At 37.1% G+C, this 144179-nt stretch overlaps 1 protein-coding gene and 1 pseudogene across 1 annotated transcript; both read left to right on the forward strand.

Annotated features, from left to right (window-relative positions):
* The first annotated feature begins 4573 nt into the window (after positions 1 to 4573).
* LOC100728867 (olfactory receptor 4N2-like) lies at positions 4574 to 5479 on the forward strand (annotated as a pseudogene).
* Positions 5480 to 9278: 3799 nt separating this feature from the next.
* LOC100728591 (disintegrin and metalloproteinase domain-containing protein 18) lies at positions 9279 to 119120 on the forward strand. Its single transcript, XM_063239867.1, has 19 exons — positions 9279 to 9975; positions 10377 to 10453; positions 20814 to 20869; positions 23520 to 23598; positions 24409 to 24485; positions 25438 to 25615; positions 44121 to 44186; positions 49539 to 49610; positions 49798 to 49964; positions 50669 to 50750; positions 70447 to 70583; positions 72755 to 72938; positions 78218 to 78313; positions 81297 to 81495; positions 89247 to 89352; positions 90999 to 91188; positions 94167 to 94247; positions 108702 to 108816; positions 118586 to 119120. The coding sequence occupies exons 1-19, from the start codon at positions 9900 to 9902 to the stop codon at positions 118747 to 118749; spliced, it is 2202 nt and encodes a 733-aa protein (XP_063095937.1). The 5' UTR covers positions 9279 to 9899; the 3' UTR covers positions 118750 to 119120.
* The last annotated feature ends 25059 nt before the right edge of the window (positions 119121 to 144179 follow it).

Raw genomic sequence — 144179 nt, forward strand, 5'->3', positions numbered from 1 at the left:
AGCAACAAATTCTAAGACTGCTATGTGGTGTATTTTAAGAAAGCATTTCCCCTTGAGGAATTAGCTCTACAACAAACAGTTCTCTTCTTAAAGAAAAATTACATCTAGGATTCTTAGTAAACAGCATTTACATTTCTTTTTGCATATCCCTGTCAGTAGAAATATGTTGACCCTAAAATATTTACTTCATCCTTGACTACATAATTCTTTATCTTTTATATCAGGAATTTCTTATCAATTGTGCATTTTTTTCTTTTAAAATTTCAATGTAAGAAATAATCTACCATAGATTTTTTCCCACATAGTCTTAAAAATACATAGTCTGGAATCTCTCACAATGACAGAATCTTGATTTTAGAACTCAATGACAGACTGTCTTTTATTGATAACTCAGTATTTTGGGGTAGTAAATCTCTCATCGTATTCTTTGTGTCTTTTAATTCCCACTGAAAGTTTTCTGCACACATTTTAGACCACAAATTCCCCAGGAACTGTCTCTATGGCATCACAAATTAGTTGGTTGTACCACAGAGAAAGAGACCATTCTGTGAGAATTGATACTTAAGAAAAAAGATGCTAACAAAGATATTATCACACTTTCCATTAGAAAGAACTGATGTCTGACATGTGAGTAGCGTGGGATTGTTAACGATGCAAATGTTTTTATATAATGGATAAAAGAAAGGAAGGAATAGAAATAGAGTCCCTCAGATGGCATATCCAATGCCTTGAAATGCAGAGACATGTAATTATTTCAGAATAGACTAACATGAAGTCAGAAACTGGTAACAACAGCAATGTTTTTCATGTTCTCAATAATGTAGATACAGTTCCTCAGGAAATTTAAAATTACTTTACTGGGGATATATGGTGTTTGTTAAAATATTATTGGTTTGGAGAATATTAGCACTTAGTCCCTATACAGTGAAATGAGTGGGGAAAAGAATTATATCAGTGCAGAAATGTGATGCTGAGGGCTACAGAGAAAGTTTTCAACACTTCTGTGACTTTGTATAAGACTAGCTGGACCTGATTCCATGCCCAGATCTGGATTGAGCATGTTCTTTTACAGATAATGCCATTAGGCACTAATCTACCCTTTCACAGCAGATTATTTCACAATCTCTCAAATTTAAGGCATTTTTATTGCTCCAGAGATTCACTCCAAATGTAGGGACAGATAATCTGTACTGCACTTTTGTTTATTATGATCTAACATTTCTCAACAGCTATGTTATTCCTGGCTTATCTTTGATTTGAATTGGACTTGGACATACTACTTGTTAATGTCATTCTCATATTATTAAAATTTCAAATCAACACATCTCATTAGATGTGAAAAACTGAAGATAAGTAAGTTTGAGTAGTTGTAATTAAAGAATTGATGATCCAAGAATGTAAATCAACATAGATAAATGCCTAAAGTAGGATTTCTTCTATGTCATTCATTACTTTTCTAGAAACTGTGACACTGAAGAGCTTCAGGAGCTAATAATTCTGTGCACTCATAAAGTGCTCATTAGAGCCATCATCAGCATCGATATAAGGAGAATATTTGATAGATTTTAAATTAGATCAACATTTCTCAGTACGCTCTGAAACTGGAGAGTTTATCTGCCAATGAGTTACAAACTGCATAGTGCATCACAATCCTAGTTTGAAAAATTTGTAAAGCATATCTTTACTGCTAGAGAGAGTTAGTGAGAAATTTCATTCAAACATAAGGATAGCTAATTTTTATTAATATCAGCTTTGAATAGACAAAATATCCAAGGGAATAGGGTATAATTTAGGATAGTTTAGTACATTTGAAGAATATCATTTGGGAAAAACAATACTGGAGCAGAAATTGAATATTTAATTCTTCAAAGATTTGCAATGAAATAACTTCACTTACTATTTTCTATTCCACGTCAAAAAACAGTGAGTCTTCAAAGAATTCACAAGAAGATAAATATGGGGACTAATAAAAGAGAATAGGGTGAAAATATTGCAAACTAAAAATTTATGGAAAATAAAAAAGATAAGTAGAAAGGATACAAGAAAGACAGGAGAGAATTACAAGGGAAACAGACAGAGAACTACCATGAGAGACAAAAGGTAAAGGGTTGAGAAAAATGAACTCATATAAGAAGGTAACTTAAAAATACAGAAATTAAATACTTACAGAAAAGGGAATCAAAGACAATAAAAGAAATACTTGTATCTTTAAAGGAGGCATGAGAAAATACAAAGAAAAGTGGGGAAATAAGTGGTTGAGGATGGGAAATAGTACTTCAAATACCCACACCCAACCTCTAACGTGTAGAGTACACAGTGCCTCCTCTGTGGCCTGTGGATGGAAAGTGTGCCAGTGCCACCATTCATCACTCAGTGCTCCCTGCCCTGCTTCTCCACTAATGGCGTCAGATGTATTTTGTCAGCTAAATGAAAATAGGATGTGGAAGTAAAGGTAAGTATTCCAGCTTCTAAGTTTCTATTTCAACTTTCACTGACAACAGTACGTCTCTTAATCTAGTTAGAATATAAAACTTGTGTTTGCAGAAATTTATGTGCTTTTATTTTGCAGGTAGTCACTTCATCTTCCTTAAGAAATGTACATCCTATGAACACATATGTATGTATGTAATATGCAAATCCCTGGTGACACAAAGAAGTGTAGAGAGAGAAATACATAAAAGGAAGACAATGCATCAAAAACAGCAGGACGGAATGAGAGCCATATAATAAACAGGCGGGAGGAGAATAGAAGTGGATGAAAGGGCATGAGACAACAAAGGCGCAGTGGATGACCCTGCAACATTTATACCCTTAACCATTTATTGTATGACCAATAGGCATCTCCAATTTCTGCAAAAGGGAGACAAAACCAACTGCATAACATTGTGAAAGATCTATGCACCTTAAGAGTAAGTAGAGATTCTTAATCCACTTTTCTAATAGGCCATATGCACAAGAGTGATAAATATTAAGGTCTACAGATGGGTAAGTGCAAGAGAAAAAGAAAGAGAGATTGAGAGAGAGAGAGAGAGAGAGAGAGAGAGAGAGAGAGAGAGAGAGAGAGAAAGGAAAGAAAAAGAGAACAGAAGAGAAAAGGGAAGAAAGGAATAAATAAGCCCAATTTTGATGATGCAGTATGTAGATTTTTGTACTTATTTGTGTCCTCTTGTATGTTTATATGTGCACACGTGTTCAGATATGTTTAATACATGCATAATATCTATATATGTTATGCTATATGCTTTTTGTAATTCTAAAATTTAACTACACATGGAATTATATGGTAGTAATTAATCTACTAGGATTATATGTATAAAGGCAAACTTTTTATGTCTCAAGTGGAAATACTATTGTAAACACTTTTTTTCTTTTCTTACTATAGGACTTTGCTGATTTTTATTCTTTCTTTCATCCCCCTTCACTTTTTATCTACTTTTAGTCAAACTTAAAGAACCTCTTTTTCGAGTTCTTTTGTACTCCATATGCAACAACAATATTGTACCAGATTGCAGTATTTTTCTGTAACTCAAAAATCTTCAGCTTTTAAAATTTGCAGCTCAACCATAAATCCTGTGTGTGCGTGTGTGCGTGTGTGTGTGTGTGTGTGTGTGTGTGTGTGTGTGTGTTTTGTTTTTATCGGTACCAGGGATTGAACTCACGACCGCACAATTGTAAGGCAGGCTCCTGCCGCTGAGCTAACTCCTCAGCCCCATAAATACTTTTGAATATGTACCGAAAACATACATACTTTATTTGTGTGTTTCATATTCCACTTTACTGTGATTTTATTTAAACTTTAAAACTGAAAAATTGTGCTTCAAAGAAGAGAATACAATAATAAACAATACATGTGAAATTCTACTTTGCTGTTTTCATGTTGTTAAATTATCATGTTCATCCCCTGTGGTTGATACATTTCAAGTTTTTAAATCACTATAGAGATAAGCATAGAGAAAAGATAAGACTTTCTGTTTTTCAAAAAGACCAAAAATATTTTGGACCTGGTTGATGAGCCAGTTTTCTATAGAGAAAATAAATGCATTTCCAGAAAGCATAGTTTACTATTTGTAATTTATAGGTCAATATTCCTGTGGAATAATTTACATGTAACAAAAATGAATCAATTGACACACAGTTCATTAATTTTGGTAAATAAATAGGCATATTAAATCATGATAGGACATTGAACATTTTGTCACTTCTACAATTTGTTTTTGCTGTCAACCCTCAACTATCGGAGGAGTTCCATACATGATGAAAAGCTTTATCTCAACTAGAACATACTTGCATATACAGGCAAGTCAGGAATAAATCCAAGGCAATCACATTCCCACGTACGTGAGACAACAGCTGAAGAAAGTATACGATCTGGGTGGGAGACAGAATGTGGCTTTATAACTGTAGTTTCCTAGTTAAAAATATAGAAAGAACTATAACATAGAAGAGAGTCTCAAATTATGGAGAGAAATGGTGTAATAAAGATGTGGTACATTTGCCTTTACCCAAAGATGATTTGTTCTTGATGAAAGACATGGAAATACCGTCTGATGTCTGATATGACATAAAAATAGAGATGCAGATAGAAAAGGGCACAGTGATAATAAAATTCATCCTCCTTGCTCTCACTCAGTCTCGAGAGATTCAGCTACTGGTCTTTGTGTTGATCTCAGTTTTCTACTTCATCACCCTCCCTGGAAATTTCTTCATCATCCTCACCATCAGTCAGACCCTGGGATCTCAGCACCGCTTTATTTCTTTCTGGACAACTTGGCCTTCCTGGATGCATCCTACTCCTTTATTGTGTTGCTGGTGGACTTCCCGTCTGAGAAGAAGATCATCTCCTACAAAGGCTGCATCATCCAGTTGTATTCTTGCACTTCCTTGGAGGAGGGGAGGTCTTACTTCTTGTCATGATGGACTTTTACCGCTACTTGGCCATCTGTGGCCTTAACAGTATTCAAATATCATGAGCCCTGACGCCTGCTATGTAATGCTGCTGGCTCTGTAGTTTGGAGGCTTTGACCACTCCATTATTCAGGTGACCCTCATACTGCATTTGCCTTTCTGAGGTCCAACGCAGCTGGACAATTTCTTCTGTGATGTGCCACGTGTCATCAAACTGGCCTGCACAGACACCTTTGTGGTAGAGCTCCTGATGGTCTTCAGCAGTGGTCTAATGACCCTCCTGTGCTTCCTGGGGCTTCTGGCCTCCTATGCTGTCATTCTATGCCATGTTCGTGTGTCTTCTTCGGAGGGAATGAATAAGGTCTTGTCCACGTGCACCACTCATATCATAGTCATATTCCTCAAGTTTGGGCCTGGCAACTTCATCTCGCCCATTCAGGGCTTTCCCTGCTGACAAGGTGGTGTCTGTGTTCCATGAGTCAACTTTCCTTTGTTGAATCCTATAATTTATACACTTCACAACCAGCAAATAAAAGCTTCTATGAAGAAGTTGTTTAATCATCACATGGGTTGAGAAAAGGGGAACATGGAATAGGAAAATCAGGGCTCTGTATAGCATCTGAAATTAATTCATTCATTTGCAAAATATGGCATTTATTAAGCACCTCCCACCAGTGAGGAGTATTCCAGGAAATGCAGAAAGAATTAGCCATAAGACAGATAATGTTAGTGCTACTTAGGTCATCATCTAGTGGGAATAGACAGCTATTAAAATAGAAAATTAACAATGTGGTTTCTCCTAAAGAGACTAAAGGAAAAAAGTGAAGCAATAGATTGTGCTTCTCATTCTAAGTAATTAATTCACTTTTCATTTCCAAACAAAGCTTTCTTGGACCTGACTCTTCGGTTAATATAAATAAAGAAGCAGCCAGGCAAATCTCTGGGAGAGTAATCTAGGCAAACAGATAGATAGGGAGAAAATCTGAAGATAAGAATAAAGTTGGTATGTTTGAAGAACAGAGAAAAGTTGAAGTTTGCTGGCATATCACAACATATTACTATACATTGATATGAAAATGATAAAAATATGAAAATTAATAAAGTTAGATACTGTGAATGTACAAATAATATGTGGCCCACAAAATGAAAAGAAAGATTTAATTTTATTATAATTGCAGTAGGAAGAACATCTTCAGACTTTAAGCACCAGAATGAATTTTCCACTGTGTGTTACAAATGACTTAGAGGTGTACATTCAAGATTATGAACAGATATCATAAAGTTGAAAAATAAGAAAAATATTATATTTTTAAAGAAATTAAAATGCTGTATTTTGTTTCATGAGACAGAAGGAGGCAAAAATATTATTTTCATGAGAAGAGAATTATAAAAATATTTTCTATTTTATCTGGAACCATATGTTTGCTCCTGGAAACTTTTTTTAATGACTTATAGGTATTTGTTGATTCTATTCTCAGGTGATAGCACCTTGGTAGGATGATGGTAGTTCATTGCCAGACCAAGCAAAATTCTATGTGAGATAGTAGAAACCATGTAGCTATTTTAAATACAGTAGGACACTATAGATAATTCACTGGTCACCAAATTGTTGAAAAGTCTAGAAGAACAGACTATTAGCTGAGCATTGAGAGATGACCTTCTAAACAGTGAAAGAGACATTGGTTGTCAAAGGAGCAGTCTTTGCTACAATATTACTCATCTGCTATGTGAAAATACCATCACTTCAGCCTGGCATCAAGATGACCCAGAATCAACACACGATCTTTTCAGATCGCCCTAGTGAAACAGAAGCATCTGCTGGTAATACTTCTGTAGTTAACTTTCTCAAAATTCAAATGTTGCCTATGTATGTTGTAGAGGCAGCAATCAAAATATATCAGGAACCTCAAATGTAAGAGAAATGAGGATTGATTTTCTTGATTTAGGAAAATATTCATTATGTTAATCAGTGATTAAATACTTATGGATATAAATCAGGTACATGAAAAATATTCAAATTCTCAATCTTCAAGTAACCCTTGCCCATTTTTACTCCCAGCTTAACTTCTTGATTCCTATTTCACTGAGAAAAGAAGAAGAGAACTCTTCAAGGTTGTGCCACAACACCTCAGTGTATACCTGTGTCTGTGGCCAAGTTCTCTTGGTGTTTCCTGAAACCTGGTAACATGATCCGACAGGTAAAACAGTGGCCCGGTATCTGTGCAACATTTGATGCCGTGGAGGGGAAAGGGTAAGCTCAGGGCTGAGTGTGTGCTTGTGGACACCTGATGGAGATGCCTAGAGGGTTTTCATACTTTTTCATGTTCCCCTTTTTCTTTGCTTCCGTTTGCTAGTTAGTGATTTCTGCCCCTTAGTCATTTAATACTTATGGACAATGTATGTATACATACCAATTTGTAATATTTCTATTTTAATGTCGCTAACACAAATTATTCATAAAAATATTTAGGATCATAAATATTGGATAAGAGGTACAGATTTTTTGGTACTATAACCAATGTGTTACTATACTAGTTACTAGGTGTGTTGTTGAACTAGACAACTGTTATTAGAAATGAAAATTCAGAATTTCTTTATTTTACAACAGTATACATACAACAACAGAAAAAAAAAAAGCCATAACAAGAAGAAAGGATATTATCTAGAAACTCATCTTTGCCGGGCCTGATCCAACCACAACAACCACCCTGATTTTCTCTTTTTTTTTTTTTTTTTTTTTTTTTTTTTTATGGCATAAAGATTTCCATTTCATAAACCAAATAAATCTGATGAAAATTTGCATGCTCGTGTGCCTGGATTCTTCCACCCACCCACCGTCCTTCAGTAGAAATTAAAGTTTTGCTTTCATTTTACTTGCACGTTGTGACATCTCAAGGTAACAGCAGCCCCTTGTCGACTGCTGGGACCATGGAAGAAGGCCCTGGCAGCCTACAGCTCTCCAACAGGTGATGGCCCACTGTATGGATGCCCACACTGGTTTATCCCTTAGTCAGTGTCTGTTTTGTCTCCATGTGACTCTTCCTTAACCCCTGTTAATTGAGATCGCAGCTATTTTGTTGTGGGTTTTTTTTTTTTTTTTTTTTTTTTTTTTACGTTTTATTTCTTTTCTTCTTCTTCTTCTTCTTCTTCTTCTTTTTTTTTTTTTTTTTTTTTTTTTTTTTTTTTTTTTTTTTTTTTTGTGGTGCTGAAGATTTAACTCATGACCTTGCACTTGCCAGGCAAGCACTTACGCCACTGAGCTAAGTCCCTGAACCCAAACTTGTCCTCTAAAGCAAAGTACTTCTGGAGAAGATTTTCTTATCCTCATCTTGTGGAGATGGATACACCTTTGCAGAATACACAGCATAGCACATAGATTATGGAACCCTCAGCCAAACCTGGAGGCTATGACCGCAGTATCTCCATCAAAAAATCAATCAATCAATCAATAAATGTTCCTGGGACAGAGGAGAAAGAACCTCATTGCGGAGGTTTGGAGTTTCCTTTACCGATGTGTGTCAGCCGACGTTGCCAAATATGGGCTTCTATTCAGTGAAATATTATTCAGCCACAAAAAGAATGAAGTGCCTTAACTGGTGCCAGGAGTGAACTCTGAGGCCATTATGCCCAGTGAATAGGACAATCATGCAGCATTTTATTCATTTGTATGAAATGATCAGAGCAGGGACATCTCTAAAAATAAGAATTACTTTACTGGTTGTTTAGGCTTGAGAGTGATTGTTGGAGAAACGGGGGAGTGATAGATACAGCATATAGGGATACTTCTTGAGGGAATGAACTTGTCTGAAATTAACCGCACTGATGGTCGCACATATCTGCAAATATGCTGAAAACCATTCACCTGTGCACTCTAACTGTGCGAACTGCTTGTTGTGTGAATTATATCAAAATATAACTGTTTACAAAATACAAATTGAGTTGAAACTGCCAGTTTCCTCATTCTCCTTGTCAGTAATTTATCTTGGAGCATGGTGATCCGTATCCAATCTTACTTTCATAATTTTTAGTTACCAGCTGTCTAGGTGGAATGAACGAGGACCTTGCAGCTGCGTTTTAGTCCTGAACAGTGCTTCTTTTTGAAGCTGTTGATGAGGCACATCCTAGCCAGGCGGGGTCCCGGGATAAGAAGTGTGGGGAGCTGCAGAAGCTGGAGAGGGCTCACACCTGTTAGAACACGGAGCACCAGAGGCCACCATACAAAGCAATTGCTAAGCAGAGGCGTTTCAATGGGCTACTGTAACCTCGGCAGCTCTTTCTCTTCCACGGGGGTGGGGGTGGGGGTGGATGTGGGGGTGGGGGTGGGGGGCGGGGGTGAGGCCTCCCCGACTCAGATTTCAGCCTCCTGACTCCGGATCGTCTGCGTCCTCTGCGTCCGAGAGGTGGCGCAGGGAGCTCGCACGTGCGCAGGGGGCCGGTGCTCGGGACGCTGCCTGCGGGCGGCAGCTGTGTGCTGGGCTCCTTCCCGGGTTCTGCAGCTTCCCATTCCGACGCATCCGTTAGCTTAGCGAACATCGCTTAGGATGCACTTTAAACCTTCCCCTGGCCTCTCCTCTACCAATTTAATCTAGCGTTGTGAGAAATGTACCCAGTTCCCGAAAGTGCCCTGGGATCGATTACCTAGAGAGACAAGAGCGGTGTATTTATTCCTTCTTTACCAAGGTAAACTTGTAATAACGTCGGCAGCACCGTGTAGGAAGCTGTCAGGAAACAGCGGACGCTTCTGTTTCGCCCCTCGCCATCCACCACAATGCGGGGACCGCAGGGAAAACTGTGACGGGGAGACCGAAAGGCGCTAGAAAGGGGACCCGGGCTTCTTGCTCCTCACCCCTGCCGAAGGGTGCGAACAGGCACCCCGGCCCTGCACACCAGCCGGGCACAGCGGCCCGCGCTCCCCGGCTTTCCTCTGCCTGCCCTGCGCCCCGCGCCCCGCACCCGCCCGCGCGCCCCGCCAACCGTCTCCTCCGCCGGCCGGCATGCTGCTCCCGCTGCTGCTGCCGCTGCTGCTCCCGGCTCTGCGGGCGGAGCTCGCCGGGCCGCACGCCCTCCTCGGTGAGTGGGGGCAGCCGTCTGCACGGAGCAGGGCTGGGCTCCTCCAGGGCCTTCCGGGCTCTGCGCCCCGCCGCCCAGAGGTTGGTGGCCTGGGTCTGCGGATCCCCCCCGGCCTGGCCGGGTGGAGAGCGGGGAGCATGTTTGCTGCCCACAGTAGATTCCCCAGAGCCCTGAATTTGCAGCTCCCAAGTGATTATGAAGGGGGTTGGGGGATGCAACAGATGGCCATGTTTTTTTGTATCTGAGCTATTTTTCATTGAAAATCTGTTTAAAGTTTGCATCCTGGAGCGTGGGTTCATAAGTAAGTTCAGTAAAAGTGTTAACCCTACTGTAGTTGCATTAAGGACACTTACTAGGCTGAAGCAAAGAAACAAAACCCAGAACACGTGTTGTTACTGCAGATTTGAAAGGCGTTTTCCTGCATGTCACAGTGCCGCGGAAGATGAGGTCAAATGACAGTAAAGTCTCAGAGACAGAGGTATGTGATCAAGCGTAATTGCTTCATTCTTAAAATATGAAAGCTCTTTACCCTTGAATTAACCCTGATTTTACTAATCCTTAGCGATTTACAAAGCAGTGCTGTCTCTTCTACCCTTCTGGTCCCAAGACTTTGCCTTACCTCTCCCTTTTTTCTATCCATCTCTTCTTGAATATTTGCTTTATCATAATTGTGAAGAAATAATGAATGCTTGTCAGCAATCATCCTGGTGGGAGAATAGTCTTATGGAGTGTGCATGACGAGGATCTGGCATTCGAATCATAAACATCTGTTAACGAAATAAATGATTTAAAAAGTTGGTCTTTGGTGAAAATTAGAAATGCAAATTAGACCTAGAAGCAGAAATAATGGCTAGAGAAAGAAAAAGGAAAAAATCTCATATTTGCCTGGTTATAGTGATAAAAATTAAAGTACATAAATATTACATTTAAAAAGCAGTTGGGAAAATGCTTGCCTGGGTTACATCCCATAAGCAAGAAGCATACAATTATAGGGGACCTGAAAGGGCTTGCCAAGAAAGGTAAAGGATTTTGTGCTTTCTACATTTTTATGCGAAAGACTTGAAGCTATTTTTACTATTTAAATGTACTTTTTATATTTTTAAAGGTTTATTGAGCTATAGTTGGTATAAAGAAGTACACATAACAAATTATGGCATTGAAATTTTTTCCTTTGTTCATCTCTTTGATTAAATTTATTCTTAGGTATCTTAATTTTTAGTAGCTCTTGGAAGTGGGACTTTTGAATTCTATTTCACATAATTCACTACAAGTGTATAGCAGTGCTACTGATATTTGTATGTGGATTTTGTGTCCTATAGTTCTTTTAAATTCATGTATCCTAACTATTTTTGACAGAATAATTATTGTCTCTATATAAGGTCATAACATCTGCAGAGTGACAATTTTTCTCTTTTGGAATATGGATGACCTTTTCTTTCTTTCTTTTTTTTTTTTTTTTCTTATCTGATTGCTTTGGCAAGAATTTCTAATACAATGTTGAACAAACACAAAATCCCCAAAGTATCTTTCATCTTTCCAGATCTTACAGTTTCCAACTTTTTTTACATTTAGTATGTTAGCCATTGTTACATATGGTATGCAGTATTGGGAATTAAATTCAGAACCTTCCACTGAAAAGCATACCCCGTCTTTTTTTATTTTAAATTTTGAGACAGAATCTCATAAAATTGTTCAGTCATTTGGCCTCAAATTTGCAAGTCTTCTTTCTCAATTCCCAGAGCCCCAGACTTATAGGCATGGACCACCACATCTTTATTATGCTGTGGTATACTCCTTCCATGCCTAATGTAGTTTGTGTTTTTCTCATGAAGAGATGTTGAGTTTGCCAAATATCCTTTCTGCATCTGTTGAGGTGACACATTTTATAACCTTCATTCTTTTATCCATGTCGAAGTATCCTTACATCCCCAAGATGAATCCCATTTGATAACGTCAAATCATCTTTTTAATATGCTCTTGAGTGTGGTTTCCTGGTATTTTGGCTGATAATTTTAACGTTGATGTCCATTAGGCTTTGGCCTGTAGCTTTCTATGTTGTGTTCTTGTCTGGCTTGGATATTAGAATGATGCTGGCCTCTTGAATGTGTTTGGAACAACTCAGCTCTTTAGTGTTTTGGTACAATTTAAAGAGAACTGTGCTTATGCTAGTGAGGATGCAGCTGTGAAGGCGTCTGCTCCGGGCTTCCCTCTGACAGGAAGCATTTCACTTCTCATTCATTCTTGTTACTTGTTTACTTGTTTTGTTTCATTAGGTTCTTTCCTTCAAGATCCAACCTTGGTGAGATGTGCGTGTCTAGGAATTTATCATTTCTCCTAGGTTACCTGCGTTCTATTCAGAATAAAAGTTTTTCTTTCACTCATGATAATCTACAATGATCTTCTGTATTTCTGTGGAATCAGTTATGGTGCCTCTCATTCTCTCTCTGATTTTACGTGAAGGAGTTTTAAATTTCTCATTCATTCATTTATGAACACAGGCGTTGTGTGGTGCTGGGGACTGAACGCAGGCCTTGTCCATGCCAGGCAGGAGTTCCATCACTGTGCTGCACCTCTCACTGCAATTTCACTTACTGAGTTCCTTTGTCTTTCGTTTAAGGAGTCCAGCTAAGAGTTTCAGAAAGCAGTAGAGCACTGTGGTACTAAGGCTGGGAAGGGGATACCCCATAATGTTGATCCAGAACCCAAAAATGACAGAAGTCAAGAGAACCAGGCTCAGTGACAGCCAGCACTATGGAAAGTGGAACACAGCTGTAGTCTGTGGTGCTTTCCCAGGACTGTGGGTTGTCTCAGCCTCAGACACTGAAGAGCTCATCTGGACATAGACAGGGAAGGCCTTGGAGACAGTCAATACACAGCGGCGTTCTGCTGAGGCTCAGTTTCCTTGAGGGTGGATGCAAGGTCAACCTAAGCATCTTGAGAATTGTTTTGCTCTACTGAGCCAGTTGTTTTCCTCAGAGGAGGTGGCAGTGTGATCACTGGGCTCAGGTGTTGGGTCATGATGACTCTGCTTGGGGGAGGGTGTGGTATTGACGTGGCTCAGGTGCTGTGGGGTGCAGCTGACCTGCTGCTGGGGAGCTCTGTACCATGTCAGTGCCTTCCCTGGTGGGGCTTCTCTGCAGGCTTTCCCCTGCTGGCCTCCAGTAACAAGATACCATAGGGGCTTAATTGCCTGGCTTGTTTCCATCCCACCAGTTTGTCCCAGACATTATGGACATGGCCGTCTTCCTGGGTATAAACTCTGATTGAGCTGCAGGGAAATAGACAGAAAGAGACAGGTGGTGATAGAGGGTCTCCTCTGCAGGACATCCCTAGAAGGTAGCCAACTATAACACCACTAACCTGTGTGTGATTCACTGAGACTCAGTGATGACAGAGGGCAGTGACGGATGGATATGGGAGCACAGTGTGCCTCAGTAACAGCTGTATTTCCAAACAGCTCAGCATCTCTGAAAGAGTGAGGCTGGCTGTGTGCATTCTAGGTAGCTTTCGAGGCTGGGTGCCTGTGAGGGCCAGACAACTTTCTAGGAGCAAAGACAGCAGTGTTTGAGGTGGTAATGTGCACTGCTGGCACTGTCCTTAGTTTTTCTCATAGGAAGAAGGCCCTGCTGGTTCCACACTGTTCCCAGATGGGTGTAGGGTTGGGGAGACCAGAGTGAGGTGCTTACTGTTCTTCTCTGTAAACACCCTCATTTTGTGGTACTCAGGTTCCCCATCACTGCTGTATCCTGCTTTTCACCCTGCTCATAGTGGGTGTTTATTCGTTGTGTGGTCCCGTTTGGTGGGTGGGACGAGTGACCAGCAACACCAGTCGGTCGCTTTGGTCTGCATTTGCTTTTCGTTAGTTCACCTTGGATTGCTTTGTCAGGGTGGTGCAGTGTTCACGCGCAAGTCCTGTGTGTGTTTTATTGCATTCACACCGAGGCACTTTAATTGGAAAGCAGGTATTAACGGAATTATTTTAAATTTATTTCTGATTGTCAATATTCTGAAGAAATACACTTTACTTTTGTATCTGTATCCTGTACTTTTGTATTTACTTATCTATTATAGCAGTTATTTAGGTAATTTTTGTTGTTAAATGCCTTTTGTAAAAATGTATCTAGCCCGAATTCTTTGAATCTTACACCTAGACAATCATGCTATCAGCAGATAAGACTAGTTTTTATTTTTTATCTTCCAGTCTAAAGATCAGAAATAAATTGGGTTTCTATTTCTTTTTCTTGAATTATTGCACTGACTGGACAGTGGTGAGATTAGAAGTTCTTCCTTTATTCCCTGTACCATAGGGAAAGCACCCAGTCTTTCACTAAATATAATTCAGTATATGAACAATTATAGTTTTTTAAGTTGAGGAAGTTTTCATGTGTTCATATTATTCTGTGAATTATTACCATGAATGGTGTTTAATTTTGTTATGTTTTTTCTATACCAATAGATATGGTCATGTGATGTTTTTTATGTATCTATTAGTGTTATCTTGATGTATTGACTGATTTTCAAATATTGAACCAGTCATATATCCCAGAAATAAAATTCACATGGTCATGGTGCTATATTATTTGTATGGAATGTGAAATCAGTTTACTAACATTTTGTTTGTATATTCTTGAAGTCATTAGTCTGTAGTATTTTATTTTGTCACAGTCTTTGGTTTTGGTATTGGGTAATACTGTCTTCATATAAGCAATTGGAAAACGTATTCTTTTTTGTATAGCTTATGTTAATTCTTTAAATGTGTGGTACAATATCTTAGTAAAACTATTTGGCCTAAGAATCTTGGAATGTTTGTTTTTAATTATAAATTCAATTCCCATGATAGTTACAGACACTTATAATTATCTTCTGTATTGAGTGAGTTCTGGTAGCTTGGGTATTTTGAAGAATAGGTCCATTCTACTTACTTCATTTAACTGCTAGCTACTTGTGAAGAATTTTTACTGATATTGCTCATATTTCTTATCATGTCTATGGTACATAACTAGTATCATTTGTTTCATTTCTAATATTTGTAATTAGTGTGTTTTCTATTTTTAGTGTTTCATTTGATAAAGTTTGCCTTGTATTTATGTTGTCAATATTTTACTTTTTATTTATTCTTCTGTTTTGATTTTATTGATTGCACTTCTTTATTTTCTAATTGTTTTTCACTCCATGCTTATTGTACTCTGCTCTTTAACTTCTTGAAGAGGGAGCATAGCTATTGGTTGGATACCTTCGCTGTTTTCTAATGTACTCTTTTTTGATTTTTCTCTTGGAACTAGTTTTGTATTTGTTTTTATTCAGTTGAATGCATTTTTATATTTCCTTTAGTCTTCTTTAATGTGTGTATTATTTATGAAAGTGTTATTTATGCCAAATGAGCTGGTGTATGCCTATAATTGCAGTACTCTGAAACACTGCAAGTTTAATTACAGCCTGAACAATTTAGTAACAGTGAGACACATCTCAAAATAAAAAAACAGGCTTGGGATGTAGCTTAGAGAGAAGGCCTTAGGTTCAGTTTCCACTGAATGACAAAGTAAGATAAGGAGAAAGCAAAAGGGTGGGGGTAGGAAGGAAGGGAGGAGAGAAAGAAACAAAGAAGAAAATAAGAGAGGAGGAAAGTTGTCATTTAATTTTCACTGTTTTTAGAGATTTTCATGTTCTTTCCATTATTAACCTATACCAGGGGTGTCTTAGTAACTTATCTTGTCACTGAGACACAATACTCAACACTCACAAATTAAAGAAGGATAGGTTTATTGAAACTCATAGTTTGTAGAGGTTTCAGTCCATAGTTGGCTGACTCCAAGGCAGGTTGGCATGGCTGAGGGGCATTACAGAGGAGAAATAGTCCTTTGCTCTGGCAGAGCAGGTAGAACTTATCAAGCAGCAAACAGTGAACCTCCCTTTCCCATCTGGGCTACTAGCTTTTGTTGTGGTACCACCAACACCATGGTGGGGCTTTCCATTACCTGTACTCAGAACTATGGTAAACCATTTAGTGGACTAATCCATGAAGCTCTGAGTGAATATCTAGATACAGTCCACCCTAAACCCCAGAAGACTCATGCATATCTTTCCATAAAAACATTTAGTCCATCTCTAACAGTCGCCAAACTTTTAACAGTTTCAGCTTTACTTAGAAGTCCAAGCCCAAAGTCTCCTCTAAGATTCAAGGCAAATTTTTAGCTGTGAGCCCCTGCACAAATAAAAGACTTCAAAATACAGTGACATAACATAAACTTTCCCATTCCAAAAGGCATAAATAGGGGATAGAAAGGAATGTGACCAAAGCAAGTACAAAATCCAACAAGGCAAACATTAAGTTCCATAGCTCCACGTCAAGCATCCGGGTCAGTCTGTGGTAAGACGACTTGGATAGCTCTGTCCTTATGGCACTACCAATGGTTGTAGCTCCCATGGCTTTTCTTTTGAGCTGGCTCTGCTCACTCCTTGCCCCTTTCCTCAGATAATTGACATTCCTGGCCTCTCCAACCTGCTACTTTGACTTCACACTCACAGCTTCATACACTGCCTGGCTGCCCAGGTGCTCTTCTGAAGTCTGTGTAGAAGACATTCTGACTCCATACCTCTTGCATTCTATATGTGTCTAAAACCAGCTCCATGTAAATGACTCCAAAGTCTGCTGCCAGCTGGAGCAGTAACCTGGCTTTCTTCTCTCTTGGCTGTAGGAGTCAAGTGACTCGATTGCAGAACACTATGTGAACTCAATTTTGAGGTACAAAATCTTTAGACCACTGCTATTCTGGAACATAGTGCTCTGGGCACATGTTCTCAAAGCACAGACTTTCACTTTTTCAATTTTGAGGCTGCAAAGTGAGGAGTCCTGTGGTTTCATGTGTTATCTTCAGGCCATCTTTCCTGTTGTCCTGTTCCTTTTCAAGAACCAACTTCTCTTCTGATCCATCATTGCAGGTCATATATTTGTCAAAGCTTCTTTTCTGCTCAGATCTATCATCTTTTAAATCATTCTAATGGGCCATTCATTCTTGATTCTCAACATAGATCTGGTTCAAAGTCCCCAGCAGTAGCCATGGCAGCACATCAGTCTTACAGTTCCTTGAAATTTCTTCTGCAAGATTAGTTAATCCACTGTGCTTAATCTCAGTCTCCTGAAAAGTTTCTGAAAATGATCAATTGCAGACAAAATTTTCTGCTAAAGCAACACAATTGGTCTAGAGTCCAAAAGCCATTGTAATTCTTGTTCCTAATTGGACTCTGAGCTTGGTCTTTATGGGATGCATTTCTATCCACATTCTGGTCTTCTGAGCTTCATCACTTTGTGCACTGCAATCTTGTTACAATTATTAATTCCAGGAGGCTTCCTTAACTGATTTTTTTCAGATTTCCTATAATATTTCATATATGAAAAGTGACACTTAGGTTTCATTATTTCCAATATATGTACCTTTGATTTTCTTTTCTTATTGTATAGGTTGGAATTTGTAGTACACTATTGAAAAGGAGGATTAGAGAAAAGGTCTGTTTGTAATAAATTTCTTGAAAATTCTGCTTTTTGAGCATTATGACATTAGACTTGTTTTTAAAAAATATATCTTCTTTATCAAGTTAATAAGGTCTCCTTTATCATTATTTTGCTGGAAGTTTGCTACTATTACTATAAGTGTCAAATGCTTTTTCATGTCTGTTGTATGACCACATGATCTTTTTTTCTTAGCCTTAGAAGTAGTAAATTAACAGTGGGTTTTCAATCCTTGTACCACCTTTACATACTTTAGATAAATCCCACTTGATAGTGTTATATAATTAATTTTACAAATTGCTGAATATAATTTGTTACTATTTTGTTGAGAAATTTTTCATATGGTCTCACAGAACAAGTTAGGAAATATTCCTTTTGCTTGTATCTCCTAGAAGAGTTTAACAAGAATTGATAAAATTTTTTTCCTTAAATGGTAGTATTTGCCCATGAACCCATTTGGACTAAATCTGCTGGAAGATAAAATAAATAGAACTCTGAAAGACATAAGTATAGACAAAGATTTTATAAATGAAACTTCAGTGAGTAGCACAATGAATCAACAGCTGGGACTTCATCTTATTAAGGCAGAATATGATGCCTCGTTACCTTGTGAATGTAGGTATTGTAGTGCAGAAGGTATATGTGCAAAGCAGTCAAGTATAAATACAATTATTTTAATGATACCACACGCGAGATTCAACTGGAGTAGAAGTCTAGAATATGTAAGTGTTACAAGTCTGTTAAAAAACAAACGGGCAAACCTAAAAAGTACAGTGGTAAGTTATCTTTTTTTATTTTAAAAAAAACCCGATAATACAAACTTTCAAAACAGAATAATAGGAGATTTACACTGGTTAATATAATGCATATTGTTGTCTTAAAGTAGTTTGGATTACAAGATATAGGCATAAAAAATGATCAAACAATGAAAACATAAACTGTGCTTTTTGATGAACTAACACAGATTACTAGTATAGTTATCTATCAGATATATATCAGGTATATATCATATATAATATATACATAAATAGGTATATATCAGCTTTATATATGCATATAAAATCATATATATATGATCTTTTTCCTTCTTTAATTTCTCCTTCCCCCATCCCACTTGCTCTTTCCTTTTGAGCAGTTTTTCCCTTTTCCTTTCTCAATATCTATTGTACATTTTGGATCTTATTTACTCTTTATTTATTGGTACATATTTTCTGTACATGCATTTTGCAGTCATCTTGGGGTGTGCATACATGTACATAAAAGTTTCTTTTTTTTTGACCCCCTTACCTTCCCTCCTTCCTCCTTTAATTCCCCCATCCTGCTGTTCATTCTTGTTGATATCATTAATCTTAGCATGTATTCATGGCATACAATGTTTGGCTTCACTGTGGTTGTTAGTTTCCTGTACACATACATAGCTCATCTTTATTCTACTTACTTCCCTTTCCCTCCCCTTTAGCCTTCATCCTTTGTCTATAAACACAAGAAAGTTTATAAACATCTATAAACATTGCTGTAAGTGCAGCTTTCACTTTAGGCATGTTCATGTTCAGATCTGTTAGTTGTAAATCTATTTTAACTTCTCCATTAAGGCATTTATTACTTGTCTGTCATTAGTCTTGGAGTTTTAGTTCATCTTTCTTTTATAAGTTTATAATTTGATTCATTTTATTTGTTGCCTAAGAGCCTACATGACATGTTTTACATTATTTTAAATTTTTTTTCTGGTGTTTCATATTCCAAAATATATTCTATCTTGTTAAAGTTCAGTGGAACCTTGAGGAGTATCAGTTGGATGAAGTAGTGGATGGATGTCCATTATACCCAGATGATTGATGGGTGCTGTTGAGTTCAACTCCATCTGTACTGATATTGTACATTTTGAATCTGTGTAATTTTTGCAAATGGATATTAAACTCTAAATATTATAGTGGATCCAGGAATTTTCCTTTTACTTCTCTGTTTCTGTCTGTATTTTGATGCTATGATTTTGGGCACACATACATTAATGATTATTAGGTTTTTTTAGATGAATTGATTCATTTTTAATTACATAATGTCCATGTGTACAATTATTTTATTTTGCTAATGTAAAAGTATTCCATTTCCTTGATATAAAATGATTATAGCTATTTCTGTTTTTTTATTTGCTATAGCATATTTTTGAGGATAAAATTGTTTAAAAACCATATACTATAAAGTGTTTGGAATAGTGCCAGCCACATGTGAGCATTTGTGAGCATTACAAAACTTTAGTAATAATACTGTATTGTGTCTAAGTCCCACTTCCTGGGTGTAGTATTCAGTATGACTTCTCTAAGGATGTTTTACTTGCATAATTCATGGTATTTCAAGGAATAATTTCTTTCATTCATCGAACTTGCTATCTTTCCCTTTTTTGTATAGATATTCAGTAGTAACTTTTGCTTTTGCTTCTTGATGCATTTGCCATTGTACTTGAAACATTGTTAGGTCTTTTTCTTACCCTTGCTTTGTGTTCAGTCTGAAAAGTATGTTTGCTTGGCTGTCATAGCTTACATAACTTTAGAGAGGCAAGGAGAAGGATTGCTTCAGGTCTAGGTTGTTGGGACCTGCTTTTACTATCCTGTGTGTTCTGTGAACTTTCTGGGCATTTCCAGTCAAAAGTAGCAGTGCTTAGTTATGAGCTACCAAGTTTAGAGACTGTTCTCTGGCTCAAAATTTGTAAGATTTCATTTGAAATTGGCTTGGTTCACCAAAAATAGTGTGTAGTTAGTAGGATAGTGTCCAGTTACTCCCCTGTCAGACTGCACAGCTCCCTCCAGCTGCTGGACGCTGTTGTACAGGATGATACCATTGTTAGGATTATTAGAACTCTCATGTTTTAGCACTCTTCTCCCTGGAACTGTGGAAATCCTCTCTGCCTTCTTGTCTGAGCAGTCTTCCAAGTTATTTTCCCTTACAGATTTACACTTTGATAAATTTATCTAATAACACACATGTACTTACGTTCAAGTATTTGTAAGCTATGTATTGCTTCACTGTGCTGTGTGTGTTGCAGCTTACAGTCTTTTTCATTTGTCTTGACTAAAAAAGATAAATGCTTCTCTAGATAGAAGCAACCAATGTATTATGAATGTTAAAATTGTATTTTTTCAAAATAAATTTGCTTTTTAAACAAACTACTCTTGCACATTAAAGTAATCATCGTTCCAGAATTAATTAAGTCTGAATTCTTCTGGTTGTAACAAATTTCCGAGACTATAATCATTTTTTAATGATTCTATTTTGTTTGGTTGGGTGAAACATACTGTATTACTTTATTAAATCACCTTTATTCATTTCATTTCAGATGACTTATAGCATTACAATCGATGGAAAAATATGTACCCTGCATCTCAGAAAACAGTAAGATACGACTTTCTGTCTCACAAAAAGAGAGAAATGTATTGTAAAATGTTATTCTTTTAAAGATGTGTACAGAATTTAAATTCAGGAATGTAGTGTAATGTAGAGTTGCATTAGCAGTCCACTTTCTACTTTATGATTCATTAGATCTTGAACATTATATCTATAATGCTCTTGTGTTTTGATTAAGAAATAATGGACATAAACGTGGCATGGCGGTGCACCTGGTGGGCACTCAGGTGACTAAGGTGGGAGCATCGCTACAAGTTTGTGGCCAGCCTGGGCTACAGAGTGAGTTCAAGGCCAGCCTGAACTACCTAGCGAGACTTTGCCTCCTCCAAAAAGAAAGAGGCAACCTAATTGGAAGTATTCATCTAGGTATAAGTGATTGATCCAAGAACAATAAGTTATTTATTACATATATCTGATGTGAAAACATATGAAGTTACTCAAGTTGTTATTTGAAGTATTGGCATGTTTTTTCTGTGTTCATTAGACATGTGTTTATTTTTAAGAATCTTACTGAATATATTAATTCAGGGATTTCAATAACTTCATGCAGTGGCTGCATGCCAGTTTCAGGACATCTGAGAACGTACTCTTTCCCACAGAAGGGCCCCAAGTCATTTCAGCTCATATCTGTGTCCGCCCCCCACTCCAGGCAGAAATCAACTTGCTTTCTGTATCTTGGTCTGCCTTGTCTTAACAGTTACCATTTCAGAAGTCAAAAAGGATCTTCTGTGCCAGAAGCTTTTCAAACACATCTATAACACCTGTCCTTTGTCTGCCTACATCTATGTAGTCGGTCAAGGCTACGGAACATTATCCCCAATGTATGATAGCTCCTACTTAATTCAGGCCTACTGAGCTTATGTTGGCCTCTTTGGTTTCTAACTTCACTAAAAATATTTTGGGGCAAGATTGTCAATGTACTTCATTTTTTTATCGTCATGCTTGTTTTTCATTGTTTTATTTTTGTCCAATAATTTGCAGCGTTTGGCGGGACTGCTCAGTGCCTTTCCCCTAAAATAACTGGCTTCACTCAGCCTCCAGAGTGTCACAGATGCCATATCTTGGTTTCATTTCTACCATTATTATTACTGCTTGTGTTTGTGTGTCTGTCTCTCTGCTTTCCAGATTCCTCTTCATCTCTCTATTTGTAGAAAGCATCATGGAACTGTTGAGTTTTTAAAAACAAAAAACTTCAGTCGTTTGGTCTTGTGGCTTTAAATATCACCCCTGTGTGGGTTGCTCCTAAATTTATATTTCCATTTGACCCCCTCGAATGAATGCCATCTTTGTTTATTGTATTTATTTCATCACCAAATGTGTACTAGGACTCATATAGGTAAAATTTTGAAAAATAATTTCTGATCCTGTTCTCGTGTTTATATTTCCCATCATTATCTCAGTAAGTTCTATTCTTCCATTTTCTCTGTAGAAAAGAAAAAAATGGAGAATGGAAGAAATAAAAGACACCATGGAATCCTCCTTGACATCCTCTTCTTTTGTTGTCTCACAGGCCTGGTGTATTACGAATGCTCTGCATTAAAACATCTCTGAATCGGGCCTGGGCTGTGCTGATAGAGCCAGGCTAGCAGTCACAGTTTTCTAACACGGTTGCTTTTCCTGTGCATTTTCCTGTGGACTCTTCTCCGCGGCGTGGAGCCTGATCCTCTCACAGCACTGCTGTGCTGTGGTTCATTTGCCTCAGCTCCCGTGGGTGGGTGGTCTCCAGGAGGCCACTCTTCTCTCTCACCTTGCTTCTTCATCCAGTGGTCCCCACGTGTTGCCCAGCTCTTCTTTTTGTGTAGTTATGCCCCAAAATGACTGTCTAGAATAACCTTCCTGACTGAAAATCCACCTGGCTTCTTCATCACATCTTCCATCATCCATTCTGTGAGCTTTCCATGTCGTACGATACACATTTTCTTAACCATCCAGATAACAGTGTGTTAGCAGTGTGTATCTTTAATACTCCTGAAGCCAAAGATACCTTTTTAATTTTAAAAAGAGTAAAGACGAACAGTAAAATGAAGCAAAACAAAACAATAGGAGAGTAGGAAATCCACAGTTATCACTGTATTACCTATTGTTATCCTCTAAATAGCTACTCAGACCACTGGCCCGGTCCACAAAGTCAGTCAAACAACATACATGTCAGGTGACTACTCTGTTTTAGTCACTTCGGTTATTATCAGCTCAGCCTGGGTAACAGGCGGCTTCCTTGCTGCTTCTCCCCAGCCTAAGGGGTCTCTTCCAGCACACAGGAGGCTGCTAGCCTTCCTAGCTGCTTCTCCCTGGCCAGTAGGACCTCATCAGGCATACAGGAGGCTTGCTGACTGATGTATCCTACCATCTAGAAGAATGATTGTCATGCAGTAGATAAAATACTAAATATTTATCATCTGAAGACATAAGCAGGAAAAAAATACAAATATGTAACATACAGGAATCAGTCTAGTCTACTGCTAAGAAGGCTCCCTATCAAAATAGTTGTGTCAATTGCAACCACAATGCCACAGTAAAATTACCTAATTAAGTAATCTATTATATGAATCCTAGAGAGTCATCATTTACATATCTTATTTTAATGTTTATATTCATATTAAATTAATGACTTACCCTTTATTTGTTGATTTATTTCTAGATCATTCTTATCCTCCAGTTTTTTGGTTTCTACATACAACGAAACTGAATCTTTACATTCTGAGTCTTCATATTTTATGGTAAGAGATATCGTAAACATTTGTTATAACCTTTTACTATGTTTCTTTGTTAAAATGGAAACATCATAGCAATTAGATCATTTTTGTTTCAAGTTGACATTTTTATTAATTTTTATTTATAGATTTGGTGTGCACATTGTATTAATAAAATTCTCTTTCAGTGGAATATTGCCTTTGCTTTTAGAGTAGTTTTTTCACTTGTCTCATCTGAGATCTGAGTCTCCAGAATCTATGTGCACACTTTCTGTTTAAGTGTATGTCTACAGTATTGTGTACAGCATGATACTCAGTGCTTGTTGGATTGATTTTTATATATCATTTTCATTTTAAAAGCCTATAACCTACATTTTGGGAAGGAAAGGAAAAAAGCCATCTGTTATTCTATCACTCAAACTCAAACTCTGTTACAATTTTAGTGTATATCTTCTCAGTTTTTTGCTTTATTCAGTGTTGGGAATTAAACCTAGTATCATGAACTGTTAGACAAGCACTCTGTCACTGAGCCTACTTACCATCCTTGTGTTAAAAAGTGTCTTATTCTATATGACTCTGACTTCTTATATTGTTGATTATTGTATATAGAAATGTGATGGAGGTGGGCTCCAGGTGCAAAAGAATATTCATGAGTTTCCATGTAGTGAAGAGTTATTGAAAATATTTTTCCTAAAATTTTGCATTAATAATTCTGCACAATTCATAACATTATTATTGTCAAATATTTTGACCTCTTGAGTCCTCTGAAGTGTATAATGATGCTTTTTTATTCATAAAAAATTTGCATGTTTATACTGGTCCATCCTGTGATTTTAGATACATTGCCATTACCAAGGATATGCTGAAGAGTTTCCAAATTCTGTTGTGATACTCAGTGTCTGCTCTGGCCTCAGGTAATAACACCTCACAGGATAATCACACTGGAGAACGCAAAATACACTTAGTGGCTAGCAGGTATAAATCAGGAAAAATCCAGGTTTCTTTTCTGATGTCCATACTTTTATTTACGTAAATGTTAATACCTAGACCTAAATTCCCATTCAAATTAAATGAATCCTGGAAGTTTACAGTGGAGATCTTTCTAGTATGCTGGACAGGAAGGGACAGTTTCACAAAGGAGACTTTAGAACATCTCTCTAAATGTTATTGTTCGATTTTGTATCATATCTCAGTTATGGAAAATGATCTAATTAGTTATTTAAATAAAACAGGCTCATGCAGTATGATTTCAGTTTAATACGTACTAGACAAAAATAACTAAAACTCCTCACGGGTAAACAGATAAGTGATTTTCATCACTGATTATGAAACACTTATCATAATTCTATCAGAATTAGAGTGTGCTGGAGCAGAGAGAAAAAAGGTTTCATCCTATCTTCCTTTTCATTTTAGTGTCCAATTTCCAGAGATTTTCATCAATTAAAAAATTTACATTCTGCGAATATGATTTTCATACATATCAACGTCTGTAGACTTCCATTCTACATATCTGTTTTCTTTATTTTAACGTCTTTAAAGACAAGAACTTTATTTTTGGAATTCTCAATACATATATCAATTCTTTATGACCTTCTTTAATATATTTAATGTATCTTGAATAACTGCAATTACATAAATCGGTAGAAAACCCTTTTCAATACATTTAATTCTTTAACATGCAAGCAAAATTAAAGCAGATATGGTGGGTGTTGCTTGTGGTAGATTACAAAATGCCAGTAGGACAAGGCAGTGGATTGAAAAGATAAGCTTTACTATGGCTTCTTATTTCTCGTAGTACTAAAGATTATAATTACGGTCAAATTATTGCAGATTCTTTTATAATTATTTTTTTCTCTGAATGTTTAGGGGATTGTTACAGTTTGAAAATATCACCTATGGAATTGAACCACTGGAATCTTCATCAAGATTTGAGCATATAATTTATCAAGTGAAAAGTGACAATCAGGATATACCAATGTTAATAAAAAATTACAGCAATATTCGGCAGAAAGGCCAGTTCTCTAGAGATCATTTAAACCCAGAGGTAACTGTCATACTGATGTTATCACCCACCAGGAAACTACCCCTGTTTATTGTTTTTATCATGAAAGAAGTAAAATATAACCTTAATGTTTTCTTTCTATATTTTGAAATAGGACATCTAAATTTCATACAAAATACCCACAAAATTATGTAGATGTTATGTTTCAAGATTTTTAAGATGTGTTATACAATATTTATTTATTTTTTACTTTACTTTTTTTCTGGTACTGGGGATCAGACTCATGACCATATATGCTCGCAAGGCAGACGCTTATACCACTGAGCTAAATCCTTGGCCTGTTTTCTACATTTTTAAAACAAAATACTATGATTTAAACAACTAGCAATGCAGGAAATGCAGAGCCAGTAGCCTGGTAAAATTGTTTTTAACACACTGATATGTAGCTTTACATGTTACCTGAAAATATCTTTGTAAAATAGGCAATCATTTGAACATTACTTAACTATCTTCTTTTCCTTGTAGACTGGATACACATTTCTTGGTGACAGCATTTTCTTTTCATTGGAGTGTAGCTTGCCACTGTCTGATGTACAAGAGCTGTAATGAGAAATCAGCTGTTAGTCTGACCAAGAAACCCTTGTATATGATGTGTTTCTTCTCTATCACTGCTTTGAGAACTGTTTCTTTGTTTTTACATTATCCTGTGTCTATCTTGTGTTTATTTTACTTGGAATTTCTTTGTTTTTACATTATCCTGTGTCTATCTTGTGTTTATTTTACTTGGAATTTAAAGAACTTCTTGGGTTTGTAAATAAATGCTTTTAAGATCAATTTTTGGGAACTTGAGGCCATTGATGCTTCAGTTCTCTGCCCCGGTAACTTCCTCCTCTCCTACTGCTATTCTCATAAGGTAGATGCTAAAATGCTTGATTAGTATCCCACAGGGTTTCAGGCACTTTATTTCCCTTATTCATTCTTTCTTTTCCTCAGACTATATAATTGATTTATTATCAAGTTCCCGGGGTTTTTTCTTCCATGCTATTCAGGTCTGCCTTTGTGCCCCATTAATGAGAATTTAACTTTAGTTACTGTATTTTTCAGTTCCAGAATTTCTGTTTCATTCTTATCACTTGTATCCTTTTGTTTCTGGAGATACCATTTCAATGTTTTTCCATTGTTTATAAATTATTGCCTTTAGGTCTTTGTAACTATTTAAAATAGCTCATTTATTTTTCTATTGTATCTAGCATCTACTCTTCCTCATAGACATGATTTTTGTCCTTTTGGTTACGTACTGGTCATATTAGTTTGGTGCTTCATCTGTATCAAGATTTTTGAGGACTAAAACTGTGTTTTCCAAGTAATTCAACGTAGTAATTCTGTGCAGTAGTTTCTATCCCCATCCCCAAATTTAATTCTTATTATTGACTGCTTTTGTGGGTCATTGGTGAATTTTCTAAACTGGCTCCTTTAAGTTTTTGTTTTTTGTTGTCTTTAACTACTGAGTTAGAGATGGGGCTGCCTGTGGTCATAGTCACTTCCTGCTTGAATAGAACCTCAAGGCCAGGCAGAAGTGAGGGTCTGGGCCTAGGTTTAGGGGGGTCTTTACCCAGCAGACATTCAGCTTTAAGATTGTGCTTACTCGTGCCCTGGGGAGATCCCACAGATTCATAGAACTTTCAAGTTAGCTTTCCCTATCATGGTCTGTAGCTTTTCTTTTTAAAGCTTTGGTTAGCCTATTTTTTGCCCCATTTTTATTCATTGTGAATCAGTACATAAGAAGTTGGGCTGAAATTGTTTTTGAATAAATATCTTTGGGAAAAACAATTTTAGCTTTAGTAAGATCTGATTTTAATCAGTTTGAAGTGTGTCTCTCAGGAGCACATGCAATCAGACAGTTCTCTGGTAAGAGGTTTGAAAATGCTCCTCCCCACTCCAGCAGCCTGCCAGTGCTCCTGGCGAGTACAGGCTAAGGAGCGATTTTAACCTACAAATTAAAGCCCACCAAGGTAACTGTTGCTTAGTCATTGCTCAAAACAGAAACACTTTTCACTGTGTTGGAAGCCTTTGGTTAACTGCCGGGTCTCTGAAAAGTTAATTCTAACAATTTTCATCAGTTCTCTTTGGTTGCTTGTTGGAGAAAATGTTTGAGGTTCCTCACTCTGTTTCATGAATTTCATTCAACATGTTTTTATAACTATTAAATATAAATTTTTTCTAATTTTCCTTATTTCTTTATTGACCCATAGGACACTGAGAAGTGTGCATATTTTGGAATCTTATAGATTGACTTTGGTATTAATCTTTAATTATATTTCTCCATGTCTGATGATAGATTTTACTTAGTCTTGTGTTTTTTCTGTATTTATTATTTAGTTGTGTCATGTAGAATTTAAAGATGTCTGTTGGGTCCACTTGTGTGTGTTCTTCAAAAGTTTGATTTCCTACAAGGAATTTATAGTTTATTCCTGCTATCACAATACCTCATCTTATAATTTTAAAATTCTGTTCTGTTTCTGTATACACTGATTCATTTATTGAAGTTCTCACTATGTGGTTGGTCTCCAATTCGTGATCCTCTTTCCTCAATCTTCCAAGTGCTGGGATTACAGGAGTGCACCATCACACCTGTGTGTATTTTTACTTTTCAGTGGTATATTGTCATTAATTGTTATATTAAAGTAATCTGAAATTAGTTTGGTAGACTTCCTTTGTTTACTTTCACTATCATCTGTTTTGTCTAGAGGTTTATAAGAAAATTCTTATAACAAATATGTTTCACAAGCAAGTGCAGAGAACCATTTTGTATTTTGTACACTCTTCCCAACTTTGAGGTAACAAACATCTCTGTATAAGAATAAAGTGTAAAGGTATTCAGTGATACAGTACCACTTTTAGATAATAGTATTAGGGATAGCCAGCTCTTTCGTGTATTGTATGTCTGTGAGAGCCAAGCATTGCATTAATACATTTTAAGGAAAGACATTAGGCAAAGATTGAGGAGAGGATTTAAGACCACTCTGTTTATTAAAGGAACTTTCCGTCTTAATTACATAGTGAGAACAAGGCATTCTTTACTCATGAGGGCAAAGGTGTTCTGTGAGGAAGGAGCTACCTTACTTTTCTCTCATGTCTGAGACAAAATACTCAAAATGCCCAAATGAAAGAAAAAAAAGGCCTCTCTAACTTACAGTTTTTGGAGGTTTCAGTCCATAGTTAGCTGATTTCAAGGCACAGTGCATGGCTGAGGGGCATCCTCTCCTCAATCTTTGTCTAGTATAACAAATTCTAGGATTTTCAAGTTACATTTATGGAGAATCATAGGAAAAGTGTGTTTATTCTATCTTGGCCATATCCATAGCTCTTCAAAAAAATTCTGTATGTTTGATGACAAAACCATTATTGAAATGAATTTTGAATTTACAGTACTTGGTAAAGTAAATGTAAAATTTAGTAGTTAGTTAATTGTTCTTTATTCTTTAACTGTTAATTTCTATTCTAGATAATAGTTACAATGAATGAAGAGCTATGGCTTCAGTTCTTGTGGATGCCTGAATTTTTATGTATTCTAGATATAAATCCTTTGTGGAACAGCTGGATAAAATTTTTTCACATTCCATGGGTTTTATTTTCTCTTTGCTGATATTTTGTTTTGATGAGCAAAAACTTTTTAATAAGATGAGATCCTAGTTGATGATTCTTTGAAGTGCTTCCCTTGCAACTTGTGTTTTTTTCATGGACTTTCTGCCTACTCCTTGGTCTTCAAGATTTCTACTTACCTTATCTTCTAGTAGATTTAGTGTCTCTGTTTTAATATTTATATCTTTGATCCATTTTGACTTTAATTTAATGTGTGGTGATAAACGTAGGTCTAGTTTAGCATGTGGAAAGCCAAATTTTCCAGCAAGACTTATTAAAGGGGTTATCTTTCTTCCAGTGAATATACTTGGCCCCTTGTCAAAGATAAGCTGGATGATTGTCTTTGTTACTGTGTCTGCATCTTGCACTGATCCATTCCACTGATCCTTAGGTCTGTTTTTCTGTCAGAACCATGATGATTTTATCAAAGTAGTTTTGTAGCATAATTTCAAGTCAGTGATTATGATGCCTCCTGCCTTGCCTTTGTTTCCCAGGACTGCCTTTGCTATTCTAGGTCTCTTCTGTTTCTAAGTGAATTTTAGGAATGTTTTTTCCATATTTGTGAGGTATGCTAATGATATTTTGATCGGGAGTGCATTAAATCCGTGTAACAGTTTTGGGAGTATGGTCATTTACAGTGATGGAGGAGCAAGGGATAGCTTTCCACTTTCTGTTACCTTCTTCAATCTCTTTTTTCAGAGTACTATAGATACTATATAGATCTTTTACCTTCTTTGTTAGATTGATTCCTAAATAGTTCACTTTTTGGATGCTGTTGTGAAAGGTGTTATTTCCATGATTTCTCTCTCAGTGAGTTTGTTGTTTGTGTACAAGAATGCAATTGATTTTTGACTATTGACTTTGTATCTGGCTAGGTTGCTGAGTTTGCTTATCAAGTAGTGGTCTTTGGTGGAGTTCTTGGGGTCTTCAATGCAGAATATCACATCATCTGCAAATAATGATAATTTAACTTCTTCCTTTCTTATCTTTTTTTTTTTTACTTTTCTCTCTTGTCTAATTGTCCTGGTTAACATTTCCAGAACTATATTCAATAGGAGCGGTGACAGTGGGCATCCTTGTCTTGTTCCTGTTTTTAGAGCAAAAGCCTTCAATTTTTGTCCATTCAGTATGATATTAGCTGTTGGTTTGTTATAGATAGCTTTTGTCAAATGGAGAAAGAGACCACATATTCTGATTTTCTGTAAGGCTTTTATAAGTGTTGGACTTTATCAAAAGCTTTTCCTGCATCTATTGAAATGACCGTTTGATTTTTGTCTTTGGCTCTGTTGATGTGGTATATTATATTTATTGCTTTGTATATGTTGAACCGTCCCTACATTTGGGATGAATCTCACTTGGTCATAGTGTATAATCCTCCTGCTTATCTGCTGTATTGCTTGCTAGTATTTATTGAGAATTATTGCACTTACGCTTACTAGAGAGATTCGCAGTAGATAGGTAGTTCTCCATTTTGGTTGAGTTTTTCTTTGGTTTAGGTGTCAGAAGGATACCTCCAAATGTGAATTCAGAAGAATTGCTTCACTTTCAATTAGTATTTGATGACTATTGACATTAACTTTTCTCTGAATTGCTTGTAGAATTCAGCTGTGAATTCATCAGGACCTGGGCTTTTCTTTGTTGGTAAGTTTTTAATTATATTTTCAAATTCAGTAACTGCTTTAGGATTATTTTAAATTTTTATATCTTCTTGATTCAGCTTTGGTAATTCATATGTCTGTCCATTTCTTCTGTTTTCTGGCCTGAGTAAATACTTTTGAAGTAGGTATTGATGATCTTCTAAATTTCCATGGGCTATGTAGTAATTTCACTCTTTTCATCCCTCAGTGTATGACCTTGTGATTTTTCTTTCCTTTTCTTGATAAGGTTGGCCAGGGGTTTACCATTTTTGTTTATTCTTTCAAAGAAACTACTCAATTCATTGATTATTTGTATAATTTTCTTAGTGTAAATTACATTAATTTCTGCTCTGATCTTTATAATTTCTTCCTTTCTATGAGTTTTGGTCTTGATTTGCTCTTCTTTTTCCAAAAGCTTGAGATGTACATTAGGTTATTTAGTTGTGCTCTTTCTGTTTTCTTGATGTGAGAATTTGTTGCTATAGTTTTCCTCTTATGACTGCTTTCATTGCATCCCACAGATTCCTGTATGTGGTATCTGCATTTTCATTCAATTGTAGATAACTGTTGAATTTCTTCTTTAGTTTCCTCTATGACTTATTAGTTGTTCATTTAATTTCCATGTGTTTATGTGGTTTTTGCAGTTTCTTTTTCTATTTCCAATTTCATTACACTATGGTCAGATAATATGCATGGGATGATTTTAATGCGTTTGTATTTAAACATATTCATGGGCTAATATCTGACCTACTTTAGAGAACATGTCATGTGCAGTTGAAAAGAATGTATATTCTGATGTCATTGGGTGGAGCACTGTAAATGTTTAGTAAGTCCGTTTGTTTGCAGATTTCATTCAGTTCTATTATTTCAATTCTGTTACTTTTTACCCAGTTGACTCTCTCTTTGTGGCAATGGAGTATTAAGGTCCCCCATTACAATTGTGTTGTTACATATTTGATTTTTCATGTCTATTAGTCTTTGTCTTATATAGTTGGTTGCTCCCATATTTGGTTCGTATACATTTATGATTGCTATCTCTTCCTCTTGAGTTTTCCTCTAATGAGTAGGTAGTGATTTTCTTTATCTGTTTTGATCATTTTTGGTTTGGAGTTCACATTGTCTGCAAACACAATAGCTACCTCTGATTTTTTCTAGGTTCCCGTCACATAGACTTTCAGTCTATGAGTTTCTTTCTGAGCTAGATATGTTTCTTGTGTACAGCATACTGTTGGATCTTGTGTCTTGATCTATTCTGCCAATCTATTTCCTTAAATCAGTGAATTGAAGTCAGTTACACTGATGGTTACTTCTGACGTGTATGGCAATGTCTTTGTCATATAGTTTTCCTGTTGCTGGTTTCCTGCTTTTACCCTTTATTTCATTACTTGTTAGTTTCTTTCTGTTGTTCCTGGAATTGTGCTCATTTTATCTCTGTTTAGAATACCCTTCAGTACTTTTTCTAGGATTCCATTGATGGACATGAATTTCTTCTTTGTTCTTTGTCATGGAAGTATATTTCTCCATTAATTTTGAGAGATAGTTTTACAGGGAAAATAGCTGTTTTTAAAATACCAAAAGTATGCCTGAAGATGGAGATACAGATAAGAAAATAAACCACCAACAATTACTCTTATTTATTTCATTTTAAATGTAATCTATAAAATTTTGACTGTATGTACTCAGGTGTATTTGGTTCAGGAACTATATGTAGTTTTAGAAATGCCTTTTGAGTGTAATTGTTTTTAGGTCTATCAAAATAATAAAGCCTAACTTTTAAGTCATTTAATATCAAAATCAGTAATTATATAATTTTAATTTTTTAAATGTCCCATCTTCTCAGGCCACCTTATTCATTGTTACAAGACTCTACACACTGGTTAAAAATACTGAAAAATTGCATTAAAAAACAAAAGAGAACTTATTCCAAAATTTGACAGAAAATGATTTAAGAATATTTTCTTTCATATGAAATTATCTGTGTTACTATATATACACACAAAGATGGTATAGATAATTTGGATTGCTGGATGGGCAGATAAATGGGTGGATGGGTGACTGGAAAATTAGATTATGGGTTGAAGAAAAGGGAAGAAAGGAAAGATACAGGGAAGGTGAAAGTTAAATAGAAAAGAAAACAGAATGAAGGAAGAGAAAGGAAAGATGAAGGGAAGGAAAGAGAATGGCAGCCGTAATCAACGTATATATAGGAAGCACGCGTACATTGTACTATTTCTCCATGGAAATACGAACAAACATATTTAAAACCAAGCTTATACTTTGTTAAGTCCAATGTGTTGGTTTTCTTGCTAACGTATTTAACTCAGGAAGAATATTTATAACATAACCAGTATCATCACCATCCTTATACTTCTAATAAACTTGCTCAGGGAAGTTTTAGTTTCTCTGAACTGTTTAGGTGTAAAGTGACATCACATGTTAGAATTACAGCTTGTACAAAAGCTGCTAATGAAATCTTGAACAATGATGCAGTAAATTGTCTTGGCACAATCAATGATATTTCATGATTCCAAAAGGCATACATGACCAGTGTTCTAGAAATATTGAATAATTCTTGATTATTAGTATTCTTTTTTTCTGCATACTCTATGGTTAATAGGCAAATCACACTACTTGAATTTCTGTGTAGACTATAATTTCTCAATTGATGAGTAATTGTAGAAAAAAATATTCACCATATTTTTCTGCAGAGTAAATGGAAGACTCCAAATGAGTGATAGCAAATATTAACATATTCTCTAGGACAGCTGGTAAGGGATTCTCAAGAATAACCAGGTGGTATACATACTGTCAGATGAAGACAACAAATCTATATCTTTTTATTCAATTTCTTTTATACAGTATTAATAGAGTATTTAGAAGCATATATTATTGTAGTAGAATTATTAGGAATTTTTAAAGTCTGGGATGATTTATTAACAATGTTTATGCTTTATAGATAATTTTTGTTTTTCCTTTTTTACCGTATTCTTTTTAGTTTTTAAAAGAGAAAAAAATTTAAAAACAAGATAATTAGAGGGTAACAATGGTTAATAAATTGTGTATTGTTATCTTTCAATTAGTCTGCATTTAATTGTCCAGACCATATTAGTATAAAACCTTCTTTTCAATGAACTAAGAGAAATTGGTTGTATAACCATCGTGTGTGTGTATGTGTGTGTGTGTGTGTGTGTGTGTGTGTGTGTGTGTATATCATTTCTTTCACTTTCTCACACGGGAGGCAATATAATTTTTACACATGCAAGTCTGATTCATTTAATGTATGAATATGGTCTCTAGTTGCATTCATTTACCCATAAAAGTCTCTAATTTTTCCTTCTTTATGGCTGGATAGTACTTCATTATATTAAAAAAATGACTTCCATTTTATCCAATCCTCTGTTGATGTACACTTGGGTTGTTTCCAAGATCTAGCTATTACAAATTGTGCTGTTATAAACATGGTTGCACATATATCATTGTGGTGTGACGTTGTAAATTGTTCTGGGAGAATACTCAGAAGAGGAATAGCTGGGTCAAATGGGACCAGTAATCTTAGTTTTTCTGAGGAATCTCCACATTGATTGTACCTGTCTACACTTCCACAAAGAATGGAGAAGGGTACCTTTTCCCCATAGCCCTTCCAGCATTTGTTATTGGTTGGATTTTTGATAATAGTTATTCTTCCTAGGGTGAGATGAAATATCATTGTTCTTTTAATTTGCATCACTTGACTGACTAATGATGTTCAACATTTTTCATCTGTTTATATGCTGCATTTGTATTTCTTCATCTGAGAAATACATATTCATCCCAGAAGCCCATTTTTGCATTGGTTCTTTAAGTTTGGGAGATCTGATTTGTTTTTTTTTTTTTTTTTTTTTTTTTTAGTTTTTTATATGTTCTCATTAGTAAGCCTTTGTCTGAAGAACAGCTGGCACGTATTTTTTTCCACATTGTGGGTTGTCTCTTCATTCTGTTGGTGATTTCACTTGCTGTGTAAAAGCATTTTAATAAGATGAGATTACAGTTTTTGATTCTTTGTGATAATTCCTGTGCAATTTGGGTTTTATTCATAAATTTTTTGCCTTCACCAACTTCAAAAGTTTTATCTATTCTATCTTCCTGTAGGTTTCATGTTTCTGTTTTAATATTCATATCTTTGATCCATTCCAAATTTAGTTTAGAGCATGGTGTAATAAATGGGTCCATTTTTAATCTTCAGCCTGTCCAGGTACACTTTTTCAAGTGCCATTTATTAAAGAGGCTATCTTTCTTCCAGTGAATGTGTTTGGCACCTTTTTCAAAGATAAGCTGACTTAATGTGTATGGAGTTGTTTCTGCATCTTCTAATTTGTTTCATTGATCTTTGGGTCTGTTTTTATTTTATTTTTCACCACTCCCACATTGATTTTATCACAGTAGCTGTATAGTAGAATTTCAAGTCAGAGATTTTGATGTCCACTGTTGTGGTTTATGTCAGATGGCTCCCCCAAGTCTCATACAATCATGGACATGGCCAAATTTAGCATTTGTGATCAGTTCATTGTCTAACACTTGGATTGATGGTATGAGTGCCACATTTACCCAGGGGTGGAGCCAGCATACAGTATATGGTTCAAAGAAGGTGCGTCCTTCTCTCTTTTGCTGGGCATGCTTGCTGTTTGTGGCACTCATGAATAGCGGTTCCACCATGCCACCCTTCCTTTTGCAGCCAACTGAATATGGACTGAAACATCTAAAATTGTAGGAAATAAAGCTTGCCTTACCTAATTTTGGGTGTTAGGTATTTTGTCTCAACAAGAAGAGAGAAAAGTAACCAAGACACCCCCTATCTTACCTTTGTGGCCCAGGAGATTGCCTTTGCTATTTTAGGATTTTTTTTTTAATTCTGTAAGTCATGCTGTAAGAATTTTGACCAAACTTAATGCAAGGATGGTTCAATATACGCAAATCAATAAATGTAATTCACCATATCAATAAAGCCAAAAATAAGAATCACATGATCATTTCTATAGATGCAGAAAAAGCCTTCGATAAGGTCCAACATTTATTCATGATAAAAACTCTACAGAAAATTGGAATAGATGGTCTTTACCTCAATATAATAAAGGCCATTTATGACAAACCAACAGCCAGCATCATACTAAATGGCCAAAAATTGAAAGCCTTTACTTTAAAATCAGGCACAAGACAAGGATGTCCTTTATCACCACTCCTATTTAATATAGTACTGGAAGTACTAGCCAGAGCAATTAGGCAAGAAAGAGAAATAAAAGGGGTAAAGATAGGAAAAGAAGAAGTTAAGTTGTCATTGTTTGCAGATGACATGATACTCTACATAGAAGACCCCCTAAGCTCCATTGAAAGACTCTTAGATACAATAAATAAATTCAGGAATGTGGCTGGATACAAAATCAATACTCAGAAATCAATAGCATTCCTATACACAAACAACAAAACCACAGAGAGGGAAATAAGGGAAACTGGACTATTCACATTAGCAAGCAAAAAAATGAAATATTTAGGAATTACTCTTACGAAAGAAGTGAAAGACTTATACAGTGAAAACTATATTACACTGAAAAAGGAAATTGAAGATGATCTCAGAAAATGGAAAGACATCCCTTGCTCATGGATAGGAAGAACAAACATTGTGAAGATGGCCATTCTCCCAAAACTCTTATACAGATTCAATGCAATCCCAATAGAAATACCATCAACATACCTTATAGATCTAGAGAAATCACTCCTAAATTTCATCTGGAACCAGAAGAGACCTAGAATCGCAAAAGCAATTCTAAGCAGCAAAGACAAAGCAGGAGGCATCACAATCCCTGACTTGAAATTATACTACAAAGCAACAGTAGTAAAATCAACATGGTATTGGAATCAAAACAGAGCTGAAGATCAATGGAATAGATTAGAAGATACAACCACAACTACAAACACACTCAACCACCTTATCTTCGATAAAGGAGCCAAGCAGGTTCACTGGAAGAACGACAGTCTCTTTAATAAATGGTGCTGGAAAAACTGGCTCTCCATTTGCCAAAAACTAAAGCTAGACCCATGTCTATCACCATGTACTAAATTAAAATCTAAATGGGTCAAAGATCTGAATATTAAAACAGAAACGCTAAATCTATTGGAAGACAAATTGGGTAGAAACCTTGGAGACATAGGAGTAGGTAGAGAATTCATGAATAGGACTCAAACTGCACGGGAAATACTTCCCAGAATCAATAACTGGGACCACTTCTTATTAAAAAGTTTTTGCATGTCAAAAGAAATCTCCAGCATAGTGAAAAGAAAACCCACAAACTGGGAAAAGATTTTAGTGAACTCTCTCTCAGACAAGGGACTCTTGTCTAAAACATATAAAGAATTAAAAAAACTCAGACCTTCAAAATTCAAAGATCCAATCCAAAAATGGGCATCTGAGATGAATACGCAATTCTCAGATGAAGAAATGCAAATGGCAAATAAATACATGAAAAAATGCTCATCATCATTGGTCATTAGAGAAATGCAAATTAAAACCACACTGAGATACCATCTCACTCCTGAAAGAATGGCCAGGATCAAGAAAACCAACAACAACAAATGCTGGAGAGGCTGTGGGGAAAAAGGAACTCTCCTGCACTGTTGGTGGGAGTGTAGACTGGTACAGCCTTTGTGGAGATCTGTCTGGAGGTTTCTCAAAAAGTTGGGATTGGAAATCCCATTTATTCCAGCTATTCCACTTCTAGGCATATTCCCAGAAGAACTGAAAGCATCATACCACAGGGATATATGTGCACCTATGTTTATAGCAGCACAATTTGTAATCGCCAGATCTTGGAAACAACCCAAGTGCCCATCAACTGAGGAATGGATAAAAAAGTTGTGGTATTTCTATACAATGGAGTATTATTCAGCTATAAAGAAGGATCGCATTGAGATATTTATCAATAAATGGGCGCAGCTTGAGACCATACTCATAAGTGAAATAAATCAATCTCGCATGTATGAATACCGAATAGTTTCCCTAATGTAAGTAATGATTCAAATATATAAAAATATGTGATAATCATGATTCCCCATTATGTGGCCTTGAAGCCTTATAAAATTTTCACTTATTAATTAGAAAGGCTTTACTCTGGGCTTTTTGATATGGAAATATTTGAAGCTATAGTATATGAAGTTTTATCCAAATATTTTAAGGAAAAAGACAGACACTATGGTAACTACTATTCTTTAAAAAAAATTATTTAGCTATTTCTTATGTTTATTTTAATTAAGGGAAAAACTTAAAAAATTAGGATATATAGTAGTAACTCTTTTTGATCTCCTATTAACTTGTTTTGAAGTCCTGTAATACTCCCAAGATCTTGTTTTGACTGATTAGACTCTGTTCCATTCTGTGCGATAGTAGCAAGTTTGAAGGTATAGGCAACTAATTTGAAGGCAATAAGATTCACAAAGATGCCCATTCTGGTTTGACTATCGTCTCCTTTGGAAGTCCTGTAATGTTCACAATGCCTAAGTTTTATTGGTCTTGTTCTCCACTGTTTTGTCCGGCTTTATAATATCTAATGAGATGGACAATTCCTTTTAAGGAAACAAGAGACAATGTTGATAACCATTGTTGATGACCTTGTACTCTGTTCTACATCATGTGCTATGTCTATCCTTGGTTTGGACTTACAGCTTTGTTTTGCCATATTTGACTTTATTCTCTCCCCCCCAAGAGAGTAATGAGAACTGAGGAGTAATAAAATCCAAAATGTATAAATTTTGTTATAAAAAAGAGAGGGAGGGGAAAAAAAAAGAGCTCTAACGGATATAACAACAAGTGTGTTTAGGGATGTTAAATAGCTGACTATATTAATGTTTTTGGATCATTGAACACAGCTGTTTGCAGTCTCTCCGTTTGAATGTCTACTTTGTATTCTTTGATACTGTGATTTGAGCAACTATTTCCAAGATGATATTATGTAATCTATTAACAGGTGATTTCTTACTGTTATGTTTTTTTTTTTTGTAGTTATGTATTATGTGTAACCTTACACTGCTTTGTTTTGTTTTGTGTTTTTCTCTTTTTCCTCTTAAATAAAAAAAATAAAAAAAAAAAAAAAAAAAAAAAGAATTTTGACCAAACTTGCATTAAATCTGTGTTACACTTTTGGAAGTATCATTTTCACTACCCAAGAGCAAGGGATATCTTTTGATTTTCTAATGTCCTCTTCAATCTCCTTGTTTTAAGAGTACTATTGTTTTCAATGTAGAATTCTTTTACCCTCCCTTACATGGATTCCTAGGTATTTCATTCCCCCCCCTTTGGATGCTATTGTGAAAGGTGTGTTTTCCCCGATGTTTTTCTCAGTGAGTTTGTTATTTGTGTAAAGAAAGGCTATTGAATTTGGTGGTTTTCTATCCAGATACTACTGAATTTGCTTATTAAACGTTATCAGTATTTTAGAGCAGTTTTGGAGTCTTTTATTCAGAGTATCATGTCATCTACAAATAATGATAATTTAACTTCATCTCATCTTTATTCAATTATTTCTTTCTATTTTCTAATTGTTGTGGCTAAAGCTTCAGACTGTGTTGAATAAGAGTGCTGACAGTGGACAACCTTGTCTTATTCTTTATTTTAGAGAGATGACTTTCAATTTTTGTCCATTTTGTATGAAGTTGGCTGTGGGTATGTCATAGATGACTTTCATCAGATTGAGATAAAAGATCATCTATTCAATTTTCTGTAGGCTTTCTATCATGAATAGGTAGAGGAGTTTATCAAAACTTTTTCTGCACCTTTTGAAATGAGTATGTAATTTTTGTGATTGGCTCTGTTAATATAGTGTATTACATTTATTGATTTACATATGTTTAACCATTCCTGGTTATATCCCACTTGGTCATGGTGTATAATCTTTTTGATGATTTGCAGCATTTTGTTTGCCAGTATCTTATTGAGATTTTGCATCTATGTTCATTAGGGAAATTGACCTGTAATTCTCTTTCTTATTTGGTTCCTTCTCCGCTTTAGTCCAGGAATAAATTTGGGATTATTGCTTCACTTTTAATTTCATTAAAGAGTTTGAGAAGTGCTGGTGTTATATTTTCTCTAAATTTCTTATACAGTTCAGCAGTAAATCTGTCAGGGCCTGGGCTTTTCTTTGTTGGTAGGTTTTAATTACATCTTTGATTCCATTGATTGACATTGGTTTATTTAGGATTTTTTCCTGATTCAGCTTTAGTAATTCATCTATACCTAGGAATGTGTCAGTTTCTTCTGCATTTCTATCTTATTACAGTAGAAATTTTCAAAGTTGGTATAGATGAACTCCTGGATTTCTGCATGGTCCATTGTGATTTCAGCCTTTTCATTCCTAATTGTATGGATTTGAGTCTTTTCTTTCTCTTTGGATAAGATTGGATAAGGGTTTGCCAATTTTATTTAATCTTTCAAAGAAACAAAGTCTTATTTTTCATTGATGGTGTTTATTTTTAGTCTCCAATATGTTAATTTTTGCTATGATCTTTAAAATTTCCTCCCTCATATGAGCTTTTGGCTTAGCTTGCTCATCTTTTTCTAGAAGTTTGAGGTTTCCTATTAAGTTGTTTATATGCTCTTTCTCTGTTTTCCTAGTATGGGTCTTTAGTGGTATAAATTTTCCTCTTAGGCCTACCTTCATTGTGTCTCATAAGTTCTGCTATGTTGTATTGTCATCATTCAACTGTAAAAACTGTTTAATTTCTTCCTTAATGTCATTTATGACTCACTGGTTGTTTAGAAGAATGTTATTTAATTTCCATGTGTTTATGAACTTTTTATGGTTTCCGTTGCCATAGATTTCCAATTTCATTGCATTTTTGTATGATAATATGCATAGGGTAATTTAATTCCTTTGCATTTACTTAAACATGTTTTTTGAGCTAGTATATGGTCTACTTTGGAGAAGACCCTATTTGCATCTGAGAAGAATGTGTATTCTGATGTGGGGTAGAACACTGTGGACATCTACTAAATCCAGTTTTTCATAAGTTTGATTTAGTTCTAATATTTCATTGTTGATATTTTGTCTAGTTGATCTGTCTTTTTGTGACAGTGGGATATTGATTTTCCCAAGACATTTGTAATAATGCTTATTTGATTTTACATGCCCATTAGTATTTTTATATAGTTGGGCGCACTGGTATTTCTTGCATAGATAGTTGTGATTGTTATCTCCTCCTCTTGAGTTGTTCCTGTTACAAGGCCGTAGTGATCATCTTTAGCTGTTATTGAGTCTTGGCTTGAAACTCACTTTGTCTGTGAGTAGAATAACTCTCCCTGACTTTTTTCTGGGTTTCTGTTGCATGGAGTATTTTCCATCCTTTGCCTTTCAGTATATGAATTTCTTTTTGAGTTAAATGTTTTTCTTGTAAGCAGCATATTTGGATCTTACTTTATACATAATTCCAGTGTCTTTTGATTGGTGAATTGAGACCATTAACACTGATGGTTATAACTATTATATATTAACTTATCCTTGTCATGTTAGTTTCCTTTTGTTGGCTCCTTTTTTTTTCTCTCCCTGTGTTTAATTGTTCGTCTTGCCTTTTGGATTTTTCTGTTGGGGTTCATTGAATGGAAGTCTTTATCTCTTTCTAGAATGTCTTTGAAAACTTTTGGAGTGCTGGTTTGGTGGTAATTTCCTCGTTTGTTCTTTGTCATGAAAGTATCTTATTTCTCCTTGGTTTTGAAAGATAGTTTTGTATGTACATCAGTGTGGCTTGAAGATTATTTTACTTTAAAACTTGAAATATTTCATAGCAAGATCTCCTTGACTTGAAAGTTTGTGCTGAGATGTAGGCTGTGATTCTGATGGATTTTTCTTTACAGGTCATTTGTTTCTTTTCAATAACAACTTTTAAGAGTATATTCTTGTGTTGATTTTCTGGAATCTTGACTGTGATATGCTTGAGTGTAGACTTTTTTATTGTAGCTAATTGAGTTTCTATATACTTCACTTATATATATGTCAAATTCTTTTTTTCTACCAGGAAAGCTTTCTGCCATGACATCTGTGAACTTTTTTTTTCACTTGTATCTTCTGGTTTTTCATTTCCAATAACTTTTAAGTTATTCTTTGTCTCATCTAGAAGCTGCTGGATTGATTTTTCCTGGTCCATTGCTATTTTTGAGGAATCTGTTTTCATTATCACTAACTGAAAACCTGTCTTCTATGTCTGAGATGCTGTCCTCACATTGCCTTAATCTGTTTTGAATATTTTCCATGGAATTTTTACTTTCCTGAATATATGCTTGAACTTTCTTTATGGATTCTATTTATTCCTATGCTGAGCATTCATGGCTTCCATAATTGTCTAACGGCCGTCTGCTTTTTTGTCTGTATTTATTCTGGCATCACTAATCATTTGCCTTTATTTTGGACAGCATCTCTTCAGATATCAGAGAGGTTATTTGTGATTTGATTTTTTCCCCAGAACCTCATTCAATTGCTTTGTTATTAATACTTCAGCAGGGCCAAGTGGGAGGCTTTCAGACTGTCCTAGGTCTGCCTCTGGTGTACTGGATGTCTGGGGTTGCATCTTGGTTACATGTCTTCTCATTTTATTTGTTTAGTTTAATTACTGGAATGATGCTTATAAATTGTGTGTTCTGTATTGCTTTGTTGATAGTGTTTAGGACCCTTAGACAATGACTACTTTTCTGAGGTGTCTTCCAGGTGTAGCTGGTTTTTGAGTTTTAAATCTGTTGGAAGATCCTACATCTTTAATTTTTGTAGATGACAAGTTGTTTCTGGTTTGCCCCATTCCTGGTTGTTCGGCACTGTGCCACAATGTTTCCTGAGACCCTTAGGCACTCTCAGTCATTGACTGCTAGGAAGAACAGCTTTTTAGTAGAGTTATGTCATTTTTGGCTATAGTGCCACCAATAGCATCAAACAACCTAAAAAATGACAAACTGAGCTAACCATTAATTTTCCAACTTTAACTGCATGAGCTAGATTAGTGGTTATATAGCAAAACCTAAAGCAAAACAAAATTATGTGCAGTGTACAAGTCCTTAAAATGTCAATTTTGGCCTCAGGTTAAAATTTATAATGGGTTAATGTGAAAATAGAAGTGGTAGAGGAGGAAGAGATTAGAAGTAAGGTTGGAGGACAGAGTGGGATCACGCTAACTGAGAAACTGGTGCGGAAGATGAGAATGAGAGAAAGAAGGGATAAAACAAGACAGAACCACAGTCACAAAGAGGCTAAAAACCACAATCACACTCATATAAAAGCAGGGTCAAACAATGAAGGAGAAAAAAATGAAAGCAAAAAGTAAAAAAGCAAAAGCAAGTCATTACACCATAACAATAAAAAACAAATGATACCGAGGATACACAACCTCTCCTACCAGATTTTCTCTGCTGTCACTGGTAAACAGTGTGTGGAGAGAGCCCTGGTCCGTGCTGATCCATCCCAGCAAGTCTGCAGTAGTTTTTTGGTGGGATAGTGGGTAACCTCAATGAGCCTGAACCTTCTGGCTGAGATCAGTTTCATTTAGCTCACAGCCATCCAAGCACCGTCCGTAGGTCCTAGCCCAGCTGGGAGCCAGTAAATGGAGCCTGCAGCCGCTTTGGGTTCTGATGTCAGCCATCCCATCTCCAAGATGCTCCTTGTCACCTGCTTTTTCCCTTTGCACTCACTGCCAGCCAGTGCGATCCTTGACCTCTCCTGCTCCCCTGCACTGCCTCGTCTCTCTGCAAAGGCCTCCAGGGTTGCCAGCCACCACTGCATGTCCACCGGCTTGAACTGCTCCTCTTTTACACTGAGTCTTATCTCAAGGAGAAGGAGCTGCCAGTTACCCCCTTCTCTCTCTCTCTCTGCTTCAATTCACATTTCAGCTTCTTCCTGGGTCTCAGGACCCACTTTCTTCCTTTTTCCCTTCTCCATGTTGCTATAACCACTCCTCCATCTTGGTCTTCCATATTTTTGCTGTCAATGGTTTTACATGCATCTTTTTACTTTCTTTACATTTCCCCTTTTGCTGGGGAAAAAATACATGTGTACATAAGATAATATAATTACACAACTAATTTCTTTTAGTTCATTTCAAAGACAGTTTTGTACTAATATTGTTTGAACAAGATACTATGTTTATATCTTTTACTTTGAATAGCTACTATGAAGACAACAATACATACTGTATCAAGTATTGTAACCTTCCCACTAACCCATTTTGAAACTTAGTTTCATTGTTCTGTTTTATCTTTTTGCTCTTTAAAGGGAACATCTCATTTACAACTATTACCTCAGTATCTGCAAATGCACATTATAGTGGAAAAAGCTTTGGTAAGTCAAATTTTGTCTCTTGCCTTCTTGCCCTCCTCCTGCTCCCCTTCCTTCTCCTTGCTTTCTGCCCTTCCCTTTTATTTTCCTCTTACTGAAAATTTAATTTTCATACAAAGCTATAATGGATTGTTTTTAGTATTTCTAAATGAAGATATTCTATGGGTGTTAGTTAAATCACTGTGTGACCTTTCCCCACTGTTATGAGTAAAGCCCAAACTGTGCGAGATCATCCAGTGGACCTGCTACCCCACCTCAGCTCTGCAGTGTTTCTCTTTTCCTTACCCACCAGCAGGTTTGCCCTCCACTTTACCTTTTTCTGTCTTTCTGGTCACATTGTTTATGTTGTTTATTAACAGTTCATATCATCTTCCATAAAGCATATTTATTTGATGTTTTCTATTTTCCAAAAAGCTTTAAAATTAGTATTTTGTTTAAATGCATCTAACATGTCGCTCCAGAAGTAGTTTGATGAGTTTTAAAATAATATCTTAAAACATTTTAATACAGTCTTCTTGTCTTCATTATCCATTTTCCTTTAGATTATTACCAAGAAATGTGCAGTGAGTGGGATTCGTATTTTAATGGAAGAGATAAATACTTAACAAGAAAATTCCAACTTATGCATGATGTCCTTTAAGGGAAATATATTCAAAATGGTAGAAGATAGAAAGATATAGGAATTATAAAAATCAGAGAAAAGGGTTTCTCAATAAATAGCTAGTATTATCAGATAAACACAAGTGTGGCAATCAGATGCAGAAGACTGAAAGGAACGTATGTTTTTTTCCAAAATGACGAGCGGTGTAGTATTGCTGCTCATTTAAAGCAGGATGTGCAGGGTACGACTTGGCATCAAGTAAGGCAACTGCTTCTCAGCCTCAGGAAAGAGCTTGTGTTTTCCTCATCTGTAACTGGAATATGTTGAAGAATTTACTTCCTATGTGGAGTAAGAAGTGGAGGAAGTTGGACTGTAGATTCAGAGAGTAGTTAGAGTCATGTATGGGAACTCATGACATTGGAAGAAAGGAAGTGGAGCGGGATTTGGGGGATGTTGGCAAGCAAAGAAATCAGCTAGTGTCCCGCATATAAGGCATAAAACTGAAAACCTAATGTCTGTTAATTGAAAGTTGTTTGAGAATTTACATAAAGACATTAATAGAGAAATCAATGACAGATGCATGAAATCAGACCTTATAGAGAGTCCTGAGAACAGAATCACAGAAACAATGGGATGGATATTGTTGTCGTTGTCTGGAGCTGTGATGATGGCATTGGCATGTTAGGTAAAAACAGACTTTCAGCAGTCATGAGGAGGAGTATCCTCGTAACATTTTATAGAGATACAGATCACATAAAACCAAAGGCACAGCATTTTGCCTTTTATGTATGCATATCCCGAGATGTCACATATGTATCCACTTTAAACATTCTCAGCTTCTTGCCCTTTTTCCCTGAACATGTCCTCTACTTTTGTCTCCATCGATTAAAGTTGCTAGTTTACAGATGTCTTGGAAGTGGAATCACAGGTTATCTATAGTATTAAAATTCTTTTCCTCGATACAGTGCCTCTATGATTAATTCATATTATTATCTATAATACTTGTTTACTCCTTAATGTGAATAACAACTTACAGTTATTATGAATAAAATTGTAACTAACATTCTTATATATGACTTTTGGCAGACAATTTCTTTCAGATATCTCTGTAGAAGTAGAATTATTACATTGTAGGGTACGTGTTAACTTAAGATGCTATTAATAAGTAGTTTCAAAAGTGATTATGGCAATTTTTTCTGCCATCCAAAATAAACAGAAGCTGAGTAGTTCCATACTGTCGCAAATAATTAGTGCTAATGGTCTATTATTCTTAGTCACATGACACGTGTAATTATAATATGTTGTGGTTTTATGCGCATTACCTAATAATAATTTTTTACATGTTGATACTGCTGTTAACCATTTAGATATTCTCTTTCACAGTAAATATATGCTTTCCTCTTTTAAATTTAATATTTTTCTTCTTGCTTTTTGGGAATTCATTATATATGACAAATATAATTTCTTTGTCAGAGGGATATATTGAGGATATGGTCTCCTAGTCCATGGCTTTTACACACACTTAATGCTGTCTTTGAAGATACACATATTTAATTATAATTAGTTTAAGTCCACTTAAAATTTTTACTACTTTTAAACTTAAATAATATTTTATTGATTCAAGGACACAACTATTTTCATCTTCAGTTTTGGAGTTTTTTGTTTCCTTATACCTTTTCAGACAGTTTTTAAAATCCACCTTTAATTATTAAATTTTTGTACTATGAGGTAGAACTTAAGATTTATTTAAAGTTAATTTTCTAGTTTATTATTTTCTGTTCCTTAAGCTGTTATTTTCTCTCTTCTAGTAAAGATTGTATTCAAACCCCTGGTTTTGTGCATTTCTCACTTCCTAATATTTTCAAGATGTGAGTTCATTTTTATGAGGTTGTAGTATCATGCAAATTTGTGGTGACTTATTTCCAAAAACATTTGCTTTTTTTATTTTAAAGAGGAAAAAACAAAATCGAAGTTCCAAGCAAAATAATAGAAGAGTAATAATTAATATATTTTATATTGTTATCTTTAAATTAGTTACCCAGAGTACAAAATATAAGGAAGAAATATTGTCCAAACAATATTATCACAGACTTTTCTTTTCAATGACCTAAAATGAACTAGAGCAGCATAACTGCCTTTACTAGCATGTATATATTTTTCTTTCCCTTCCTAACTTTCTCCTTTCCCCAACACAGTTTCTCTTTTCTTTTGCACAGTTTCTTTCCAATTCACAATATCTATTGTACTTTTTGGATATTATTTATTCATTCAGTTTCTTACACTACAGAGACAATGTGATATTTATACAGGGGAGTCTGATTTATTTCTCTTATGAGTATGATCCCGAGTTGCATCCATTTATTTATAAAAATTTTCAGTTTATCCTTTTTTTGGCTGAATAGTGCTGTTATATTTTTTAAAAAACCCACCTCTTTTTTTATTCATTCCTCAGTTGATGGACATTTGGGTTGTTTCCAAGATCTAAATGTTATAAACTGTGCTGCTATAAACATTGGTGCACATATATCACAGATGTATGATGTTTTTAAATCTTCTGGGAAAATACCCAGAAGAGGAATAGCTGGGTCAAATGAGATCTCTAATTTTGGTTTTTTTGAGGAATGTCCACATTGATTTTCACAGTGGTTGTACTACTTACTCTTCACTAAGAGCAGAGAAGGAAGCCTTTTTCCCCACAGTCCCTCCAGCATTTGTTATTGGTTGATTCCTTGATGACAGTCATTCTTTCTTGAGTGAGATGAAGTCTCAGTGTTGTTTCAATTTGTGTCTCTCAGGTGACCAACAATGTTGAACATTTTCTCATTGTCCACTTCTTTGCCATTTGAAATTTTTCATCTGAGAATTGTATATTCACCTCAAATGCCCATTTTTGGATTGAGTCTTTGAATTTCTATACAGATTTAATGCAACTCAACTCAAAATACTATTAGCCCCCCTTACAAAAATAGAGAAAACATTCCTAAAACTCATTTGAAACCTGAACATACCTAAAACTGCAAAAGAAGTTCTGAGCAATGAAGGCAAATCAGGAAGTATCACAGTTCCTCACTTGAAATTATACTGCAAAGCTACTGGATAAGATCAGCATGGCATTGGCAACTCCCCCCACCCCACAAAAACAAAAACAAACAGACCTGTGAATCAGTGGAGCAGAAAAGAAGATACTGGTGCACCTTCAAATGTGCTTAGCCCCTTATCTTTGACAAAGAGGCCAAACATTTTCACTGGAAGAAAGACAACCTCTTTAATATAAGGTGCTGGAAAAACTAGATGCATATCTTTCACCATGCACTAAACATTTGGTTCTTATTTAACAAATACTTTTCAAATACATTATTTTTGCATGTTTGACATTCGTTTAATTTTGAATTATATTTCCCCAATTGAAGATTTTAATTATAGTGTGTATTATCTCAATCACATAAATTCTTTGAAATGTATTTTAATTTCATATTCTGACCTACATATGATCAATTTTGTAGATATTTCATAAGCGTTTTAAAGAGTTCATTGTATTTTTATTTTTATACTTATTATATGCTTCCTTCTGCAAAGCTGCATACATTTTAGTGGCTCAAACAAATGTTCTAATCATTTTCTTCAGGGTTTCTGGGCTTACTGAACTTGTCCTCAGGCTCTGTCAGAGACTAAGAAAGTTGTATTAATCTGTCAAACGATTATTGTAGCTTTTTAGATTTTGCTTTTAATTGGATCAATATTGCTTATCATGTTTTGATGACAGATAATCCCTACGGATTGAGTATTGTTACGTTGCATTCTTATATTGACAAGTATATCTTAGGAAATATGCTTTTGGAGCTAACAATTCTGTCTGGGATGTCATGACATTTAATGTAGAAAAGTATATTTATTATTCAATAAAATCTTGAGTATTCACAGATAATTTTCTATCCTCTGTCATAAGTAATATCTTTTGTACTATGCAGAAACCATTTTACTTAAGATATATTTAATTGTAAACTCAATCATTGAAAATATATGATAAATTTTACATTACTAATTTCATTAATGGCACATCCATTTCATTATTATTGTAATTGAGGGGTATCAGCCATAGACATTGTTAAAGTTAAGGAGAAATTCTTATTTTCAACCATTAAAATTGACAATTTTGATTGGAGTATTAATTTTCCATTTGAAACTCCAAGGAAGAAAAGATTCATCATGTTACCAAATATGAGTCCATATCATCTTTAGACATTACTAAACTTCAGAGGATATTTTCTTCCTCTTTTTATTCATTATCTTATTTTATTCTTTATCAAACCATTTGTTGCAAACAAATTCTTACTATACATTATGGAAATTTCTATCTTTATTCCTATAGATACATTTTTGAACTTCAATTAATTGTTTTATTTGTTCATCTTTATTCAACTGGCATGCAGTGAGAGACACCTTGAGTCCCTCTATTCCATCGAAAATTTCTAGCTAAAGAAAGTTCCTTTCTAGTGGAGAGAAATCTGTAGAATTATTTTAGTACCTCTTGAATTTTTAAAGTTTTTCTACTTTTCTACTTTATCTTTAAAGCATATAGCAAGAATCTGTTTTAAATACTCATACATGGTGTTTTCATTTATTGTGAAAGCTATCATCTTCGTGTTCTTGTTTTTTAAATATTATTTGACAAACTCTATGGTTTTCCTACTGCCACATCATCTAAAAAATTGTTATCCTTTGTATTTTTTTAATAATTGGAATTTGTTTTCCAGTATGATTACATGGGACCTGAAATAATGGCTTTAACACAGAAAATCGTCCAGATTATTGGGCTGGTCAACGCTGTAAGTTTTTACTTTTTTGTCTTTCTAGTTTATGAAAAGTCATTGGAAATAATTTGTATATTTTAGTATAGCAAATAAACGAATTAAAGATCTCTTGTTAGTTTAATATTCAAACTTTTCTTTCATTTTATGTACTAGTTTAATGTGATGGTCGATGTTACTTGTAAAACATAAATCCTTTTTTTAGATGTTTACCCAGCTTAAATTGACTGTTTTACTGTCCTCACTGGAACTGTGGTCAGATAAAAACCAAATTTTGACTGATGGAGATGCTGATGACATATTACAAAGATTTTTGGCATGGAAAAGGGACTCTTTTATCCAACGGCCCAAAGGCATAGCATATTTACTTATGTAAGCATGATGTTCTTGATTAATAGATAGATATCCATAAATAATTCCATTAAAATGGCACATTCAACTTAGTTCCCTTCATTTTTTGTGTTCTATGATTTTCTGTAGGATCCTTCAAAAATCTGTATCTATCTAGAGAATATGGTGCGGTTTGAAATATATTTAAAAACAATATAGATTATTTTATATCAGTATGTTTTAAAGCATAATTAATATGAGATTGTCTTTTATGAAATTTTGGGATGTTTACTACAGATCACATATAGTTCTTAACTTACTAATAATGGTAAAATTTACCGTATTCTGTTAACATTACATTAATGTTTTTTATGTGTACTTTTCGATTAAGAAGCATTTTTCAGATAACTTTTTTAAGTAAACATTTTAGGATCAGTAAGATTATTTTTCCACAAATTAAAAATTGCTTTTTTAACTTACATTTGTCCAGTTAATAAGCCATGAAGGGAGCTAAATTAAATTTGATATAGTAAAATTACATCAAAATTAAATTATTTGAGAAAAGAAAGTCTGACACTAAAATCAGTTATGAGTGTTTTATATAATTTATATATTGTAAGATTGGAATTTTATACATTTACAAAGTTATTTTCCAAATTATAGGAAAAGGAGGTTTAATTTAACATACAACTATAAAATGTTCTGAATAACGATATTAATGTAAAGTCAATAATATAATGATGTAGTTACAGGAAACACCCTCACTATATGGGAGCAACGTTTCCAGGCGGAATATGCAATAAAAAATACAGTGCGGGTGTAGCAATGGTACGCATTTTTTTAAACTTTCTTGCTATTACTATTTTAACCTTATATTTTGTAAGTGCTAATATAAGTAAACAGTTTATAACTACTGGATCTTTCTGTATATGTTATTCATTATTATTTTATAATAAAACTATTAGAATTTTAAACATTATTTATAGCAGTTCATACATTTCAAACATAAGTATAATGCAAACATTGGTACACTCACATACCAACTGATCATAATGTTCATAAAAACTCCCTTGGGTTTTTAAGTAAATGAAACATTACAGCAAAGATGAAAACTCCTTGCAGTTTTCTTAAAGTTCAAGAAGTTGCAAAAATTCTTTAATTTATGATTGCGATTTCTTTTTTTTAAAATTTTATTTAAAGAAAGACTAAACAAAACAGAAAATAGGTAGAAATAATACATGCATTCAGAGAAAAAATAAACAGTAAGAAATCACTGGTTGCTGTTGCTTGCTACTTCTTTATGCACTTGTCCATTGTATACATCCATATGAGATGTGTGTTATTCTTTTTTTGTTTTTATTTTATATATCACTTTAGAACTATTTAAAAAATTCTTAAAGGTGTATATCTGGTAACATAACTGCAGTGCAATACTTTGGCAATTGAATTCATTTTTAACAAATAATTGATTTACATTTATAAATACACATATTTACACATTTTTAACTACAAGTTATGTTATAAGACCATTTCTGAAACAATTAAAAAACCAGTCATCTAAACAATGTACATTCCCTGAATTCTGGTCCAGTTTTTAAAAACTTGCTCCTTCGATCATATAACTGTTCCCATTTATTTTAAAATTTTTATAGATATATATAAGGTAAAGAGAAAATAATATCATAAAAGTGTACAGAACAATTTTCCTAAGTCAATATGTAGGTATAAGTACCACAAAGATCAAGAAGTGAAATATTATCAGTACTTCAAAAGTGGTTTCTGAATCTCTCCTCCTCCCCATCTATAACCTGTAACAATGACAGTTACTATCCTGACAGCTGTTCTTACTGGTTAGTTTGATCTCTTCTTGAGATTTTATCACATCTGCCTGATTAGGTACATGATGATGTCTAAAAATCATCCAGGTTAATATCCGTGGGAATAATTTGTTCATTGTTTCACTCTGTTACTTTCAAGAATGTAACTAGACAGTTTCTTGAGTATTCAAGTTTAAGATTTTCTATGTTAGTAACAGCTTGCCTCCTGCCGCCTTCTGTAACATTATAGCACACAGGCACTGTGTTCTTTTCTCTAATGTGTCAAATAATGAACTAGTGTGAAGTTGCCCTGATTGTGTAACATTTGGTTCTTCCTGAATTCAATGATTGCATCATATTTGGTTTGTCCAAATTCTTTAATTCGTGCTCACCTCAACAGCACCTGTGCAAATTCTTTAATTGCTTCTACTTTTCTACATCTTTTCAGAATTTTCTTTTTTCCCCTTTGGAGACATTTTGGAGACCTTATATTTTCATCACTGTACAGTAGATCTCATGCATAGCTGTGATCTAAGAATATTTAATCTTGTCTCATTTGGAATATGTACATTCCTCTTTCATGGTTTTGTTCACTATTTTGGTAGAAAATGTTTGTATAACTTACTGAGAAAGAGCAATGAGAAGCATATTATATGAGAGCTGTGTGATAGAAAGTGAATTAATTCTTTCAATAGTTTGTTAATTTTAATTTTGAAATATCTATACCTTAAATTTTAAAGTCTTCTTCATGCTCTTTTAACATCACTTTGGAAAATGAAGGTCATTTTTATTTTCGTTCTTGAATATATGGTTTGCTGGTTTTCTCTGTAGAAATACTTGTTTGTATCTACACTTGGTGTCTTTTATCATCAATCTTCTGGATATAATAAAGCTCTTTCTGTGTGGCTAGAATAACTTCTACCTGAGAAATTAGCTATATTGCTGTTGTTAAATTTGCTTCTATTTTTATCTCTCTAGTATTGTGTTATTTATGTAGAAACAGAAGAAAATAAGGAGCAAAATGGAGGAAAGATAATTAGGAAGTAAGAAAAACTTGTTTAAATGGAATGAGGAATGAGGTGGGTGGGGTGAAGGTTAAAGGGATTAAAAAGAGAAAATGGAAGGAAAAATATGGAAGGAATGTAAGAAAATGGAAGAAAACAGCTTTTGTAAATAAAGAAAGAATGGTTAAAAGAAGGAGAGGGGAATGGGGAAAATGATTGAAGTATATTATGCACAAGTATAAATTGCTTGTGATTATTATGTATGGCAAATGTGTACTAACAAAAATTTAAAAGGATCAGGCAGCTGTGGTTGCATAAATGTGTTTGTGTGTCCTCGATTCCAGGGATCACCAACCCCAGGATCACAGACCCATACATGTCCTTGGCCTGTTAAGAGCAGCAGCTCAGGAATAAAGCTTTATTTTTTCACAGCTGCTGCCAGTCCTTGGGCAGGGCATTTCTGGCCTGAACCCCGCCTCCTGTCAGGTCAGCAGTGGCAATAGTATGGTTTCTTGTAGCAATTTGAACCCTACTGTAAACTGAGTAGACAAGGGTTCAAGGTTATGCACTTCTCATGAAAATGCAATCACTGGTGATCTGAAGAGAAGCTGAGATGGTGATCGTAACATTATCTGGAAAATGTAATTATCTTCCACTGCACACACGTACTAATAAAAGAGAAAACTAAAAATAAGTTTTGATCTGAAGTCCATGAAAAGAAAAACTTCCATGAAACCAGTCCCTACTGCCAGAGATGATGTGGACTTTTACTGTATCCTACTCCATTCTTCCCCATATGGATTTTTAGGTCAGTACTATGCTATTTTTGCACTATAACATTGTAGGGTATTTGCATATTGGCTACTCTGATACTTCTAGCATGGGTGTTTTTACTCAGGATTGTTTTGGCTATTCTGCATCATTTTTAGTTCTCCATCAGTTTAATGATTTTTTTCTAGTTCTGTAAAGGAAGTTATTGATGTTTTACAGGGATTGCATTTTTGAATCTGTAGACAATTTTTAATAATTTGACTATATTAAAAATATTAATTCTGCTTATCCATGAACATGGGAAGTAATTATGTTTTCTAATATCTTTTTTCAGTTTATTTCTTTAGTGTTTTTTAATTTTCATAGTTGAGGTCTTTCATCCCCTTGCTTAGTCTCATTCCTGCATGTTTACAGGTACTGTGAATGTAATTTCTCACCTGATTTTTTTTTTTCAGTGAGTTAGTTATTGATTTACAGAGACGCTGCTGATTTTCATGTATTGATTTGGATTAGGACACTTTTCTAAATTTTCTTATCAAATCTAAAAGCTATCTGGTGGAGATTTTAATGTTTTTAAAATAAAAGATCATATCATTTGCAAATAACGATAATTTGATTTCTTTTCCTATTTGTATCCTTATTTCTTTCTCTTGCATAATTACTTTTGCCAGCTTTTGGAGTACTGTATTCTACAGGAATGGTGATTGTCTCATTTCTTATTTTTGGAATTTTGGAAATTTTTTATTTTGGAAGTGCTTTCATATTTTGCCTGTTCATTATGCCAGATGTGGATTTGCCATATACAGTATTCATTATATAGAGGCAAAATTTTTCTATACCTTATTTCCTTAGAGTTTTTATTATAAAAGTCTTAAATTTTACTGAAGGCTTTTTTTTGGGTATTTATTAATATGGCCATGCAAATTTTATCCTTGATCTTGTTGTATATTTTGCATACTGATTTGCATAAATCAAACCATCCTTGTATGCAGGGGTACATGCAACCCAGTTGTGGTACATGATCTTATTAAAACATTGTTGAATTGATTACCAAAATTTTATTGAGAATTTTTGCATTGATGTTTATCATGATATAGTGGCTGTTGTTTTGCTTCCTTTTTCTTTTTCTTTGAGTCTTTATCCATTTTGTTACTGAGGTGATTATTGTCTTCATAGATTGAATTTGGAAGCATTTTCTTTGGAAGCATTTCAGTTTCATGAAATTGTTTGTGAAGATCAGTGTTAACTCTTCTTTAAAAGTCTGACAAAAATTCAGCACTAAATTCTCCAGTACTGGGCTCTGCTGTGTTTGGGGACATTTTATGGCTACTTCAGTCTCATTCTTTACTATTGACCTGTTCAGGGTTTTATATTCCCTTACTTCAATTTTTGAAGTTTGTTTTAGAGACTTTTGTGGTTTTTACACATTTTTAAAATGCGTTAAGATCTGTTTTTAAATCTTCTATTATGATGACCAGGATTTCAATGGTATATGCCTTGATGCCCCTTTTCCACTTTAATTTTATTAATTTAGGTCTTCCATCTCTTTTTATGGTCAGTTTGATTAAAGGCTTATCAATCTTGTTTTCTCCTCAAGGAAACCATTTTTTTATTGTGTCTTTGTCCCTATTTTATCACTTTCAGTTCTAATTTATATGGTTTTTTGTTTGGTTCTAGGTTTATCTTTTCTATAAGATCTTAGGACGGGTTAATAGGTTATTATTAGTGACATCTCTGTTTTTTTTATGTAGGAACTTGTAGTTACACATTTTCTTGTCTGAACTGCTTTCATTTTATTTCATTGATTCAGATATGTTCTTTCCATTTTCATCTGATTCTAAGAATTTTTGAATTTCTCTATGGTTTCTTCAGTGACCTACTGACGCGATAAAAGTATATTACTCAATTTCCATGTGTTTATATTTTTTCTGTAATTTATTTTGATGTTGATTTCTAGCTATGTTATATTATGATCTGGTAAGATGTATGAGACTGTTTCAAAAAATGTTACATTTACTAATATTTGTTTTATGACCTAAAATGTGGTCTGTTTTGAAAACGATTTCATAGCTGTTGAAAATAATGTGTGTCATATAGTTACTGGACGGAATGTTCTGTAGATGTCAGTTAGATATATTTGACCCATGGCATAATTTAACTGTAAAGTTTTTCTTGATTATTTTGCCTGGATAAGCTACTTTTTGTAAACTTATGCACTAAGTTGTATTGATGTTACTTATCCCTCCATGTTAAGTAGAGTTTGTTTTATGAAATTGTAGGTGCCAACATCTGATGTCCATATGTTTATAATCATTCTATTGTCTTAGTGGATTGTTCTCTTCACGAATATGTAATGACCCATCTTGTCTTTGTAGAACAACTTGTACTCGTATGCTCTGGTCAGATTTGAGTATTCATGTTTTCTTTCACATTCCATCAACATAAGATTTTATTTTTTATCTTTTCACTTTCATTGTAAAGGAAGAAAATTAAAATTTTAAATAAAAGCCTTCCCAGAATGCCTTCTAAGACCAAGTGGACATGTCCAGCAGACTTGATAGCAGAACTCTCCTTCCTCTATGTAAACCTCTTTTTTTCTGCCTTTGTATAACTGATGACCTTACAGTGTAACTTACAATGTAACAGGACATTTCTTCCTTTGTGTAACTCATGAGGTCACCCACTCCTTCAATCAGATGCACCAAATTTGCCCTTGTACCTTCCCACTTACGTTCCCTTTAAAAGTCCTAAAGCCCTCTGGAAATCATTCTGGGTCTGTAGGAGAGATCCTAGTCAGCATCCCAATAATAAACTTCCTCCTGAACATCCTTGGTGCTGTTTATTCTCCTGCTGGGTTTGTGTTCCACAACATTTCTGCATATGTCTTTGCTGGTGAGGTATGCTCCTTCTCAGAAACATATAGTTGGGTGTTTTTAAATTGTTTGCTAGCCTGTGTCTTTTAATTGTGGAATTAAGACCATTTACAAGCAGGATTACTCTTAAAATCTAGCTACTAATTCATGTCATTTCATCGTTTTTCTGAAATTCTGAATATAGTTATTTACTTGTGATTCCTTTCTCTTCTATGTATGATGTAGAGTTCCATTAAATTTCCTTTATACTGCTGGTTTAGTGGTCATGAATTCCTTTAGTTTATGCTTATCTTAAAGAATATTTTAAACTCCTTCAATTCTATAGGATAACTTTGCCAAATGTAGTAATGTAAATTTTCAGATATTTTATTTTAGCCCTGAAAATACATTATCAAATACTCTAATGGTTCTTCAAGTTTCTGCTGAAAAGTCTGTTGTTGTTCAAAAGTGTTCAAAATTGTTTTTACATTGAAAGTTTGAGTATATCATCATATGGAAAATTTCTTTGCTTCATGTTAGTTCAGAGTTCTAAATTCCTCCCCTACTTCTATATCCCATATCTTTTTCAAGATTTGGGAATTTTTTGCTAATATATTACTGATTTTCATCCCTTTAGTTTATATCTCAGAGGCTTCCTCTATATTCAAAATATGGTCTGTCAATTTTTAGAGGTTTTAAATGTTTAATTCTTAGGTTTTCTTCTGCATTGCAGGCTGAATGTGATAATTTATCAACTATCTACACAAGACCTGAAGTCCTGTCTCCTGCTTGATTACTGGTGAAGATTTTCACTGAGATTTTAATTGATTCATGAGCTTTTCATTTCCAAGCTGTCTTAGTTACTTTTCTCTCACTGTTGAGACAAAACCCAACACCTAAAATTAAGGAAAGATTTATTTAGCTCACAGTTTGTGGAGGTTTCAGTCCATAATCGTCTGGCTCCAAGGCAGAGTGGCGCGGCACAGGGGCAATAGTTTAAGGAAGCAGAAGACAACAAAAGCAGCCAGTGAATAAGAGGGCGAGAGCAAGTCTCTTTTCTTCCCTTATGTTGATGCAGACTAGCTGCACACACCATCTCTGTGCCCTCCCCTTACTCAATATGAGGATACTTACAAAGTAGGTATCTGGCTCTCTGATGAGTCACTTAGTTAAACTGCTAAGCTTCTCAAGTTCACACAATGTATCAACTGTTACAGTTCACCCTTATCAACTTGACAAGCAGATACATTTCTTTAAACTGGTTTGCAGAAACAAAAACATCTTATTTTTAACATTTTACAACTTCCACATTGTAACCTAGGTTGAATAATCTTTAAGAATCAGTATTAAATCTATCAACATTGTATTGCATTAGAATCGTACATTTTGACCCTGGATACCCCAAAGATTCGTGTACATCTCTTTGTACAAAAGGCATTTAATCCATCGGCAAGAGTTGTCAAAGTCCTACAGTTTCAGCATTGCTGAAAAGCGAGAGTCCCAAGTCTCTTTGAGATGTAATACAAAATCTTAGCTGAAAGCCCCTGTAAAAATGAAAATTTAAGTGCCTCCAACACTCAGTGGCTCAAGATAAACATTTTGATTCCAGAAGCTACAAATAGGGAAGTGCAAAGCATTAGGACCAAAACAAATCCAGAATCCAACAGGGCTATCTTTAATTCCTAAAGTACCATGACCAGAATTTGAAGCAATCTGGCAAATTGTGAGCTCCAAAAGGCTTACATGTTTCTACCCCTATGGTGCTTCTGGTGGATACAGCTCCTGTGGCTATTTGCTTTGCTCCTTTATTGCAGTTTTCTTTAGATGATCCACATTCCTGGCTTTTCCACACTTCTGGGGATCTCCACTGCACCTTCAGCTTCACACTTACAACTTCACACACTGCCCTCTCAGGGGCACACTGCCTGGCCTCCCAGACTTTCTGAAATTGAGGTGAAAGTTTTTTAGCCCTGTATCTCTTGTATTCTGAATGCACTTAAAATCAGTGTCATGTGGATAATGCCAGTGTTTGCTGTCAGCTGGGTTTTAGGCTTTCTTCTCTCTTGGCTGCAGGGGTTGAGTGACTGGATCACTGAGAACTCTGAATCCAATTCTAAACAACAAATTTTCTATAACACTCTAGTTCTGGAACATGATGTTCTATGGCTTTGTCCTCAAAGCAAAGTCTTTAACTCTTGCAGTTTTGTGGCTGCACAGGGTGGAGACTTGCTGCTTCTCATGATACCATAAGGGCATCTTTTCTGTTCTCCTGTCCTTCTCAGAAATGGAGATCTCTTTGTGGTCCACAGCTTTACTGTAGCTTCCTTTCTGGCCAAACTCATACTTTAAATCATTCTGATGGACCTTTTGCTCTTGAGCCTCAAGATAGATTTGGCTAAAAGCCCCCAACAGTATCCATGCCAAAATTTCAACATTTGGTTTCCTTGAAATTTTTAATTAAATGTTAAGGGCACGTTAATTAGTCCATTGCCCTTAATCTCAGTCACAAGTAGTCTCTGGTCAGAAGCAAAATATAAGCAATCTTTCTGTGAAGCCATAATATGCATTGTCTGGAGTTCAGCACCGAATGCAATCACAGCAGAAATATCTTGAACCTGGTCTTTATTGGCAGAATTTCTATCAGCCTCTAGTATTCTAAGTTTTGATCAGAATCTCCCATGCAGAAAAGCCTAAGGTATTTCATAGTCTTTTGGACAACATCTTGGAATCTTTCCAACCTTCTTCCATGAGTCATTTCCAAAGGTTCTTTGGAATCACATGGTCTAGTATAGTTGCAGGAATGACCCCACTCTTGGTACCAAATTCTGTCTTAGTTACTTTTCCACTCATTGCTGAGACAAAATACTCAACATTCAAAATTAAAGAAAAGTTTTATTTAACTCACAGTTTGTGGAAGTTTTCTTCTATAATCAACTGGTTTCAAGGCAGGATGACATGGCACAGAGGCAATAGTTCAACACAGCAGAAGACAGCAAAAGCAGTAACAGCAAAAGAGTAAGGCTCTTTTCCTCTTTTATTGTGTATGGTGGCTATCTGCCCACAGCATATCTGTGCCCTCCTCTTTTACAAGAGGAGAATGTTTATAGCATAAGGACTTGACTTCCAGCTGAGTCCCTTAATTAAACTTCTAAACTTCTCAAATTGACACAATGTATCACTGTTACATAAGCTTTCTAATTTTTTTCAGAATCTCTCTTTTTATTAAATTGCATTTTCATTTCCTGTATTCTTACTTTGTTTAAGTATTTCTGCCTATTCCTGCCTCAGTTTTGTAATTGATTACTCTGTGTACTTAAGTATAGGAGTGATCAACAACATGGAGAATATTTAGTTTAAAAAATATTGCAGTCAAGACACTCATCTCATGAATTATGGGATAAGCGAAGGATAAACTTGAATCATTTGTAGGAAAGTGGCTTACCTTGAGACCATAATGTAAAGTGAAGTAAATCAGACACACGAGCTTAAATATTGCATGGTATATCTTATGTGAGAAAATTGCTATATAAATAACGTACAAAATATAATTATTATAGGATAAGTGTGTTTGAAAAAAGAGGGAGTGTTTTTGGAGGTATTAATAGCAAAGCATGTTTCATTGTTATAAATTTTTTAATTTAAACATACAATGTATTTTATGATCACACCTCATATTTTGGCATTGGGTACATAATTGTTTACATTTTCTTATTTATTTAATTCTTTATGATTTGTGTATGTATGGCTTGTTTCTAGATGTCCCCGAAAAGCCTTTTTTAGTCCTAGCTGGGGCTTTTCAGAGTGGCTGGATCCAGTTTGTGGTGCTAGGATTAAGGATATGATAGTGGGATTGATTCATGTTATGATGCCTGGTTTATGTGTGTGGTTCTGGGATTAACGGCATCTTCCTGGGTCTGAGTGCTACATGTCCTAAGGTGGTGGGTGGTTTTCCAAGGAACAGAAATGCAGCTGTCCTCCCCTATTGCTGCTCCCGCTGTTGCCAACTTGCCGTTTGCTGCTTTTGCTGTCTTCTGCCTACCATGGATTGAGTCTCCTCTGTGATGCCCTCTACCATGCCACCTTGCCTGGGAGCCAGTTGACGACAGAGTAAAACATCTACAAAGTTTTACCTATAGTAAAGCTTTTCTCCTTTAATATTGGCTGTCAGATATTTTTGCCTTAACAGTGAGAAAAGTAACCAAGAGAATCATTATATAAGATCTTAATTGTGTCTCATGCAAATTTTTGACTTCGAATATAATTTTTCTAATTATAGGTTGCTTTAATTAATTTTGTTTTTAATATCTGTCTCTTCCTCTTCACTTTTTAGCTGTGTATCTTGAAAGCTGAAATAAGTTTCCTGTAGGAAGTACATCACTGTAGCCTGTACTTTTTGAAAAACACTTTAAGACATTGTACACCTTTTGATTAGGATGTTTTATCCATTTACTTTTAGAGTAATTATTGGTGAGTATAGATTTAGTATCAGCATTCTGATAAGTATTGCTTTCCTTTTTGGAGCTATTTTGCTTTGTTTGTTATTACTTCTGCTTCCTTTTTCTTTTTCTTTTTTTGTTTTGTACCAGAGATTGAACCATGTGTTTGCAGTCAGGCACTTAGACTGCTGAGCTAAATCTTTGGCTCTTTTTCTTTTTGATGGTGAAATTTTTTATTCCTGGGGATTGGACCCAGGGGTGTTCTACCTTTGAACTACTAAGTCTGAACTTATGTCCATAAGTCCCACATATAAAAAACATAATGAAAGGCAGGACCTGAAATTAATGGACACATGTAGGGGTTTCCCCACATGCAAACTACCTCCTGTCTTTTGTTTTCTTTGAATTTGTGTGGAGATCTCACTATGTGGTCTGGGTAGGTGTGAATTTAACAATCCTTTTTCCTCAGCCCCTCGGGAGTTGAGATTATAAGCCTGCGCTACCATGCCTGACTCCCTTGTAACTTTGCCTAACCAAGACATAGTCCTAGTGTTGTAGAAAAAATTGAATCAACAGTAGCCAGGAGTGGGGAAGAGAGCAAGAAGTCACCAAGAATCAAACCCTCTCTGCAAGTCAGCACCATGTGTGGACCACTGAGGGATCAGCCAAACCCCAGCTTTTTCCCTTGAGTCAGTGTCATTTGTAGACTGTGGGGGAAGAAAACAAGAAGTCACTGAGAAGCAAGCCCTCCCTGTCAATTGGCACCATGCACTGGCTGCTGGAGTACAGCCACACTCCAGCTCCTTCCGGCATGTGGGTGGGGAAATAATAAGAGCCACTCCCCATCGCCATAAAGAGTCAGCTAATCCGAGAAACACAGGCTGTGATTATAGCTATAGAAGTAAAATACAATTTAATGCTTGTAGTGTTTAGTGTTTCACTGGCTTTGCAGTCGAAAGCCAGTAATCTGATCATTTGTTCAGAGGATAACAATATGCAATGTAGCATCTATGGGATATCTCTCTCTGAAGGTGGTAGCCATTGTTAATTCCTTATCATATTGTTTGGAAGTCCTGTATCATTTTCATTGTTTTGTTGGGTTGGGCTTTGTTCTGTTTTGTTTTATTCGATTTTATTATATCAATGTCAAGGGGCACTATTTCAAAGAGAGCAAGATATGGTAGCCATTTTGGACTTACTCTTATCTTGTTTTGAAGTCTTTTATTGCATTCACTTTTTGTTATTATAGGTTCTATTCTGTTCTGTTTTGTTTGATTTCTACTATGTCTGAAGGTATCTGCAGCTATTTTGAAGCCAACAATGGGCATTGTGGTAACCATTGTTGATTTCATATTATTTGAAGATTTATGTAACTTACACTGTTTGTTCTGATTGGTTTTATTCTGTTTTGTTTTGATTGGTTTTACTCTTTTCAAAAAAAAAAAAAATAGCCAGGAGCTCAGAAGAAGAAAGGAAATTTTTGTAGCTGCTGGTAGACCCTGGAGGCATAATCTCTAAGTCTGGGGTGTTGATTGCAGGGAACTTGTCTTATTTATAGGGTGGAAAATAGAAAATTACAAGAAGGAGATAAGCTTTTAGCTGAAGGTTATGTTACAGTGAGTATCTTGTGGTGAGCATAGTTGTGTATAGCAAAGTTGTTTTTATCAGGGTCACAAAAGTTTCATTTTGATGACAAATCATGTTTGAGCTGAGCTTAGTGGCACAAAAGAGAAAAAACAAAATGGCTGCAGTTAGGTCAGGATTTCTTTTTCATGGGGACGTTATTCCTCATCTCTTGTGCCCTCCCAGTCTGCTTGCAAGAGCTGCCCTTTTGAGTCTTTTCACAGTGTTATTTATAAGCTCTTCTGGCTGCCCTTCCACCCTGGTCTCTACTAGTCAGTCAGTGTATATCTCCTCAAAAAGGCCGTGAATTCCCTGAGGACATAGATCATCTTAGACAGCATGGTGACAGAGGCCAGCAACTCGGATGTCACTCATGCTTCTACCAAAAGAGAAGTGTTCTCTAGTCTGAATGGTGTGTACACAGAATATTTTGGAAGTAAGAGAATGGGTCCTGTGGTCTTCTTCCCCTTTTTATTCTCTTGAAAAAAGAGGTTCTGATAACTAGGTTCTGATATCACTATTAACAGTCATAGAACACACACTTATTGGTTCTCTTGGCCACAGAGACCTAAACACTGAAGGATTTCTCACATCTCCTTGTAGGATTCAAGATTGAGAGCTTATCTTTCAGGTCAGCAGCCACCAGGGAGCAGCACTACCAACTGGGAAGGTGTGTGTGTGTGTGTGTGTGTGTGTGTGTGACCACATACTGTTCTGCTCCTATTAAATAGCTAGAGGATTATGGAAAAAGGACATTAGTTGGTAGAATATTGGCCTTGTAGGTAGACATAAGCTTTGTAGAAAATAGTTTGGTGTAGACAACAATAAGATTCCAGGGGCTTGGATATATAGTGGAGTATAGTGCTTGTCTGGCAAGCACAAGGTCCTGAATTTCATTCTTGACATAAAAAATAATCTTCCAATATATTTCTGAACTTCTGTCCCTAGATCTCATTCATAAAAAAAGAAAAAGACACCCTTAAATCTATAGATGAGCGAATAGCTTTATTGTAGATTTATACATAATACTCATTCCCGAGACCACTGTTAATGATCTTAATACTCTAAAAGTTATTAGTCACCTAACATAATGATCATTAATGCACAACCAATTAAGAGCCAATAGAAGAGTAGCTAATAACTACTGAGTAGCTTTGGGGGGTTACCATACACTGTGTCATAAAATTTAATTATCTCAGATTCTCTACATGTGACAGCCACATACATATGGATACTTAAAATATATGTACACACATATGTGTATATTAAAATAAAAGCAGATATTATCTAAAACTTCACCAAATACCTATGGTAATGTTTATCCTTATAGCTGGATAGTAGGATCATAGGCATAAATGTTTTTATCTTTATACTTTCCTATGTTTTTCAAATCTCGTGGAAGTAGCATTTTATCGCATGATGCAAGTTCCTTCAACTGTTGTAAAATAAACAGTGTGAGGATTCCAGCCACGTTTGTTAGAGAGGATTATTATACAATGATACAAGAGAGCGGTGTAAGAGGCACTTGTATCTGAATGGGATAGTTCAGTTCAGAAAAAGGAAATGTGCCCTATTTTTAGTAAGTACAAGACTCTGTTCTTCTCCCTATCTTTTCTTCTTTTTCTTCTGAAGCTCAGGACCTGACAGTGACAGCTTCAGTCACAGTTAGAAGACCCAACCCGATAAGTTCGTGGAAACCCTAGACCCTGGCTCTGGGGATGGCTTGGACCCAGACAGTCCCACTGGAAAGTGAATTCTGTAGAGAGCCTCGCAGGGGTGACTTCCTGCCTCCCACACCTTCCACAAAGAGACCAAGCCCTCCTTCATAGGGCACATCTGTCACTGTGACATGACAACCTTGATGAAGGATGTGCTGTAACTGCTTCTGTCACCAGCCTCCCTCCCGTCAAGGAATTAGAGGACACACAAACTCTAGGAAGATGCGTGGACAAGAAATGTGACACTGAGGATGACCCGACCTGGTCATACACCAAGCACTGACATGGAGAGGATGAGGACACAGACTCAGACAGTGAAGGCCCAGGAGCTGATCCAGTGTCACCACCAACGACCAGCAGATACACAAGAATTCACCCTTCAGAGGGCAACGGATCGACCCCTGGGATGGCGGGCCTGAATTTCAGCTTGTTCTCCTTCAACCCACAGAGAAACAGGAACATGAGGATGGTGACACCAGGAGGAAAAGGTAGAAAGCAAGAGCAGCAAAGACGAGAGTCAGGAACTGACTGAAAACTGATGAGAGTGAACAAACTGAATCAGTGGAACAAGAAGAAACCCACATGGAAAAGAAGAACCATGAAGAGACCCACAGAAACGAAGAGTATACACAGCTTCATGAACCTATTCGGGTGAGCGCAAGACCCAATGCCACCATGCTGGCGCTGTCCATCTAACGAGGACGATGGAAAACAGCACAGTGAAAACCACGAGGAGCCAGGAGAAACACAGAACAGCCAGGAGCATCAGGAACTGGACACTCAGAGTCAGTGCTGCCTCAAAGCCTACCCCTCTTCTTCCAGAAAACAACTGCAGAAGATTCCCAGCTGGGCAGCGGCTGCCCTTCTCCTCCAGCTCAGGTCCCTCGGCAAGAACAGCACACACTCCAGGAGCTGCCCCCTGCAAACCGTGGGATCATGCATATGTCATCTGCGTCCCAGGGATGCTGACGATGATCCAGGAAGAGGAGCCTGCTGAGGTGAGCACAGGGGCTCCCAGGAGAGGAGAAGACCAGCCCGGTGGAGCTGCTGGGCCTGTTACCAGGGCTGGACCCTGGGTGCTGACAGGGTGCACAGGGGAGAGGAGGACAGGGAGGACAGGGAGGACAGGGGCCATGGAGGAGATTCGGGAAGAGCACCAAGGACAAATGGGAGAGGAAGGGAGCCCGGGAAGAAAGACAAGGGCTATTATCCCCCCGCTACTCCCAAAACAACAATTGTTTGAGGATATCTGGGCTTTCCTGTTGATGTTGAAACTGAGCAATTACAGTTAGGTCCTTTCAATGGAAGGATCTGCATCCCACAGATGAGTGAACACAGGTGTACTGATGGCCGTTACATTCATCTCATGCATCCTGCTTTTTCCGGCAGATGCCGAAGACCAGCACCAAGAAGCCCTGCTCGGTCCCCTTGGGACACTCAGGACATGATACTCAGTCTGACACTGGAACCACAACCGTAGGGACTGGAACCAGGCCTTCTGCTGGCTCTGAAATAGTCCTGCTTGTTTGAGGAGGACAGTGAGAGGCAGCAGCCCACCAGCAGCCCCCAAAAAGAAAAGGTTTCTCATCCTCCAAGGAAACCCACCCTGTGGCCCCTCACTGAAAACATAACCTCATCCCAGAACTGAAGCAGTTTGAAAGCCCCAGCTCTACTATTCCCATTGTTTGCAATGAAATGCACACTCTTGTTCCCCTTGTCTGCTTCCTGCGGTGTATCTTCATGATGCAGGTGAAAAGTAGCCGAGCTGTGGGGGACTGAAAGGTGTCCTCACAATCCAGGGGCCTGTGCTTCCTGAGGAGAAGGGGTGCTGCTCCTCTCCTCTCCTCTCCTCACCTCTCCTCTCCTCTCCTCTCCTCTCCTCTCCTCTCCTCTCCTCTCCTCTCCTCTCCTCTCCTCTCTTCCCCTCTCCTCTCCTCTCCTCTCTTCCCCTCTCCTCTCCTCTCCTCTCCTCTCCTCTCCTCACCTCTCGTCTCCTCTCCTCACCTCTCCTCTCCTCTCCTCTCCTCTCCTCTCTTCCCCTCTCCTCTCCTCTCCTCTCCTCTTCTCTCCTCTCCTCTCCTCTCCTCCCCTCTCCTCTCCTCTCCTCTCCTCTCCTCTCCTCTCCTCTCCTCTCCTGTCCTCTCCTCTCCTGTCCTGTCCTGTCCTGTCCTCTCCTCTCCTCTCCTCTCCTCTCTTCTCCTCTCCTCTCCTCTCTTCCCCTCTCCTCTCCTCTCCTCTCTTCCCCTCTCCTCTCCTCTCCTCTCCTCTCCTCTCCTCTCCTCTCCTCTCCTCTCCTCTCCTCTCCTCTCCTCTCCTCTCCTCACTGCTTCCCAGGTTTTCTTCCATGTCATCGACTTTGTCCATGTCAGGGCTCTCATCCTGGTCACTAACTCACGTCCCTGTGTTTAGAAAGCAACAGCGCAACCATCAGATTCTCACCAGTGGAGAGGGCTGTGGGGTGATCTTCCAGGGCCTGCGTGGGCAGCAGGGCAGGTCCAGTCTCTCAGGAAGCTGACTCTGGTTGACAGCATTTGGGGCATGTGCAAAGCCACTCTCATACTCTGGGGCCCCAGGCTTCATCTGGTATATTGGTGACTCCTTAACCCCAGCATTTAGGAGGCTGAGGCAGAAAGATCAGTAGTTTGATACCAAGCATGGGCTACATAGACAGTTAAGACCCGTCTGGTCTGCCTGGTGAGATGCTGGCACAGTAACTGTGAAAGGGCTTCCATAGTGAGCTGAGCTTCTCCCAGTAAGAAGCAAGCATCTGTAAGTGGGGAGCAGTGGCCTCCTCCCGCCCACTGGGCACAGACACACTCCACACACACAGTCACACACACACACACACACACACACGCACACACACAGTCACACACACAGACATCTGAGAGGCAGGCAGAGCTGCAAGGCTCCTCGTGCTGGCTGCTGTGCTTGGGCTTTTTAGTGTGCGCCTCCCATTTGCTCTGTGTCCTTGGCGCACAGCTGTCTCCCATGACTGCCATTAATTACTTAGATAAATCCCCTTCCCTGCTTTTCTCATTCTGTTACTCTGCAGAGTGTGCATTGGTTCATGGGCCCTCTTCCCCCAAGCCCTGTGGGGTTTTTTTTTCCCTTCCAGTTGGAAAATTTTCAATGACATATTTTCAAATTCTTTCTTCAGTTTGGTTGAATCTGCTGATGAAACTACTGAATTTTCAAAATCAGTCATTCTGTTCATTGGCTCTAATTTTTTTTGATTCTTTAACAATGCCTATTTTTAAATAAAATGTTTAATTATATTCATATATTGTTAATTTCCATCTGTGTTCTGATTTCTCATGAATACCCTTACATATTTATTTTGAATTCTCTGTCAAGAAATTTACAGCTCTGTATCCCTTTATCCTTATCGAATGGAGTGTTATTAGTTTCCCTTGATGTTATATTTAGCTGATTTTTCATGTTTTCTGCCTTTCATTGATTCTTGTATATTTGAAGGAACGGAGATCCCATTCAGTTGAGGGCAGGAAAACCTTCATCCGGGAGCCTGAATAGAGATTCTAGAGAGTTCACTTACCTTTTTCACGTTTGCACGAGTCCTCTCAGCTCATGTCTTCTGTCAGTCTACGCAGTGAGAATCACACATCCCTTTCCCAAGGATGGTGCCCTGGGAAGCCAGGAGGATGGGCCTGTGCTCTCATGAAGGAGCAGCCTTGCCATATGCGCCCTCCCCAGATTCGGGAGGTCAAGGCAGAAACATGCACGCTGCCTCTCAGGTGCACATGGGATGTGTCAGGGCACGGAGGACAATGGCAGTGCCACGGGGGCCACAGACTGAGGACAGGGGCATGGGCAAGCTTGGCTGTTGGGGTTCATGTGCCAGTGCTGAGCTCTGTCCATTTTCTTCATCCTTGGTTTCCCCTGGGTGATCCAATTCCCAACATTTCCTCTGTGTTCAGGCTGAGATAGAAGCAGGCCTCTCGAATGGCCTGGGAAACAGGGGTGGAATTTTGCTTCTCTTCTTTTCAAGAAGAAAGAAACTCAAGAGCCTCTCTTAGACTTGATCTGTGACAGAACTGGGAAAAGGCAGTGTGAATAGGGAAAAACTGCTTTCTCCCACTTTTCAGTGGACTTCAAATCTGAGACCAACTTCTTATCATCTGTAGGTGGTTCTTTACTCAGTGTTTCTAGAGGAGGAGGAGTTTGGTCCTTTCATTGTGCCATCCTGTTCGCTGGTGTCAACCCTTTGATATTTTATGGTTTTATTAGGTTTGTTACTGTTTTGTTTTTACCTTGTTTGTATTCAGGACAGCAATTTTATATTAAGTATAGTACTTTTGCTCTCAGTTCAGATCTTTAGTCTTTAGCTAAGTTATATTGAGGCCATGTGAAAGCATACACATTCCTTCAGATCTGGGGAGACAGTTTAGAGAGTCTTATTTTCTTTCTGGAACTTTCTATTAATCTAGCAGCTGTCACTTCTTTATATTCATATTTTATATTTTCCAATCCAGAGATAGAAACGTTTTTCTATGAACCCCCTCCTAACTTTATGCTATGTCAGTTCCAACTGTCCCCATACTATATGTCACAAAAGCTGTACTCTCTATAATTATTTTCCTTTGAGCATGATTCTGAAACATCTTTTTAGCTTCTTGTAGTCCTTCAGTGTCACTGAGTATTATAGTTCTTTTCTCATATGCTTGAGGGGTAAGAATGGTAACATTCAACCTCTTTGTTCTGTGAAACAGTTAAATTTATGCACCCAATCCTAATAATCGACAGACTTTATGTATTCACTTATTTACTCCACTGTGTCATTCTCTCTCTCTCTCTCACACTCTGTTTCTGTTTTCTTCTCTCTCTCCCTCCCGCCTCCTCCCCTCTTTCTCTCTCTCTCTCTCTCTCTCTCTCTCTCTCTCTCTCTCTCTCTCTACGCACACATACACACACACACATACACACACACACACACACTCACTCACACACACATGGCTCCTGTAAGTCGGTAGAATCTGCAGTGATGACTTCTTTCTATACTGAAATTGTTTTTATCATTGCTCTTCTTTTATACTTGGACTATGAGATTATTTTATTTTGAAGGTGCTCCTGTGCTACACAACTTCATCCTGGGAATTTATTTTCAATTTTCTGATGTTAAAAATTCAAGACTGTGTCTTCTCATACCTGAAACTGATGGCTTATACCTGATGTGCCCAAACCAGATGGTTACCCTGAATATCATCGCTCATGTCTTGGTCTGGATTTAATCTCCTTTCAAATTCTAGCATAGCGATTGAATTGTAGCAATCGCAGTTGTTACATGATAATGGGAAAAGGCACCTATTAACCAATTTTCCTATGTTGTAGATCTAAAGTTTTAGTCATACAATACACTGTTGGATATGTACTACCTAAATTTTAATTAATATATAAAATTTAGAAATAGTCTGGTCTGAGAAGTTTTTTCTCATAGCAATTAAAATGAGGAAAAGATCATTGGTGATTATCACAATTAAATAATATACTGACACATCGTATTTTTCTATTTTTCAATAGCTTCATACTTCAAATGTGTCTTTCATGGTTGTGGCTCTATTTCTGGTTTCTCTCATCTTGTCATCTCCTCATATGACAGCCTTGCAACTGGCCCTCATTCTGTTATGCTACCCACACCCACACTGTTGAGTCATTCCCCAAACTTAGTGTCTCAGACTGAATGGAAGTTCTACAAAGAGATTTTCCTAAGTACCTTATCTAAATGCCTTACCTTATGTATCTTCATAAAATTATTTATTAAAATACTTCATTTTGTTCCTGGCACTTTTAATAATGTATTTGCATATAAGAAATTGATTGTAGATTCTTGTTTGCCTTTCTCTCTTTCTATAAATAATTTTCAGTGTAGAAAAGGTCCATTTTTTTCATGTATGTCGTGCATTCCCCTGATCTCTATTAGTGCTTGACACATGAATGTAATAAAATCATATTTATAATTGGAACCATTCAAGCAGAATAATTACGTTTTACTTTGATTATTTAAAAAATAGGATGCGCTTGAATTTGTATGTAGTAAATTTTAAACTAGAGAATATCGTAATTTGATATCTTTTGACACTGGCTCTACACTACACCACTCAATGAGTAAATTACTATATGTATATAAATACATATCAATAACATATGAAAGTAAACTAGTATAATATATGTCCACTGTGAAAAGTATTGAAATACAGAAGTTTTATAGAAATGGAAGTGCTTTAAGTTATTACTTTGTTCTGTTTTCTGTTGATATATTGGTTTTCCCCTTCATTTTCACCTTAGTTTCCAGACGGTATAAGTTTGGAAGGATTTTCAGTTATTATGGCTCAACTGCTTGGCCTTCAAATTGGACTAACATACAACGACACCGATAATTGTTCTTGTCCAAGAACTACATGCATAATGAGTCCTGAATCACTGTAAGAATTCTTCTATTTAATTTCACATATATTATTAGGAAGTTTATCCAAGATGTGATATATTTTAAAATATGTTATATTCATCAGTATATCACCAGTTGGAAAGTTACATTGTACTTGAAAAGTTATTGTTCCAAACGTTTTCTATGTGACACAAGGCTTTGAAACGATAGATTTCATTATCAAAAACTTCACTCAATGTAATTATATGGATAAATTTAAGTCTGATGAAACTTATGAAATATTGAGTAAACATATGATATTATTGCTGTATTTTGTTGCAGACTTTACTGGTAAGGACAAAGATGCCTATTATCATCCTTAATAATCTGGCATAGTATTGGCACCTTTGACCAGTGGATTGAGAGGAAGGAAGAGGAGAAAGGTTGGCAGAGGGAAAAAAAGTTCTTAATTTGCACGTATTATGATAGTCCACCTAGAAAAATCATTACATAGTTAGGGCAACAATAATATAAAAAATTCACTAGGGTGGATGAATCTAGAAAAACCAACAATATGTGTCTATTAACACTAAGCAAATAAGGTGACTTACTTTACAGTTGTAAATTTTTCCAGTAAAGATTTCTAAATTTAGTATAATTCTAAAAATATTTTATATTGTTTTTAAAAGAAATCTGATATGTTCTATGACAGGTAATCAAGTAGCATGCTAAACAGACAAATTTTGGGGCAGTATGAGTTTGGATGTAAAGTCAAGGAAAGGATCTTAGAGATGGTAGACAGCACATGCTATCTGTAGATGAATAGAGTAAAGAGGAGAGGGTGGCATCAGATAGGAAACTGAATAGTAACACCACTGTTAATCATAGAGGATGGAATTAGTGGATACATTTTTATTAGAGTTGGGTAATTTATTATTAAATATGATAGGAGGTTACAAGAACAAGCGTAAAGGCATACAGTTTGATTGGTGGAGGTGTAAAAACAAAATGACTAGGAAGCTGACAGCAAAGAATGTAAGGTCTTTGCTAGATGGGGCGAAGCAATTGTGTTGGCGACTGGGAACTGGAAATGGCTTGGGACATGTGTTAGGACTCTCAAGCACTATGAAAACGTACTTAGAATTTATGATGACGGACTCAATGCAATCAGCATGGCTCTTTGCTTGGTTAGTTCAAGTTCAGCTTCTGAGCTGCATATCCAAACAACAGGGAGAGTTGCGGTTTTGCCAAGTTAATGCTCATGGGATGCAGAAAAAGGTGCAATCTGTGGTAGAATCTGTTTTCTCCTGAAATAAATGTATTTCAATTTTTTTCCTTCCACAAATTTGGAACTATGTGTGAGAACTCAATGTATTTTTGCCACCTTATTTTGATTGTCTGCAGGTCACGATGGCGATGCTTCCCAGGAAGTGAATCAGTTCACGTTCAGTTCAGTTTTCTCATGTCTTATCAAAGTTGCATGTATTTATGTGTCAAACACGTAGTCATGTATCCCAGACTGTCTGTTAAGGCCTTGTATATATAACAATAGTGCCTTAGGGTTACTGTGATCACTTAGTGACCTCAGTCTGTGTGAATGCAAACACTAACTACTGCTCTGACATTTACACAATGACAAAGTCACCTACTGACACCTTTCTCAGAATGCATTCCATTGTGAAATGATGTCTTCTCCATCATTCACAGTACGCTTGTGTCTTCAGCCATTTGCTGTTATAAATGACAGTACTGCAGATGACACAAGTTTGAAAGGAAAGAGCTTTATTTAGGCTCGCAGTTGTGGTCCAAGTTCTAGATGGCCTTCAGTCCTGAGGCCACCAGTGCATCACATGGCGAGAGAAAGGGGGCAGCTATGACTCCTCTGCTCTTCCCTGTTGCTCACAGGATTGAATCTTGATGGCTGTGCTCTGCATGGGAGTGGACTTTATCTAATCACCCCTCAAGAGCTCCACTTCAAATCAGATTAAATGCCTACCCACTTAATACCTCACAATGGGGATTAAATTCCACGCATTTCTTAGTACAAATAATAATCATTGTAGTTCATAAGAAACGCGTTTTTTGAAAAATTTTAAAATTAACATTAAAATTTTAGTTGATCAACTTTATTTTGTTTAAGTCATGATGTGATTCATATAATTTGTATATGGAACAGTGTTTAGATATGTTTTAAAGCTAAGTTTATTTACTTGAGGAATATTATTTCAGGAGTTCCAGTGGTAACAAGATTTTTAGTAACTGTAGCATGCGTGACTACAGATATTTTGTTTCAAAAATGGAGGCAGATTGTCTTCACAACCTTTCAAATTTGAAACTCCTTTATCAAAATCAACCAGTGTGTGGCAATGGAATTTTGGAAACTGATGAAGAATGTGACTGTGGTAATAAAGAGGTAAGTGACAAATACTGCAATCAGCGGAATTTTACAACTCTAATAAGACAGTCCAACAGTAGAATTATATATGCAACTACTGAAGCTTAAAATGAGCATAAATTAAATGAATAACTTCCCTAAAACTCTTGAATTCAGAAGGTCAGTGTGGCAGGAACTCTTGGTTTGCATAGCTATTGCAAATCATCCCTGAAGATAATGTTGAATATGGAAATCCTTTTCAGCCTTTATTGAATTTGGTTTTATTCTGTATTTTTCCTACACAAAGTTCTGCTAATGGTCCTTTTCCCTGTTCTTTGTGCAGCAATTTCATCATGGTTTTTCTTCAATCATTCTCAAACATTTCTGCAATTACAAAGTTTTGGATGATGGAAAAACTTTTTCAGTTTATTCATAAATATAAAATTTCAATACTCTCAACAGGAAGGACCAGATATTTACTCTACTGTAATATCATTCATGAATATTTAATGACTCCCATCTATTTAAATAAACTATCTTCATGATTCCCTCAAGTGCATATAAATTATTTTCCCCAATAAAAACACTAAATACTCACAAGATCTCTTAGTCAACTTCTATTGCACAAAGTAAAACCCAGTATGCAGAGTGCGTGAGTCATGGTGCACTTGTGGGGAAATGTAGGGTCCGTATATATATGTGATTTTCAGTTAGCATGGATTTCTTTTCTTTCTTTTTTTTTTTTACCAGATATTAAACTGAGGACTTTGTACTTTGCCAGGCAGGTGCTTATGCTGCTGAGCTGTCTCCCTGGCCCCAGCACGGATTCCTCAAAACTGTCTTACTTTGCTAATAAGCATGATTGTGCTCATCTTGTATTTGCTTACCACTAGATACCCAGGCATTTCCTTGTCAATAAATGGTGCTTTTAAAGTGAGCAACAGAATAAAACAACACAGTCTGGGTAGATCTCCACCCTATGAGTTTCTACAACCACAGGCTATAGTCAGACTGGCACATAGCAGATGCCCCGGGACCCTGCCAGTACCTTTGCACACTCACGGTTGCCGTGGTGTATTTCTAGTCTTTATTAATACGTGTTTGTCATGCCTAGTGATCGCGTTGGGAAGACATTCATAGTGTCTTCTTTACACAGTATATTTTAATTCTTTTTTTCCTATCCTCTACTCTCTTCAAGTCTTCTTCCTGTTTCCATTTACAAAAGCTATGTTTCCATATTTTCTTTTCATTCTCTGTTTTTTAACAATCTTTTTTTTCTCCCTTCACCATCAATTATTCCCCTTCCCATTTGAAAATTTTTCCTAGTTTCTCATATCTCTCCTCCATTTTGCTTCTTATTTACACATCGGGTTGCTCGCATAAAAGAAACAGTGTGATATTTAAACCTGTGTTTGATTTATTTTACTTAAGGTAATGGTCTTGAGATGCATATATTTATCAAAAAGTGTCTCATTTACTCTTCTTTATGGCAAAGTAGTACTCTATTGTATATAAATACATTTTCTTTCCCCATCTGTCTGTTGATGGGCATATGAGCTATTTCCAGCATTCAGTTATCATAAATTTTGCTTCCATAAACAAAAGCAGATATGATGCTTTCAGCTCATTCGGGAAGATACCAAGAAGGGGAACAGCTTGTTGAAATGGAACTTTTATGTCTTAGTTACTTCTCCTATTACTGGGACAAAATGCCTGATATCTCATTGGCCCAAAGTTTGTAGAGGTTTCAGTCCATGGTTGGCTGGTCTGAGAACAGGCCGGCGGGCAGAGGGGCATGGGAAAGGAGAAACAGTCCGTGGCACAGCAGGCAGATGGCAGCAAAGCAGTGAAGCAGTGGTATCCTGCCTCTGTTTTCATCCAGGCTACAAGCATATTGTGCGTGTTGCCATCTGCACACGGGGGGCAGGGGGCATCCTTAATGCGGGCATCACACCTTAATCTGCATTCACATACCCTAGAGCCATCATCCTTTGTGCATGAGAGAGCAAAATTTCTGCCCAAGCCCTTTCAGAACTAAAAAACAAGTTCAGCAAGGTAGACGGGATATATCTCAGTGGCATGAGGGCTTGCCTGGTAAGTGAAAGGTCCTGAGTTTAGTTTCCAGTACCAAAAACAAAAACAAAAAGCAAATAAAGCAAATAAAAGCAAAACGCAAATCAATGCAAAAGTCAATATTGTTCCTGGACACCAATAATGAAGCAGAAAGAAAAAAATAGAAAAATAATATACCTGCTATAGGAATGTTAAATATACCTGCTTCAGGAATGTTAAATATTTATAAGTTGACCCAACAAAGAGAAAGACCTTTCAAAAAAAAAAAAAAAACCTGTAGTACTTGAAAAAAGAGACCCAAGAGGTCATCAGAAAATAAAAGATTTACTTTGTCCCTCTGTAGAGAGAACCAATATTGTCAAAATGGCCATAATTAAAAAATTGATATATAGATTTAATGCAATACCAATGAAAATACCAGCAACATTCCTTGCAAAACTAGAAAAAATAATCTTAAAATTCATGTTGAACCAGAAAAGACCACAAATAGCAAAAGCAATCCTGGATAACAAATCAAGATGCCTTACAATCTCAATTTTCAAGTTATCTTCTAAAGATAAAATATCTGTAGCTATAACTTCAAGTGGTAAAAGCAGCATGCTACTGATGCTAAAACAAACACGTGGCTCAATGGAACAGAAGAGATGCAGAAACAGCGCCAGACACATTCAGCCAGCTGGTCTCTGACAAAGGGATCAAGAGCGTCTTTGGGGAGAAGTCAATCTCTTTCACAAATGGTTCTGGGAACTTGGTATCCACAGGTAGGAGACTGGATCTAGACTCATAACTCTCACGAAGTACTAAACTACAACAAAAGTGGATCAAAGGCTTTATATTAAAAACAAACATTTAGCCTACTGGAAGATAAAATAGGCGCAACTCCTAAAGATATAATCATAGGCAAGGAATGCCTGAACAGAGTCACAGGTGCACAAGAAATAACAAGAACCAACACACAGAATCATACAAAATTAAAAAGCTTTTGTATAACAAAAAGATTTCACTGACTGAGTGAGGAGACAATCTACAGAATAGGAACATTTTTACTAGCCACTCCTCAGACAAAAGACTAATACCTAGAGTATATTTAAAAAATCAAAAATTAGACCCCCTCAAAATAAAAGACCCAGTCAACTGCTGAGCACTAGAACTGAACAGACACTTCTCAGAAGACAAAATACAGGTATCCAATAGACGTGAAAAAAAGTTCAACATCCCTGGCCATTAGGGAAATGCCAATAAAAATACACCTTACTGTAGAAACAATGGCTACAATCAAGAAACCAAATATTAGAAAATGCTGACATCCAGGGAAAGAGGAATCCATCAGCACTGTTGTGGAAATATTAACTAGTATAACCATCATGGAAATCAGGATGGAGATTCCTCAAAAAATTAAAAAGTAGGGATCCCATGTAAGCTAGCTATTCCTCTTTTAGGTGTCTTTCTCAAAGAGGTACAGAAATCATAGTACAATGGTACCTGCATACCCATGTTTATAACTGTACAATTAAACATCTGAATCCTACAGTTTATGTATATGTTTATCAGTAGGTGAATTAATAAAGAATATGTAGTAATTGTACAGAAAAGAGTACTCCTCTGCTATATAAAAGGATAAATTTGAGTAATTTTAGGAAAATGGATGCACACTGAGACCATGATGTGAAGTGAAATAAATGAAACAAATATCACGAATGTCTGGTAGATGAGAGACCTAAAGTTTAAATAAATTAAAGAGCAAGATGTAAGACAGACAATAAGCAACAGGGAGATAGATCTTTTGCAAATGAGAAGGAGACTAAGAGACGGAGGTGAGAAGTGAAAGAGAACATGTAAGAATCATGTGTTGTGTTCATGTGCCAACTCCCACAATGAATGCTACAGACATGTGCTAACAGAAATATTATTTTAAGGAAACAAATCAGTGATTTTTACCATTCAGAATCTGTTCATCACCACACCAGCTGCTGCTACAAATTATTGCAGGAAACATACTCAGAAAATGATTCTGAAAATGAATCTTTTGCCGTCTAGACCATAACACATACTGCTGGGAACATTTGAGTAGATGTCCTTTAGAAATGTAAGCTCCAGATTCCTGTTAGTTTCCTGGCTGTGAAGTCGCCCCCAAGAAGGAGGAAAGCAGTCTTACCTTGCCTGGAGCCTCAGAGCCTTCACTTCGGATGCACTTCACAGGATGGTGCTTTCTCTGGAGAGGTTCTGATCTGGTCTTGCTTCATTGTCTCTAGGGCACTGATTTGTGTTAAATGTAAGGATCACCCAAATGAGAAGACATTTTAGTTGTGGAAAAAGTGCTTATTCTTAAACTGTGGGATTTTCATAATGTGCATTGATGAGAGTATGCAGAGCATGCCAGGGATGGATGTTAAGGATGCTGACTTCAAGTTGCTAAAATATAAACCCGAATGAGAGATGCTTGCTAGGGAATGAGGATTTCAAACCCTGGAAAGAAAACCTAGAGCCAGTGCTGCTGAATAGATACTTGAATATCGGAATCAGTCTGGTCTACATTCAGTGAGATGGGAATCCCAGATCGGGCTGGGGTATGCTGTAAGGACAGGGTCAAAGTTCTGAACAGTGGCCACCTGTGAAATCACAGTGAGTGATTTGATCTACATAAAGGTAATAACCAAGAATTAAAAAAATATTGTATATAGAATCCATGTCACCAGTTGAGACATCAGAGATCTCCAACACCATCAAGTTTAGCACAGATTCTGTATCCAGTCATCTGCTGAACAAATGTAGGTGTTTTGAAAAATAAATCAGTGACTAAAGAAGGCGTTACTACACTACTAAAGGAATAAATACATGTGATAAATACGCATTGATTTTCATTATATTTATTATACTTATCTTTCTTTACAAAGATAATCATTAAAAAGCAAATGCCTAGCAAGAGAACTAAAGAATGTGTATGTTTCTTGTGGAAATCAATATTTTTCTCTCCTTGAGATATATTTTGATGTTAGTTTTGAGTTAATTTTCTAATATTTTATCTAGTATTACAAACTGCTAATTTACATGCTATTCCCTTTGCTCTTTCAATTATATATACTTTCGAATATTCTAAAAAAATAAAATAAAATAAAGCTTCAGTGAATGTATTATTATCTAATTAAATAAGCTGAAGTTAGTACTAAATTGAAGTTAGGATTTAGAAATAAGAATTCTTAAGTACTTTACCTGGAATATAATGATTTCTACTTTTGATATTTTAGGAATGTCAATTTAAAAATTGCTGTGATTATAAAACATGTAAACTGAAAGGCTCAGTAGAATGTGGTTCTGGACCATGTTGCACATCAAAATGTGAGGTAAGTTGCTAACATTTATGAAAAGGAAATTGAACTGTGATAATAGAAAGCTGTATTGACTGACTCAGTATGAAACTGAGGTGAAGTACAGAATGTATCAGCACATACAAGTATATAAGGAATGCTACCATGAAATAAAGATGATTCCACATTGGTACTGATTATTCTTTAATTTTTTTTTATTAGTTCCGGGGACTGAACTCACGACCACACACTTGCAAGGCAGGCGCTTACGCCGCTGAGCCAAATCCCCAGCCGCTGGTACTGATTATTCTATAGTGTTGAAAACACGAATTGTAACATCTTATACACTATTTTTATTAGTGATGTAGAACAGTGAGGTTCATGTGGAGAACAGGTTCATACATGTAACATGGCTTGTTCAGTCTCAAGCACATAGCGTTGCTCTTACATTTCTCCCCGCTTGAGCTTTCTTCTCACCTATTTTTCTGTCAGCTTTCCTTTACTTTATTTGTGTGTTATGTGGGTTTCTGATATGAGAAGACATGTAATAATGAATTTTCCAAGCCCTGCTTATTCCCTGAAATGACATTCTGTAGTCCCATCCATTTTTCCTGAGTGACACAATGTAATTCATCTTTATGGTGGAAAGCTATTCCACTTTGTGTATTCTTCCTTTTTTCACGTTTCCTCAGTGCTATGCAGATTAATGGGTTTCGTTTTAGCAGACTTGTATATGCACATAACATAGTTTGGTAATTTTCACCTCCTCGCCCTTCTCCGTTGTACATATATACCATATTTCCATTACCATTCACACTACTAAACCAAAAATATTTACACTCAAAGCATAAATTTAAAAAATGAATGACCATGGAAAAATTAGAGCATATGTTTCTGACAAAATGCACAATGTGCATGATATACAAAAAGCTCACCTATTCATTAGTACATGGCAAATTACAAACATGGTAGGAGCAAAAGTATTACTTGGAATTGTTACAGAAAGAATTGTATGTTGTACAAAAGTTACCAAATGTGGGTTGGGTACTAATATAATGTACTATGCAATGCTATCTCCAATATAATTATATCCAACATAATATAATTGGATAGGAAAACAAGTTTTGTAATATGAAGCTGTCTTTCCAGTTCTAGAAAATCACTTATACATAACTGTCACATATACTTTTTTCCAATTTTATCTTCAAGTTCTAATTTGATACAGTAAAACTGTGTTGGTGAGGCTTCTAAGGGTTGTAACAAACACTCAAGCTTTCAGCTACATAGTAGTGGAGAGTAAGACAATCCACCTGTTATGTTTGATACACTGTGTTAACTTGAGAAATTAAGAAGTTTAACTAAGAGAATCAACAGGGATCCAGGATCCATACTTTGTAAACATCCTCATCCTGAACAAGAGGAGGGCACAGAGATTTTGTGAGTGATTCGTCAGCCTGGAGGCAGGGTTGGAGTGATCTCTGTACAGCATTTTACTCTGGCTGCTGCCTTAAAGTGTTGCCCCAGTGCTATGCCAGCGTGCCTTGGTGCCAGACGATTATGGACTGAAACCTCCACAAACAGTGAGCTCAATAAACCTTTCCTTCCTTTATTTTGGATGTTGGGTGTTTTGTCCCAGCAACAAGAGAAAAGTAACCAACACACCATCATCTTCTGAAAATCTCCCTTTCTATTTTTTTCTTAACTATCCATCAACAACTCTTGTTATCAGCCTCTAAGATTTTGCTTTTAGAGAAATGTCATATAAAGTGAATCAGGTAATATGCTTAAAATATGAATTAGATGTAAGGCATTTGAGATTCATTCATACTGCAGTGTGTCTGTGTTTGTGATTCCAAGGTGTGCACAACTTTGCATCTGGCTGCTATCAACTTCACCAAGGAAGCCATGGATGATTCATTTTGTTCAGTTTGAAATAAGCATGTAGTAGTCATTATGCTCTGTGTGACCTATGCAGCAAAGCTCACAGGCACGCAGCTATGCATAATTAGAATGACAGTGATACTGATCAGCATGTTTCTGTTGTGTAGTAGTCTAAACACTTCTTCCATTAAATCATCTAATATTCATGAGAATTCATGGAAGCTGTGCGTCACAGTGAATATCTGGAGTCCTGGCACTCAGGAGGCTGAGGAATTTGAGACCAGGTGTCCAACATACCAGTAGCCATGTTAAAAACCAAGTAAACAAATCAATAAAGAACTCTCTGAGAATGTCTGTCATCCCAGCTTTACAAATGTGAAAGAGAGACATTGTGAGTCTCACCCACACAATTAAACTAGAAAGAAGGACTCTCTAGGGGCACACAGGCAAAGCCAGTGATCCTCCTATGTCCAGGAACAGGTGCAGTTCCAGCCGTTCCTCACTGTGGAGCAGAAGTGGGGAAGGTCAGCATGCTTTTGGGGTTTTGGCAGTCTTTGTCGGATTTGCTCTTCTCTGGGCTTCACAGTGGTACTGTCCCCAGGTTTTCCTTTGGAGAATTCTTGGCCTTGGGAACCCTGCTATATTAGCCACTTTGCCATTGATGGTACTCAATACCCAATGCCCACAGCTTAAGAGAGAAAAAGTTCATTGATCTCTTGGGCAACAGTGGGCTCAGTCACAGGTGGCTGAAAAAAAGGCAGAAACACATGGTGGAAGGGCATGGTATAGGAGAGGCGCTTACCTCCTGGCAGCCAGAAAGAAGAGGAAGGAACAGGATAAGAATACACCCTTCCAGGTCATTCCTGCAGTGATCCCTCCTCTAACCAGGCCCCACCTCCTAAGAGCACATTCAGCTACTGAACTTGTCAATGGATGAATACACTCATGAAGATAATGCATGCATGTTCCAGGCCCCCACCAAACACATGAGAGTTTGAGGAAACATTTTGGATGAAAACAAAAACATCTGTTATTACCTCAATGATAGATAACAAGACCTGTTTTATTATAAATATCAAAAATAGGAAATTGAGAAAACTCACCCACAGATGATGATTTCCTTTTCTTTCCTGCCTAGTTGTCAGAAGCAGGCACTCCCTGTAGAAAGAGCATTGACCAGGAATGTGACTTCACAGAGTATTGCAATGGGACTTCGAGTCAGTGTGTTCCTGACACTTATGCATTGAATGGCAATTTGTGCCGGTTAGGAACAGCGTACTGTTACCATGGAAGATGTCAAACTCTTGATAACCAGTGTGCTGAGATATTTGGAAAAGGTATTGGTCTTTCTTTTATAGTTCTTTTTAACTTAAATTTTGATTTACCTGTAGATTATACTATATACCACACGCCTCCACGTATGAAAGAACTTGGACCACAATCTTAATAAAAAATGAAATTTGAATTAAAGATGGCAAAGTTTTGCAGTTATAGGAGTACTTAATACATTCCAAAAATAATGCTGTTCAGTTCTTCACTTATGATTTGATATTTGGCTGTGGTAGTTAGCTATTTGGACAAAAATCCATTATTTTTATAGCTCATAATTGATATAAAGATATTTGTAGCAAATCATTTATTTCTGGAAATTTACTTAGTTTTCTTTTACTAATCACATTTACAATCTCATTTAGATTCCATGAAATACGAAGCTCACGGCAGATTTCATTCATACGTAATCACAATTTCCTCACAGAAAATGACCTAGGATACAAGTAGTCGTACATCGCCTAATCAAAATTCATGTTGATAAATTCTCAATTAACTTTTGAAAGTAATTCAAATGAGAATTGTGCACATATACTTGCATTTCAATGAGATTATTCATCATACCTTAGTATTTTAGGATTAAAATTATTTGAATATATAACATGTACTCAATGACATATGCTAGAATATAAACATTTTAATTGAATAAAGGTAGTGTAACAGTGAATTTCAATTATGTGTACAACAATATGCTAAGAAGTATATCTTGTTCTATGTATCATGTATATGATCCACATTATCTTTCCAGTTTTTCAAACATGTCTTTAGCAATAAATTTCAGATTACATAACTTAATCAAAGTTCAAAAGACCTGATCTAAAGACCTATAATTTGTTAAATCTAAGTTCAGTGTTTTTTATGCATGCTATTTTTAGGGTGCTACTTTTTGGAAATGTATGTGTCTGTGTTTGATACTGGTGTATATTTGATTATTATTTGTTATTAGCATAATAGCTTTACATCAGTGTTTAAAACAACTCTTAAAGTTAATATATACATGATAGATAACTATACTACTAATTAGTTCATCAAAAAGAACAGTTTGTGCTCATTGTACACCTGTTTGATCATGTTTCTGAAGCCTACATCTTGTAATCTGAACAACTACTTTGCAGATAACAATACACAATATATTAACCAGTGTTAACCTCCTATTATTTTATTTTGAAATTCTATATTATTTTATTCTTTTTGTTTTTAAAATGAAAATAAAGTTAGAAAGTACTTTCAAAAGGAAAATATCTCTCTCTGCCTCTCTCTCTCACCCTCTCCCTCTGACTATATTTTACTAAATGTAAAAAATCCTTGATCCAGAATTGAATTACTTGAATTTGACATATTTTTGAATTTTAATTGAAGTAGTACATTTAAGAAAGAGTAAATGAGTTATATGTGTTTCTCCCTGTAGTGTATGCTACAATATTTTCACAAAACTGATAGAACAGAGTGAACTTTTTTGATTCTTTCATTCATTTGCTTCTTGCCTGTAGGTATTTTTTTTTCTTCCATGGTTGGGTGTTTTGTCTCAGCAATGAGAAGAGTAACTAAGATGAAATTTGGTACCAGATAAGTGGGTTGGCCATGGCTATACCTGACCATGACTATACCTTAGGGAAATGGGAAGAGTTAAGAAAGGTTTGGAGATGTCAACTGAAAGACACATTCCAGAATAACAGGGGAATAAATAATTTGTTCCTCAGAATTGGATTCGGAATGCTCAATGGTCCAGGTACTCAATCTGTACAGCCAAGAGAGGGAAAACTGGCTACTGCTCTAGTTGGCAGCAGAATTGGCATTATTCACTTACTGCTGGTTTTAGGCACATGAAGAATGCAAGATTTATGGGGTCAGGAAGGCTTCCACCCAGATTTCAGGAGAAGGCCTGGGAGGTCAGGCAGTGTACCCCTGAGAGGGCAGTATATAAAACCAAAGATTCAGTGGAAACTCCAGAAGTTTGGAGAAGCCAGAAAAGTGGGTCATATGAAAAAAAACAGCTAGGATTTATCAGAGTGGAACCAAGAGAAAAGCCATAGAGCTACCACCACAGGAAGTGCAGTAGGGTCAGAGCCACTCGGGTCCTTTGGAGTTCACATTTGGCTACAGATTGCCTCAAATGCTGCATATGGTGGTATCTTGTATACAATGTAAGAGACAGAAAGAGTGCTGCATCTCTGTCTTAATACTTTTGATGTTTCTGCAACCATGAGCTGTTGCCCCTTTTCTTTGTGCCACTCTGTCTTGGAACCAGCCAATTATGTATTGAAGCCTCTACAACTGTGGGCCAAATAAACTTTTCCTCCTTTAACTTCATGTCTCGGGTATTTTGTCTCAGCAGTGAGAAAAGTAACTAAGACAGGCCCAAAAGTCTCCCCTACCAACTTAAAAAAAAAGACTCACTTATCTCTTAAAAACTGAGATAAAAAAGATGCCAAGCTTAAGGCACACTAAAGATTAATTCTTTATCAGGTCTATTCTGTGTATGTGTGCTAAAGCTATAAATGGGAAAAGAGTAGGACCTGCACTTGGATAGGGGTAGTTGAAAATACGAGCCCCAAAGTTTGAAGCTCCAGAAGTTTGTGAAACTTTTGACTTTATAGAATGAATTAATCTTTTTTCTCTCTTGCCTCTACTAGTTTAGGAAGGTATAAATATGTTTCTCTGACCTGAAGATAATACAGAAGCTTCTCATTCAACACAAATTGTGTCATCAGAATTTTCTCCTCACCCCTCCTGGATGCTAGCTGAAAATACAATTGAGACACATGACAGAGAGACAAAAATGCACTAGACCTTTAAGGCAGGAGACAAAACATATTCCAAAAAAGTTGTAAGCTCAATAGCTGTGCTTAACTACCATCTTAAAGCAGGTGGCTGAGATTATTGTGGTAAAGAATAGAGATGGAGTAACAGGCATGAGTGCTGTACCTACAGAGGACTAAGGAGGTAGTTAACAGACTGTGACTTCCCTGTGTTCTGAGAGTAACCAGTGAGGATACCACTCAGTTTGTTCTGTCAGAGGCAATAGCAAGTGGATGATCAGGAGGCTGAACAAAGCTACTTAAACAAATGCCATAATCCTATCTCTAAACTCTGAATTTAAATGAAATTTTAGAACCAGAATATATTAACAAGAGAAATCTAAGGCCCAAATAAAACTCATTTTGTCTTATCAAATATGCAATTAACATTCCCTACCATGTTTCAAATGAACCTGCATTCATTTAATTATGGTCTCTTTACTGAGGAAAAGGAAACACTCAAGCACTTTAAAAACTGGTGGAAACGATGTCTGAATTGGCATTGATGCTCATAGCATAGATTTGAACACCCTAGAAAATGCCTCAGTGATACACTCCCTCAGTGCTGTGCTATTAAGATATATGAGTGAAATACAGCTAGCGTGCTGAAGACTGGGTAAAACTCATGCCCTGAAGAGCGCAGTCAGCAGATGCTAGCAGTATTCAAGGGCCTGTAACAGAAAACAGTTAGGATTGAACAGAGAATTCAGCAGTTAGAGGTAGGCTTGACACTTTACACTCCCACAAGGCAAAAGAGTAAGTCAGATTTCTAACCTTTGGAGGATACATCACAAAAGAACTGATAATGTAAGAGGTGTTAGGTTATGAAAACAAATGCCATTGTAGAGACCATAGCAAACCTGTTGGAGAGAACAGCAGTGGAACTCGTGGTATGGTACAGTAAGGTCACCATCTGACTTGGAGTAGGGCATCCTTTTAACAAACCAGACTTGAAGTACTACAGACTGACTTTGGCCATGTATTCAGATCGGTATATTATAAGCTCAGTTATGTCAGATCCACCAATTTTTCTTTCTCCAAGCATATGCTAAAAACATACAAAAGAAAAATCCATAGGTCAGAATCCTTGAACAGTGCACTATTCTCCCTTCTTACAGCATTTCTCTTGCTCTCACCTCACACCTATGGGCCTATGAGACGCTGGCAGGGCCAGGTGACACAAGAGCAAACCATGCTTTCTCATACAGGCTGGCACAGAGGGTAAAAGAGAAGGGGAGCTGCACAGGGGATGTCCTGGAAGATACTGACTACCAGTTCACCTGCTCTGTCTTGGGTATGGTCACAGCTTGGACAATAGACGTCCTTCCACTTAAGAAGTGACAGAAGACCCAGCTGCTTGATGGAGAACCTGGATTTACAATGACTGGATGATAAGGAACAGAAGTTCTGAGGTAGAAATATATACACAGACAGATGGAAACAATCAAGAAATGTGAAACTGTGTATTAATCCACAGGTTGACACCCGTCAAATAGCTCCCATGAAAGGCACAGATAAACCAAAAATATGTAGTGACTGGACCAATGTACAGTCAGGAGGAATTATCATCCATGTCAGCACTACAAGAGAGATCTGCTTATTGACTTTTTGTATTTGATTTCTGTCCAGACTTCAGATAGCTAATTTTTTTCTGAGTTCTGCTCATCTAGTTTTTGAGTAATTGACCTATCTGGACAAATTTAGACAAGAGTAACCAAGATGCATCCTCTTTTGTTACCTCTTTGCGTGTTCATCAAGGTCATGTTCTTAAAAGCTGGAGAAGAATGGTTCTTCAAATGCTTTGTCTTCACAGAGCATGGATTGCCCACTCCATGGCCTCTGATATTAATTTACTCACTATCTACTGCCAGGATCCAATGCCAGCACCAAGATTATAGGGATATTTGAGAGTAGCATTATATTTCTAGGTTTCCATTCTTGTGTTAATGAAATAGAATTAATCTCCAAATCTCTGAGCTTTATGCATTTAATTCAGCTATTTGATATCCCTTATTACTTCACTCTGATACCTATCCTGAGACATTAGCCCATGCTTATAAAATTGCTGGTCCCTCCCATCAGAGAGGGTAAAGAAAAGACATGATGAATTATGTACTAGTTTCAAAGGTTTCTGCCCTTGAAATTGATTTACTTTAAATTTCTCATCTCATTAAGGTATGATTTGAGTCTGGATATGACCCTGAAACCTCAGTTAAGGAAGCAGGCTTCTAGAGTTTGTGAAAGACTCATGGTCCAGTGCTAGGATTATGTGTGTGAGTGCCACACCCAAGGGAGTGTGACCTACAATATAAGGGAAATAGAAAGTCTCCTCTTTATGCTCTTCTGTTTTTGCTTTTGTTGCTTGTGCTATTTTCTGCTGCCATGAACTGTGGTCCTCTGACATGTGTCACTCTGCCTTGGAGCCTGTTGATTATGGACTGAAACCTCCACAAGCTGTGAACTAAATAAACTTTTCCTTCCTTAACTTTGAGTGTTGGGTATTTTGTCTCATCAAGGAGAGAACAGTAACCAAAACAGAATCTGGTACCAGAGGTTGCTGTTGTTATATCTGACCTGGTGGTTTGAGAACCTTTGGGAACGGCTTGTGGGAAGAATTTGGAAAGACTTAGAGGTGGCACTTGAAAGCGTAGAGCTGGCATAGTTTAGAACGTTCTATATGAGAGATTCTGATTAGAGTTCAGAAGACCATAAAATCAGTAAATACCTGGCTTGAGAGGTTTCTGCCAGGAAGAAGTACTGCATAAGTTTTTAAACTCATGACAGTGTGTATTATGGGTTGGCAGAAAGTTTGTCTGTATTTTGCTTGTGTTCAAAAAATTTACCTGAGACTTAGATAAAGAGCAATGGACTAATTAATCCATCAAAATAAATTTCAAGGCAGGCAAATGTTGAGGCAGTGGCATGACTATTGCTTGGGACTTTTACCCAGATTTACATAGCAAATCAAGAGCAAGGAGCCCAACAGGATGATTTAAAATGTTGTAAAGTTTGGACAGAAAAAAAGGTACAGTAAAGTTGTGGACTACAAAGATAAAACTGAAATCTCTATTGTTGAGAAGGAAGAGGAGAACAAAAAAGATGGCCCTAGGGCATCACAAGCAGCAGCACGTCCCCATGCTTTGCAAACTCAACATTGCAAAAGTTAAAGAGTTGGATTTAAGGAGAAAGCTGCAGAGAACCATGTTCCAGAATGGCGACAGATGCCACATGAGGTCCCCAAATGACAGCAACTGCATCAGGTTACAGAACTGCAGCGTAGAAAATTGTTCTTCAGAATCAGATTCAAATTCAGGTATTCCATCCCTACAGCTAAAAGAGAGGAAAGCCCGAATACTGTTCCAACTGTTCAAACTAGCACCATCCACATGGTGCATACAGAATGCAAGAGTTCTGAGGATAAAAAGGTCTCCACCCCAATTTCAGAAGGCCTGAGATCCAGGCAGTGTGCCCCTGACAGGGCAGTATATGAAGCCAAAGGTGCATTGGAGATCCCAGAAGTAAAAGCCAGGAGTGTGGATCTTCCAAGGAAACCTGCAAGGAAGGAGCAAAGTCAACTCAAGAGAGAAGCTTGGGAGCTACAACCACCAGAAGTACAATTTCTTCACAATTTATCACTATTTATCACAGATTGCTTCAGACTTTCCACATGGAATTACAGGACTTAATGTTTGCTCTGCTGGATTTTGGACTTGCTTTGGTTCCAATGCTTTGTATCCCCATTTGTACCTTTTGAATTGGTAATGTTTATCTTGTGCCATTGAATGTTGGAAGTGTTTAACTTTATTTTGGTTATAACTAAGAGTTTGCCTTAAATCTCGGAGGAGACTTGGGACTTGATCTTTTCAACAGTGCTGAAACGGATAGGATTTTGGCAATTCTTTCAGATAGACCAAATGTCTTTCCATAAAGGAATGTGGCCAGGAATGGAATGTTATGGTTATGTTTAAATGTCCTCTTCCACCAAAGCCTCATGTAGTCATGGAGATGGCTGAATTTACCATTTGTGAGTGGTTCATTGTCTAGCACTGGATTTGGCAATGTGAGTACTACATACTACATACAATATAAGGGAGAGGAAAAGGTGTGCCTTTCCCTTTATGGCCTTTTGTTCTTGCTGCTTTTGGTATCTGCTACAGCCACCATGAACAGCTTCCCCTCAGCCACTACACCCTGGCTTGGAGCCAGCTGAGTACAGACTGAAATCTCCAAAAACTGTAAGCTAAATAAACTTTTCCTTTCTTAATTTTGGGTTTGAGCATGTTGGCTTAGCAAGGAGAGGAAAGTAACCGAGACAGCTAATTACAAGACCTGTTAGAATAGAAAGTAAGTGTTCCCACAGGAGGGACAGCCAATTATTTTAATATAACTTACCATAAAACAGAAATCCCTAGTTAACTACAGCCATTTTGTTCAACAAAGTTGCAGCCATTGTGTTTTCTGCCGCTGAACTCAGATCAATCATATAATTTGTCAACAAATTAAAACTCCTATAAATATCCTAAAAACAGATTTTGCTACATGTAACTATGCTCACTGCAAGACACCAGTTGTATCATAACCAACATCTAAAGCTTATCTAGTTTTTGAAACTTCTGTTTGCCACCCTATATGAAAGACAAACTCTCTATAATTAGTGCCTCAGACTTTGAAGATTATTCCTCTAGGGTCCACTGACATTAATAAAATTTCCTGTCATCTTCTGAGCTCCTTGCTACTGTTGACTCTTTCTTGCAACAACTATGATAGGATGATCTTTTACTGTGTTGTAAGATAAAACTGTTGTTTCTTTCCATTTGTGTTGATGGAGTACAGAGGGAAAACAAGGCACAAACAAATACATAATTGCTAATGTTTTGAAATAAGTCTCATTATTGTATTATTGACAAGCATTTAATTTGGAGTACACATGCTAACCCAAATTGACATATTTGCATTTTAAGGTGCTCACGGTGCTCCTCGTGTCTGCTTCAAAGAAGTTAATTCTCCACAAGAGAGATCTGGAAACTGTGGTTTTAAAAATTCACAGCCATTACCTTGTGAACAGAAGTACGTATATAGAAAATGATTGTTTCCATGAATCATAAAATCTACACATTTCTAGTCAAAAGACATTAAACAATAATTAACAATAAATATATAATGGAATAATATTTTCAAATACAAATATATACAGTTCTCAACCATTCAAGTCTGTTTTCTTTTTACTCCTTCTCCCCTAATACAGTTCTAAGAATGAGACTAGATAAAATTATCAGAGAAAGGAAGCAAGTGCAAACTGCCAAAAATCAGGACTTTTGCTCTTTAGTGAGAATTAAAATTAAGCTTTGAGCCAAATTTCTTAAAGGCAATAATCCCAAAGCAGTATCTTGATTTCTGAAACAAAGAATTGTTGACAGCAAAAATATTTCATTTGAACAGCGCATAGACTCAAATTGTGAGAAATGGTCTGGAGAGAAGAGGTTAAACTTCATTGTTGGACTAGCAGAAGACATTCCATGCAAAGCTAGTTTAAAATATATTTTGATGAAATTCAGTGATAGATTGCTTGCATGACAGATAAAAGGCCCTGGGATTAATCTCCAGTACTGCAAAATCAAGGCAAGCAAAAGTAAAATAAAATATACTTAATTCAAAGAAAATGGAGCCAAAATAAAAAGAAATGTTGAGATCTAAAAAAGCAGAAAAAATTATGAGAGAAGGAAAAGTTTAGAAAGTGGTTCATGTTTTGCTTCTCCATCTTGTTTCAAATGTCACTTTTTAATGTTGTTAAGCTAACCTCCCTGTAAGAGTAAAAATGTCTACAAAGTATTTTAGGACAAAAAGCCTGGTGGAAAAAATAATGATATGTCCAGTAGACATATACCACTGATTAAAACTATTGCTTCCATAAAGAATGATACTCAGTAGCTCTGCTTCAGAGATTCCAAGATTGAGAAGTGACATATTATTTTCTAGGAAATAGTAAAGGAATACTATAAGCACTTTGGTGATGTCTACCCAATTACATCAGGGGGAAGTATAAACATCTGTGGATTAACTTCAGTGGGCTTGTAGCATGGAGGATATCTGAAAGTTCTTAAATTTTCAAGAAATAAATGTATACCTATTGGAAATCTCTGTATTTTAGAAGAAATCTGGGATTGATTGATATACTACAGAACCATACTGTCTAGAGATAATGACAAAGGTCAATAGCCTTAATTAGAATGGACCAAAGGAACAATCAAAAGGGACCATACGCACAATCAGAAGTGACAAGAAGGGACCACTGGCACAATCAAAGGATGATAAAAGAATAAATGCAATTAGGTATTCTGCAAATTTTAGATAATGAGTCACCAAACTCATGGGTCAAGGTGTACCAAAACAGGTACAAGTGGTGACTACTGGAAAAGTATATAGTAAATATGATCAGTGCTTTTAAGACAACTGGAGGTTATAGAACAAAGGTGAGCTCTGTTGTACATCTGAGATCAGTGCATACATTTCAGTTCTGTCACAATATTAATCAAGCTGCTTTTGGTTGTTTGTAAGATGTTTCATTTTGTGGACCCACAATGTTTTAATTGTGGAATGTTTCTGATTTTATAACATCAGTAAAACAACACTGGTGTTCCCATCAATGCAACACTTAAATGGAAACTGATATCATTTAAAAGTAAAATGATAAATTTTCTGCTTTCCATCCCCAGGGATGTTCTCTGTGGAAAGTTAGCCTGTGTCCAGCCACATAAGGACACTAATAAAAGTGCTATTAGATCTACAGTTTATTTATATATCCACAATTATGAATGTCTGTCCATAATTCCTGGGACTTCTTTGAGATCAGATGGGAGAGACGATGCCTATGTGACTGATGGCACTGTGTGTGGCCCACAAATGGTAACAAAATGTGACATTTTATACTTACTAGTGTTATGTTACCATGGATTACATTCCATGGTAACTTCTCCAGTTATATAGAATGGAATTGAACCTAGTGATGCATTTACAGTGATGTCTTAGTTCATGAAATTAATTTCTTTTATGAGTCTGTTCATAAACCAAATTGGCCAAGAACAAAATCAAATTTTCCCATAAGGTTCCATGTGAATAAGGTTAGTCCATTTTGAGCTCTGTATTTGTTAACCAAAAGAATATGAAACAAAGTGAAATACAGTAGAGAACAGTATGAGGAGAGAGAACATTAACCCTGCTTGAGGTGACTTCTGTTGCCTGTCTCAGTCTCCTGAGTTTCTCCACCCACAGCAAGCAGCCAGTTTTTAAAACTGAAACCAACAATCCTGTTCCCTTGCTTGAAACTTGCTTGTCATGGCAGCCTGCAAAATGCCTCCAAATAGCCCCACATCCTGAAGTTCACTACTGTGGGTCATCTGCTCCCAATGTCTGTGGGCTACATCTCATGAGTTTTCTAGCACCATTTTGGGAGGTACCAGGAATCAATCATGACTCTTTTTCTAGCAAAGAGAATGAGACTCCTGGATGTCTCTAGATTATGTTAGAAGACAGTGGTATATCTAAATAAGAATTTGCCAACACATCTCGTAACTCTGTGCTGAACTTTTTGAGGCACAGGCACACACTACTTTCAACAGTGGCCGTACCACTTTAGATTCTCACTAACAGTGCACCAGGGTCCTAATATCTCATAATGTCTTGTGAAAGCTTCTCATGTTCTGCAGTTTGGCTTTCTTTCTAATAATAGTTATCCTTCTGGGTAGACAGTAGATAGTACTTGTCTTTTACTTTTGTGTTTCATCAATGATTAGTGATGGTAAGCATTTTTCAAGTGCATACTGGCCATCATATTTCTTCTCTGAAGATATAAATATATATTAAATTATTGGCTCATTTTTAATGGATTTGCTGTTTTTGATCTTTGTACATATACTAGCTATTAATCCCTTATCATATATATGATTTGCTAGCATTTTCTCTCACAATGTGTGCTGCCTTTTCAGCCTTTTGATAATGTCTATAAGACTCACAAAACATTCTTTTAAGTTTTCATTAAGTTCAGTTTCTCTATTATTTTCTTGAATTGCTTATGATTTTGAATTATTTCAAAGCAGTCACTGCTAAATCCAGTGTTGTGAAAATTTTTCCTTATATTTTCATTCAAAAGTTCAGTAGTTTTAGCTTTTATATTCAAAAATTTGACCCATCTCTCATTAGTTTTGCTTATGATGTTAAAAATAAATTTCCAGTTTCACTTACTTTCATATCAATACCCAGGTTCCTCCACTCATTTTATTAAAAAGATAATTCATATCCCCGCTAAACAGTTTTGGGAATCTCATAAATCGTGGCCACATTAAGTTGGTTTGTTTCCATACTTTGTAATCTGTCTCACTGTTCAGTATGTCTGTCTTTATGCCAGGTCCACACTGAATTTAGTATGATGATTTTGTTGTTTTAAAATCAGTAATTGTGAACTCAAGTTTTTTTCTTCTTTTTCCAGGCTATTTTGTTAATTTGTGGTTTTTGAGCTTCCATATGAACCTTTAATTTTAAAAACTGCCATTAGGATTTTATAGAAACTATATTGACTGTAAATTCTCTAATTCTCACCTTAGTGATACTGTGTTTCAAACCGTGAACACAAGTTACCTTTGAATTATTTAGACCTTCTTTAATGTTTTTCAGCATTGTTTTGGGTTCTCACCGTGTGCCTTTCCTTTCTTTGGTTTTTATTGCTAAATAGTCTGATGCTATTGTAAGTGAATTTTTAAATTTCCTTTTTAGATTGTTCATTGTCTTTTGTAGAAATAGAGCTGAGTTTTGCATGCTAATATTTATCCTGCTCAATTCCTTAATTCATTATATATCAAATTTGGGTCTTTAATTTTTTCTAACATGTAAAATCATCTGCACTTACGATCATGTCATCTGTGAATAGAAATCTTACTTTTTCCTTTGTAATTTTGATGCCATTCCTTTTTTCTTGTCTAATAAGCTAGGGTATCTAACATTATGTTGAATATAAGGAGCAAAGATGCATTGGCTACACAAATTACAGTTATCTTATTGACTGTATATTAATTTTGAGGAAATAATTCTAAAGAGTTAATTTTCATTCACATTTCACATCTTCAAAATGTGAGTTAGTTGTACTCTATCCTGATATTTCTAAGAAAGCTCCAAAACTACTTAAAGTAGAGAAAGGTTAATAAGGCATAAAAATCCGCAAACTCAAGTAACTAATTACACCAGTTACTTACTTTGACAGGATGTGGTTTTACAATGCATAAAAAAGTTAATGTATTTCTCTTACCAAATTATTCTGATAAATATTTGACAGAGATTCACAATAATTTACTAATTTGTTTTGTTTAAAACTGTAGTGTTTTGTTTTTTGTATGGTTATTTTTTTAAACTATAGTGTTTTGTTTTTGTATGGTTACTTTCTAAATAATTAATTAATTAATTAGACCTCACACTTGCCAGGCAGGTGCTTATGCCACTGAGCTAAATCCCTGGCCCTAATTTATTAATTTGAAATCTATACATAATTCATTTTTTCAAAGGAAGAAATGTTAGCATTGTCTAATTATAACAAAATATAAACATAATATAGAAAGCTCTGATGCAGACTTCAAATCAATCCTAGCTGTAGATATCAAAATCAAAATTATATGTGATCTTTACATAAACCCTGGCAAAGTAAACACTGTCAGATTCTTTCTTGAAATTATTACTGCCAAGATTTTATAACCTGAATATTTGTACCAGAATTATAGGAGTGGTGGTGCTTTTTAACTTGTGCATCTCTTATGCATATGCAACAATTGTGCCATGAATGTTTTTCTCACTTTGCATGGAACGTGAGAATGATTGTCAAATATTTTGTTTCATTTTAGTATTGTATAAATAAAACCTGCAGAGAAGCTCATTTAGTAGGATTTAACTGTAATGCCACTGAAAAATGTAAAGGGAATGGGGTAAGTAAATTTTACTTTAGTATTTTAAGTTTCATTTATTGTTCTGGACAATCCAACAGAAATGATTGTCCTGTTTGAGAGGACTGAGGACCTGTGTTTCTTTGGAACTAGTCTTGCTTATGTCTAGCTGATTAATACAAAAATTGAAGTGAGTTAATCCAGCACTGATCAATGGATTGCATTAGATTTTTACTGAATTTATTGTAAGCATCACAAATTATGAATTAGTACCGTATGTTAAATTTAAAACATTTATCCTTCTTAAAAACCAACAACCATGTTTCATTCTGTCTCTTATACTTTAATGAAAACGTAGAACTGTAAAATATTTTACATAGTACTTTAAAAACATGTTAACATGTTAGAGAATTTTTATGTTGTTTTTATAGAAGTTTCCAAAAGTAAATGTAACCTAATGCAAAATTTTTTTATTTCTTCTCAATGTCTTATCTATTTTAATCACTTAAAATTTTTTTATATTTTATTTTTATATCTTAAAATTTATAATTTTATTTCATTATTATTTTCTTAAAAGAAAATCAATGTGTGATATATCCACAATACATGAACTCAAATTCACCAAAATGTGTTAGTATTTAATTTTATAATTTTTAAATTGATTAGATTCTGAAGGAATAAAATGTCACCACATTCTCATTAGCCTGCCAATTGCTGTTTACAAAGAAAACAGCCACTTTTAGGGACAGGAATTTTTAATTTTTATGTTTGTAACTATTGCCTTGATCCATTTTGTTTTGTTACAATTTTTTAACTATTTCAAATGGAATATTACTCATAGATTTTCAAAAGCAACTTCATATAATATAAATTGTGATATTTTATAATTTTATTTCTTTAATGGATCACTATCCATTAGTTTTTCTAGTATAACTTTTTGAATATTTTTATTTTGAAGAAATATGTAAGATGGAATATGACATTCATTAAGAAAATATAAAGATATGATTCTTTTATATTTTCTACAAATATTATAGTTCAAAATAAAGGTATTTAAATTAAAAATGACTTTAAAATAATTAGAAAGTAAACTATAACTGAATTTAGACAAAGTTCTTTTTGATACCCCCTTGAAAGAAATCTTTGGATAATTCTATCATCTATAATGCCAGTTCAGTTTGATCAGTTTCAAGTTCTTCACAAATATCAATTATAAAATGTGACAATCATAGTATTTCTTTATTTTCTCAGTCTTTTGTCCAAACAGTAAAAAAAGTAATACAAATAGTAACTCATTATTTTAATGTGCCACTCTACAGTGATATATAATGCTGAGCATCAGTTTTTAAGTTTATTTGGCATGTCTGTAGCTTCTTAACCTCGGGTAGGTTAACCAGACCAGTCTGATAAGGCAGAGTGTAACAGATTAGTCTGCCTTGGTTATTTGTCAATGTTTTAAAATTTGGTTGTCTTTCTATTTTTGAGTTTCAAGAATTTTTATGTATTTTGAGTTAGCTTTTACTTAGATCTGCATTTTACAAGTGCTTCCTGTAAGTCTGTGGCTATTGTTTCCTCCTCTTGTCAGCATCTTTTACTTTCAGAAGTAACTAATTTTAATTGTTTCTTTTGTTGAATGATGCAACTTTGCCATAATCACTTGTTAGTTCTAGGTCTTTTTGCTCGGTAATTTCTTTGAAATTACACACTAAGACAATCATGTGTCTGAGAAAGAAAATAACATTTCCCCTTTACGTGTTTCTATTTCCTTTTCTTACTGCATTTTGTGGAAGTCCCAGTATAGCGCTGTCAAGAAGTCGTGAAGTTGGTGTCCTCGCTTGGCTCCTAATATTGTCAGGAAAGCTTATGATTTTTCATTAATGTAATGTGATCTGCAGGGTGGTTTTGTTCTCTTTGTTATTTATTTTCTTCTCTTGTTTTTGTTACTTATTTTGCTCTCTTTGCTATTTATTTGTAGAAGTTCTTTCTCAATTTGTCAGATTTCTCTATCTATCCTTGATTCTCTTAAGATTTTGTATTATGTATGACACTACATTTTATGGAATGTTTTATCTCCTATTCTTGAATTATATGAAGAACATGACTTTCTTTGTTTATTGATGTGATAGCACACACTGATTGCTTGTTGAGTGGAAAATCTGTCTTGTGTACCAAGAGTAAATACCATTTGACTGTTTCATAATATCCCTTTTATGAATCATTAAATTTGGTTTGCTAACCTTTTTGAGAATTGTTTGATTCTATTTGGAGTATACTGGTCTAGACTTTTTCTTTCACTTATTGTCATAGTCTGGTTTTGGAATTAGGGTAGTGCTAATTTAATAGGGTGACTTTGGAAGTATTCCTTCTATTTGTACTTTCTGAAAGTGACTGCTGATAAATCATTAGCATAATTCGCCCAAATGTTTGGTCAGTGAACACGACTAAATCAAGTGCTTTCAGTTTTAGAAGGTTGTTAATTTTTAAACTGACTTTGTTAGTAGACTTAGAACTATTCAGGTTATCTATTTGTCTTTGTGAAAGATTTCATCATCTTTTGTCAAGAAATTGTCCCATTTCTGTTAGGTTATCATCTTGTAAATGTAGAGCTACATATAAAGCTTCTTCATTATCCACGGACCAATAGTGATGTTATTTCTTTCATTTCTGATGTTAGTGATTTTGGTTTCTCTCTTTTGGTTTTTAGCTTGGATAATGTCAATCTCTTTTATTGATTACTGTATATCTCTACTGTATGTATCTACAAAATACAACTCTTTTCAAAATAGCTATAATCTTGCAGTAACAGCCAAAGTTAGGTAAAATAAATCATATGATATTGATTTAAAATATACTATAGCCAGGTGGGGTGGCACATGCCTATAATCCTGGAACTCAAGAGGCTGAAGGAAGAAGTTTATGCAAGTTTGAGACCAACTTGGGCTACAAAGTGAGCTCAATGCCAGCCTGAACTGCACAGTGAGACCTTGTCTGAAAAAGACAAATAACAAAACAAAACAAATATGCTACAGCAAAATGAATAGATAAAATATAATCTTGTACTGCATGCAGTGATTCTAATGAACATAAAGTTATGGATATGAATACAGCCTGGTGTTCCTAATCATTCCGTATATAAAAAATCAAACTTGGAAGCAAAACATCTCGCATGTGTGAATACCAAATAGTTTCCCTAATGTAAGTAATGATTCAAATACATAAAAGTATGTGGTAATCATGATTCCCCATTATGTGGCCTTGAAGCCTTATAAAGTTTTCACTTATTAATTGGAATGGCTTTATTCTGGGATGCTTGATATGAAAATATTTGAAGCTATAGTATATGAAGTTATATTCAAATATTTCAAGGAAAAGGATACTATGGTAACTACTATTAAGTTGGGTTATTTGGTGGTGAAGCACTAGGCTGCTAAAACAGTCATGCTTTGACCTGTATTGTTATGTTGTTATGTCCTCTTTTATCTCAATCTCTCTCTTATTCATTAAAAAAAATTTAGTTATTTTTTATGATTTTTTAATTAAGGGAAAAATAAAAAATTAGCAGGATATATTATAGTAACTTTTTTGATTTCCTATTAACTTGATTTGAAGTCCTGTATTACTCCCACTATCTTGTTTTGACTGATTAGACTCTGTTCTGTTCTGTATGATAGTATCATGTCTGAGGGTATAGGCAACTGTTTTGAAGGCAATAAGATTCACTATGATGCCCATTCTGGTTTGACTATTATCTCCTTTGGAAGTCCTGTAATATTTACAATGTTTGGGTTTTATTGGTCTTGTTCTCTACTGTTTTGTTCAACTTTATAATACCTAATGAGATAGACAATTCTTTTTAAGGAAGCAAGAGGCATTATGGTAACCATTGTTGATAACCCTGTACTCTGTTTTTACATCATGTGCTATGTCTATCCTTGGTTTTGACTGACAGCTTTGTTTTGCCATATTTGACTTTATTCTCTTCCAAAAAAAAAAAAGTAATAAGAACTAAGGAGTAATAAAACCCAAAATGTGTAAATTTTGTTGTAAAAAAGAGAGGGAAAAACAGTGCTCTAAAGGATACAACTGCAAGTGTGTTTAGGGGTGTTAAATAGCTGACCATATTAATGATTTTGGTTGGATCATTGAACACAACTGTTTGCAGTCTCACTGTTTGAATGTCCACTTTGTAAGCTTTGATACTGTGACTTGAGCAACTATCTCTAAGGTGATAATGTGTAATCTATTAACTGGTGATTTCTTACTGTTTTTTTTTTTCTTTGTAGTTTCTGTATTACTTGTACCCTTACACTACTTTGTTTTGCTTTTTCTCTTTTTTCTTTTAAATAAAATTTTTTTTAAAAAATGGAAAAAGAAAACATCTACAGTGTTTGGTATGAGGACAGTGAATATCCTTAATTAAAGTGTATAAATAGTGTATAAATGAGCTGTTAGGACATTGGTGACATATTACTTATTATCTATAAATCCTTGTTAGACCGTCATGATTTTCTCTTTGAAAATTAAGTCATCATTTGCTTGGTATTTTGTCATATTTAATAACATATTCTCTTAAGAATATCATTAATCATATCGGAAAAAACAAGAATCAATTGTTATTTTGCATCTGTCATGGTTTATATTGGTGGTCTCCAGGCCTCATGCATTTGCATTGTGCATTTGTGATGGTTCATTGTCTAGTGCTTGGATTGATGGTGTCAGTGCTCCACCCCCTAAGGTGGAGCCAGCACACAATGTCATGGCAGGAAGAAGGCATGTCTTGCTCTCTTGCAAGTTTCTGCCTTGCTGTTTGCAGCCGCCATGAAATGCGGTGCTGCCATGCCAGCCTGCTTTGGAGCCAACTGAATATGCACTGAAACCTCCAAAAACTGTAAGAAATAAACCTTTCCTTTCCCAACTTTGGGCTTAGGTATTTTGCATCATCGACCAGTAAATACAGCATCTGATATCTAAAAATACAGTAATACAGCATCTGATATCTAAAAATAATTCAAGGGCCAGGGAATTTAGCTCAGTGGCCTAAGCACCTGCCTGGCAGGTGTGAGGTTGTAAGTTCAATCCCAGGTACATAAATTAAAAAAAAAAAGAAAAGAAACAGAAAAGAAAATAATTCAAAATTTTGAGTTACTCAAAATTTAGTTGTCACTGACAAAGTTACTGGAAACACTTCAAATGATAAAACCTACATAAGAATAAGCAGAATCAAAAGCCTTATGACTTGAAAAACCTGTCAATGAATGAAATTATTTCCACAACAAATCACATCATAATTCTCGTATGATTCTACTATTTCTTCTATAAGAAGAAATTACATCAATATATGAAGAACTAATTTATTAAAGGTTCCCAGTTTTAATCTGGCTTGTAAGGAGCTTAGAAGTTATCACAGCCATTATTACAACAAGAAGAAAACAACTACAGGAAACTGAAAAATAACAACTCTTTGTATATTCAACACAGAACTGAGCTTACCAGACCAACTGCCACTGTTAACACTGGAAACACACAGGAATAGATTCAGAGAACAGCAAATTAACAGCAGACATCTATCAACAAAAACTGCTGCAAGAATCATTATTAAAGTAGGAGAACCCAAGATACAGGTGAAGGATTGCCAGAGACCTGTATGGACAAGTTTCAGAGTGAAAACAAAATCCACAGGAGCCTCTTGTCAGTGTGTTCCTATACTTTTGTAAGTGTCACCACCTGGAGACCTACCAGGCTCTCTCGGAGAACTCTGGATCATACTACCCCCATTCCACCATGCTTTCAGCATGGGAAGCGAAACTCACCTTCTGAAAATCTGCTCAGAGAATTCTGTTTTACTTATGGGCCCTACAGTGAACAAAAAGTATTTCATCAGAGCCTAAATTTAACTGGTGCTTACTTGGTAAAGACAAACACCCAAATGCAGCATTTTCTGACTTTCAGAAGGAAAGAGTCATTCTGCTAAAGTTCACTGCATCATTTCATCTGAGGAAAGATAAATGCCTATATCTAGCTCCTTTGAAATTTATGTATAGGCTAAGGAAAATCTCTAATTCCTTCCTAAGTCATGTACTGGAAGTTGGGTGAAGAATTTTCAGAAATGTATCACAGGGGCAGCATCTCACTTGGTGTAGACTACAGAACACCTCTAAACCTCTTAAATTTCTACCAGAATGATAGAGGTTCTTTAAAAGCATAATACAACTGAAAGAACCACATGTCTCAGATATTATTTAAGAAGTTTCCAGGGAACCTGAAAGATAATAGAGCAATTTAAAAATGGACAATGGAGAATACTGTAGCTTCCTTTTAATAGAAGTTAATTATATTGATACTTTTTTGATGTACATAATGATCAAATTCATACATAGGGAATTTGTACCTGTGCATAATATATGTTTATTCTTTTTTCCCCATCTCCTCCCCTACTTCAACCATCCCCCCCTTATTTACAAAATTTTGTTTCCTTTTCTTTCTACTTCCTCTCCTGTGTTCCCCCTCTCATTTGAATATTTCCTTCCTATCTCTCAATATCTATCATCTTTTTTGGTCTTTATTTATGCTTTTGACTTCTCATACAAGAAAAAAATGCAATATTTAAATATGTGTGCCTATTTATTTCACTTTAAAATATGGTCTTATGGTGCATCTGTTTATCTGAAAATATCTGAAATTTATTTGTTATGTTAGAATAGTACTCCATTGTATATAAAAACTATATTTTCTTTATTATTCATCTGTTGATGGGAATCTGGCAATGTTAAAGATTTCTAATGCATTTTTCTTCATTTGTTTCTCTACTTTTCCGTTATCCATGTCAAATTGCCCCTCCAATATACACAGGGCAAAACTTCTGTACTAATGGGAAATTTATTGCATACAAGTTTCTGGTTCATGTTAGGTTTTGTTATACAACTGCAGATCTTGCTCTCATGGTTAAAGGTAGCAAGTTAAATGTTATCACAGTTTGGCAGTTTCTAGCCTGTGCTTGATGCTGTTGTGATTGCTAATTGTACTAGTTTAGCCAAGATATCATACCTATTGTAGTCAGTTGTTTTCTTTTGTATGCCAAACTGATATTTTCTGCATTTGTAATCATTACTATAGCCCAGTACTAAAGGACTTGGTGTTGGGTCAAATAAAGAGTAACTTCTCATCCCCAATAAATTGGGAAGGTAAGATCTTAATGTAGACTTAAAGACCAAGAGCCAGCCATACCCAGAAGGCAACTCTGAGGAATACTCATTTCCTAGAGGGGCCTTGATACACATGGTAACTCTTCTATCATAAGAAATTTACAAACATTAACACATAAAACAAGAAAATTCTGGAAAGGAGGTGAGTCAAAAACAGAAATGAAATAAAGGGGCACCCTTGGTGAATTTTTTGATGGATCAAGCAGAACTGAAGGAATAATCAGTGAACCTGAGAAAATATCAACAGAAATATCAAACACTGAAAATGTAAAGTGGAAAAAAGTTTAGAAGTCAGGACAGAATTTTAAAATGTGTGAAAGTGGAGCACACGTTATGGTTATGAGAGTCAAGGTTACTCAGAAGAATAGAACCACTATGATAAAGTGGGGATTGCTTTTGAGATTATGAAGGCCAAGAAATCCTGGATTCTACCATCTTCAAACTAGCGAAATAGTATGTTATTCGAATTCTTTTTGACTTGAATGCTTGTGCTGAGAAGTCTTACATGAGTCTGATGAGCTTTCCTTTATAGATGATCTGTATCTTTTCTGTAACAGCTTTTAATATTCTGTTTTTGTGCTGCATTTCTGGAGTCGTGATTATTCTGTGTCTAAGGGTAGATTTACTTTGGTTATTGCTAACTGTAGTTTTATATACCTCACTTATATATATGTCAGATTCTTTTCCCATGTTTTGTGGTTAGGAAATTGCAAGGAAAATGATTACATATGGGACACATGATTAATGGTATTATTTATTATGTTCACCCAAAAAGTCAAGTACAAAGAAAGTGCAGGAAAACTGTCCATGTATAAAAGATCTACAGAATCCAATTGAGGGCCTGGATGCCCCAGAAATGTCCTGCATGAGTGCAGCTGAGACCTAAAGCCCATGACAATGCCCCCCATGAGTCCAAATAGAAGTCTAGAGTCTACAGTGACTCATGCAAGTCTGTTTCATGGATCTACCCTGGGAAGGCCCAAAGGTCAGTGGTGGAAGCCAGAATGTCTATGCTGGTGTGGTGAAGATCTGTATCAATAGGTTGAAAGTTCTGCAGTGCATCCAAAAAGCAATGCTCAAAATAAGGACCAGCGCCCCTCCCCTTGAAGTACCACAGAATCCTGTGCTACAAGGCCCTGAGCTCCTTCGATGATAACAGCCTTTATAACAGAAAGCCAATGTCACAAGCTTCTCCTGAATATTGAACAGCACACATCTTCCCCTCCAGAGTCAGGAAATGATGCTCAAAGTAAGGATCACAGCTCCCCAAAAGTGAACTATAGCTATTTTCAGCAACAAGGTCTTGAGCTCCTCTGATGATAGCAGGCTAGTTCTTATCAGCACGACCTGCATGACAGGCTCCTGCAGGACAATCAATAGCTCCAAAAGAACCAACAGCTCCAAAGAACAATATTCATCATGCTGCTTTTCCACTTTTCCACTCTTTATGCTGGCACCTTTCCTCAGGTAGGCCATCTATGCCAGCACCCTGTTACTTCTGCAAATAGATTTTTTATGTCATTTGTGTTAACTCCTACTTTTTCATTGACATCATTAATCTTATATTATTTTTCTTTACATCATCTCTCTGCTATGGATTTGTTATTCATTGATCCTTTGTCATTTTCAAGAGATCTTTTCTTTCATGATCTCTAGCTGAGATCCTTTCTTCAAGGTCTGAAAGTCTATCTTCAGTTTTGTTCAGCTGGTTTTGCCAGCCTTTGGCGGAATGTTTAACATTCTGAATATCTGCTTCATTCTGTTTCATGCATTCTATTTTTTCCTGCATTGATCATTCATCATTTCCATCCTTTTCCTGTCATCATATATTTTATAAATCTACCTCTACTCTAGAATTTCTCAGCAATTCTTTTATGAATGTTGACATTTATTTTTTACATGATAGATTATTTCTTATTTGATTTCCTATATAGCATCATGGATTTGTTTTACTTTGGTTGCTGTCATTTCAGAAATTTCAAGGTGTGTGTCTTCCGTTTTCTTCTATTTCATTGTCTTTTACAGTTGTTCTGGATGGTCTAGAGGTCTGATACTACATTTTGCTTCTGTGTCTTGTCATTTTCTACTTCAGAAGTTTTTATTTTGTTTTCTGTGTTGATCACTGTAAGTTTTTGTAGTAGATAGCTCTGTTTCTAGTATCAAGGTCTCTCTAGGCAAGTTTTGTTCTTCAAGGATATCTTCTCTGTTGTAAGAGGTTCTTGGTTTCTGTCTGTCCCAAGATCCTATCTTCCAATTAATTAAAAGTGAGATGCTGGTATCTGTTTGACTCAGTCCCTAGTCCTTTGATGCTGTTGTGTGGTGAGGTTCTTACCCCAGAACTGTTCAGTACTGTTACAGAAGTGACAACAATTGATTAAAACAGATATGTCATTGTAGCTAAAGTAGTATAGTTATCAAAAACAATAGCATCAAGCGTAGTTTTAAAGCTCCCATAACATGGTAACTATGAGTTTTGTACCTTTAAACATAGGAGCAAAATCTACAGTTATGTAAGGAACTATTCGTAAGTTGAGAGCTTGCATGCAAAGTATTTCCCCTTGGTAGAGTGGTTTTACCCTCTGGTGGGGAAATATGAGAAGGATAGTGGAGAGAATAGAGATAACTGAAAAGAAATAAAGTACAAGCCAGGCTGTAGTATGAAGGATGATTTAACAGGCTTTGAGAAACTAGCAAAGAGTCAAAAAAGAAAGAATAAAGAAGTAAGCAAGGGATTATTGAAGCGACCAGAAATCCTGGGGAGACTACTCATTTGTATGAAAATGTCATTAAGTTGAGAGAGGAAAATTGAAGGAGGAAAGAGAATGAATAAGTTAAAACAAAAATATAGGTGAAGGACAAAAGGGAAGGAAACAACAAACCAGAAAAAAAGAAAAAGAAAAATAATAAACAATGAGTAATAATAAATTAATTAATAATAATTAATAATGAAATTACTCTGGTGTCAAATGAGAACTCAAAACTATCGGATAATACTGCCAAGCCTGCAGTAGAGTTTGTGCTGGATTTGAGGCTCCTCTTGGCCTCCAGATGTGAGGGCCTGGGGCCAGCATCTTCAGCTAGTACTTTCTGTATGTCCCTTAGTGGCCTCCCATGCCTTGGCCCGCTTCTCTTGGCTGCATCTCTCTCCCAGTTGATAAGATGTTTTCAGACAGAGAAAGGGAGCCGCCCCAGCCCCATTCACTGTTGGCCCCCCTGGTCCTTGTTCAACCTTCTGTGTTCCTCTTCCAATGGACAGTCTCTGTCCTCTCAGGTCGCTGTTGCAGGGTCAGGTGGGATGCTGTGATGCACTCTCGTGCACAGAAAGAAAGCAAAGAAAAGGAAAAGAAAAAGATAAACATAAAGGAAAGAAAAAAGTGAAAAAAGAATAACTAGCTTATCATCAGAGAGGGAGCAGGTCCTAAACTGTAGTGACTTCTGCTTAGAGGGAGGCAAAAGAGGCAGGGACCTCATGTTCCAAGTTGATCCCATATGGCTTGACTTAGCCACACTATTTTAGTACAGTCTTTTCTTCTTCTTATAAGATTTCAAGTGTAGCAGGCCATTGTCCTGACCTGGCAATGCACTAGCACCCAGTGGGGCTGGCCAGTCATTTTATTAAGCCTTTATCTATCTTTTGCTTGATCTATTAGTCTCTTGTGTCCAAATGATCTCTGTTCCAAGGTGTCTGTGCTGCCTCTTTCTTCCAATTATCTGGGTTTTAGTTACATTTCTCTGAGTAGCTCTGAACCAGGTTCTGCCTCGATTCAGCCGTTTTCTGTCTGCATATACTTCTTAGGTCACATGTTAAGTGACTTTGAATTTAGAAATTTTACAAAAGAATATGCCTCTTAGAACTTAACAATTATTATATTTTGTCAGTTACTTGCTTTTCATTTTTATGTAATTATATTGGTATTCTTTTGACTAGTGTTTGCATAATGTATTTTTCAGGCTTTGTTTTTTCTTATGTGTTAGATTTGTCTAAGAATTATATACCTAGGTTTTCTAATTTACCTGTCAGTCTGTATTTTAGATTTATTTTTCATGGAACTACTAATATTATCTCTGTACACTCTTTCCTGGGCACATCATAACTGTCTACTGACTTTAAATAGTACAGTGTTCTGAAGCAGGTACACAATGTGGAACAGTTCAGTCATGCTTAGGGTGTCCTGGAGGAGGGGCTTGTGCTGGCTCTATGTCGGCTAAATGTTTCCATAGAGGCTGTTTTCCTTAATGAGAAGCAGACAACTGTGAAAGTGCTAAATCACAAGATCAGTTGGAAATTGTAAAAAAGAAAAAAAGATAACAGTTTCCTGAGTAGTAATAGATTAAAAGGCAAAAAGACAAGAAAAGAAATATTGAAACAAATGTCTAAGGTTTATAGGTTCTGTTCACTTTTCCTATTGGAAAATCATTCTCCAATACCTATGTGTGAAATTTCAAGATCTTAAGTTCTTTTTCACTTAAGAAAGGCTGTATGGTAGCATTACTTGATATTGTTCTGCTCTGACTGTCTTTTGTTTTAAAGTTAGTAAAACTTAATAACAACAGACTTGTCAACACAAACTCTCAAATCGAGAAGGGGCTGGGGGGAAATATTCCAAGCCCTGAAAGAAAATAATTTGCAACCAAGACTGATGTACCCAGAAAAACTCTCTCAAAATTAATGGAGAAATAAGATGTTTCCAAGACAAGGAGGAACTGTGGGAGTTCGTGGCCACCAACCCAACCCTACAGAGAGTGCTGAAGGACATTTCAGAGAGAGAGAGAGGAAGGGATACCAGGATTCTAGCAACAGTGGCAGAGAGGCCTTGATGAACGGGGCAGACAGTGGAATGAGGGAGTAAGGTGGACAAATTATAGGAGTAAAGTGGAGTAGCAGACCTGAGCAGAGACGGTAAGCTATCGTCTTTAGTATAGATAGCTTTAATATACTGTTTTAAAAAGGCAGAGTTCATTGTTAATAGTGTATCAGTATTTAAAAGTCACAGTAGTCTTATCGCTCTGTTTAGTTTGAATTTATTTTGTTCTGGTCTGTCCACTTATATCAGATTTGAGGGCACAGACATCTGACCCCAAAATAGCAGGTTATACCATGATAACTATCCTTAATTTCCTATTAAATTAAACTGAAACCCTGTGTTACTTACATTGTCTTACTATGACTGACCTTATTTGAATCTGGTTTGTTAGACCGCAGTTTTGCCTTGGCTTATTTTATTCGAATTTGGTATGCTTGATAGTATCAACCCTAAAAGTAGAGGCAACTACTCTGAAGATGACAAGATGTAAAAGATATCCATACCAGTTTTGATTATTAACAGCTCTCAAGTCCTACAATATTTTCAAAGTGGTGTTTTTTATAAAAAATAGCTATGTAATACTGTGCTTAACTATATTAAGCCTGATGGACACATCTATTGAAAGTAACATGAGAAAGCATAGTAACTATGGTAGATCACCTAATATTGTGGTCTTATGTGTCTTTTTCATTGCATGTTTCTCTAGGAATTTGTTTTGCTGTCTCGTTATGATCTGTTTTTCCCTATAACACAGAGAGGATAGATATACATGTAGAAATTTGGGAAGATTTTTTAAAACTATTTATGGGAACAGATTATATAATGCAAGATGTAATGAAGAGATACTATGAAGAAGAAGAGACACTAAGAATTCCAATACTAAATCTGTAGCATTATGATATAAAATCTAGCAATACTATTATTCACTGTTCAGAGTGATATTAGTCTAGTCTCTTAAGTTCAATTTCAGCATATGTAAAGATAAGAATAGCTACTACAAAAAGAATGGGAGACACTATGGTAGTTATTATTGTCTTCCCTAATGTCAGATCTTGAAGACCTAAAAAGCCTTCATCATTCTGTAATGATTTGATTAGTTCTATAATATGCAGTATGTATTTAATGTGTTTGAAGATGGGGACAACTATTGGGAAGAAACTAAAGACAATTAGATAAACAGTGAAGATCTCCAATGGACTTGCTTTGAAATCTGTATTTCTTTAAATTGTTTCTTTTTGAACTGTTTTATTCTGTTTTGATATGCTTAATCTAACCCTCTTTAAGATAAAAAACAAGTGTGTAGGACTGATAACTGTATCACTAAGTTTTTGTTAGATCATTGAGCAGAACTGTTGGCAGTGTCCCTATTTGAATGTCACTTTACATACTTTAATTTTGTAACCTGAACAACTATTTCTAAGATGACAATATGTAACTTATCAACTGGTGATTTCTTACTGTTTATTTTTCTATAATTCTGTATTATTTCTACCCTTTTTTCTCCATGTATTTTTTTTTTTTTTTTGGTTTAGAACCAAAACATAACCCAAAGTTCATGAGTTTGGAAAGTGATTGAATAACAGGAATTTTACATTCATCAGGGGGTTAATCCACTGGTGAGCTGATAGGTAAATGTGCTGTTAGGAGGTAAGCCCTGGTCTTAGGTGGCTCACGGCGCCTGTTACCTGGAGGGCTGCGTTCTTGGCCCTGGATCCTCTCTTCTCCCTGCTTCCTGGCTGCATGGGTGTCCCCAGATGAGCCCTGTCTATCATACTCTTTGTGCCTTGGGGCCAGCCATGGGCTAAAGCCACTAAAAACTGCAAACCAAAGAAACATGTGTTTGTTTAATTTTATAATGAAAATCAATACCAATAAAATACAAAAGAGTCACTATGAAAATTCTTCCTAATGTAAAGTTTTAGCAATGAAAATTTAAAATAAATTTTTGTTTTATTGGCCATTTTTAATATTGTCTTTTGGAAAAGTTCTGTTTTGTAAAGGAGCAGACATTCCCTTAAAAATAAAATACAAAATATTGAACAATAATGTGAAATTTTAAAAAGATGTAGGGTTTTAAAAGTTAAAGTATCTGTGTTATTTAATGGCTCTCTTATCACAATTATATGCAGAGAAATTGAAGTACATAAATATAAATATCCAAATAGTGACAGCAAATGTTTCCAAAACAAATAGTAACTGTGAAAAAATTTAAATCCATTCCTGAATAATTTTATTGAATCTCACTTTTAAAAGATGGTTGAAGAAATCAGCATATTTATTAGAAACAGTCAACATACTGAGACTGAAAATATACTTTCATGTAAGTAGAGATGGGCCATTTGATTTTGTCAAAAATTTCACTACTTACTCTAATCCGTGTTTCTTATAATCATAAAAATCTTACCAAAAATAGTCATTCAGATTCTGATAGTAGTATCAGAGAGAAAGGCCAAGACAATTCAAAGTGATTGCATACTTTTCTGTTTCAGATATGTAATAATTTTGGCAACTGCCAATGCTTTCCGGACCACAGGCCTCCAGGCTGTGAATTCCATTTTGGCTCACCAGGGGGCAGTATTGATGATGGAAATGTTCTGAAATCCGGTAAGCAGAAAGCAATTTTCTAAGGCAAGAAGAGCTGTGATTTTTATGGCACTTACTAAGAAGTTCTTTTTCTGTTTCATGATTTCTTGACTAATGCAAAGAGCTAGTGTGAATAGTGCCTTTATTTAAATATTATATAATATTTACCATCAGACTTTTCTCAGACACAGTCAACATAAAGTACAACAGTACTTGTTAAGTTGCAATAAATGTCATTAAATACAATTTTAAATCTTGTATATGGAATAATGAAAAATACACATATAATATTCACTTAATGTTACCAAAAATTATATATTATTAACAATGCAGTGTGAATCCTGAGTGAAATTGGAAAAATACAAATCTATATATTTATTAGAGAGTACTAACTATATAATAAAGTACTAAATATATAATAAAGTGTCTAACAGAGAGTACAGTCACAGTTTCAATGATAGAGAAGCTGTTTAAACTTCCTGTCCCCAAAATTCAAGGTAATATCATAAACTGTTGATTCAACTATGCAGCTGTCATTCATACATTCTAACCACAATCATGTCATTGGGAATGGTGGCAATAAAATCGATATCTGTGTGTCAGAAACTCCAGACAAGCAATAATAAGAAGGTTTGATAATGCCAATCTGAATGAAGAAAACTTATTTTCAAAGAAATGACCTTGATTACAAAGGCCTGAAGCACTGTGAATAATGAAAGGGAAGATAAACACAGTAAGTTGTTCCACAATGCCAAGTATTTGTAAAAGGTATGAGTAAAAAATAATTACCAATTATATTGGCCATATGGAGAAAAAAAGATTAAGAATGACATCAGATATTCTTTACACAGTCAGAGGATGGGAAGAGCACAAAAGTAATTTAATTTTGTGCAGAAAGAAATTGGGTTTCTCTGTGGAAGAGTACACATGGAGATGCTGTTTGCACTGGATAATAGTGCTTCTCTCACCTCTCAGGAAGAACAAAGATTGGTAACCCAGAGTTCGTTATTATTTGCCATGATCAAAGTAGTTCATGGAGTGGCACAAGTGTGCACTATGACATGAAAATAATACACTGCATATAACTTCAAGGAGCAAGGGTATTTCAGAAAAAAATTCAAAGGATGTCTGTATCCTCTCATAGAAGATAAGACTAGTAGATGATATAAAATATTTGTCGACCAAGCAGGGTACATGGTTCTCAGAAGAGAGAAGCATGTTGAACCCACTGGCACGTTTGTGAGCAGTGTCAACCACTGTGGTATACATGCAGTGGAGGATTCCATTAAAACTGAGAGTGTACACAGTGGCCGTTTTCAAACAGAATGGCTCCAAACCTTTCCATCCATTACACTGTGTGTAGAGATCAACGAAAGGCATACACACCAGGAAGTTTTTAATTTGTGAAAACTGCTGATGGCAACAAGAATGTGAATGAGTAGCTGCATCCCTCATGTTGACTCTTTCTTTGGACCCAGCGCTGTCAGCAGGTACCTCAGCCACAAGAAGGCAAAAAGTAAAACCTTTAGGCTGCTGCTCAAGATGGAGGGTGGAGTCAAGAATGTTTTGCACTCTGCTGTATTTCACTAGAGACTGTGTGCTCAGGAGGGTTGACAAGCTACCTCGTGAGGCTTGCTCAGCCCTATTTAGAACAAATGAAAGAACTTAAAATAACTGAGGAGTTAACAGTAAGTGTTCGGGGTAGTTACGGTATTCAGCATCTCTTGGGTGTAAGGAGGAGGTCAGAAAACCACATGCCTGACCAGGACAAACTCCCATTAGAAAACACCCAAGATCACAAGCCTTCCCTGGTGCTGAGTCCTCGCTCAGCCAAGGCCTGATTGAGTGTTGCGAAACGTTAATGCAGATTCATTCTGCAGTGATTAGGAGAAGTGGTCATGTTTTATTTTGGTTTTTTGGTGGGTGGTTATTATTATTTTGTAATTTAACTCTTGCTCTTCAAGTTATCACTGTCCAAATATTATTTCAACAAAAGCTAAGAAAATTCTAGTTCAATGACCACAAAGTTAAGGAACACAGTACCTACAGGAAGAGTTTGGAAAGTTGCTAAATGAGTGTATTACTTAAGTCTAAACTGATCAGAAGAAAGGGGAAACCTGAATAAGGAAAGCAAAAAGAGATGTCCACATTTCTCTATTAATAGTAAGTGACTTGTTGTGGGCACAGCAACAATGCACGCGGCTTCTCCTACTTAGGTACAAAATTACTTAAACTGTGTTTGAGGAAGCCCAGAGAAAGATTTACTACACAAAAACTTTAAAGCACCATCTCAATGTATTCAAATACCTAAAAGGAAGACATGGATAAAGAACTAAGCTTAAGACAGGGAAAATGTCAAAACAAAATGATAATGTCAACAAAGGCAGAAAAATTAAAATAGAGCCAAACAAATGCTAGAGCTGAGCAGTGTACTAGCTTAAATGAAAACCTTCTTATTGTGGTTCAAAAGCAGATTTGAACAGACAAAGAAAGAACCAGTGCATTTACTGCCAGCTAGGTGGCTTAAGCTATTCAAGAAATGTCATTGATCATGTAACATGGAAGTGAGAGGCGAGCCTGGCAGGCCTGATGGGAAGGCAGCTGAAGGACTTTGCACACTGTAGCACTGATTGCGAAGGGCCATCGCTTGCCGGAGTAAATCTTCAGGATGGATGAGACCTCCATATTTTGGAAGTGGAGGCCTGAAAATATTTGCGTACACAAGCAGGCCAGCCAGGGCCAGGTGTAAAGCACATACTGTGTGCTTTGGGAGCAATACAAAGTCATGGATGACGCAGTTTCTCTGCCTGAATTGCTGTGCTGAAAGAATAGAAAAGTTCTCTTTGGAGAATGATACACCTTTCAAACTTTTGTTTATTTTTAATTATGCTCCAGCAAATTTTTCTTTGTTGGTCTTCATCCCAGTATCCAAGTGGTGTTGCTTCCTCTGAACATCACCTCTTAGATTCAACCAACTGATGAAAGAATTATAGCACCCCTTAAGACCTAGGACTTGGGGACGACTTTTGTAAGGCTCTTTGTGCAACTGTAGATGACAATGAAGAGGGCACATGGGTCCATGGTGCAGAATCTACTACAGCTCAGGAAGATGCTGAGAAGTTACTGGCATCTGTGGTGCGTTGTCTACAAAGACATATGTGATGGAAAAGAAGAAACAAACACATGCAAATGAAATGTTCATATTTCTGAATGAAATGACACCTGCTCAGTCAGAGCCTCGAGAAAGTCTGTTGAGAGAAGTCAAGCTCTGAGCATTTTAGAACATTAGTGACCCAATTGAGAGCTCTGCTGATGCTCCAGTGATGTCACCCCTCAGTGTGTGAATGGCATCTGGAAGGCAGTACTGAAGTCCTTGCATGGCTTCAAAGTGTTGCCAATAATCAAAACTCTCATCTACAAGTAAGGGAATGTAATTGTTACCATCATTTTAGAAAATTGTTGGAAATACTAAAGTTGAATGTTAGCACATGCTATGAATGTGCTTTGCCACTCCCTCGCTATGTCCACATCTGAAAAACATCCAAAGTTGTTAACCAAAGGATTAGTAGTAATATATGCACAGTAGTGCCATTTGTAACACTCATAATTGCTCACTACTTACCTGTCCTATCGAACGGAAAGTATTCATAACTTACTTCTACACAAACATACAGTATGCCTCAAGAATGTACATTTCGTAGTTATAAGCAATGATATAGACGAATCACAAAGTTGACAATGTAAAAAATTAATATCAGATAGATTGAGCATAACATATAATCCCACTAGTAACATGTTAGTTCATTTGAGAGGAGTGTTAGTGCTTATATTGTTTGATTGATTTTATAAGCTTACATCTGAAAATCTGAGCAACTACTTTGAAGACAACAGTATGCAATTTAATAATCATTTTTAATTTCCCATCTGAAATTTATATAATTGAAATTTATGTAATTTTTATTCTCTTTAAAATTAAAAAGATCTGGATTTTGATATGATTGTCCAAATGATTAAAAAATGGCTCATACTCTTAGAGGTCAAAGTAGCGAATTTTCTTAAGGATAGTGACTGAAAAAAATAGGTGAGGAGCTAAATGTTATGCTTCCTATATTTTGTACAGATTGCCTGATCACTTTTTAATTTACAAACTCCTTTGAAGTACCCAATAATATCACATATTTTCTTAATACTGAAAATGTTCTAAAGTGTTTTGGAGATTCTAACCGGGATCTTCTTTGAGAGGAGGGTGTATGTATACTCATTTGACTAATAATTGCTTATTTAGATAAATATATTTTAAACCTTTATGCTTTTCAATCTAAAGTCTTCCACTTTATTTTTTGTGTTTTTGAACATGTCAGTTTAAAGATTTTATTACAGTAAAGGACTCACCGCCATGAATCCCCCTCAAAGTACTCCTCACATTGAACACAGTCATCCTAGAGTTTTTGCCACTTTATTAGTAAATATTTACAGTATATAATGATTACATTAATTGGGAAGGATTGGTGTGTGTACTTAACACAACTGAATTCCCATTTTCTTCCCACATTCCCTCATTTTTTTCTTTCGCTAGCATCAGATTTATTTATTTTACATATAAATTCTTAAAACATTATCATACATACAGAATAACAGTGGACTAACAGACCAAAAAACATTCAAATATGTAAGATAATTATTCTAATTATATTGTGAATATACCTCTTCACAATATAATTGTGAAGATACACTTTTGACTATATTGTCTGTGCTAAGTTACACTAACTTTTTTTTCTCATTTTTCCTATTTTCTCTCTTTTATTTTATTTATATATTTGAGTATCTCATATGTGAGAGTCCATAAGATACTTAAGCTTATGTGTCTTATTTACCTCACTTAACATTGTGGTCTCAAGGTGCATCCACTTGTCCTTCTTTATGACATTCTTTTCTACTGTGTATAAATGCGGTAGTATTTACAGTATTTATACAGTATACAAATATTTATACAGTAGTACAAATATTTTCTGTTCATCTATTGATGAACATGTAGGCTGCTTCTAAGATGTGCTATTATGAATTGTGTTGCTATAAAGTCGGATATGCATACAACACTGTGGTCTGATGCCTTTGACATTTTGTGAAGATAAATAGAAAGAGAACAGCTGAGTCAAATGGAATTTCTAGTCTTGAGTTTTTGAGGAATATCCCTACTGTTTTCATAGTGGTAGTACTAGTTTACAATCTGACCAAAAATGAAGAGCGGCTCATTTTTCCCTGTAGCCTCTACCGTCTTAGCTATTGGTTTATTTCTTGATGACAACCATTCTTCTGGAGTGAGATGGAATTTCTGTGTTGTTATAATTTACATTTCTCAAATGGCCAGTGGTGTCAAACATTTTTTTCATTTATTTATCAGATGTTTGTATTTGTTCATCTGAAAAGTGTCTTATTTCAGATGCCCATTTTTTATCATGTCTTTAAATTTTGGAAATTTTTTTTGAGTTTTTTACAGGTATTAGTCCTTTGAGGAATAGCTGGCAAAATCTTCTCCCACGTTTTGGACCGGATCTTCACTCTTCTGTTGGTATCCTTTGCTGTGCAGAAGGTTTTTAATTTGACGTAATCTCATTTGCTGATATTATTTGGGGGTGTTCTTTTGCAACCAGGTGGTGCTTACAACATCTTTTCTTACACTTATGTCTTCAAGAGTGTTACCTATTTTGTCTTCCAGCAGATTATTTCTGTTTTAAAATTTACTTATGAGATCTATTTTGATTTTAGCTCTGTCCATAGTAAAAACTGTGGGTCTAGAGTCAATGAGTCTTTGGCATGTGGATAGCTAGTTTTCCATCACCATTTACTAAAGAGGTAATATTCACAAGATAAAGGATCTGGCCCCTTTATCAAAGATAAAGTAGAAAGTCTTTTTTTTTCCTTGTTCTTTTCTTTGTCAATACAAAATTGCCGTATCTTTGTGGTGTAACTTGAAGTACAGTACATCCCTGCCTTGCCACTGTGGTCCAGAATGGTTTTTGCTATTCCGGTTCTCTTGTGGTTTCATAAGAATTCTAGTTGCGTCATCTAGCTCTGTGAGGACTGCTGTTGGTATTTTGATTGGGGTTGTGTTAAAATCATACAGCAGTTTTGGAAGTATAACCATTTGACTGTATTGGCTTGCCTCTCTCTAAACAAGGGATCTATTTCCATTGTTTGTTATATTATTAGATCTCCTTTTTCATAGTACTGTAGTTTTTATTGTAGAGATTTTTACTTCCTTGGTTAGGTTAATTTTTATGTATTTCATTTTTCTTCACACTGTTGGGAAAAGTTTTGTTTCACTAATATCTCAGTGAATTTGTTATTAGTGTACATGAACCCTATTTAGCTTTGAATTTTGATTTTATATCCTGCTAAATTATTGGATTTGGTTATTAATTCTAAGAGTTTGTTAGAGGAGTTTTTAGGGTCTTCTATGTAAAGGAAGGATCATGTCATCTGCAAATAATGATAACTTAAATTCTTCCTTCCCTATTCATGTAGCTTTTTTTCTCTTTTGTAAAGAGAAAAACTCATGTTTTGAGAACTATATTGAGCAATAGTGGTGATGGAGAATATCTTTGTATTGTTCCTGATTTTAGAGAGGAAAAATTTCTCCATTTATTACAGTGTTGACCTTTGGCTTGTCATAGATGACTTTTTATCAGATTGAGATTAGAGCTTCTATATATACTTAGTGTTTTTATCATGAACATATGTTGGGTTTCATCAAATGCTTTTTCTGCATCTATTGAGTGGAGCATATGGTTTCTCTCCTTGCTTCTGTTAATGGGGTGTATATTACTTATTCATTTGCATATGTGGATCCATCCCTGTATCACTGGAATGAATTCTGCTTGGTCACTTTATATAATCTTTATGATGATTTGCTACATTGTGTTTGCCAGTATATTATTCAGGATTTTTGTATCTATGTTCATTAAAGACATTAGCTTGTAGGGGTTTTTTTGTTTGTTTGTTTGTTTGGGTCCTTTACTAGTTTTGGAATCAGGATAATGCTTCTTTCTAGTAATCACTTTGGGAGTCCTACTTCCCTGTCAATGTCATTAAAGAGTTCAAGAAGCATTGGCATTAGATCTTCTCTAACGTTTTTACAGAACTCAGCACTGACTGTCTTGGGGCCTGGGCTTTGTTAGTTGATAATATATTGCTTCTTCCATTTCACTGACTGATGTTGGATTATTCAGAATTTTAATATCTTCTTGATTTATGTCGGTTAGTTCATCTGCATCTCAGAATAATTCCATTTCCTCTGAATCGTCCATTTTATTACAGTACAGTTTCTAAAACTATTTATGGATTTAAGTAGTGTCTATTGTGGTTTCATCTCTTTCATTTCTAATTGCATGGATTTGGATGTTTTCTTTTTTTGGTAAGATGGCTAAGAGTTTGTTTTGTTTAATCTTTCAAATAACCAAGTCTTAGATTCATTTTTAAAAATTTCTATTTTATTAATTCTTGCTGTGATCATTATAATTTCCTTTGTCATACTAGCTTTAGGGTTAGAAGATTATTGCTTTTTCTAGGACCGTGAGGTCCATTTTGGGATTACTATTTGAATTCATTCCCTTTTTCCTTGTGGGAATTTGCCTCTATAAACTTTACTCTTAGACCATGTTGATTGTGTTCCATAGTTCCTGGTATGTTGGACTGTCATTATCTTTTGATTGTTATCTTGGTTACTTTTCTCTTGTTGCTGGGACAAAATATCCAACACTCAAAATGAAGAAAGGAAAAGTTTATTTAGCTCACTGATTATGGAGTTTTCAGTCCATAATCAGTCTTTTGCTCCCTTATATTGTATGCAGGCCATCCCCCACCCCTCAGGGCAGATTAGTACTCACAAAATCTCTGTGCCCCTCTCTTGCACAGGATGAGAGTATTTACAAAGTAAAGATCCTGGCTCCCTGCTGAGTCTCTTGGTTAAACTTCTAAATTTCTTAAGTTGACACAATGTATTAACCATATGAAGAACTGTCTAATTTCTTCCATAATCTGTGACCCATTGATTATTCAAGAGGAAATTGTTTAATTTCAATGTATTTGCACAGTTTCTATGGAATGTTTTTCCATTGATTTCTAGGTTCATTTCACTATGATCTGCATAGGATAAGTCCATCCATTTTGCATTTACTTAAGCATGCTTTATGGTCCAGTATGTGATCTGTTTTGGATAAAATTCCATGTGATGCTGAGAGGAAGTGTATTCTGTTGTTTTGGATACAACACTCCATAAATATCTGTTAATTCTGTTTGTTGAAGGTTTAGTTCAACTCTGACTTTTTTTGTTGGTATTTTTGGCTAGTTGATCTGTCTATTGACAGTGGGGTATCAAGGTCCCCCAGTACAATAATATTGGTGTTTATATGATTTTTCAAGTCTATTCGTGTCTGCTTTATGAAGTCATTTGTGTGGGTACTTGGTAAGTTTATGTTTATAATTGCTGTTTCTTCCTATTTAATTGCTTCTTTGACCAATATATAATGACCTTCTTTGTCACTGCTGGATCAGTTTTGGCTTGAAATCTACTTTGTCTGAAGTTATGGAATCTACTTCAACTTTGTTCTGGGCTCTGTTTGCACGGAATACTGTTCTTCATCCTCTGATTTTTAATCTGTGGGTTTCTTTTTGAATTAAATTTGTTTCTCATCTATCACATACTGTTGAGCTCTGTCTCTTGGTCCATTTTACCGTATTGTCTCCTGTGATGGGGAATTGAGAGCGTTCACATGGAGAGTGACTACTGAGATGTGACTTACTCCTTGTATGGTTTTCCTGTTGCCGCTTTCTTCATTTTTTCCCTTTTGCTTGGCTGTTCATCCCTGCGGATTTGTTCATTCTTTCTAACTTACATGCATTGTCAGATCCTTTCTGGTTTCCAGGAATCCACTTTGCTCCCTCTCCCCTCTTATTCTCCAGGTTGTTATTGGGGAAGACAAACAAAACAAAAGCCCCATAGAGTCTGGATTCTAAATCTTGGCAAGGCTGAATTGAATTTGCTCACCACTCTGCCATTTCCTATGTAATTTTCTAAATTGTGTAACATCTCAAATTTAGAACATATTAAATTATGAAAGTTCCCTAATTTGTAGAATGTCAGAGGAAGGGGAAGCATGCACATGGGAACATACACACTATAGACATGAATATAAACAAAGATAAACAGATATCAGTGGAATAACTATGGATTTTCTTTATCTGATGTAAAATATTAATACTAGATGGAGAGACATGAGTCACCTAAAAAGTTTTCTTCAAGGTTTCAGTAAGGGAATGGCTGAAAGGATTTACAATGTCTTTTTTTCTTCCTTTTTAAAAAATGTACCTAAATCCATTAATATATTAATTATATATAAAGTTATAAAGTTATTTTTATTTAAATTAAAAATTTTAAGTGGCACACAATACAAAAATGATAAACATGAGGTACCATGTAATGCTTCAATACATGCATACATCTTAAATATTTAAAACACTTATCATTTCTTTATGAGAAAAACATTCAAAATCCAGTCCTACAGTTTTCAAAACATGCCAACCATCATCACCCTACTGCGCAGTTTCACCCTGAAAATTCTTACTGCAAGCCAAAAATGAGGGATCGGACGAGCTTGATCAATGGGAGCTTTCACATTATTGGTATTACAGATGCACCAAGAAAACAGCACTCCAATTGTGCACAGCACCAAAATATTTAAGCAAAGACACATTTTGTTAAACTTCTGTATTTTTTGATCTTCATTTTTAGATATAATTTACATTAAGGAAGTGTATAATATACAACGAAGCAACTGGCTTCTTTTGAGTTTCTGCATTCTCCTGCCGTTTTTCATAATTCTCATCGTCGCGATCATCAAGGTCACCGAAATGAGACTCCTGTGCAGCGCGGAGAGCATGAAGTACGAGGGGTAAATACGCCTGATAGCGTTACCTTAGTTGGTGCCACAAACTCACACTCGCGTTGTTTATCAGGCTACTTCTTACTCCTAATAGGTGCTACGTTTAATCCCACGTAAGTGGACTTCTTGCCCTGGTTTTTCAGTAGTTTGCTGTCAGCACTCGGCAGTGAGAGGTCTCGCTGCCCGCCAGCCTGCCCTCCCGAGCGCTCCCCATGCGCCCGGGACCTGAGCGTCACGGAGGAGCAGACCCGGAGTCTAAGTCTAAGCGTGCGTCCAGCTGGATTTAAAGATGTGTCAGAGCTCGCTTTCTTCAAGGAAAACGATTTTCCAACTTAAGAGTTACATTAAAGCTTTTATCAATTATTTTCATTTCTTTTTAATTTCACATTTTTCTCAAATCCTGCAAAAAAAATCACTTGCACATCCTTCTGAAAGTATGTAGTTTCCTGTGAGTTTGTATACACTGTTCTCACGTTTACCCTCCTCATGACCAAACCTGTAACTCTGAAAGTCTGGGACGCCCCTTCACCGCCCGAACGGACGTCCCTGTGGCAGCGTCTCCCGATGACCAGTGCGCACCGCAGTCCGGGTGCTTTGCAAAGATGAGGGTGATTAGCTCCACTTGCTGGAGTCCAGGAGGCCCGCTACGGAGAGGCTGCCTCTGGGCAGGCCCTTCTTGCTGGTGGGGACCCTCTGCGGGTTTCCAGGTGGCACGGGCCATCCTGTGGCCCCAGGAGCAGAGCCAAACCGGCCCTTGTAGCAGATGCCCTCTCAAGATGACCCCGGAACTGTGGGTCTGGGACCCAGTCACCTTTGAAAGGCTCCACCTGATTCCACCTCTTAAAACTTCACTTCTATGCCCCTTCCTCGATGAATGTGCCTTTATAAGCAGCAGGCCTTGGACAAGGACATTTAGTCTTTCATCGTTTTAATCAACAGATACTTGGAGGCACCGAAACAATATGTGAACCGGAGAAAAACCAGCATTTCACCTGGCAGCAGCCTAGTCACCTCTATCAGGCATTACCCCCTTACTTAACTTTGTAAAGGGCTCTGATGCCCGGCAAGCTTTGGATGTGCTCACTCAGAGCCATCCCTCTGGCTGCCTGACTTGACCCGGCCTTGTTTGAGGCTGGCGACCTAGGGCTCCACCTGCAGCCGTCTGATCTCCCACCCTTGAGCTGTCGATTTTTGATGTCACATGCTACGAGAGACCATAGGGCTCAGGCTGTTCTCAAGTAGGAGGATTTCTGCGTACAGACTTGGACCCTGCCAGCCCCAAATTTCCTCCCGTGTTTATTTGTCTTTGAAATGGGACAGTGAGCAGCGTTTGGACTGCAGCGGGGTACAGAGAAGTCCAGTCTCAGAGATTAGGCGACTTACAAGTCTGGCACATAAATGACAGAGCAGTTTCTCTTTAGACACCTGTGCCTTCTCTTGGCTGGCTCTGAGGAAGGCGGTGAGCTCCTTGGGAGGCTTCTTCCTTAGGCAAAGCCTGAATCCTCCATCTGCCAGTCCATGTACCCTGGAGCCCCAGCCCAGGTCGCATTCACAGGTCAGCTGATAAGTCCAGGACATTTGAAGCTGAGTTTTCAGCACAGCCTTGGAGCATCTCTGTCCAGGTGAAGGCGATTGGAAGCTGACTTTCTGGCCCTGCTGAACAATTTGCCATACATATTATTGGTGGGAAAGAACCTGCTTCACGAGGGCAGCAGTCAGGAGATTGTGGGGATCAGAAGGCAGACAACCCCTAGTTGGCCAGCACAAATTTGGGTCATCCTGGGTATCTGAGTCCATTTGACACATAAAGAGTGGGTGCCCATCACTGTTATTTTTTGAAATGCGGGTGTTTATTGTGAATTTCGAAAAGCTGTTTTCACTTCCTAACATTACAATAAATGTGCTTTGGGGCACAAACTGTGTTCCCTTCAAGGGCTACTTCTCGAGTCGGGCTGCCGGCCATCTTCCACAGATCCGTGAGGCCCTGCATTCTGCATAGTGTGAGGATGCCTGAGGCGCCAGGGAACCAGTCCCTCATGAGGACCCTCAGGGGTCAGCTAAGACTGAGCCCTGCAGCCCAGGAGTGGGGTATGTTTATTGGAGACTCCTGTGAAGCTGCGTGCCACCTTGCAATACCCCTAACAGGGCTGGATCGAGTACACTAGCTGCATCTTATTTTTACCATCGTGTATGTGTCAGTTTAAACTGAAACTTTCCAGTCGCAATGTTTGTGATGACCACAAGATGGCCCTAAGAACTCAATGCAACAAGCGGTGCAGTCAGGAGTCCCTTGGTGGACTTCAGCATTCTGCCAAAGGTGTTCCCTGGCGTTTGCCCAGGCTCCCTCATACATATTTTTTGTTTCCTAGAAACACGATTGGTATTTCAGCTTTGTGCACAAATATTGCATATAAGTAAATTAGAGGATGGGAGGGAGTGAAGAAGGGCAGGAGGACAGAAGGAAAAAAGGAAGGAAGGAAAAGTCTTAGTCCATTGTAATGCTTAGTCTTAGTCCAATGTAATCTCAGCACTCTGGGAGGCTGAGGCAGGATGCTGCACATGTGAGCACAGTCGGGCAATTTAGTGACTCAGCAATGCCCTGGCTCAAAGTAAGGGCTGGGGATTTAGCTCATGTGAGGCCCTGGGTTCCATGCATGCTTCTTCATCATCATCACCATCATCATCATCATTATCATCCTTGCAAAACTGAGATTAGGTGACTTTATTTTTAGTTTTTTTCAAAAACCACCACGCAGTGTCCACACTGGCTGCACCATTTTACATTTCCACAACGACACACCCGGTCTCCCATTTGCCAACATCCTTTCCAGTTTGTTTGTTTGTTGTTTCTGTAAGAGTAATTATCCCTTTGGGAATGAAACTGCACCTCGCTGGGGTTTTGATGTTTCGTTTTTCCAGGGGTCAGTGATGGTGAGTGTCTTTTCTTGTGTTTGTGAACCACAGGGAGCAGGGAGTTGATGTTTAATGGGTGTAGAGTTTCCAGTTTGCACAGTGAAAAGAGTTCAGGGAATGACCATAGATGGCTGCACAATATGAATACAAACTGTAACTTAAAAATAAAAATATATAAAACCTGTTAAAAATAAATTATAAAAAATTAAAACTAGCATGTGGTCAACCCAAATATTAGCCATCAAATGAAATTTTCTATGCTAACTCTATTGTCTTTCTGTATTTGGGTAACTGAACTACATACTGATAGGGAAAAATTTATGACTAATCTTTCATTTACTGTTCTTATATCATTGTTTTTTCTAAGAAACAAGAGTTCAAAATTGAATAGATAAATGTATTTTATGGTTATTTCATAGTTTTTTGTCTGCTACTTAAATTATAAATTAATAGTAATATAATAAAACATACATTTTACATTTAGCTTTTTATTTAGTTCGCTAACAAACTTATGCATGACATAAAAATTGACTTTTTGCTTTTAAATGTTTGCTTTGACCTGAAGCTTAAAACATAAATCTTCTAGAGCTGATTGAAAACGGGCAGCTGCTCCTGACCCTGGCGTGACTTTCTCTTGCTTTTCCTTTGTCGCAGTAATGCATCCATTGCGCCAGAAAGCTGCCCCGCGGAGTATTAAGAGTGCCAAGGTCACCGGCAAAGGGCCTAAAGGAGAAAATGGCCTTTACAATCCTCAAGTTACGCCCCAAATACATGTTATAAAATACAGCTGTCTCTCCTCCTTCTGTTGGGCCTGGGTTGGCTGCTCCTGCTAGGGGAGGACGCTAAGCTCCAGGGCCACCGCCTCTGCTGGCTACAGCCTCGAGGTCCCGCAGGTGGGCGGGGAGAAGAGGGCTCCGCCCACCCAGGCAGGGACCCTCCAGGCCCAGCCTCCCGCGGAGGGGAGGGGCAGGAAGAGGTGCGCGGGGCGGGGCTGAGCGGGGCTGGGCGGGGCGGGGCCGGGGGCGGGCGGGGCCCGGGCGGGGCGGGCGGGGCCGGGGGTGGGCGGGGCCGGGGCGGGGTGGGCGGGGCCGGGGCGGGGCGGGCGGGGCGGGGCGGGGCCACAGCGCCCTAGAGTGAGGTTTTGGAGTTCCGGGGACAGAAGGGAGACCTGGGGACCTGAAAGAGGACTTAAAGATAGGAGCTAAACTGTGGAGTTCTTAGAGGAAAGCCCAGGAAGATTTCATAACTTCATGTTCGGTAGTGTTTTCTTGGACAGGACCCTGAAGGCACAGGAAACGAGCAATAAGCAACTTTGAGTTCATGAAAATGAAAAATATCTGTGAATCCAAAGGCAGTGCACGATAAAAACCCAATTAACAGAATGGGAGACACAGTGAATCATACCCTATATGACACCATATCCGGAATACACATAGAGCTTCTATGACTCAAAATTCCTGAAACCTAGTGCCAAAACAATGTTTAATGGACAAAGAGCTTGAATGGGCAACGAGTTTTCGTTTTCCCCGTACTTTTTACTGCCCGTCTGCAGTGGTACTGTTTACCTTCCTTGCGCGGAGTTGGTAGGGTACACGACATGTCTTAATTTCTTTTTGTAACCACCCCCCGGCCCCCGCACCTTCCCTTGACATTTGTTTAAAGGAGAAAACAAACAACAAACACATTGCAAATCATTAGTAAAATGCAAATCAGGAACATAAGATAGAATACTGCTTTCTACACATGAGAATGACGAATCTCAAAAAAAAAAAAAAAAAAAAAAGGAAAAAAAGAAGTCTAACCAAGAATATGCGGCAAAAGCAAAACCCAAGGGTCCTGTTGATGGGACTGCAAGCAAGGACAGCCACTATGGAAAACGGAAGGGTAGTTCTTCAAAAACTAAACGATTGAGTGACCATAAGGTCCCTGTCAGAGTTCCTCACTGCGAGGACTGGAAGGAGAGTTTAGGAGGCGGCTGCAGCCCTGTGTGCACAGCCACCTCATTCCCGGTGCACGCAGCAGAGGCTCAGAGAGGTTCACCCAGAATGCTTGCGTGGGTGATTAAAACCCGGTGCTCACCGTTCCACCTTCCCGGGCTCCGGCACGGATGAGCCTGGAGGTTCCTGTTCTAAATGTAAAAAGACAAGTAAGTGCGCGAGCTCACTTCCAGGAGCCACCCAGGCCAGTCACATTCTCAGAGACACAGTGACCGTGACAGTTCCCGGGGTTAAGGAAGAGTCATGGAGAGAGAACACTCCAGGAAACCAAAGCGAAGAACCCTAGGACGGATGAAGTGCAGTGGATGCCACCGGTTTGCAGACTTCGAAGTGGTTAAACTGAGAAAACTATGTGTACCACCCAAAGGAGCCCGGTGTGGTGACTGACGCCTGTACTCCCAGTACAGGGTGTGGGAGGCTCAGGCAGCAGGATCACGACTTCATCTGAGTTTGCAGAGGGAGGCCCGGGGTCACTTGTCGCTGACATCTGGGAGTGGAATAAGGGGAGGGCTGTCCATCCCAACAGCCAGCCGGCAGCTGGACAGCATGCTGGGGGTGGAGGGCTGGGCTGAGGAGTGGGAGCTGAAGCCTAACCTCCAGCCCAGCGAACGCCAAGTGCCAACCCTTAGCCCAAGCGCCAAAGAGAACACACAGTCCCCTGGCCTGTGGCGGGGGGCAGGAGCACCACCCTCCCCATCCTTGGTCCAAAGGCACAAGCGGACAAAAGGCCTTGGCTGTGATGCCACAAGGGCACCCCCATGCCCTGCCTTGTCACCCACAGCATAACATGGCAAACAGCTTTGGGCTGGCAGGGCCACTGCCACATGCCTGATGGCCAGCAGGAAAATAGCCCTGGCTAGCTGTCGACACAGGCACCCCACTCCCTGCCACCACCTCTGGGAGAAGAGTTAGTGGTGTGACCAAGATGGCCCCACACTTGGCAGCAGTCCTACAGTGGACTTGAGGGAATTAGCACAGATTCTGGCCTTGACTAGGGAAGGACGCTAAACTGGGGGCACCACAGGAATTTTAATTTTTTTTCTATTTTTACTTTATTTTTTAATTCTGGGGAGTTGCATAGGTTTCAACTTTTATATGTTTGGTTTGTCTGCTCTGTCCTGCCTCTCTCTCCTCATCAGTCTTTGGTACTCTGAGAGCCACCGAGGAGTGACTGCTGTGTGAGTCTGTTGAGCCTGAAAATTATTTTTGCTTTTTCCTTCTCTCTCTCCTGTCCTCTTCTCTAGCCTCTTGAAGTTTGGGCGATCATCCTTAGTTCTTCACTTGCTTCTACTATGTTTCTCTTCAGTTATCACTCAGTTACACCAATGTCAGACAAAGTGAATTCTACCACTTGAGGAGAGTACAGGAAAGTTTATCATTAATAAGGAGACCAAAATACTTTATAACACATTTAAAAACAGAATTCTGAGGTCTTCCTTCTGGAAGAAGTGTGGCTTCATCCCTTCTACATTGGTATTGCTGAAGGCAAGAAAGGAAGAGGCGGGCACATGGGTGAAAAAATGTTCAATTCATTTTTATCCCTGCAAATACTTATCAGTCAGGATTCATGTTGCTGATTGGCTGTTACAAATTTTCTAAAGGTCTTGTGTTATTTTGTTCCTCTTTTCTCTAGCACTTCTTTCTTTGGGCATATCAGATATTTCCAGTTGTTCTTTTAAACATCTTGTCATTTATTTATCATATGTTGTTAAATATTCTTCTTAGGCGTTGGCTGGTAGATTGCAATATTAGTGCACAATAATCTAGTTCAAGTTAACATCAGTTTAATTTCAGTTACATACATAATTGTTTCTATGTAGCTTTGTTTTCTCCATTATGTTCTGTGTTAGACACAAATAAAATAATAATGAATATTCAGTGATACACATTTATATGCTGTCATTTTAAATAACATAGAAGAAAAAAGTTACAACAAAAGTGTGTTTGTCCTGTCTCTTATAATTACCTTTCTAGTGACCTTTACTGCACCCCTGCATTTCTTTGTATGGATTTAAATTGCTACCTAATGAATTTTATACAGCCTGAGGGACACCCTTTTTCTTTTCTAAAAAATTTTATTTAAAGAAAGATTAAACAAAACAGAAAATGGGTAGAAATAATACATACTTTAAAAGAAAGAACAAACAGTAAGAAATCACTAGTTGGTATTTACAAATTGTCCTCTTACAAATAATTATTCAGTATACAAAAGTGAAGCATATAAAGTGGGGTTTCAAACAGCGAGACTGCAACCAGTTCTGTTCAACAAAAAATCACTCTGAGCAAAGAATAATAGTATTGCTGGGTTTCACATTATGACACTCCAGGATCAGCACTGGGTATTTTAGTGTCTCTTTTTCTTCAGAGAATCTGTTCGTTTCATCATGTGTCATAAGATCAGTTCTCATAAACTGTTTATTAGTTCTATGCATGCATGACTCTTAACATGTATTTCTATCCTTTCTATATTAGAGGGAAGAACAAAACAAAGCAAGACAAAACAAAACATATTCCTATAAACACATGAAATGAAAAAGACATATAAGACCACTGTACAAGGGGTTCTACCATGGTTACTGTGTTGTCTCTTGTTATCTTCAATAGAATTGGCTATATCATCAGATGTAGGATAATTGAATATATCAGTACATAACAGTATTAGTAAAAACACAATTTTACATGTAGTATAAAACATCAAAAATAGGTAGTAATCAAGCCAGAATGGGTGTCATAGTGAGTCTTGGCATCTTCAGAGTGCCTAAACTCTCAGACTTGATACTATCAATCATATAAGTTTTGAATAAAATCTATCAATACCAAACAGCAGTCAAACAAACCAGATCAGTCATGATAAACCAATAACTAAGATCAGTCATGATAAACCAGTATAAGTGAATACAGGGCTCAAAAGTAAGTTAATAGGAAATGAAAGATGATTATTGTGCTGTATCCTGGTGTTTTGGGGATGGCTGTCTGTGCCCTCAAATCTAATGCAAGCAGACTAACTGGGACAGAATAAAATCTATCTAAGCTGAGTGGTGTGAGTAATATGGGTTTTAATTTTTGATACACTATTAACAATATCTTCTGCTACCTTTTTAAAGACCATTCCCCCACCCTTTTCACTTCCCCAGGGTGCACTGTGTATTTTTGGGGCTCACCTAGACCCTTGGTTTTAAATTGGGGGGGGGGGCAACCTGCTGTTTATCTAAGTGTTTCCAAACTTTCTCCCTCCTGGGCTTGATATTTAATTATATTCCTTTACCTATTAAAGCCTGTCTTTCCAACCTATCACCAAATACTGGTCTAGTTGCCCTATTACTCTCTGACTCCCTGTCCCATAGAGCATTGTTTTCCCATATTTGATTTTTGGTCCATATACCCTTTTTCAGGTTGATTATATTTCCTATAAAGAGCATCTCATTAGACCCTACCTCTTGAACTACTCTGCCTGTGACTCTCTTTTTTTTAAGTTAGTGTATCAAGGCCATATATATTAGAGTTTATAACCAACCTTCTCTGCCTCATTTCTGTTATGCTCTTTGTTTGCCATTAGTTGTCTTCTTATCTTCTTCATTCCACTTTCTGCTCCATTCATTGAGAGCTCTCTGCCACTGTTCCTGAAATCCTGGTACTTTTCTCTCTCTCTAGAATGTCCTGCAGTATTCTCTGTAGAGTGGGATTGGTGGTTGTGAATTTCCCCAGTTCCACTTTGTCTTGGAAGCATCTTGTTTCTCCTTTAATTTCTAGAGACAGTTTTTTCAGGGTATATCAATCTGGGCTGGAGGTTTTCTTTTAGGGCTTGGAATATTTCGCTCCAAGTTCTTCCTGGCTTGATGGTTTGTGTTGAGAAGTCTGCCGTAATTTTGAAGGGCTTTCCTTTGTAGGTGATTTGTTTCTTATCTCTAACAGCTTTTAATAATCTGTTCTTATATTAAATTTCTGGGATCTTGATTATTATATGCCTGGGTGTAGCTCTGTTTTGGTTGTAGGTGTCTGGAGTTCTGTAGGCCTCATATATCTGAATGTCATTTCCTTTTTCTATGTTTGGGAAGATTTCCTTAATTATTTCTGTGAATAGCCTTTGTAGTTCCTTTGTTTGTACCCTTGATTCTTCATTCACATTCTTTATTCTCAAGTTATAGATCCTCTTGTCATCTTCTAGCCTTTGTATTGTTACTGCTTGCTTCCTTGGTATTTTTAAAAAAGTTTTTCCTTTCATAATACCACATTACAAATCTTTCCTCCCATTTGGATAATCTATCCTTAGTTTCTTTCAAGCAGTTTTGCCAGCTTTCAATACAGTCTTAATTTCCTGGTAATCTCTTTGAATCTGCTTCATGTATTCTATATTTTCTTTGTATTCTTCATCAAATGGTTCTCTCCTTTGTTTGTGTTCCTCTATTCTTCCATCTGTGTCTTCTTAAGAGGTGTTTAGCATTTCTTTTATTAATCTATTTATATCTTGCTTTATTTGGTTAAATATTTCACTTTTGAACTCGTCTATGAGATCCCAAATATATTTCTTTATGTCCACTGATGCTGTGTCTGATATTGCATGTTTGCTGTCCTCAATCTCTTTTGTATTTACCTTTCTTGGATCAATGTTCTCAGGGTTGAGGGCTGGGGGCTTTTCTTGTTGCTTCCTCTTCTCATATTTGTTTTTGTTTCTTCCATATGGGCATATAGAGGAGGCCCCAGTCCCTTTTTTGGTTGTTGATTCTGGTTCTTCTGAAGCACAGGCACGCTGGCTAGGTGACCCTGCCTACTCAGGGTACTATTGAAGTGCAAATAGGGAAGGCATATGTTGACCCCTCCCCTCAGGTCAGTCAGCCTGCTGAGGCCTTCACGGTGCCTTAGTGTGCGGTGCCTTAGTGTGCACAGCATGTAGGGAACTGGTCTGGGACATCCTACTGATTCCCAGCCAGGGGTGTGACCCAGGTGAAGCACATCTGACCAATCCCATCTGGGAGGGGAACAACTGACTGAAGTCTCTGCAGTATCTTGTTTCTGCCAGTCCTGCCCGGTTCCAAGATGTCATTCCCTTGCCCAAGGAAAGGTTCTATTCCCAACATTCGCTGCAGGTCATTGCACGTCCCCTACTGGCTCTACTTTCTGTTGGTCTTGTGGATCCCCCAACCTCAGTGTGCCTGCACCCCAGCGTGACCCTGGCAAGTCAAAGCAGTGGGAACCTGGGCAGTTCGCTGAGTTGAAGCTGTGCGAGTTTGAACATGCCAGCCAGTGTGGTTCTCTGGTTCACTGCTCCCTTCTGCCCTTACATCTCCTCACCAAGGCCTTCAGGCTTGCCCGCCACCAGCTTCACTGTGCCTGTGCATCTCTGGGTTCCAGCAGTGTTTCTGGCACAGTGGGACCAGCTCTGGTGAGAGCTACCGCCTTCTTCTGTTCACGTGTTTCTTTTTTAAAATTCTTTCTGTGGGCTTTAATTCTCACTTTAGTTTCTTCCTTGGTCAAGGGGACCTATGTATTTCCTGCTTTTTCTTCTCCAGAATACTATATTGCAGCATCTGGGCTGTTTTTCTTAGAGAGGCTTTTTAGTTTGCTGCTTACTGTTCTGCCATCTTCCCAGCTCCCCCACTTCAAATTCTTAATGTTAAGATAAAGTCAGAGTTGGAAGACTAGAGATGTCAAAAGAAAAGCCACCTCAAGTGAGCCGACCCAAAATAAGCACAAACTTCCAGGCCTGTTGGCAGAATCTCAGGCCAGTGGAGTACTCTTCCCCATAATTCCAAAAGGCACTCTGGACTTTAGCTAAGGCCCCTTGCAGGATCTGCTGCTGGATCCTGTCTCATGCACCCTCTCAAGGCCGGTGACAGACACAGCCCGCACCGAGTGCCACCTTTTAAGTTTTCTTAAAGGGCAGTTCACTCAGGGGCAGAATCTCTGTTTTTGTCTATCTAGGGCAGCTTTTATTTATTTATTTATTTATTTATTTATTTATTTATTTATGGTCTTTTTGAGACAGAGTTTTGCCATGCAGTTCTGTTCAGGCTGGCCTTGAACTCACTGTGTAGCCCAGGCTGGCCTCAAATTTGCAGCAATCCTACTTTAACCTCCTTAGTGCTGGCATAACAGATGTGCACCACTGCATCTGCTTAATTTTCATTTTTGAAATATAGTTTTGCTGGTTAAAGAGTTATTGGGTGATCACTTCTTTCTTCCAACAATTTTAATCATTTTCCTCCCATTGTTGCTTAGTATATAAATTGAGTTACCAGAAATGTATAGTAAATATTCCAGGAAGGGGCCGGTAGTGTTGTTTTTGCTCCAGTATTCAGAATACACAGTTTTGTATTCAAAAGCTCAAAATCATGACGGCCTTGTCTATATTTATTCTTCATAATTCAAAACACATGAAATCTGTGTTTCATATCCCTGAGGGAGGAGGAGTATTTAAATATTCCTGAACATTTAGAATGAATTCTATTTATAATTTTTAATTCTATTTATGGTAGATAAATCAACTCTAGCTATCAAGGCTAGAAGGCAGAACATGAGAATAAAAATATTTTGAAACTTAGTGCCCAACGTAATATTAGCAATGGGTGGGGCCTTTTGGAAAATGATTAAGTCATAAGCATTTCTCCCTCAGAGATATGATTAATACTCTCACAAAAGAGGTTGAAAGGAGGCCTCTAGGACTCCCTTGCACTTATGCCTTCTCCTATGGGAGACCTTAGCTACAAGCTACCGTATGGAAGCACAGAACAAGTCTTCACCTGTTACCTGCTTAATGGCACCTTGATCTTGTGCTTTACAGAGGTATGAGAAGTCAATTTCCACTACTAATAAGGTAGGCAGTTGTTTTGTGAACTTTCTGAGGAGTTATAAAAGACATTTTGATTCTGAATTGAGAAAGCACTAGCAGACCCTGGAGTGACTCAGATACATCAAGCTTGGTGAAGAAAAGGGCTGAGTGAGGGGTTTCTTACAGAGCACTTGGTGATTTATGCACACCTGCACTCCTAAAGTCACCACCCCTACCTTCCAAGCTCATGTTTACATAGACTTCTAAATTATCGCGCCATGAAGTCTGTTCTGTGTAAGCACCACCTGCTGCTTTCCCTCCCCTTCCCCCCTTTACATCTAACTAGGTTAAGTTTTAACTTCCCGAAAGGCCATACAACAAAGGCCTGAGGTAATAGCTCCTGACAACCCCCTTCCCTACCCGGTGGCCCATCACAAGTTGTGTTAATTGCATTAGATTGTATTAGATTGTACTATTCTTCACAAAAATAGCTTTGTTATATTTGTATCATAGCAATACCTGTAACTTGGCCTTACGGTATATGTGTTTCCCTCTGGGTAAAGGATTGATATGTTAATCAATGCTCTCCTGTATAAAGAATTGTAAAATCTTACCTAATTGATATGTTAACCATTGTTGCCCTCTACAAATAACAGTTTAGGTGCTAAAGTAAGGTAACTAAGGTTGTTAATTGCTGTTAGACTTCTCTATTCTTTGCTAAGGAAAACAAGATTTCTTTTTTATCTAAACTTGCTTGTATGCAGGGAGACTTGCTTGTTAGCACAACCCTTCCAATCTTGCTCTTCCCAAGATGTCTAATTGCCATTTCTGTTCTGTAGTGCACCACACCCCCAGCCCCCTCCTTACATTGTGTGACCAGCAGCTGTTTGTGGATTTACAAGATAAAAGCCCTGACTTTTAGCTGTTAGGGGCGCAATCTCCAAACTGGCTCCTGGAGGCTGTGTTACCAGGCCTGGCTTAAAATAAAGCCTTTGCTCCCCAAATTTTAATTTCTTGCTTCCTTGGATTTTATACTGGGGTCCGACTTATCATACCTTCTGCCATGGAATTCCTGGAAGAGGGTCATTGCTGCGACTATAGCTGAATATGTGGTTTGGGAGCCTTTGGAACTGGTTTACAGAAGATTGGAAGTCTTTGAATCATGGCATATAATATTGCAGTTAACAGAGGTTTGATGAGTGATTCTGATTAAATCTCAGAAGACCAGAATGGTGATAAGAACATGTATAATGAAGGCTGCTATGACCCATGCAGCTCTTAGGGTTCCCAGGTGAAGGACCACAAGAGGATGAGAAAAACAAGAAAACATGAAATCTGAGGTCATTGAAGATTCTCTCTCTCTCTCTCTCTCTCTCTCTCTCTCTCTTTCTCCCTCTCTCTCTCTCCCTCCTTCCCTCCCTCTTTGTCCCCTCCCTCTCCCCCTCCCTGTCCCTCTCCTCCCCCCTCTTGATGGGAGAAAAGAAACTACCCTTCTCATTGTATGGGTGTTTATTTACACATTTGGCAACTTAAAGTCACTTGACATCCCATTGCCTAGTAATCTGTATGTACAGCAACCTAAAGGGCCTGATTTTGGGAGCTCAGAGTTACACTTTTCAGTGGCTTGCCTCAGGCATTCTTTGTTCTCAGATCTGGATGGCCAGCTCCCACAAATGTGGTCAATTTCCAGCTTCAATGGCTCCCTACAAAAGGCCAAGCTCAGAAGATTTCATTTTGGAATGAGGACTTCATAAACAGTCAAACTAGAGACCATGTTTGCTCTACCGGCATAAAATTGGTCTCCATTTTGCCTATGTCCTAAGACTTTGTAAGAAAAAGAGATGAAAGGCAATGAGCTGACTTTGAAGAAAAAATTTCAAGACAACTCAATATGTAGGCTACAGTGTGAGGGCTGCTGACTGCGTTTAGCCAGTTTTATAGTAGGAATCAAAGGCAGAGCAGAAAAATTTGAAAAAGGCAAATTTTGGCTTAGAAGCAGCCATGTGTAAATTTCAGCCAAAAGAAGTCAATTGCTAAAGAGATTAGCACCACTAAAAAGAAACAAAGTAATTTATAAGGCCAAGAAGAAAGATGCTTTGAAGACATCTCAAGGACCATCAGCACCCTACCATGTAATGCTAATTTTAAGACATGCATAATGTAAGTGTAGTTGTGTCAGGGAGGCTTCCAACCAGATTACAGAAGAAGGACAGGGAGGCCAGACAAGGAGACCCTGAAAGCACAGGTCATGAAGCTACGAAAATGAAACCAAAGATGTTACAGTAAGAACACCAGAAATTTGGAGATGCCAAGAATGTGTAACATCTTTTGAGGAAATCTTCAGGTCAGAAGTGGAGCCAGTGCAAGAGAGAGGCCATTTGGGCTGCAACTGGTAAGACACATGAAGGTGGAACCATCCATGACTCAAATGTTTACCCAACTGTTTCAGTCTATATTTGGTGAGATTCTTTCTTATCATCTTATTCTTACTTTTTTGAATATGAATGTTTATCCTGTTCCATTGTATCTTGGAATTACCTAACTTGTGTATGGTTTTTAGAGAGGTTTACAACTAAGAGTTAGCTTTGAGCCTCATCTTTTTTTCTTTTGTACCAGAAATCAGACTCATGATTTGTGCTTGCCAGGGAGGCATTGTGCTGCTGAGCCATATTCTTGGCCCATGAATCTCATGTGAGAGGAGCACTGGACTTGGACTTTTGAAAATGCTTAGGATTATTGTATTTGTGGTTGTATAGTGGATATCTGTGTTATGCAAGGCAGAATTATGAACTTGCTATTGTGTTACTTAGACACAGTATGGCTTGAGGAGATATGTTTGGGTGTGAAGCTGAAAAGGGGTTTGTGACTGTTAATCTTGATATGTCAACTTCAGTAGATTAAGAGCTGCTTAGTCCAGATTATGGAAGTCTTGTAATCCACAAACAAGCCCCCAAACTCAAGTTTAAAAAATGAGGCAAAAACATATTTTAAAAAGCAGCACTGATTTATTTTATCCTGGGCCCAGTGACACAGTGCAGTTGGAGTTTGCAAAAGCTGTGTGTCTCCCTCCAAGCTTGCAGCCTTTATGTACATATCACAGTTTACACAGTAAGGGTTTATGGGTGTGGATCAGGAAATCTGATAAGGAAATGTTTTCCTTAGCAGAGGACAGAGAAGTCTAGCAGTAATTAACAATCTTTTGGTAACTTATTTTAGCACCACATATTTGTAGAGCGCAACAATGGTTAACATATCAGTTAGGTTAGGTTCTCAGGGATTCACAATTCTTTACAGAGGAGAGCATTGATTAACATATCAATTAGGTCACCCAGAGGGGAAAAAATGCATACAGAACAGTATGGCCACGTTACAGGTATTTTGATATAATACAAATATAACGAAGCTCTCTTTACTAGTGTACAGCAAAAAGCACATTACTAGTTGTGTCTGGAGGGGTCATGGAGGTGTGACCATAGTGCTATATTTAATCTCTAGCTCATTGCTCTCTGATACTGCTTCACTACTGTGCTTCCTGAGCTCGACTGAGCAGCTTTTCCCTACAACATCTCCTACCATGATGTTCTTGCCTGGAGCCAGAAAAAAAAAACCCTAGAAAAAAATCCCCTGAACCATGAACCAAATAAACATCTCCTTTGAACTGTGGATGTCAAATAGTTTTTCAGCAATGAGAAAGCTGTAAACAGTCACTGAAGCAGATCCACTCACCTACTGTAGGATTTTGTAGACAGCCAGAAGGCATTGTTGCAGTGTCAGAGATTTGATTCTGCTGAGTAGAATCAAATAGAGAGTAGGGGACTTCAATACAAGAAGCAGCATGCTAAACCTTAGTAACACTGCATGACACATTTTAACTTGTTTATGCAGTGATCAGTTGAGAGATGTATTTTAAAGTGTGCCATAAATTGTGGATCATAAACAATACATAAACATGAAACTGTTTCAAACTTTAAAAAAGTTCCACAGAAACACACAAAATGTTAAAACTATTTTCTAGTGGTGCTACAGAAACCACGAAGATGGTTTAATAGTAGTTTGGGTAATTTTGTAATGCATGTGAATTGATTGAAGTCAAGATTTTGGGATGTCCTTCAGTATCTAAAAACCCAAGAGAATGCTGAAAGAGTAATCAAAATGATTGAATCAAGCAGGTGATTGACTATTAGGATAACTGCTGAGACTCTGCATACCCTGTATGGTTCCACTGAAAGTATTATGGCAAACAGATTTAAACATGAGATGAGTGAAATTTTTTTCCATGAATTTTGACTGGAACAAAAGCAACAGAATTTGTCAATTTTATTGAAATAGTTGGTCATACTGCTTTAAATTCCAGCTTTTTCAGAAATGTTATAATGGAAGATGAAGCTTAGGTCTTATGATCTTGAGACCAAGGTTCAGAATTCTCAACTAAAATCATCCTGTTCTCTTGTGTAAGGAAAACACGTCAATCAAGATCTCACATAAAGATGATGTTATGTTTTTTGATCCTGGTGGAATTGCATGAGCTAAGTTTGTACACAAAAACATGATGAAGTTTAACTATTATAAGGCCTTATTTTGCATTTAAAAAGGGATATGTACAGAAAATGTCATGAGAAATAGCTAGTTTCATCCTTCCCTGCACATGGCTTCTAGCACAGCAATTTCTGTAACAAAACAAACAAACAACAACAACAAAAAAAACAGTCTCCTCGTCATCTCTGTTCACCAGATCTGTTATGCAGATCAGGTTCCTCCCAAAAGTTAAAATGGTCACAAAACATAAATATTTTGAATTTATTCAGGACATCAAGGTAGCCAAAACAGCACAAATAAAAATCTTCAAGAAAGAGGATTTCTAGAACCACTGTGGAAAGTGGAAAAAATGGCAGCATATGTGAATGAGTACATATCTGAAAAATGAGGGAGAGTGCAGAATTTGGGGGGACAAAGGTCAACATGTCTTTTAATATAAAACATTTAAAACATTTTAAACATTCACTGTTTCAATGACAGCTGCTTAGTCTGCCCACAAGAAGCTTAGTTTACCTCAAACCTTCTGGAAACCTCTTTTGTCAGTCCCACATGGTCCCACTTTATACTAATTTATGTGTGTGATGGGCAACTTCAACTAAGTGGGATAAGATAATATGACAGTACTACAAGAGTCATAGATGAGCCTGCAGTTATGTTACATTTATTCATCTAGACTGTCATGTAATGAGAAATAGCTAGTTTCATCCTTGTAAATGGACTTTTTAGGTACTATATGTGTCATACCAAATCCCAATACTCCCCAAATTGCAGATGTGCTAGGCCCTTATGCTTTATGGGCATGGATCTCTTGTACCTGTTTTCTTAGGTGTATTTGTGTATCTTTTAAGTACTTTTTAAATCTGGAATACATAAAGAGGTTAGTGTGAAATTACACAGTGAAATATTTTCACAGTGGGTTGGAAGGGTAACACGTAAAGTTCCCAAGCTAGCATTGGGAACCCTCTGAAGGTCCACTGCCGTCCACTCCAAGGAAATGTGAGCTGAGCAGGGGTCAGCAGTTGAGGGAATGAAACGTAAAAATCCTGGCAAGATCCCAAACAGCATATATCAAGAACAATGCCTTAGTTAGTTCCTATAATCCATAGGCATTTTTCATGGACTGTTAAAAGCACTGTAGGCTGGTCATGGTGGCATGTGCCCATAATGCCAGCACTTGGGTGGCTGGGGAAGAAAGAACACCATGAGTCTGAGGCCAGTTTGGCTACATAGTGAGTTCAAGTACAGTCTGACCTTATACAGCAAGACTGTCTCAAAAAAATAAACAAACAAGAAAAAAAGGCAGAGGAGGATTGTGGGCTATGCAAATTATTTTTACTTTTTACTATGTTTTAAAGTATCCCTGTGGTAGTCTATGCTGTTTGATATCAACTATCCTATGTGGCCTTACTAGCTTCCGTTCTATGAAGGCACATATCACAGCCTTTATCATTCACACTCCCAGGTAGAAATCTGTGACTGTGGGTTGCAGGGTGCATTATTACATTCAGAGTGCAGTATTGCATGCAGTAGGAGCATGTTTCAGCTACCTGTGTTTGAGAACCAGTAGCAGTGTGCTCCTATGAGGGATAGTTGCCCGCTGCCAGCATAAGTTAATCTTTTTTTCACCTATGAACAACTTAAGATAGGGATTTTCCAATGGAAGATCTGTCATATTATGCTTAAATCGACTCATGGCAAACTTAGGATTGTTGTGGATTCCTTTGTGATGATTATCACTAGGCCCTTATGAATAAGAACATTTTAAATACCTCCTGACTTTATTTTCTTTTGGTAGTGCTGACATGAGTGACATAAGTGTTCTATCTTCATTTTGAGAACTTTTTTTAAATTGTAATTTGTTTTTCCTTGTCCTTGTCATGGTTTTGGAAAGGCATCGCCTATCAATTACCTTGCAGTCACATTTTTATTTCCTCTCACTACTGTAAGGCTGCACTGGTTGTCCTCCCTTGCTCCACATTGGAGATGGTGTGTATGAGGGTGTTGTAATTCTTTCAGCTACATTTAAGCAACAAGAAGATTTAGAAAGAAGAGCTCTTTGGCTTATTTCTCTTCTGTATAGCAGCTTGTGTAAGTGACGGACCACTTCATTTTGTTATGAGTTATACTTTTATAGAATTTCCAGAGACTATGTTTGTGCAGTTTTAAAAAGGATACAAAGCAAAATGAACAAGAGAAAAACAAACTCACTTTGGAATCAAGAAACATAACTTTTGTCCTTCCAATTCTTACCAAAGCTCAGGGAAACACAATTTATTTGTAGTATTTGCTAAAGCTCCCCCAGCTTCGGTATGTCTCACTCCCCATAGTGGGCGCTGTTAAATCCCACCTAAGAGTGTGTACTACTGTCAGAAGGGACAATGCAGGTTTTGTTTAGATGCTTACAGCTGCTGAGCACACTTATTAATAAGCTCTACCATCCCATTTAGAGAAAGGAGGCACCCAGGATTTCATCCCTGGACACTCCATCTTGGATCATCTTTGGTCTGTTCGGTACCTTCACAGGTATTGAATGTTCTATTAATTTCTCTGGGAGCTGTAAAAGAAACATATATCTCTGGATTGAGAAAACACTGATAGAGCAAAGACCAATAGGTAAAGGGCCTATTAAGGCTTCTTAAAATGCAGCAGTTTGTTTATGGGCAACTGTCCCCTCTGCTTACCAATCTCTTGTTTATAGAAGGCTCTAAGTCTCACAGCAAAAAGCAAAATCAAGCCAGTACCCACTGGAAAAATGTGTTGTGTGCACTTAATTCTCATCCTTACTAGGAGTTTGCAAATTTCAGCAAATACATTGATCTTTTGCGGTAATGTGGCACACAAACCCAGCACATGGAGAGGACCTCACACGACCTCACAGCTAAGTGGTGCTATACTACAAAACAATGCTATCGTTTTTAAGGCTCATGTGGCTTCCTGCCCCATGCCTGAATGTGGAACATTGCTACAGAGCAGAGACAGACTAAGACACAAATTAAAGCACAAGCACAAGCACTGGAGACAAAATAAAAGTAGATCGAATTTATTTTTCTCATGTTTAATTATATCAAAAAATGGTGACTTATTAAATCAAACGGAATAGATAGAGATATTTGAGAATATATTGTCCTGAATTCCTTGTGCTAAACATAAACTTGTACAACTTTATTTGCAGAACTCTGATTATTTAAATATGCCTATTATAACCATCATGAAATAACTGCATTATAAATGTGTAAAGGTCATAGAAGAAGTAAAATGGAAAGGAAGGACTAGATCATTTCCAAGCACTGGAGAAGTAAAAAGAAATCATAAAAAATGTACAACAAATACTGTTCCCACATTCTCAAGAAATTAACCCATGGGCCACCAAGTTCCAGAAACAATCGAGGTTTATTTCACACCTTGGTGGTCAGTCAGCTTTTGCTGGCTACTGACTGGCTGGCTTTTGAGGGATTTGGCCAAAGTTCACTCACTGAGTTCTGACTGCTAACTAGTCATCTAAACTATAATTTATAAGCCACAAAATAAGTGAAAGTTTTAAGACTAGCGTTTGGAGCTGGGTTCCAAAAGAAAAAAAAAAAAAAAAAAACAGCAGAGAAAAAAAGAAATAGTGAGGCTTATGAATGCCCTGCCATTCCCTCCTCGAAGACATATGGTTTGTCATTGGGCCGACTGGTAACAGTGTCTGCCTATACCATCATATGTACTTGATTTACACTGCTTTGAATCCTATTTCTTACCCAATTAAATAGGTCAAGAGGTGTCAGTCCTAAGGTCCTCCCTGGATACCTGTCACTCTGGGGATGTGGGGATTCTCAGGAGGAAAGGGCCTGCATGAGTAAATTTTTGTCTAAGGTCTAGGAATTTTATCAAGCCATTAGTAGAGAAAAATCAGAATCCATGAGGCACCCAGTAATTGGAATCCTGTGACTTCATCTGGGTGCATGCAACCTGGTTACTACCCTGTCCCATACAAAATTCCTGTTCAAAAACAGGCTGTCTCATGAGTAAAGGTAAGGTTTATTCTTCTGGAGAGCAGAGTGTTTGACTTGATATAATTATGGTTGAGGAAGCTATAGCTTTGTCAAAGTGTGGATTTGGTCTTAAACACATCCAATAGCTCTTTGCTGTAGTGGGCCCTGACATATTTAGAAGTTGGTGAGTCTCATCAAATATCTGGTAAATCCTGGACTTTGTGCTGGCCTTGTCTCTACCTGCCTGAATATCTACCAGGGATGAGACGTTACTTTTTTGGTGGTGGGGGACCTTATGCGAAACCTTTGGTGTCAGGCCTTTGGGACCATGCAACTCACGGGAGAATGCAGGAAAAGGGCAGCAGACTTCTAGGGCATTACTTCTGTCCGGATATGTGGATAAGGATCCTTGAGTCTATCCATCCCCTATTCTTTGGGTGTGCACATGAATGCCCCAAGGAGCCCTGTTGCCCAAACTAGATTGTTAACATCTTTGAAGATGATTTTAACCTGTAAGCAGAACTTGTCCAAGTACCCAGTTCTGCAACATTCTTGCTTTTCTCTATATATCTGGATGAATATGTTGTTCTGGGTCCATCAGTGGGTTAAAGGATTTTAATTTGTTCTAATTGCTGAGTCTGACCCCATACCACCTTCCCTAGAGATCTAAGGTCTTACAAACCCAGTTGTGGACAGTATGTTTCTTTTTCATTATTACAATTTCTGTTTTTCACCTTTGGACACATATATAATCCATGGGCCACCAGGTCCATGTCACCATTTGGGTTATCCCAAACAATTGCCTTTTCTTGTACTTACATTCAGGGAAGCCATTCATAGACCCTCTGTGTCACCACCAGTAGGATTTCTAAAATAGCATATGGGGATAACAAATTCAACAGATTAGTGGTTGCAAGGGATGCATTGATGTGCTATTACAGCCTGTTTACGTCCAACAGAGTTCACTTGTGGGCATGCAATGATGTAATTATAGAGATGCTCCCCAAGTTCATCAGGTGCAACTGTTCTTGTCTGTGAACTGATGTTATACTTCATCAGCTAGCCAAGGAGCAGGAAAGGAAAAGCCTGATTTGTGATCCCTAGGTGTGGGTCCAAGGAAGTTTAAACAGATTAGTCATAGGAAAATCACTTTAAACAGTTGAGAGTGCTTAGTTTAATAACAACCAAGTAGAAAAAACCAAAACAACCTTTTGTGGAGTTCCTCTGGGGATACAGTCCAGAGTGCAACAGCAAACACCAGGAGCACTGGAAGAAGAAACAGATAAGTCAATGGGATAGTAGCATACTGAAGTTACAGATAGTCCAGGGTACAGTGTGTGCTCACACTTCAGCCACGTGTTGACTCACCAGTTTCCAGGGTTAGGAGAGCAGAGCTTTGGTTGTGTTATCTCCTCAGTGTGATCTTTAGGGGAGCTGTTTCATTGGAGTAGGCCTTCCAGACTTCTCCGGGATGCGTCCCCTCATTCTTGTGCTGCAGTCTCTGAAGGCATCACAGTAGGTAGGGTTCAAGTTAGGGCAAGATCCTGGACAGTGAAGATAATACAGTATCATCTGCTCTCTAGGACTCCACTTCTTAACTCAAGAGTGCTGGGCCCACGGGATGCAACTACACGTTTTATAGCAGTGGGCATGATTATGACCTCATGAGGGCCCTCCTACCAGGGTTGGAGGGACTCCTCTTGCCAAGATGTAACTAAAGTGTAGTCATCAGGTTTGAATTCATGGACAGGAGAATGCATGAGAAGAGGGATCACAGCAGCACAGACTGTTGAAGGTCCTTTAGAATTTGATGCAGTGCTTTCATTTGCTGATGCAAATCCGAAGTTCCAATCTCCTGTAGTGCTGGCATGAGTGGAGGCCTCCCAAACATTATCTAAAAGGCAGTGAACCCATCCTGGTATGGGGTGCTCTGTAATCTTAGGAGTGCAATAGGAAGCATTAAGATTCAATTATCTCTTGTTTCTTGGCAGAGGTTTTTCAGGGTGTTCTTTAGAGTCTGGTTTTGTCTCTCCACCTGGCCCAAACTCTGAGTTCAATAGAATATGTGTCTTCCAGACAAGACCTTTGACAGACATTGGGAGACTCGACCCACAGAAGCAGGTCCATTATTTGAACCCACCACTGTTGGGAGACTACGGTCCCACAGGGCTCTCATCACTTCCCTAATGTTTCAGTCCTAGTAGGAAGTGCGTCCATGCAACCTGAGCAGGTGCAGGTCAGGACTAGCAGGTACCTTTGTTCCCATTCATAAGTTTTAGTTCAGTAAAATCAATCTCAACATCTTCATATGGCCAGTCCCTTGCCTTCAGATGCCCGGCTACTGTTGAGGCTGTGCAATTGGGTTGCTACAGGAACAGGTTTCACAATGAGCAGCCACTGAGGCGCAAAATGTCCAAATTCTAGATATAAATAAATAATGACTGAGCAAATTTGATGTGGCCCTCTTTCTCAGGTAGGTGTGGCTATGTAGGTCTTAGGTTACATAAAGGCTCAGAGTCTCAGAGAGAAAAACCTTCCCTCCTGGCAAAACTCATTCTTCTCAGTGGCCCCCTCTGTCTTTCCCACTAAGTTCCTCCTTTGAATAGTGGGGTGGTTAAATAAGGGGCCACTAAAACATGAGTGAATGAGGCTGTTGGCCAAGGGCAGCTTGTGTGGCAAACCATATTGGCTGCCTGGTTTCCTTAAGACCCCACTGACTCGTTCCTTTGATGTCCTAGACAGTGCATCATCACCACTTTAGGGGGCAACCAGTGTGTAACAGGTTCAGCACCTCTTGGGAGTTTTAGTGCCTTTTCCTCCTGCTGTCAAGAAGTTTCTCTCCCAGTAGATGGCTCCATGCATGTGTAGAGTAACAAGCCCATAACAAGAGTCTATATAAATATTCACCTTTTGGTTTTGCTCTTCCTCCAGAGCTGCAGAGTATGTGAGTGCTATTGAGTTGGCCCATTACGCTGAGGTCCTGGGAGGCAATGCCTCTGACTTTGGACTGGCCATTTGATCCAAGCGATGACTGTTGCCTCTGCCCTTTGGTCCCTGTTGATTACCATGCTGCTGCCATCAGAGAGTAAAGTCAAGCTGAGGCCCTAGAGGCACTGTCTTGTAGACCTGGTTGAGCCAAATACACCATCTCAACAACTTCAGCATAGTCATGCTCAAGTGGCTCCAAGGAGGAGGGCAAAGGAGAGGCAGGGTTAATGGCTTGGATGGTCTTAACAGTGAATCTGGGATTCTCTAACGAGGTTCTCTGATACTGGGTTAATCTGGTTCCCAAGAATCACTTACCACCAGGTCCTTTTAGTAAAGCCTCTACAGTGTGTGGTGTAGATACATTCAGATTTTTCCCAGGATCTGTTTGTTTGCTTCCTTTACTGATGTCACTGTGGCAACAGTGAGCATAGATATGGAGCATAGGCCATTCTGCTGAGACTGGGTTCAGCCTTTTCTATAAATATACTACAGGTCTCTTCCAAGGTCCCAAAAATTGTTGTAGGGCACTGCAAGCAATGCCTTCTTTCTCATAAAAAAAATAACTGGGAAAGTTTTGTGATGTCAGGCAGTACTGGGGCAGGGTACTTACCAGTTTTTCTTTCACATCCTCAAAGGTCACCTGCCATTCAGGATTCCATCCCAATTCAGGGGTAATCCCTCCTCTTAAGGTCTCATGCAGAGGCTGGACGGTGGCTGCAGAGTTAGGGACCCAAAGCCCACAGTATCCTATAGTTCTCAGGAACTTCCTCAACTCTTTCTTGGTAATGGATAACCTCAGACCCTGGATGGTTTGAATTCAGGAAGTCAACAGGGCCTGTGTTCCATTTTTCAACAGAAACCCCAGAAATGTAACAGTCTACATATAATCCGAGCCTTTTTCTTTGAAACCCAATACTCCTTTTCCTGGAGCAATCCCAGAAACTTCTTGTGCTTCTTGGCATAATTCATATGTTTCAACACCCCAAAGCAAGTCCTCTATATACTGTAACACAGAGACTTCAGTGCTTTCTTGGCTGAAAGGCATAAGGTAGAGACGAGGCCTCCCCAAATATCATCAGTGAGTTCGTGAATCCCTGGGGAAGCCTTGTCCAGGTTAAGTGACATTTTCGTCCCTCCTCAGGTTCCTCCCACTTGAAGGAAAATATTTGTTGGGAACTGACTGACAAAGGAATACAAGAGAAGACATTTTTCAAATCTAATACTATATACCAAATTCAACTAGATGGGAGTAGGCTAAGCAGAGTATGGGTATTTGAAACTGCAAGGTAAAGAGTGGTGATTACATTATTCATAGCCCAAAGATCCTGAAGCCATCATATATATGAATTAACAAAGTTGAATTAAGTTATGTTAAGTCATAAAACTTCTAAATAATCCAATACTAGCCAACAAAATTGAAAATACACTTAAAATCCTACCAAAAAGAAGATCAGGTCCTGATGGATTCACTGTTGAGTTCTACAAAAAATTTAGAGATGATCCAATGGTACATCTCAAATTCTTTTATAAAATTGAAACAGAAACAATACTATCAAATTTATTCCTGGAAGCATTATGACTCATATCTCCATGTTCCCCTAAAGGCCCATGCAGTCATAGGTTTGGATTTTTCGGAAGTGACTGGTCTCGACTGTGTGATGCTGAGATTAAGGATGTGTGATTAGTAAATAAGTACACTGATTAGTTTGGTACTGCTCTAATTCTGGCAGCCTAAATAGAATATAAAGGGGCAGAAGGAAGCTGCTAGTCTTTTGCTTTGTTCACTTCTGCCCTCCATGAACTGTTTGTCTTCTGCGATGTCTGTCTCCCATGTCACCTTGCCCTAAAGCCAGTTGACTAATGTCTAAAACCTCTACAAACTGTGAGCTAAATAAACCTATCCTACTTTAACCTTGGTTTTGGATATTTTGTTTCAGCAATGAGAAAAGTGAGTAAGATGCAAGCATTACCCTGATACCAAAGCCAGAGAAAAAGCCAACCAAAAAGGAGAACTAAAGGCCAATCTCCCTAAAGAACATAGATACAAACATTCTCAATAAAAGACTGGCAAACACAATGCAACAAATAATCAAAAAGGTTACATGCCATGACCAGGTAGGATTCATCCCAGGATGTCAGGATGGTTCAACATATGCAAATCAAAAAATGTGATACACCACATTAACAGAAGCAAGGACAAAAACCACATGGTGATCCTAATAGACACAGAAAAGGCATTTGACAAAGTTCAACACTAATTGGTAATAAA

Source organism: Cavia porcellus, unplaced genomic scaffold (genome assembly GCF_034190915.1).
Source record: "Cavia porcellus strain 051 isolate PalLab524CR breed Dunkin Hartley unplaced genomic scaffold, mCavPor4.1 scaffold_29, whole genome shotgun sequence".
NCBI classification, from domain to species: domain Eukaryota; kingdom Metazoa; phylum Chordata; class Mammalia; order Rodentia; family Caviidae; genus Cavia; species Cavia porcellus.

Coding starts and splice junctions, on each gene's coding strand:
- LOC100728591 (XM_063239867.1), top strand. CDS start 9,900: ATGCTGCTCCCGCTGCTGCTGCCGCTGCTGCTCCCGGCTCTGCGGGCG. Junction 81,496..89,246: donor TGCTGAGATATTTGGAAAAG/GTATTGGTCTTT, acceptor TTGCATTTTAAG/GTGCTCACGGTGCTCCTCGT. Junction 108,817..118,585: donor TGGAAATGTTCTGAAATCCG/GTAAGCAGAAAG, acceptor CTTCATTTTTAG/ATATAATTTACATTAAGGAA.